The 144,179-nt window shown below is 35.1% G+C and overlaps 1 protein-coding gene across 1 annotated transcript; it reads left to right on the top strand.

Annotated features, from left to right (window-relative positions):
* The first annotated feature begins 69,263 nt into the window (after positions 1–69,263).
* On the top strand, positions 69,264–133,929 carry LOC131163441 (uncharacterized). The gene is made up of 3 exons (XM_058120029.1): positions 69,264–69,600; positions 133,057–133,146; positions 133,718–133,929. The coding sequence occupies exons 1-3, from the start codon at positions 69,264–69,266 to the stop codon at positions 133,927–133,929; spliced, it is 639 nt and encodes a 212-aa protein (XP_057976012.1).
* Positions 133,930–144,179: the final 10,250 nt, after the last annotated feature.

Below are 144,179 nucleotides of genomic sequence, written 5' to 3'. Positions count from 1 at the left end.
CACGCCCGGTTTAATACTCCTATATTTAATGAATATCTAGTTCATGTGCAGGTCTATACTAGCAGATATATTGATGGCACTTTAAAGCTTAAAGCTGGAAGACCCTATACAGGTTGTACTTTATGTCATTATCATTTAAAGGGTCTGTAATAGTAAATAGGGTCTTTGGTTTGTAATAAGCTCACATACATCACATGCATGATAATACGTAAGCTCAAACAAACCGTAAATGAAAAATGACCCTAGAAAGACCTAAGGGTTTTCCCTTCGGTCTACCTTCGATCGACCGAAACCGAACCTTTTCAATGTATTCATAATCATAAATGACCCTCGGACACACACATTTGCACCTATGTTTATTAGGCACTTCATTAGGTTTTGTGTGTATTAAAACGGGACCGGAATGCACACTTGGTGCACTTTCGATCGACCAAACCTGGCAGTTCATTCTACCCTGGTCGACCAAACCAGGCCTGGGTCAATAGTTGACCAAGGCCCTGGTCGACCGAACCAGGTAGTTCAAAAACTCTTGGTCAATCGAAACCTCCCTAGGTCAACATTTTGACCATCTAGTCAACCGACCCATTTTTGTACTCCAACTACCTGGTCGACCAAGGGTCCTCGAGAAAAATCCCCGTGGTTTGGTCGACTGAACCAGCCAGTTCAAAATGGCCTGGTCGACTGAACCTTGGAGAAATGAAAAATCGCCTTTGGAAAAGGCCCTTCGGTCGACCGACCACTTAGTTCAAAAACTCCCTAGTCGACCGAAGCATATGAGTCCTGGTTGACCAAACTTGTTCTGGTCGACCGGAACTCTCGGGTTGCTCCTAATTTTTTTATAGCAGTTAAAATTTTTAAACAGGGTTAAAATATTTTAAACATCATTAAACTTCCTTAATAATACCCAATAGGTCCCCAACAGTCATATTTCCTCCCATGTCTATATATATGAGATCATTTGTGAAGATTAGAAATGAGATTAGCAAATTTGATTAAGGAGAAATTCTATGAAAATCCCAAAACCCATAATACTCATCTTTGAGCCTTCAACACTTATTCTTACCATATCTTACTTCTCAAATACTTTTGTAAGTGTGATTTAAGTGTTCTTGTTCCTTAAGGATTGCTCTCTCAAGATTGTGCTTGTGTGAAATTATTTTATTTGAGAGCATATCCTCAAGTGTTCTTAGGGGGCTTTATCAATAAGTCATCCCTAAGAAGACTTCATTGGAGCTTTTGAGTATTGCATCGTCATTGCAATATCTTGAGAAGTTTATACTTGATTTTGGTTGCAAAAATTCTTTCTAAATCACTTTCAAATATCTAGTGGGTTTCATTTGATAAATCTTTGAAGAGATATTTGTTTGTGTGATAAAAATCTTTGTTGCAATATTCATTGATTTATATCATTCGTTGAATACAAAGATTAAACTCTTTTGCAAACAAAACATATATATTACTAGAGCATCATACGATTGATAAAATTCGCTCATTGAAATATACATATATATATATATATATATATTGTTTGGCTAGTATCTTTGTGTGAACATCTTGCCTGAATATCTTGTGATGCAAAGATTGCTTGATTGATACTCTCATGCACTTATTACACTAATTTGAGAGTTGAAATACTAGACCACACTGAGCTTACATATTGAATCATATTGTGGTGTATGTTATTGCATGTATTTGGGTACATATCTGTTTTACACGAAAGCATAATCACTGTACCATTTGATTATAATACCCATCTATTGTATTTCCAAGCATAGGCCTAAAGAGGGAGACTAGCCCTCGAATAGTCCCGGATTGGCTTAGACCCAGTTAGGAAAGTAGGTGCGTCGTCCTGTTAAGGCGTGTAGGTTGAGGTCAGCCCCGCTAATTGACCTGGTTAAGGTTGAGGTCGGCCCTATGTTAATTTGACCTGGTTGTAATCGGTGCCGCTCCACCTTTAAGTGAGCTATTAGTGGAATCTTCGGGCTTGCGAGCTAGAGGCGGGGACGTAGGCACAGTTGGCCGAACCCTAATAACATATCGTGTGTTTATTTACGTTTCTGCACTTTATATTTACCATACGCATATGTTATTGTGTGAATGATGCGCTTGATTTAAATTTCTGCATATCTTATATATCCGCGCATTTGGAATTATATAGACCGACCCTAGGTTGTTTCATACGGGTATTTTATTTAACCTAGGTGATAAAATTGAAAATTCCAATTCACCCCCACTCTTGGGAATACACCAATTCTAACAACTTCATATTCACAATTCAATATAAAACTATACTACTATAATTCTATACATAAAATACTATAATACTGTAACTCTGTATAAAATACTGCACACTATCATTATGTATTGAATATTGTCATTCTGTTACTCTATATAAATGTTGTCATACTATAGTTCTATATATAACATTGTCATTCTATACTCTATATAAAATGTTGTCATACTTAGTTCTATATAGAACACCGTAATACTACAATTCTGTATAAAATACTGCACACCATAGCTTTGTATAAAGCACCATCATACTATAATTCTATATAAAACCTTATATATATATATATACATTACCACAAAAACTTACGGATTTAATTATGCATGATATTAAAACTCATGCCATATAGTTTGAGTGATAATTCATACTATATTATTCCGCTGAAAATATTGGTATAAACATCTCTAGGGTTTTACTCAAACTCAAAAACCCAATTTTGTCAAAACATACATATATCATTTCAAAGTTCCCATTTTCATAGGCATGTATACTCAGGAAAACAAATATATTATATTTACAATCACATACTATAATTTAATCAGATAAATTTCTAAAAATTCTTGAAATAATCTATTCCCTTTACTTTAACTTTGGAGTGCTGCCAGGATCCTCAAATAGCAAAACAGCTCTGGTTAAGCTGTTAAGAATCAAAGCTAGGATCTCAAAATGGCGTATGATCATCGATTCGAGCTGAAAGTGGGTGAAAAATTGAGGAGTGAGAGAGAGGGAGAGGGAGAGAGAGAGAGAGAGAGAGAGAGAGAGAGAGAGAGAGAGAGGGAGACGCAACTTAGAAAGAGAGTTATAATTTTCTAAAGAAAAATAAATTAGAATCCTAATTATAAGCTATTGTCCTAACCAAAACCATTGATGGTTTTCCTGAAATAGTCAACGGCTTGGTTTTTAACCAAACCAATTTTTACCGATTTACCTTTACTAAGCTGTGGTAATTAAAAAACGTCTACGGTTTTCCTCTGAGCTCACCAAACCATCGATGGTTTGGTCCTGCACCAAGCCAATTTTGCATTTTTTATTATTATTATTATTATTATTATTATTATTATTATTATTATTTAAGGTCTTTACATTCTCCCCTCCTTATAAAAATTTCATCCTCAAAATTTACTACGTGGCACTCATACTAAATTTGGAATTCTATTAGATGGTAACCCTGCATTGCAGAAAAGCCGGCAGCCACCCACATAGTGGTCCCGTCCCAATTTTATTAATTACCCTCACTTATGGCAGAAGAGTACCGTGGTTACATATACGATTTTTGGGAGATTACAAACAGTCAAATAAAAGTTCTCCCAAAACCATTCAAAACTTAAATGCCATATACAAATAGATTAAAACTAAACAACTTGTCTTAAAAAAATCTTAACCATACAACCAAAATGCTTACCTTCCACGCACTGGGCCTAGTTAAATAAATGTGGGTACTTCTGATGAATTTTATCCTCTAATTCCCATGAAACCTCCTTAATTGTGTGATTACGCTAGAGTACTTTTTCCAACGGGTTCCTTTTAGTGGGTAGTTTATGTTCCTTCCAATCCAAAATCTAAGCTGGCATTTCTTCATATGATAGAGTATCTTTAAGTTCCAGTGACTTATAACTAATCACGTGTGAAGGATCTGAGACGTACTTCCTCAACATAAATACTTAGGACATGTCATGGATCCTAAACTGTACCGGAGGTAGCGCTAACCTGTATACAACTAGACCAATTCATTCCAGTATACCTAGGGCTTAGCTTACCCCTGTTCCCAAATCTCAACACTCCTTTTATTGGTGAAATTCTCAAGAATACATAATCCCCCACACCAAACTCCAACTCTCGATGGCGAGTGTCAGCATAACTTTTATGTTGATTCTGGGCTGTTTTGATTCTGTCTCGGATGAGTTTGATTTTCTCAGAATTTTGCTAAACAATATCTGGCCCCAAAATCTACTTTTCACTAATCTCGTCCTAGTACAATGGAGATCGGCACCTCCAACCATACAATACATCATACGGTGCCTGATTACGCATCAAAACTTCATAATTAGGCATGTAAAATTCATGCATTAAGGATTGTAATTTTGATTAAATGTCCAATTACGTATAATATTTTGATTATCAAATTCATTTGATAATTTAAAGATAATTAGCCAACTTTTGTTGAAACTATGCGAACACTCATATTTTATTATTGCAGGATAATTTTTCGAAGCTGAGCCATACATGCAAAGAGAGGCTGTTTTCGACACTATTTCGTAATCTGTGCGTAACTCTCTAATCTGACCTCTAATTTAGATAATTAAAAATGTAGTGGAAAGCTGAGGGAATTCTCTACAATTTTTGTGTTTTGAGCTTTGAGAGTTACAAGCTATAGGAAGGTCAAAATCGGGCTTGTGCGCTGAAATAGAAACAAAAGAATAAACAAGAAAAGAAAATAAGTAAATCAAAAATAAAGTGGGTCGGGTCTTGATGTGACCCGGCCATGCAAAGAACAAAGAGGTGCTAGTCTTCTTTGTTGAGGGAGGAATTGAAATAAAAGGATAAGGGTTGCTTATGAGGGTTTTGGAGGAGGAAAGAAATGTAATACAAAAGGTAGGGTTCCAAGTGGTGCGCTAGGGGATCTTCAAAGAAAAAAGAGAGGGTTTCAATTTTGTAAGGGGGGCCGCATACAAGAATAATAGAAGCTACAGGAGGATTTCTTTGGGGAATGGCTTGCAAACACACAATGGGAATTCTTTTCGGGGGAAGCCACACAACATAATTTTGGTGGGAACTTTTCTTTTGGAGGAACATGCATATGAGGCCGGGAGGCAGCAATAGTTCGGGGGAGTTTTTTTTTTTTTTGTGCTGTTCAAACACAACAAATGAATAGCAAGGGTGGTTGGAAGTATGCTAAAAAATTTATATCTTTTCGAAAACTTGAAAGCGGCAAACAATGGTGTTGCTCGGGGTGTTTATGGTGCATGACGGCGGTGCTGTGGGTGTTGTTTTTTCTTCTACTCTCCAATCAAAAGAAAGCATGGTGAAATCGTTAATGTTTGATTTAATTTTCGACATGAACTAACTTTTGTATTCTAGGAAAATGATGTTGCCCAGTTTTAAACTATGCTTGCTCTTCGTTGCTAATCTGAAGTAGTTTTCTTTAATGTTTGTCTAAGTTATTCTGCGCTTAATGCTTTTAATTAACTGGCCATTAATTAGATGATGTTGGTCTTGTGATTTGCTACTGAAAGGGGGAATTATATGATAGATCTTGGATAATTTAGCGTAGCTAAATATAGAGATCGAAAGACTTGTATGAACTTGCATAGCATTAAAAAATATCGAGGGTCTTATTGCATTCTATGTTATTAATTTGCATATTCTTATTCTAAATAATAAACAAGAATAGGTTTTGATTGACTATTGAAAGAGGCTTTTGGAAAAATTGGAGATTTTCTAACAAACAAAGAAAACAAAGTCGAATTAGCTAGATGAGTAAAGCATAGTGAGGAACTAGGTGAAATTGGTTTCCTAGAAGTTTTCACCCTCATTAATTTGATACATGGCAACAAATTTTATTTTCCCTTGAATAGTTTATTTAAAGTAGCCTGATTTCAATTTCGCATTCTAAAATTATTAATATTTCTAAATAAAATCAAGATTAGTATAATTTTGGTACTTGGTAAAATTAAAACACTAATCCCTAAGGACGATACTCTTCACATCATTATATTATAAAATTACGATACTATGCACTTGCAGTTTTGCATCATCGATCAAGTTTTTGGCGCCATTGTCGGGAATTGATTTTTTCTTATTTTTGCCAATATCGATACAAAGTAATCTTGGTTTTAATTTAGAATTTTATTTTTATTTTATTTCTTTCCTTTTTGTTTTATTTTTTTTATCTTCTTTATTTTAGGTGCATTTTTTAATGTTAGATGCATCGTGCTAGAACCCATGACATTAGTCCTTTTGATCCGGAGGTTGAAAGAACACTAAAAGCACTAAGGAAAAATAGGGTACTAGCTATGGATGAAGGACAACAAAATGTGTCACCAAGCGCCTTGAAGGATTATGTACGACTAGTTGTGAATGACAACTATTCAAGTATCGGATGCCAACCCATTAGTGCCAACAATTTTGAGCTCAAACCCACATTAATCAGCATGGTGCAGCAAACCCAATTTAGTTGATCACCACTTGATGATCCCAATATCCATCTGACAATGTTTTTGGAGATTTGTGACACTGTAAAGATCAATGGTGTTACTAAAGACACCATTGGACTGAGATTGTTCCTTTTTTCTTTGAGGGACAAAAAAAGAGGTTGGATATAGTCTCTACAATCGAGGAGTATCACTAGTTGGCAGGACATGGAAGAAAATTTTCTGTCTAAATTCTTTCCACCTATAAAAACAACTCAACTCAGGAGTGAGATTGGTCAATTCAAGCAACATGATTTTGAATCACTCTACGAAACTTGGTAAAGGTATAAGGATTTGACTCGATGCTACCCACAATATGAATTTCTAGATTGGTTGCAAATTCAAATGTTCTATAATGGGTTAAATGGGCAAACTCAGACTTTAGTTGATTCTGCGTCTAGGGGAACTTTGATGTCAAAGACACCTGAGGGTGCTACTACTCTTTTGGAAGAAATGGTCTCAAATAACTATTAATGGCCAACAGAAAGAACTACGACTAAGAAAGTTGCTGGAATTCATGAATTGAAGTCGTTTGCTACACTTTCAGCTCAAGTTGCTTCTCTGTCTCATTAGATTTAAGCTTTGACAACCCAAAGGATGCCACAAAGTGTAGAATATGTGGCAACTACAAGTAGGATAGATCCGAGCAATGGAGCGAGTCAAGAAAAGGTTTAATAGATCAACAATTGGAACTACAAATTTTGTGGTGATCCTTTGCCACAATATTACCATCCAACACTTTGAAATCATGAGAATTTGTCTTATGGAAATACAAGCAATGTTTTGCAACCTCCTCCAGGACATGATAGTCAACAAAGCAAGAAGAAGATGTTACTTGATGAAGCCTTATATTTTTTTGAGGAGAAAAAAGCAAGGTTTAAAAAGACTGATTCACGGATGGATAACATTGAGACTCATTGCAACAATATGGGAGCCACTATGAAGAATCTTGAATTGCAAATTGGGCAATAGGCCACGACCATTATATTCCAATGAAAGGGAACCTTTCCTAGCAACACAGAAGTGAATCCAAAGGAACAATGCAAGGCCATCACACTTAGGAGTGGAAGAGAAATTGAGAGATCACCATCAAAGGAAACCATGTCCATCCTTACAGCTGAAAATAATGGTTGAAGCAAGAATAAGGTGGAAGAAGAGAAGATTGTGGATGATACACTAGCAGAGACTAACACACCACCAGAAATTTCATTTCCTGGCAATCCTCCTATTCTCTTTACTCCACTTCCTTATCCTTAACATTTTCCAAAACAAAAATTAGATAAGCAAATTTCTAAGTTTTTGGATATTTTAAAGAAAATTCACATAAATATTCCTTTTGCAGATGCCTTAGAACAAATGTCAAATTATGTCAAATTCCTGAAGAATGTCATTTCAAAGAAAAGAAGGTTAGAGGAATTGCCTCAAAAATTAAAAGATCCAGAGAGTTTTACTTTGCCTTGCACTATTGGGAATTTATTTTTTGATAAAGTTTTATGTGATCTTGGTGCTAGCATTAATCTTATGTCACTCTTTGTTTGTAGGAAATTGGGACTTGGATAGCTGAAACAAACAACCATTTCTTTATGACTAGCAGACCGATCCATCAAGTATCCACGTGGAATCATAGAAGACGTATTGGTAAAGGTGGACAAATTCATTTTTCCTACTAATTTTGTGGTGTATGGAGGAAAACCAAGAAATTCAACTAATTCTTGGCCAATGGAAGGTCTTTAATTGATGTTCAAAAGGGTGAGTTAACATTGAGAGTGGACAAGGAAGAGGTTATGTTCAACATCTACCAAGACATGACATTCCCAGAAGATCCAAGCACTCACTTTTGAGTAGATGTCATTCAGCAAGGTGTAGAAAAAGCCTTTCAAAAAGAAGTACTAGCTGATCACCTAGAACGATCCTTGCAGCAGATTACAACACAACAGCGTGTGGGAGGCTAGAACCTATGGTAGCAATGACGGATTCTGTAATCTCTAAAGAAAAGATGCAGCAACCTATATTTCCAGATGGACAGGTCCTTATACAATTGAAAATTTTTTCCTTTTTGGAGCAATAGACTTTAAGGACAAGACAAGGAATATATTATGAGTTAACGGTCAGAGATTGAAGCACTACAATGGAGAACAAATGGAGAGGAATTGTGCGTTTATTCCTTTTCGAGATCCAGGTTGATGAAGATTGAAAAGTCTAGTTAGAGACGTTAAAATAAGCGCTTATGGGATGTGTTAGAATTACTGTGACACCAAGAGGGGGGTGAATTGGTATTTTTAAAATTTAAACCTTAGGTCAGTTTCCTAATACCAGTATATTCACAACCCTATGGTCAATATAGTACAAGTAATGTAAATGTATACTAAAAAGTAAATGAAACAAATTAATCAAATATACAAGCACCAGAAAGCAGAAAAGTAGAGTCGACACACAGAAATGTTATCGAGGTTCAGCCAATTGCCTACGTCCTCGCCTTGGCTAACAAGCACAAGCATTACCATTATAACTTGCTCACTTAAACGGGTGGAGCAACACCTAAACAAACCTAGTCAATTAGGACAGGGCTGGCCTCAACCTTTACAAGAATCCTTACCGGACTGGATTACCACCCCCTCAGGCCATGCCTAGAAACTCTCAAATTTTACAATCAAATAATGGTACAGTGGTTGTGCCTTCGTTTAAGGCACATATGTACCCAAATGGGCTCAGCCACAAACACCACAAAATGATTTAATACGTAAGCTCAGTGTGATCTAATATTTCAACTCTCAAATATATTTACTATCTATGTAATGTGTACGTGAAAGTGTCCACAAGCAATCTTTGTATCTCAAGATATTCAATCAGTCGGGTTCACACAAAAATATCACTCAAGTTTCAAATATTCCAAAGATAAGAAAATATCAATCACGTAAATAGTGTATTGCTTGGTTTGCAAAAGATTTGTAATCTTTGTATTCAGTAAATGATATGTAAGTGAATAAGTATTGCAACAAAGATTAATATCACAAACACAAATATCTATTCACAATTATGTCAATATAAATCACACAAGATATTTGAGTATGTTTTGAAAACGTTTTTGTAATCCAAAAACAAATACAAGTTTCCTAAGATATTGCAATGCAAATGCAATACTCAGAAGCTAGATGGAAGTCTTCTTAGGATGGGCTTATTAGAAAAAACCCCCTAAGAGTACTTTAGTTTAGCTCTCGTTGAAAATCGATTCAATCACATGCGAATGGGAGAGCAAACCTAGGAGGACAAACACCCAAGACACTTACAGAAGATTTGGGAACTCGAAGAAGGTAAGTTTGAGTGATTTGTTGTGAAAGTATGAGCAGTAGAGAGTTTTTGGATTGAGAGAGATTTTTCAATTTGTTTTGCTAATCATATCCCTAATTTTCCCAAATGAAGGGGTATTTATAGACACCCCATGAAATATAACCGTTAAGGACATAGCCGGGATTATTAAAAAAGTTCTAATGACATTTAGTAATTTTTAACCCTATTAAAAATAAGTTAACCAGGATAAAAATGCAGGGCAACCTGAGAGACCCAGCCCACTAGAAGACTTTCGGTCGACCAAAGTTCATATGGCTCAATCGACCGAGCCAGTTTTGAACTTCAAGGTAGGTCGACCATGAAAGGCGATTTTCCAAAGTAGCACGGTTTGGTTGACCAAGGTAAAAATGAACTGACTCCTTGGTCGACTAGACCATTGGGTTCCCATACGTGGGAACTCAGTCGACCAGGTTGGTATAGTTCAAAATCCTCTATGTTGACCAGGAAGTCAAAATGTTGACTTCCAGGTGGTTCGGTCGACCAGTGTCAAATGAATTGTCATGGCTCAGTCGACCGAATTGTGGTCAACTGGTTGACCCATACCGGATTCGGTCAACTGGGGGCAGAATGAATTGCATGTGCCGGTCAATCGAAAGTGCATAAAGTGTGCATTTCGGTCCTATTTTAATTCACAATCACCCTATTCAATTGTCTAATACATACAAGTGCAATGGTGAGTGTCCTAAGGTCTTTTATAAGCTTTTTTGAAGACACCGAAAAAATCAGGCGTCGATCGACCGAAGGTTGACCGAAGGGTAACCCCTAAGGTCTTTCTAAGGTCATTTTTAGTTATTCTTGGTTAGAGTTTACGTATTAGACCATGCATGTGATGTGTGTGTGTGTGTGCTTATTACAAACCAAAGACCCTAATTACTATGACAGACCCTTTGCTTAAATGAAATACATTACAACACATAAAAATTGGGTCTTTAATAGAAATTTTGTCTTCAAACTCCACTCTCTCTATGTGCATTATGATCTTGTCAATTTGAGTTCCTACACATAACCTCAAACAGCCATTAGATATAATGAGTATTTGTCATAATCAAAACCGGGCCTGAGTTATAAGGTCAACATTCTTTCCCTTTTTGATGATGACAAAAACGATTAGCAAAAATATGGGTTTAAGCCTTAGAAGCCTCCCCCTATCAATATGCATCCAATTTATTTTAGTCAATTTACTTTACCCAATATTTTTGCCCCCTTTCCATCTCCCCCTTTTGGCAACAGCAAAAAGGACCATACGAGTTAAAAGCTTTAGGCAATGGGTAATATTATATTTATACATTATAAGTTTTTGAAAGTTTTTGAAAAATTTTGGCAGAGTGTCGTTTGTAAATCAGAATTTCCAAAATAAATCATGTATAAGTGTAACCTATTTGAGTTTAAATATTTCCTAGCAGTTTATCCACAAGTACTTAAACAGTTTAGTATGGTCCAACAATCAAATAAAATTTCAATATCATCATGAAGTGGACAAAGGAATTGTGCATCACAAGCAATGTTCAATATCCATTACATCCAATATTATCATGCAATAGATATAATACATGTGCACACAATCAATAATCAACTTTCACAAAGTCTAAAGCAAGAAGGCAAGTCAACAATAATATTAGTTGCTTAGAAAGGTTCATTTGAGAGCTCCCCCTAAATTTATGCAATTTATGAAATATCTAAGAAGCTTTTCTACTATGCATTAAGCCTAATTCACGTCTAATTTGTATGAACCTATCCTCGGGAAGTGGTTTGGTACATATATCTGCCCATTGTTCATTTGTGTATACAAACTCAAGAGCCACATCTCCTTTTTGTACATGATCGCGAAGGAAATGGTGTCTAATCTCAATGTGTTTAGTTTGTGAATGTGAGATAGGATTTTTAGAGATGTTGATTGCACTAGTATTATCACATTTAATAGGTACTTTTTGATAGTGCAATCCAAAATTTACAAGTTGTTGTTTCATATAAAGAGTTTGGGCACAACAACTTCCAGCCACAATATATTATGCTTCGGTCGTGGATAAGGCGACTGAGTTTTGTTTCTTGAAGAACCAAGAAACAAGAGATTGTCCTAAATAATGACAAGTGCCGCTAGTAGTTTTTCTATCAGCCTTACTACCGGCAAAGTCAGCATTAGTGTAACTAACAATCTCAAAAGTAGTATGCTTAGGGTACCATAAGCCTAACTCTATAGTCCCAACTAGATACCTAAGGATTCATTTAATAGCTTTTAGGTGAGATTCCTTAGGGGCAGCCTGAAACCTAGCACACATACACACACTAAACATAATATCAGGCCTACTAGCAATGAGATGTAGGAGACTCCCAATCATGTCACGATACAATTTTATGTCAACAAGGATTCCTTGCTCATCTTTATCATGCTTAATGGAAGAGTTCACAGGTGTACCAAGAATTTTGCAATCTTCCATATTAAATTTCTTTAGCAAGTCCCTAATATATTTAGATTGGCATATGAAAGTTCCATGATTAGCTTGCTTAATTTGCAGCCCTAAGAAGAAACTAAGTTCACCCATCATGCTCATTTCAAACTCACTTTGCTTGCATTTGGAAAACTCATTACACAACTCATCATTAGTTGCTCCAAAAATGATATCATCCACACAAATTTGAAGAGAGAGCATATCATCATTTTTGGATTTGATGAAGAGTGTAGTGTCAATTTTGCCACGGGTAAACCCATTTTCTAATAGAAAACCACTAAGCCTCTCATACTAAGCTTTAGGAGCTTGTTTCTTTTGATGAAGAGTGTAGTTTCAATTTTGCCATGGGTAAACCCATTTTCTAATTGAAAACCACTAAGCCTCTCATACCAAGCTTTAGGAGCTTGTTTCAATCCATACAAGGATTTTTACAACCGGTAAACATAATCGGGATATTTATGATTTTCAAAACCGAGTGGTTGTTCTACATATACTTCTTCATTAATAAAGCCATTTAGAAAAGCACTTTTAACATCCATTTGAAATAATTTAAAAATTGTAAAAGCAGAAAAGAAAAAAGAAAGTAACATATGAATGGCTTCTAACCTAGCAACATGAGCATATGCTTCATCAAAGTCAATCCCTTCCTGTTGGTTATATCCTTGGGCAACTAGTCTAACTTTATTTTTAGTTACTACCCCATTCTCATCTTTCTTATTTCTATATACTCATTTAGTTCTAATAATTGTGTAACCATTAGGCCTAGGAACTAAAGTCTACACTTCGCTTTTTTCAAATTGATTAAGTTCTTCTTCTATGGACATCACCCAAGACTCATCCTCTATGGCTTCTTTAATATTTTTAGATTCTTCTTGGGATAAGAAAGAAGAATGATTCATTAGATTTCTCAAGGAGGATCTTGTGGCTACACCATGAGACGGTTCACCTATGATTTGATTTATAGGATGATTCCTAATGAATTTCCAATCTCTAGGCAACTTTTGATTTTCATTTTCATTATCTTCAGATGATTTTTCATCTACTTCTTGATTTTCACTTGCATTATTTTCAATAGACATTTTCTCTAAGCATTTTCTAATATCAACATCCTCTTCATTATCTTAATTAGAAAATTGATTAGATTCATCAAACACAACATGAATAGATTCAAGGACAATCATTGTTCTTTTATTGAAAACCCTATATGCTAAACTATTAAGTGCATAACCTAGGAAAATAGCTTCATCTGATTTGGAGTCAAATTTTCCTAAGTGTTCATTGTCTCTAAGCACAAAACATTTACAACCAAACACATGAAAATAAGAAATATTAGGCTTATGGTTGTTCAACAATTCATAAGGGGTTTTATTATTTGATGGTCTAGTCAATACCTTATTCATAACATAACATGCAATATTAATGCCCTTGGCCCAAAAATATTTAGGTAATTTATGTTCACTTAGAATAGTTCTACCCATTTCTTGCAGTGACCTATTCTTTTTTTCCACCACACCATTTTTTTTAGGTATCCTAGGTGCAGAGAAGTTATGTGATATGCCCTCTACGTCACAATATTTTTCTATGCTTTCATTTTTGAATTCGGTGCCTCTGTCACTTCTTATATGAGTTATCTTGTATCCTTTTTCATTCTGAATTCTCCTACAAAGCTTGGTAAATTGTTCACATGATTCATTTTTGTGTGCAAAAAATAATACCCATGTGAATCTAGAAAAGTCATCCACAAGTACAAAAGCATACGATTTACAACCAAGACTTTGCACGGAATTAGGACCAAACAATTCTAAATAGAGCATCTCAAGTGGTCTAGTAGTAGATATGAATTTCTTTTTCTTGAAACTAGATTTTTTTTACTTACCCATTTGACATGCATCACAAATTTTATCTTTTACAAAAGACATTTTAGGCAAGCCTTTTACGACTTCTTTTCTACCAAGTTTTGACAATAAATCCATGCTTGCATGTCCTAACCGTCTATGCCATAACCAACTAACCTCATTTACAGTAGAAAAGCATGTTACTTGTTGTGAAGCTAAAATATCAAGAGAAGTAGTATACGCATTTTATTAGCGATCGGCGGTAAAAAGTACTTTGTGATCTGTTTTATTTTCTACTATGTATTTATCATTTTCAAAAGATACTTTATATCCTATGTCACACAACTAAATTATGCTAAGTAGATTATGCTTCAGTCCATCAACCAAAAAAACATTATCAATAGTAAGAGATGAATCCTTACCAACCTTACCTACTATGATGATGCAACCCTTTGCATTGTCGCCAAATGTTACATAACCTCCATCCTTCAGAAAAATTGAAGTGAATTTTCCCTTGTCGTTGGTCATATGTCGTGAGCATCCACTATCTAAGTACCACCAGTCCTTGGACGAGGACGATCTTAGGCATACCTGCAACATAAGCTAAGTAACTAATGCTGGTCCCCAAATTTTGTTGGGTCCATGGGGGTTAGTAACAGGATCTCCCTTAACTACCCATACGTTCCTATTTTTAGCACGCTTATTCGTAAGTGGACAATCAAATTGAAAATGACCAATTTGTTTACATTTAAAGCATCTTATTCTACACTTAGGATCTTTAGGAGGAATATGGGACTTTGACTCACATGTCAAAAGTCTTAAGTAAAGATCAGGTCGTCTATCATTTTCAATACCATTAAAACCAAGACCCCCTTTACTTAAGGAGTTTCTTTGGGCAACAAGTAGTTTTTCAAAGTTGAATTTGCCCTCGGTGAATTTAAAAATGATTTTGGAGCTATCCTCCAATTTTCTCTCAAGCTCAACAATTTTAGCATCTTTTTATTTTAAAATGAAAGCATGAGAGGTTTTTGCCATATTAAACAATTTTGACCAATTTTCACATTTCTTTTTTCAAATTATTATTTTCTTTGGTCATTTTGCCTAACAATTTAGATACACGAATATATTCAAATTGCAACTCTCTAAATGTAGTTATGCAATTAGAATCACAATCATCAAATGAATAATAAGAAGACAATGAGCTAGAAGAAGATACCTTATCCTTATATGCCATCAAGCACAAATTAGCGACCTTTGAGTCGCTGCTGCTAAGTTTGTCCCATGATGTTCTAGCCTTCATGGCTTCTTCTTTTTTTTCTTACCCTCATTTTTCAGCAGTGGGCAGTCGGGTTTGATGTGCCCGACCTTGTTGCAGTTATAGCACGTAGGAGCGTTCGATTTTATTTTATTTTGTTGGACTTTCCCTTCTCAATAGTAGACTCTCTATATTTTTTATATGGCTTCCTGTTCTTCCTTAAGAATTTGCTAAATTTTCTGGTTAGCATAGCCATTTCATCATCCGTGTCAAATTCACTGCACTCACTGGATATGTTAGTAGAAACTTTCAATGTAGTTACTTTCTTACCTTTATTATACTCATTAAGTCTCTCATTTATGGCTAATTCATAAGCAATCAAGGAACCTATCAATTCATCTAGATTCATTGCCTTAAGGTCTCTACCCTCAGCAATTCCCAAACAGGAGGTAAGCCTCTAAGGATCTTCCTAATCATCTCATATGTGGGATAGGTCTTTCCTAATGCATGCAGTGAGTTTATGATGTGTGTGAATCTAGTGTACATGCTCTGAATGGACTCACCTACATTCATCCTAAAAACCTCACACTTACTAGTCAACATGTATATCCTACTGTCTTTCACATCCCTAGTACCCTCATATGTGACTTCTAACTTATCCCATATTTTTTTAGCAGTAGAGCATGCCATAATTTTGTTAAATTCATTACATCAAGACTACAGTACAAAATATTCATAGCAATAACATTTAAACTAACAACTTTCATATCATCATCATTATATTCTTTTTCAGTCTTAGGAACTCTAGTAATGCCCTCAGTTTTCATAAGGACATAATTTCCCTTAGAGACAATCCTTCACACCTTCAAATCAGTATTCTGAAGGTAGATGTGCATCCTCTGTTTCCAGAAGGTGTAATTAACACCACTGAAAATAGGAGTTCATGTGGAAGATGGTCCCTTAGGGAATTGGGTCACAGAGCTATGAGCCATATGTGATCTTTTTGTAAAATAACAACTAGTCTATGCAACATGGCTCTCATACCAAATTTTATCTTTACCGTGATCCTAAGAGGGGGGGTGAATTGGTATTTGTAAAATTTAAGCCCTAGGTTAGTCTCCTAATGCCAGCATATTCACAACCCTATGGTCAATATAGTGCAAGTAAAGTAAATGTATACTAGAAAAGTAAATGAAACAAATTAATCAAACATACATGCACCAGAAAGCAGTAAAGTAGAGTCGATACACAGAAATGTTATCGAGGTTCGGCCAGTTGCCTACATCCCCGCCTTGGCTAACAAGCACAAGGATTACCACTATAACTTGCTCACTTAAACGGGTGGAGCAGCACCTAAACAAACCAGGTCAATTAGCACAGGGCTGACCTCAACCTTCACAACAATCCTTATCGGGCTGGATTACCGCCCTTTCAGGCCACACCTGGAAACTCTCAGATTTACAATCAAATAGTGGTACAATGATTGTGCCTTCGTGTAAGGAATATATGTACCCAAATGCGCTCAATCACAAACACCACAAAATAATTTAATACGTAAACTTAGTATGGTCTAATACTTCAACTCTAAAATATATTTACTATCTATGTAATATGTACGTGAGAGTGTCCACAAGCAATCTTTGTATGTCAAGATATTCAATCAGTCGGGTTCACACAAAGATATCACTCAAGTTTCAAATATTCCAAAGATCAAAAAATATCAATCATGTAAATAGTGTATATGCTTGGTTTGTAAAAGATATGTAATCTTTGTATTCAGCAAATGATATGTAAGTGAATAAGTATTACAACAAATATTAATATCAAAAACACAAATATCTTTTTACAATTATGTCAATATAAGTCACACAAGATATTTGAGTATGTTTTGAAAATATTCTTGCAATCCAAAAACAAATACAAGCTTCCTAAGATATTGCAATGCAAATGCAATACTTAGAAGCTAGATGGAAGTCTTCTTAGGATGGGCTTATCAACAAAAACCCCCTAAGTGTACTTTGGTTTAGCTCTCATTGAAAATCAATTCAATCACATGCAAATGGGAGAGCAAACATATGAGCACAAACACCCAAGACACTTACAGAGGATTTGGGAACTCAAAGAAGGTAAGTTTAAGTGATTTGTGGTGAGAATATGAGCAGTAGAGAGTTTTTGGCTTGAGGGGGATTTTTCAATGTGTTTTGCTAATCATATCTCCAATTTTCCCAAATGAAGGGGTATTTATAGACACCCCATGAAATAAAACTGTTGGGGATATAGCCGGGATTATTATAAAAGTTTAATGACATTTAGTAATTTTTAACCCTGTTAAAAATAAGTTAACCACAGTAAAAATACAGGGTAACCCGAGAGACCCGGTCAACCAGAAGACTTTCAGTCGACCGAAGTTCATATGGCTCGGTCGACTGGGCCAGTTTTGAACTTCAGGGTCGGTTGACCGGGAAAGGCAATTTTCTTAAGTAGCGCAGTTCGGTCGATCAGGGTAAAAATAAACTGACTGCTCGGTCGACCAAACCGTTAATTTCCCACATGTGGGAACTCAATCAACCAGGTTGGTATAATTCAAAATCCTCTCGGTCGACTAAGAAGTCAAAAATATTGACTTCCAGGTGGTTCGGTCAACTAAGGTCAAATGAATTGTCGGTTGACCGAATTGTGGTCAACCAGTTGACCTAGACTAGATTCGGTCGACCGAGGGCATAATGAACTGCATGTGCTGGTCGACCAAAAGTGCATAAAGTATGCATTTCAGTCCTGTTTTAATTCACAATCACCCTATTCAAGTGTCTAATACATACAAGTGCAATGGTGAGTATCTTAGGGTATTTTTTAAGCCTTTTTTAAGACACCGAAAAAATCTGGTGTCGGTCGACCGAAGGGTAACCCCTAAGGTCATTCTAAGGTCATTTTTAGTTATTCTTGGTTTGATCTTACGTATTAGGCCGTGCATGTGATGTGTGTGTGCTTATTACAAACCAAAGATCCTAATTACTATTATAGACCCTTTGCTTAAATGAAATACATTACAACACATAAAAAATTGTCTTCAATAGAAATTTTTTCTTCAAACTTCACTCTCTCTATGTGCATTATGATCCTGTCAATTTGAGTTCCTACACATAACCTCAAACACCCATTAGATATAATGAGTATTTGTCATAATAAAAAATGGGCGTGACCTATAAGGTCAACAGGAAGCAACCCAATGAGTTTTTCTTTTATTTATTTCTTTTATCTTTATTACTTTATTGATTTATCTATTCACTTTTGAAGAATTTAGATTTTTTATGTAGGTTTTATTTGGCACCAGTACAGAGCAAAAAATTTAATTCCTCATTGGATTAACCAAGAAGCTAGGGAAGTTTCTTTCTTTTCTTCAATCTTTCTCATCTTTGAATAACATTGAAAAAAAAAGGTGTGAATATGCATGATTAGGCCATGAGTGATGCTACTTATGCCTTTCACATACTTGAATATAACCTAGGAGTACACACTTGGGTCATTTGTGTGTAGTGTCTCTTTATATGGCTAAACTAAGAATTGTAACTCATTGAAGGTTGATTGGTAGTTCAGTTGTGTTAATCTGGCTATATAAACTCTTGTATATGCATGGTATCTCTTGAGGCTAAAAAGAAACACACGTTCATGTGACTTGTAGCACTTAGGGTTCCTTGTGAACACTAAGAGAGCGCCCATGGCGACTTTGACACCTTGTGAGGTACTGTTGAGCCATTTATCGTTCTTTTGAGTTTTTGACGTCAACTCAGAGTTCATGAAACTTAACTTTCCCTATTTTTTCTGGATATTCTTTGTATACTAGTCTTGGTTTTTGACTTGCTAGCCTAGGGGTGACATCTAGTGGGGAGATAGACACCTAGGTTTTGTAGCTTACTCAAGATGTGAAGGCCGATCCACCCCTCGAAATAGACTTATTTCATGGACTTTTGTTCGAGCTTATTGCACATAGGTGGTATGAAAACAATAAAAGAAATGTTATGGTTGTCCTAACTAACCATGAGAAGAAAGAAATTAAAAAATGAGCAGAAGAAAGAGAATGAGAAATAGAAATACCCTAGAAAAGGTGAAAGGTTAATACCTACTCCACACAACTACAACAACAGTCAGGGACATGACACATGTTCTCCACATATGAAGACTGTTCACCCGCCAAATGCCTCAGATGTATTCATACTTGGCTTGTCAATAAGTTTATCTAGGGCGGTCTTGGTTAGATATGGCGAGTAGGTGAGAAGATGCTAGGGTAAAGGACCCGACACCTTGTAAATAGGATGGATCCTTTTCAGTCTAGTCCACTCCGTACATTAAGCGTTTGTTCCTTACAATATGTGGGAGGTTTGATCATGACACTCCTCCTCACATATGAAGAGTGAACCCATCCTTTTTGAGTATTTTTTAGGATATACCAGTTAGGTCGAGTCAAAGCGACAGTTCTTTAGGTGTCCATGGATATCTTGGGTGTAACGAGTCATACTCATTACACATGTCTCGAGAGTTTGCCTATTTATACTAGAATTTATATGACTACATTAACTCTGAATTGTGCTTGGTGGTTAGCACTTTTGGTACCCAGATTTTCTTAGGTCCATGGGGGTTAGCACTTGATTCTCCTTTGACTTTCCAGACATTTTTAATTTTGACATCTTTGTTTTTAAAAAGACAATCAAACTTAATGTGACCCAACCTCTTACATTTAAAACATATAACTATTTAGTTGGAACATAAGTTGTTGAATTTCTTATGGAATATCCTATGTAAAGTTGTCTCTGTTCTATGTTATCCTTTTCCATTATAACCATGACCTTCCTTTTCTAGGGAGTTTCTTTGAATTCCAAGGAGTTTTTCAAAATTATTTTTTCCTTATGTAAACTTATCAATTATCTTAGATTTATCTTTCAAAATCTTTTCCAACTCTTCAATTTTCAATTCCTTGTCTTGTATGAGGGATGCATGAGATTCATTTTGACTTTCTACTAACCTTGAAAGTTCTTTAACTTTACTTTTCAAATCAGAAATTTTCTTAGTTTTCTTCTCAAGAATTTTAATAGTGTACAAATATTCTTGTTTCAATTCATTATATGAAAGCATGCCATTTTCATTTTCAGAATCATTGGAATAATAAGAGGATGATGAGAATGATGATTGTACCTCAAGGCCATCATGTCCCATTAGACATAGATTTGCAATCTTGTCATCACTGGATTCCGATTGTGAACAACTTGTATTGTGCGTATCCCAACTGACTTTTAGTACCTTCTTCTTTTTCTTAGAGGCTTTCATTAGTTTAGGACACCCAGACTTGATGTGTCCAACCTCTCTGTAGTTGTAACAAGTTGGTGGATCTTCCTTCTTTTTCTTTATACTTGACTCTCCTCTTTTTAATTTTGAGTTTTGGAATTTTCTATTGAACTTCTTATTCTTCTCAAGAACTTCCCAAACTTCTTTGTTAGCAAGGTCATGTTGTCTTCTGTATTAGAATCACTTCCTTCACTAGAATCGTTTGACGATGCCTTAAGCGTGGTAATTTTCTTTACCTTATTCTGCTCACTTTTCCTCTTGTTTATGGCTAGCTCATATGTGATGAGCGATCCAATTAGTTCATCCACAGACATCTCTTTTAGATTTTTTCCCGCAGATATTGTAGTAGCTTTAGCTTCCCACACTGGAGGCAATCCCCTAAGGATTTTCTTGATCAACTCATAAGTAGGGTAAGATGTTCCAAAAGCATTTAAAGAGTTTGTGATGTGTGTGAATCTAGTGTACATGGATTGGATAGATTCATCAATAGTCATTTTAAATGCCTTCTATTCACTAGTGAACATGTCTATCCTACTATATTTTACTTCCTTAGTGGCTTAATATGTGACCTGTAATTTTTCCCAAATTTCTTTAGCCGAGTTACGAGCCATCACCTTATTAAATTCATTTACATCGAGTGCACAAAAAAGCAAGTTCATTGCCATAATATTTATTTGTACAAATTTCTAGTCTTCCTCTGTATACTCATCTTCAGTCTTAGGTACATTTACCTTATCAATTACTTTCATAGAACATGGTTTCCCTTAGAAACTATTTTCCACACTTTCCAATCTACATTTAACAGGTATATACTCATCCTACATTTCTAGTAAGTGTAATTTACACAACAAAAAATTGGTCGTCTGGTGGACGAGTGTCCCTCACCAAATGGAGTTACACTGATGTGTGTCATGTGATTGTTTTACAAAAATAATGATTAAGTCTATGTATACCCACGCTAATACCAAATGTGAATTTCAGTGTAAACCCAAGAGGGGGTGAATTGGGTATTTAAAAAAAATAAGTCCTTCAGGTCCTAATTTTCAAAATCATTTACAAAGTTCCAAGCTACTAATTACTACCTCAATCAATTTTTAATTAATCAGACCAATGAGTAATTTTAAATGTGTTTATCAAGCATACAATGTTACCTAATTATTCAACCATGCACCAATTGATCAACACATATGCAATATGAGTACGTGGAATTTTAAATAGAGATAAGGGTAAGAGAGATGCAAACTTGATTTTACGAGGTTCCGCCTACCCCAGCCTACATCCTCGCCTTGAGTAACCAACTCAAGGATTCCACTAAATAATCCGCTCCTTTAACTGGTACGGAGCTTCCCTTACAACCTATTGCTTACAAGAGGCATAGCTTCCTCCTCAATCCTGGTTCACAACCCAAACCGTATATACAAGATGGAATTACAATTTCTGCAAAAACTCAAATGCTTATACACAAAGCTAGTGAGTACAAGATAAATCCTAACACATAATCATATGATAATTGCTTGAAGGCCAATGTGTATGTACCAATATGATTTTTTTTGTTAAGAATGAAATGCTTCAAAAATCTACCATTTAATCAATATTTCTAAAAAATAATTTGAAATGTGGAATAGCTTCCCAAGAGGGGGGAGGGTGAATTGGATTCTTTTTATATTTTAATGATTTTTAAGCTCTTTAATTAATCAAAAACAAGATACATAAACAATAGCCACACTTAAAAATACTGAAATTTAAATTCACAAGTCAAATAAAGAAAACAAGATAATTCAATCACTCAACCAAGATTGCTAAAGCTTTTGTTGATTTCCTTGTAAACTCTTAGTATACGCTTTACTTGATCAAGATTTTCGTAGATTAATCAACGTACTCCATTTTTGGGTTTCCGCAAAATGATTAATCAAAACATACTTTCTAAATATCGAATACTTTTGTTTCTTTCTCACTTAAGAACCTGCAACCTGTACTTTTAAATCATACAACAATAATAAATGAAGCAGAGAGAAGAACACAAGATTTTTACGAGGTTCAGCTTCAACATAGCCTACGTCCTCGCCTTTGGCAAAACACCAAAGGATTCCACTATATTAGTTTCGTTTACCTGGAGGAACAAAACCAACTTACAACCACTCCTTCTGTTAAGCTAGAGCCCTTCTCTCCAAACAACAATCCCTTGTTTGGTCCAATGACTCAACAACTCTGAATTGTCTAAGAATAATGATAAGGAAATTTTGTGTATAGAAGAAAATTCTCACAAAAGAGTAAATTAGTACAATGATCAGCTCACTTATACTCCAAGGTAATTCAAATATAAGAAATTTGAAGCTCAACACATAGTATGAATTATCAAATAATTTTTCAAATAAAATGAAAGATTCTGATTTTTAAAAGCTTTGCTTCAAAGTATAAATCAATAGGAGATCAAAATTTTAAGCACAAGAGAGTTTTAGATCCTTTGAGAAATTTGAATACTTGAAGATCGCTTGATATAAAAACCTTTGAAAATTTGCTTGATCTAAAAACTTTGAAGATTGCTGGATCTGAAGAATTTGAAAATTGCTGGATCTGAAAACTTTTGAAAATTGCTTATTTTCAAAAACCTTTCAATATTGCCTCAATGTTAATCGTTTTAAACCTTTGAAGATTTTGACTATTTATAGATGTTTTAGAAGCCATCCATTACTCCCAAAAATTTCTAAAAAACATTTTCAAATATTTTGAAATAAATATGTTCAAAAACGTGGTTTAAAAAATCTTCCCGTTGAGAGAATTAATGCCAACGTTCGAGTGGCAGTCGCCTGTCACAGAGCACTCTCTCAACACAGAATGCTGGCAGTCACTTTCCAGAACCAAGGCAATCACCTGGCTTGTTCACGCAGGCGCCAGGCAGGTTAGGCAGTCGCCTGTCTAGCTACTGACTTTTCGAAAAACAATATTCTTAATGTGGTAGTCGCCTACCTCATCATGGCAGTCGCCTGGCCCTTCATTATTTCAAGAAGTTTTTCTTTTCTCAAACCCTTTCTTTTCACTGAATTAAGAAATATTCTTTGGAGTGTATATATAAAAACATATTCTTGAATTTTTTATGGGCTTCAAACCACTTTTTATTTGAGATTAACTTTGAAGTACTTACATTTAGAAAATCCCAAAAAAAAAAATTCTTTTAGTCTTCGATCTTGTTCTTCTATCAACTTTGTGATTGCAATCTTTCCTTTGTGCTTTTCTCAGTATAGCTTTGTCCTTCAATCTCTTTTATAATCCATAAGCTTTCCTTTGTGTTCTTCAAGGATTCTTTGTAATCCATAAAATTCCTTATGCACTTGAGCTTTTGTTACTTTCCTGAAAAACTTTTACTCAAAACATATTAAGTATATCATTGATTTGTTATCATCAAAATAAGAATTGTAAGCCTTTAGGCTAACAATCTCCCCCTTTTTGATGATGACAAATTGAGAGCAAAAATAATAAGGTTTTAATGCTCATGGCTCCCCCTATCAATAAGTATGATATATTTAAGGTATGATTCATGCATATAAGTCCATAAGAATGAATATACCATACATGCAAGTACAAAGAAAATCCACCCATTTAAAATTCACAAACCATAATAAAGGTGGTAAAGGTTTACATTTGCACGACAAACCATAAGTATATCATATTTTTGTACTCACAACTTCCTCTTAAACATTTCTCCTCCTTTGGACATCAATCAAAAAGGAGAAAGAGATACAAAAACAAAGAAATGCTGCAAGTCAAAGTACTAGTTTTAAAATACCAAAAATAGCCTTTCCGATAAAGCTTGAGCACATAAAAGTGATATATATTATATAGATGAGAACACATTAGTTAGAAGCTTCCATAGAGTCACTCTCATCATTTCCTTCCTCTTGGTGATCAAATTCATTGGTTCCATCTTCTTGTTCTCTTTCATTATCTCCTTCCTCTTGGTTTCCAGAGTCATCCTCACTGGATGTAGTAGAACTGATACTCATAGGATATTTTCCTTTAGAAGAACTGGCCAACTGTTGCTCAATCTTTTCAACTCTCTTATCAATGTGTGAACAATGAGTTTCTATGGAGGTAACCTTCTCTTGCAGAGTACCGAGGCAAGATTTCATACCATCACTAAACATCATGTAATGGTTAAAAAATGAAACAAACCATGAAGGAGTGTCTGTATCAAGCTAAACTGAAGGTGTTGAAAAGGAAGATGAAGGAGGTGGTGGAGCAGATGAGACATTCCTATGTCCTTTATGAAACCACCCTTGAGGAGAATTTTTATAGCCCATTCGTTTTAGAACGGTATCAGAAAAGATATCACAATAAGTCTTGCTAGTGAAGTTGAATGATGGTGTTAAAACATTAAAATGAGCAAATACCATATTCAACATTCCAGCATATGGTAGAACTATACGAGGAGCAATGACTTTCATGATTATCCACTGAATGATCAAACTTGGAAGATCCATCTTCTTCCCTTCGAGAATGCACCACATTACAAAACAATCCAAAAATGAAATGTGATCATGAGAACCAGATCGTGATAAAATGTTATTTGTAATGAGCTTGTGCAGAATTAGGGCTTTGAAATTAAGCTGCTTATAAAGTGGAGGATGGTCAAAGTTAACAGGAGTGTCAGTCATAATTAGAGGCAAAAACTCTTGTGGAGTAAAACCTTGAGTCATAATCCATTGCTTCTCAATAATATGAACCTTAAAATCCTCTGGCTTAGTTCAAAAAATCTTTCCCAAAGATATTGAAGTTAAATAGATGTCTTTCCCAAGCAAATTTGTTTTGATTCCATTTTCGCATCGCTCCATGTTTGCATAAAAAATACGTGCAACATTGGGATAATAGCCTTTAGCTTAGTAGGTGATAAACTTATCCCATCCAATGTTCTTGAAAAGTTCCATGATATTGGGAAAATCCGAATTGAAGAACGTTACGTCGAGAACCTTACCTAAAATCGGTTCAACTGAAGCAATTTGATTTCGGTAAAGGTGCTTGGCGTGTGGAGTGGCCAACCATTTCTCCACCTCATGGTTATTGATCCTTGTTGAAGATGAGGATCCTTTGACACCAACGGTTTTTGATCGAGGCATGTTTGTATGGAGAAGAAAAACAAGGAAACCCCAAGTTAAGTTTGGGATTTAGTGAGTAGGAAGGATTAGATACTTGGTTTCAGGATGATTTGAGCAAGATTTGTGTATGGAAAGTGATGGAGACGAAGGATTTCAAAGAGAAAATGAATAGTCAGGTGCCTGGTGAGTTTTAAAAATAACTTAAAACAGGGTTTTAAACCCTACCCACCTCGAGGCAATCGCTTGCCTGATTGTGTCAGGCGCCTGTCTGTGTGGAATTTTAAAAGACAGTAGCCTGGCAGTCGCTAGGCACCTTGGTGGCAGTCACCTGCCAACCAGAACAGTGTTCAAATTACTTCTCGACTATGAAGCATGCCCAATTCTCTTCGTATAAATATGAATCTTTCTACTGACAAAGGTTTTGTGAAAATATCTACTAATTGATCTTGTGTATTTACAAATTCTAGTACTATATCTTCGTTTTGCACATGATCTCTCAAGAAATGATGTCTTATATCAATGTGTTTTGTTCTTGAGTGAGATACTGGATTCTTTGAAATATTAATAGCACTTGTGTTGTCACATTTGATAGGAATAGTTTGATATTGTATTTGAAAATCTTTCAATTTCTGTTTCATATACAATGTTTGTGCACCACAACTTCCTGCAGCAATGTATTTTGCTTCTGCTGTGGATAATGCTACAGAGTTTTGTTTCTTTGAAGACCATGAAACTAAGGAATGTCCTAGAAAATGACACGTTCCACTTGTACTTTTTCTATCTATTTTACATCCAGCAAAGTCTACATCTGAATAACTAATCATTTCAAATCTAGATTCCTTTGGATACCATAAACCTAGTTCAAGTGTGCCTAATAGATACCTAAGGATTATTTTGACTACTGTTTGGTGTGATTCCTTAGGAGCTGACTGAAACCTTGCACACATGCATACACTAAACATAATATCTGACCTACTTGCTGTTAAACAGAGTAAGCTTCCTATCATTCCTCGATAGTACTTAGTATCAACTTGTTTCCCTTTTTCATCTTTGTCAAGATTAGTTGAAGTACTCATAGGAGTTCCTATAGGTTTACTTTCTTCCATATCAAACTTTTTTAACATGTCTTTAATGTATTTAGTTTGATTTATGAAAGTTCCATTTTTCACTTGTTTGATTTGTAATCCAAGCAAGTAATTTAATTCTCCCATCATGCTCATCTCAAACTCTTTTTGCGTACATGTGGCAAATTCTTTACATAGATCTTCATTTGTAGCTCCAAATATAATATCATCCACATATATTTGAACTAATAGCATATCTTTGTTTTTTGTTTTAATGAATAAGGTACTATAAACCGTTCCTCTTGTGAATTCATTTTTAAGTAAGAATTTACTTAACCTCTCATACCAAGCTCTTGGAGCTTGTTTTAAACCATAAAGAGCTTTTGTTAGTTTGAATACATGGTTTGGATTTTTAGAATTTTTAAACCCTGGAGGTTGTTTTACATATACTTCCTCATTTATATATCCATTTAAAAATGCACTCTTCACATCCATTTGATATAACTTAAAATCCTTATGGGCTGCATAGGCTAAAAGCATCCTAATAGCTTCCATTCTTGCCACAGGTGCAAAAGTTTCATCATAATCAATTCCTTCTTCTTGATTGTACCTTTGTGCCACTAGCCTAGCTTTGTTTCTTACAACAACTCCATTTTCATCCTTCTTATTTCTAAACACCCATCTAGTTCCAATGATTGATTTATCTTTGGGTTTTGGTATTAGTTCCCATACTTGACTTCTTTCGAATTGATTTAATTCCTCTTGCATAGCTATAATCCAAGAATAATTTTTTAGAGCATCTTCAATATTTTTTGATTCATCTTGGGATAAAAAAGCATAATGATTACAAATATTTTTTTAGTGAGGTTCTAGTGGTTATTCCTTTTGATGTTTCACCAAGAAATTGTTCTTTTAGGTGATTTTTGTCATATTTCCACTCTTTAGGAAGTTTCAGTTTCTCTAAAAGGTTTTCATTTAATGCATCATTGTTCTCTTCTTCTTTTATTTCAAGAACTTCTTCCTTTTGTGAAGTGACTTCTTTTTCATCATTTATATCTTTAATGTTATAATGATTTGATTCATCAAAAGTTATATGAATTGATTCTATAATTGTAGAAGTTTTTTTATTATAAATCCTATAAGCTTTACTATTTGTAGAATAACCTAAGAAAATACCTTCATCTGATTTTGCATCAAATTTTCCTAGGTCATCTTTAGTATTTAATATAAAGCATTTACAACTAAATACATGAAAGTAGGATATGTTTGGTTTTCTATATTTCCAAAGTTCATATGGTGTTTTATCTATTTTTGATCTTATTGATACCCTATTTACAATATAACATACTGTATTTACAGCTTCTGCCCAAAAATATTTAGGTCAACTATTTTCATTGAGCATTGTTCTTGCCATTTCTTGCAAGGTTCTATTCTTCCTTTCGACAACTCCATTTTGCTGTGGAGTTCTAGGTGCTGAAAAATTGTGAGTTATTCCATGTTCATTACAAAATTTATCAACTTTCTTATTTTTAAACTCTTTTCCTTGGTCATTTCTAAAGCTTGTTACATTATAACCTTTCTCATTTTGTAGTTTCTTGTATAAGGTTATTAATTGATTGCAAGCTTCATCTTTGTTTTCTAAAACGATTACCCAAGTAAATCTTGAAAAATCATCTACTATTACAAAAGCATATTGTTTTCCACTTAAGCTTAAGGTTCTAGTTGGGCCAAATAAGTCTAAGTGTAGGAGTTCTAGGGGTCTTTTGGTGGATATAATTTTTTTCTTTTTGAAACTTGTTTTTACTTGTTTTCCCTTTTGAAAAGCATCACACATCTTCGCTTTTACATACTTAATGTTTGGTAATCCTTTTACAAAATTTTTCTTAGATAATTTAGATAGTAGGTCCATACTGGCATGCCCTAATTTCCTATGCCATAACCAACTTACTTGATTCATAGCTGTTAAACAAGTTATGTTTTGATTTGCTATTTTCTCAAGATTTATACAATAAACATTATTTATTCTATGAGCCATAAACAAGGTTTCTTTATTTTTGGGATTCTGGATAACACATTTTTCTTTCATGAACATTACTTCGAACCCTTTATCACTTAATTGACTAATACTTAAAAGATTATGTTTTAGTCCTTCCACTAATAGCACATTATCTATAGTGAGTGAAGATTCTTTACCAATTTTTCCGATACCAACAATTTTACCTTTGGCATTGTCGCCAAAAGTGACATATCCCCCATCCTTTTGTGTTAAGGTAGTGAACTTGGTCTTGTCACCAGTCATATGCCTTGAGCATCCGCTGTCCAAGTACCATTTGTCCATTGTCGTTGTTGTCCTAAGGCAAACCTATAATGAGGGACACTATGTGTTAGTTTTTGGAATCCAGATTCTTTTAATTTTCATTTTTTTATTGTTGGTTCCCCTTTTTGTTTTCCATTCTCCTTGAACTTTAACATATTTTTTCTTTAATGGGCAATTGAACATTATATGACCTTTAGTCTTGCACATATAGCAAGTTGTGTGTTCATGTTTGTTATTTGATGAAGTACTAACATAAAACTTAGCTTCCTTAACAAAATATCTCATGTATAGCTTTTTATCCTTTTTATTTGTTTTACCGTTGTAGCCTATTCCTTCTTTGTTTCCATGACACTTTTGCTGTCCAATCATTTTTTCAAAGTTTTCTTTACCTTTAGTAAAATTATAGACAATCTTTTCTTTATCCTCAATTACCTTTTTGAGTTCATTTATTTCTAAATCTTTCTTATTCAAATCATTTTTATGAGTTTTATCTAACTTTTGTTTTGCTATGTTTATTTCTTCTTCCAACTTCTTCATATAAGTGTTTCTTTCTTCTTCAATAACTTTGAATGTTTCAAGCTACTTTACTAGTTCTTGATTTTGATCTTTCAAAGTTATATTTCTTTTAGACACTTTTATAAATCTTTTATGTAGTGAAAATATTTCAGTTTATAATTCCTTATAAGAAGGCAAACTATCACATGACTCATCACAAGACACATTTTGAGATTCTGTTGAAGAGTAATAAGAATTTACCTCTTCATCATTTGTCATGAAGCATATATGTGCCATCTCTTGTTCACTTGATTCAGTTTCAATTTCACTGAAGCTTGAGTTGTCCCAAGTAGCTTTCATTGCTTCCTTCTTTTTCTTTTTGTCTTTCTTGAATAATGGACACTCTGGTTTAATATGCCTTGGCCTTTTGCAATGATAACATATTGGTTCATTCTTATCTTTATTTTCTTTTCTACTTGTATATCCTTTTTCAGTTTTCTTTCTATAGAATTTTCTAGGAAACCTTTTATTTCTTCTATAGAATTTTTCTAGTCTCTTAGTAATGAATGCCAATTCATTTTGATCTAAGTCACTTGTTTCGCTTTCCTCTTCACTAGTGCTATGGCTAAATGCTTTTAGAGCTATGGATCTTTTATGCTTTGGTTCAGGATTCTTTCTTTCAATGCCATTTCATATGTAAGAAGTGAACCTATAAGTTCATCCAAAGAAGTAGTCTTAAGGTTTCTACCTTCCGTGATAGCTGTGGCTTTTGGTTCCCAAATAGAGGGTAGATCTCTTAGAATCTTTCTGATCATTTCATATGTAGTATAGGTTTTTCCTAAGGCACTTAAGGAGTTTATTATGTGGGTAAATCTTGTGTACATGCTTGATATTGTTTCATCAGAATTCATTTTGAAAGCTTCGTATTCACTTGTTAGCATATATATCCTATTTTCTCTAACATCAACGATTCCTTCATAAGTTACTTCTAGTTTATCCCAAATCTCCTTAGCTATTTTGCAGGCCCTGACTCGATTAAACTCATTAGCATCTAATGCACAATATAATGCATTTATAGCACTTGCGTTTATTTGAAGCATTTTATAATCTAAGTCGATCATGTCTTTCTTTTCTTTTGGAATATGTTTTCCATCATCTAACTTAGTGGGAATAAGATTTCCATCCATAACCACTTCCCAAGCTTTCCAATCCATGTGTTGGAGATATATTTCCATTCTCTTTTTCCAAAAAGTATAATTGTGTCCACAAAAGATTGGTGGAGAGGTTGAAAATTGTCCTTCACCAAAGGGTACTACTCCAATGTTTGCCATTAGATCTTTTTATAGTTTCTTGTTAGGAATTTCGATAACTAGGCTCTGATACCAATTGAAATGTGGAATAGCTTCCCAAGAGGGGGGGGGGTGAATTGGATTCTTTATATATTTTAATGATTTTTAAGCTCTTGTTTTTAATTAATCATAAATAAGATACATAAACAATAGCCACACTTAAAAATACTAAAATTTAAATTCACAAGTCAAATAATGAAATCAAGATAATTCAATCACTCAACCAAGATTGTTAGAGCTTTTGTTGATTTCCTTGTAAACTCTTAGTATCCGCTTTACTTGATCAAGATTTCTGCAGATTAATCAACGTACTCCATTTTTGGGTTTTCACAAAACGATTAATCAAAATGTACTTTCTAAATATCGAATACTTTTGTTTCTTTCTCACTTAAGAACCTGCAACCTGTACTTTTAAATCATACAACAATAGTAAATGAAGCACGAGGTTCGGCTTCAACATAGCCTACGTCCTCGCCTTTGGCAAAACACCAAAGGATTCCACTATATTAGTTCCGTTTACCTGGAGGAACAAAATCAACTTACAACCACTCCTTCTATTAAGCTAGAGCCCGCCCCTCCAAACAACAATCCCTTGTTTGGTCCAACGACTCAACAACTCTGAATCGTCTAAGAATAATGATAAGGAAATTTTGTGTATAGAAGAAAACTCTCACAAAAGAGTAAATTAGTACAATGATCAGCTCACTTATACTCCAAGGTAATTCAAATATAAGAATTTGAAGCTCAATACATAGTATGAATTATCAAATAATTTTTCAACTAAAATGAAAGATTCTGATTTTTAAAAGCTTTGCTTCAAAGTATAAATCAATAGAAGATCAGAATTTTAAGCACAAGAGAGTTTTAGATCCTTTGAGAAATTTGAATACTTGAAGATCGTTTGATATAAAAACCTTTGAAAATTTGCTTGATCTAAAAACTTTGAAGATTGCTGGATCTGAAGACTTTGAAAATTGCTGGATCTGAAAACTTTTGAGAATTGCTTATTTTCAAAAACCTTTCAATATTGCCTCAATGTTAATCGTTTTAAACCTTTGAAGCTTTTGACTATTTATAGATGTTTTAGAAGCCATCCATTACTCCCAAAAATTTCTAAAAATCATTTTCAAATATTTTGGAATAAATATGTTTAAAAACGTGGTTTAAAAAATCTTCCCGTTGAGAGAATTAGTGTCAACGTTCTAGTGGCAGTCGCCTGTCATAGAGCACTTTCTCAACACAGAATGCTGGCAGTCACTTGCCGGAACCAAGGCAGTCACCTGGCTTGTTCACTCAGGCGCCAAGCAGGTTAGGTAGTCGCCTGTCTAGCTACTGACTTTTAGAAAAACAATTTTCTTAAGATGGCAGTCGCCTACCTCATCATGGCAGTCGCCTAGCCTTTCATTATTTCAAGAAGTTTTTATTTTCTCAAACCTTTTCTTTTTACTGACTTAAGAAATATTCTTTGGAGTGTATATATAAAAACATATTCTTGAATTTCTATGAGCTTCAAACCACTTTTTATTTGAGATTAACTTTGAAGTACTTACATTTAGAATATCCCAAAAAAAATAATTCTTTTAGTCTTCAATCTTGTTCTTCTATCAACTTTGTGATTTCAATCTTTCCTTTGTGCTTTTCTCAGTATAGCTTTGTCCTTCAATCTCTTTTATAATCCATAAGCTTTCCTTTGTGTTCTTCAAGGATTCTTTGTAATCCATAAACTTCCTTATGCACTTGAGCTTTTATTACTTTCTTGAAAAACTTTTACTCAAAACATATTAAGTATATCATTGATTTGTTATCATCAAAATAAGAATTGTAAGCCTTTAGGCCAACATAATTTTTATAAATACATGATTTGGAGAACTTACAGTTTGATTTTCGAATACATTATGCAGGAGTATAAAACGAGATCCTTTTAAAATAAACTAGAATAATATGTGGATCTACATTCTTACTATAAAATATTTTGCATGATTAAACCATTGAATAAAAGTGCAACTTTGAGTGTATAAAAAATATCAACAAAAATATTATTTTTCTCAAAAATACTTTTTGCACTAATACAATAGATCTTCTTGAATAAAAACTATAACTATAAATGTAGCAAGAGATCAAACTTTAGAAAACAATTCTCAACAGATTTCTCAAATAAACAACTACAAGAAAATCAATTGCTTGTTCCCAAAATGATTTTTCTTTATGCACGGATAGTTATGGTGCAACCCCAAAAGGGGGGTGAATTGGGTATTTAAAATTTTTTTACCTAGGTCTACAGATTTTAACAACAATGTAATTTAGCCTAGGGTCAGTCTAAGCAATCATCAAATACACATACACGTGCAGTAAATGTAAATAACGGAAATGTAAAGAACACGCACGATATGTTATTGGGGTTTAGCCAACTGTGCCTACGTCCCCGCCTTGGCCAGACTAGCACAAGGATTACCACTATAATGCTCTCTTAAACGGGTGGAGCAGCACCTATACAACCAGGTCAATTCAAGGGTCTGACCTCAACCGACACGCCTTAACAGGATGGTGCACCTATCTTTCCTAACCGGGTCTAAGCCAATCTGGGACTATTCCACAGGGCTAGTCTCCCTCTTCAGGCCCGAGCCTGGAATACAACCAATGTGTATAAATTGTTTGAACACATAAATGCACTTCAACACAAGCAGATGTTTGTACCAATATAGCTCAGTCAATAATGCAAGCACGAATGATATGTAAATATGCTCAGTGCTCTAATGTGTGCAAAACACTCAATCACGTATATATTTTCAGTCTAGATCTAGAGTGTATATCTAAGCAAGATTTGAAACACACTATTTGAATATCACCAAATCATATCACAGTTTCAAATATGCTAAGCAAGATAAATCAAACAAACTCAATAGGATATTTCAATGTATAAAGCACAATAAAGTTGTTTGAAAGACTAGCTTTTGTAAAGGATTTTTGCACACAAAATCTTGGTTTGGTTAACTTGCAACAATAATGCAAGAACCAAAACCCTTAAAGTTTTTCCACACTAGATTTATCAAACGAAATCGGTGGAAGAACTTTGGGCTATACTCTCAAGTAAAATCAATTAATCAATATATCAAGGGAGAGTATAAGCTAGATAGATTTAAGCACAATAGCCTTATAGAGATACTCACAATGCTTAGATAAAGAGAATGAGGAGTATGTGAGTGTTTGCAAGAAATATTTGGCTAATATAGGGTTTTTAGGGTTTTGAGAGTTGGGAGGATTTTTGCCCTAATCAAGTTTGCTAATGCTTTCTAATTAAGATAAATGAACTGGTATATATAGGCAAGAAGGATTTTTTGACCGTTGGGGACACAATGTGTATAATTAGAATTGTCTAAAAGACCATTAAGAAAATTAACCCAGTTTACCCCATTTAAAAAATTAGTAAAAATTATTTTAACCCGCAGGTTCTGGTGCCCGACCTGAGGTTCGGGCGCCCGAATGGACACAGTCAAATTCAACTCTAAGAGTTTCGGGTGCCTGAGTTGAGGACCCGTTGGCTGAATCAAAGTCAGTAGCCAAATGTCCGAGGTTTGGGTGGCCGAAGGTGAGTTCGGTTAACCAAACCAGGTAGTTCGGTCGCCCAAGCCTCTATATGAACATAAATAGACGGTTGCCCGAGTAGTTGAAAAGTGCTCTGAGGAGCACTCGGGTGCCTAAGAGGTTCGGTCTTCCAAAGCTAAGTCAGCATGTTGACTATTTGTTCGGTCGCCCAAGCCGCTTTACACACTATGGGTTTGGTCGCCTGAACCCTCTCAACCTTTCCAATTTAAGTCCATATTTTAGCCAATTGTAATTCCCTTGATATGAAGATGATAATGGGGACTTTTGTGCATTTGTTCAGAGATCTAAGGACTTTCTATCCTGTCGAGAAAGATCCCTAAGGTTTTGTACAGGTACCTAAAGTCCAACTATGGTCATTTTGAGAATACCTACCTACCATGCATGATGCAAATTATTACAAGACATACATGTGCACAGTTCATAATAAATTACATCCCAGAATGAAGAAATATTCAAATGAATACAAAATACGACACATATATTTTCATTCTTCGGTACGAACACCTCACACCATCATGATATGTCTTTCAGTCCTAAAGTGCACAAGGTGAACCTGCATGCAATTCTCAGTACAATCATTAGTACCAAGAGTATTTGTTATAATCAAAACTAGGTGTGACCAATGAGGTCAACAACCTCCCCCTTTTTGATGATGACAAATACCTTATGCAAAAGTGGGTTCAGCCAAGAAAGGCTCCCCCTGACTTTATGCATAAAGATATGGGTAATAAGAGTTGTAAGTAAAATAAAGCACATAGTAATACCCACTTTTGTCTCTTATTCCCCTTTTGGCAACAGAAAAAATGTTTAAGCAATAAAGCACAAAGGCAAAGGACATCAATTAGATACAAGAGGTATATTGGGAAGGAAAAAAAAATTGGCAGCATGCCATTTGAAAGTAGACTATTCCCAATCATAACTCTGTACCTAAGTGACCTTTTTGGAGTTATAGTGAATAGTATATAGCATATTTCAATCAATCAACCCAAATAGAATATGCATTTGAGGAAGTATAAGTAGCATGCAGCACTTCAACAATCTTAATGTTCTATACTCTCCCCAATGGATGATTATGCAAGGATGATGATTAATCTTTCATTAGGTTTTCACTCATCCTTTCAAAAATATTTTAAAGTTAATTTTGTCATAATCATCTTTGGTTTCCAAAACAATATGTATGCCCCTACGCGTGAGTCTGATAGAGAAGATACTAAATGTTAAAACACTACCACTAGTTTAAGGACATATTATTAGTTTTGAAATGAACATGATATCAAATATAAATTTACCAAGTTGTACACATTGATACCAGTTGATGTTATGTTTTCCAAAAGGTATAGCGGTAAATGCAAGATATATTTATATATTTATATATTTATTTTCTCCGAGCCTAATGATAAAGAAATAAAGGACTCCCCCTAAGAATATGCATTTTCTTTATAAATCAACTTGAGCAAAATTCACAAATTTTCTTAGAAACACACTCAAGTTTTAAGGAGTTTAGCATTAAGAAAATGGTATCAAGTTATGTGCAAAGGTTTCAAAAATTTGGCAACATTTTGTCTAAAGATGTAAACAATCCATAAGAAACTGCCAATTTTCTAAATACGCACAACCAACCCCAAGGAGTTTAATCAAATAATGCAAATGAGACGAGCGTAAGAATTTAGATTTTATGTATAGATCACATTTGCAAAGCACATCATCTCAATTATTTGGGGCAAATGTCTACAAAAAATTCGGCAGCATGCCGGCTGTAAACAGGACATTTCCCAAAATTAACCTGCACAAAAATGATTCTCAAACAGGCAATATTTCAAGAGTAAGGCATGCGAGAACCTATAGTCTACCAACAGGCAATTCTTAACCACTGCATTCACCATGTAGGAGGCTTTCTATATTAAGCATGTATTTTAACAGAGTAACACTTAAACACAAACACATGCAAACCAAAGTACTGCATATATATATATATATATATATATATATATATCATAATCAAATAGCATAGTCACCATATCATAGTATCTGTGTGTGTGTGGTGAATGTGAAAGTCAAATAGGAACATACATATAAGTTGTTTTAAGTATAGGTACAGACCCAATAAAAGAAATGTATCTGAATAACATAGATGATAAAATATGAAGCTATAGAACAACAGACTGGATCCTCATGAAGCACTCCTAGGTCTCTTCGTCGTCATGATCATTATCTCCCTCTTCCCCACCCAGCTCCATCTGGTCGTCCTCACCGATATCCTCATCATTCATCTCTTGTAGTCGCTAACCAAGGATGTGGAAGGTAGCATGCACCTCGAACCAAAAATCAGTGAACTCGCTGTAAAAGGAGTCAAGTCTAGCCTGAGAAGAAGATGGCTGCTCATTCATGGAGACTCGGAACTCCTGAAATGAGGTGGAGAGATCGGTGATGGCTGCCATGATCTCGGTGGTAGATGGTACATGGGGCAGCTCCTGTGAGACCTCCTACTCTCCCAGCTCTCTCTCATGTGCAGTAGGCAACCACATGTTGCCAATCGGCTCATATCCCATCAACTTTAAGTTTGTGGAGTTGAAAATGTGGGATGGTTGTACTTTCTTGATGGTGGCAAGTGGTGACCTATTCAGTCTCTTCCTAACAAATATCCTAGATAAAATCCCACCATAGGGTAAAATGATCCTCTTTCCCACGATTTTGACAAACATCCACCTTAGGATCAATCTAGGCAGGTCTAGCTTCTTCCTGGTGAAGAGGCACCACATGACAAAGTAGTCCAAGTAGGACACATGATCCCTCAATCCTGACTTGGGCAATATGTTATAGGAGATCAGGTGGTGTACCACCTTTGCCTCTAAAGTCAAGGATCTGTAGCTGGGGGTATGGGTCAAATCAGCTACTAGACGTGCCATTACCAAGTTGATAAAGGAACTTACAGTGAAGTCTTGCTCGGCTATCCAGGTGGAGGAGGAATCGGGCAGATGAAGTTGCCACGCTGGATGTCAAAAGTCTCCACCAGGTATGCATCATTGAAGTGGATGTCTATCTCCAACACCTTGGTGTAGTAGCCCTAGCCATCCTGGGCAAGGTTGGCATAGAAAAGCCAAACGAGTAGCAAGTAAATGCTCTTGGGCTGAAAGGCGATGAGCTCGTACCATCCCTAATATCAAAACATGTCTAGAATATTGTTGAAATGGGTTTGCATGAATTCAATATTGAGGACTTTTCCCAAAATGGGATCCTTCAGAGGAACTACCCTCTCATATTTTATTCACAGATCAGGTGTGGGAAACCATTGATCCAATGGAACACCCATGGCAACACGTCTCTCTTCTCTGGCCATGGAAATGAATCTAATTAAAGGCCAGGGAAGGATGTGAGAGAGAACACTAGGAAGGCTCTCAAGGAAATGGAGGAAAATGAACATTTTTTTCGGAGAACCATATATATCAGCGCGGTTCAGGCACCCGAGCCTTGGTTTGGTCACCCAAATAGCCTTAATTACAAGGGTTTTCTGAGTTTATTAGCCCGAAGAAATGTTCCGTCGACTAAATTTCAAGCGCTAATTTTGTATTTTTGAGGGTTGGCCGCCCGAACGAATTTTGAACTAAGTCAATCAATCGCTTGAAAGTCTCAATTCGGTAACCCGAATATATATTTGGGGACCCGAAGATGGTTCAGAAGCCCAAGAATATGTGAACATGGGGATTCAGCCACCCGAAATGTGGTCAATGACTTGGCCAACCTTCTGGTTCGGTCGACCGAAGTACAAATGTACTTAATGATTCGGTCGCCTGACTTGAGTCTAATTGATCTTATTTTATCTGATTCTTGAACTAGGAGACCCAATGGATTATCTGTAGGGGTTAGGACAATGAAATGTCTCCAAGGTAAGATTGGGACAAGATTTGAAACAGTAATTCCAAACCTCAGAGCTGAACAATGGACTGAGTATGCTCAACGAATGATGTTCATATTTGAGCAAGGGGTTAAGAAATTTGAAGTTTAGATGCAAGGCACTCATGCCATGTCCATTTTGGAGAGGACTCTTATTTAAACAGCCAATAATATATATTTAAACCAACAAGAATATTCATTTAGGCCAGATTGGTTTTGTGCTTCATTTTACATATTGGCTTAATTCTCCAAGATGCTTGGTATGCTTTTGAGTGATGAAAGTAGAAGATTTCATATTAATTAGCCCCAAACCACTACCTAACCTTTTAGAAAATGTTGCACCCTACAGCTAATCCTAACTACTAAGGAAGAACTATGTGATCATGTAATTCTTGTTTCAGCAAGTCCTTCCTTTTCTTTCTTAATCACCTATACCAATTTTTCTTCCTTTTGTCTTTGATGGGTTAGGAGTTGGTGATTCTTTGACTTTCCATACTCGTTTTGGTTTCACACCTTTTCTTTTAAATGGGCAATCAAATTTTGTGTGCCCCTTCTTTTTACATAAGATGCATGTGGTGTAAGTGTATGGACTAGAGGAGGTACTGGCATAGTGTTTTGATTCTTTTACAAAGTACCCCACGTATAGGTTCTTTCTTTTTTTATTTTCAATCCCATTATAACCTATACCTTCTTTATCTAAGGTCATCTTTTGTGCACCTAACAGTTTGTCAAAGTTCTCCTTGCCTCTAGTGAACGTATAGATTATCTTAGATTGGTCTTCAATTTTCTTCTCTAGATCTTGAATTTTTGAGTTTTCCAACTTTTTTCAAACATTCTGAAGTTTCAAGAGTTCTTTAGACATATTGTTTGCTTTACTTTCAAGATCTGCAATCAAGTAATCTTTACTATCATCATTAGAAATTTTAAATTTCAAAACAATTAACTCATTTTCTAATGATTCATTCTTGCTTTCTAATCTATTGATTTTCAAGGTGTTTTCTCTTTCAGCAAGAACTTTAGAGTCATATTCTTTCATGCATGCTTCACACTTGTTTTCCAAAATAGAATATTTCTTATTGCATTTAACAAGTAACTTATGAGTCCTAGGGTATTCAATTTGCAATTCCTCATAAGTAGGCATGCTTTCACTATCAGTGCTATCGTATGATTCAGTATCAAATGCAGTATTCAAATCAACACAAGAATCATGCTCATATTCATCTACTAAGATAGAAGGAGCTGAAATAACGTTATCATTGGTTAAAGCTACATAACACAGGTTACCTTCCTTAAGATCAGTGGAGCCTGAGTCCCATGGAGAGATGACTCCCTTTTGCCCGGACGCACCATATCTCCACTCAAGTTCATCCCAAATTTGCTTAACACTACTACAAGCCATAACCTCACATAAAACATTAGAATCTAAAGCATGCAATAAGGTATTTATGACATCAAAGTTTACCTGTTCTAAGTTCCTATCATGATCATTCATTTTAAACTCAGATTTAGGGACATCAGTACACCCAATAGACTTCATAGGCACACAATCACCATGATCAATGACTTTCCAAAATTTCCAATTTAGAGCTTTTAAATACACAGTCATTCTAAATTTCCATATAGTATAATCAATACCACAGAATACCAGTGGGTGTGTGACTAGTCTTCCCTCACAGGAAGGGGATGCACTAACACAAGCCATCATAATCTTTTACTAAATAACTTCTAAGTCTAAGTAACGAGTCTCTGATACCAATTGATAGTTATGGTGCAACCCCAAGAGGGGGGGGGGGGGAAATTGGGTATTTAAAAATTTGTTACCTAGGTCTACAGATTTTAACAACAATGTAATTTAACCTAGGGTTAGTCTATACAATCATCAAACACACATACATGTGCAATAAATGTAAATAACAGAAATGTAAAGAACACGCAGGATATGTTATTGGGGTTCGGCCAACTGTGCCTACCTCCCAGCCTTGGCCACACTAGCACAAGGATTACCACTATAATGCTCTCTTAAACGGGTGGAGTGGAACCTATACAACCAGGTCAATTCAAGGGCTGACCTCAACCGACACGCCTTAACAGGATGGTGCACCTAGCTTTTCTAACTGGGTCTAAGCCAATCTGGGACTATTCCACAGGGCTAGTCTCTCTCTTCAGGCTCGAGCCTTGAATACAACCAATGTGTATAAATTGTTTGTACATGTAAATGCGCTTCAACACAAGCAGATGTGTGAACCAATATAGCTCAGTCAATAATGCAAGCACGAATGATATGTAAATATGCTCAGTGCTCTAATGTGTGCTAAACACTTAATCACGTATATATTTTCAGTCCAGATATAGAGTGTATATCTAAGCAAGATTTGAAACACACTATTTGAATATCACAAAATCATATCAGGCTTTCAAATATGCTAAGCAAGATAAATCAAACAAACTCAATAGGATATTTCACTGTATAAAGCACAATAGAGTTGTTTGAAAGACTAGCTTTTGTAAAGGATTTTTGCACACAAAATCTTGGTTTAGGTAACTTGCAACAATAATGCAAGAACCAAAACCCTGAAAGTTGTTCCACACTAGATTTATCAAATGAAATCCGTGGAAGAACTTTCAGCTATACTCTCAAGCAAAATCAATAAATCAATATATCAAAAGAGAGTATAAGCTAGAGTGATTTAAGCACAATAGCCTTATAAAGATACTCACAATGCTTAGATAAAGAAAATGAGGAGTATGTGACTGTTTGCAAGAAATATTTGGCTAATATAGGGCTTTTAGGGTTTTGAGAGTTGGGAGAATTTTTGCCCTAATCAAGTTTGCTAATGCTTTCTAATTAAGATAAATGAACTGGTATATATAGGCAAGAAGGATTTTTTTACCGTTGGGGACACAGTGGGTATAATTAGAATTGTCTAAACGACCATCAAGAAAATTAACCCAGTTTACCAAATTTAAAAAATTGGTAAAAATTATTTTAACCCACAAGGTTTGGGTGCCCAGCCTGAGGTTCGGGTGCCCGAATAGACACAATCAAAAATTCAACTCTAAGAGGTTCGGGTGCCTAAGTTGAGGACTCGTTGGCTGAATCAAAGTCAGTAGCCAAATGTCTGAGGTTTGGGTGCCTGAATCTGAGTTTGGTTAACCGAACCAGGTAGTTCGGTCACCTGAGCCTCTATATGAACGTAAATAAATGGACGCCTAAGTAGTTGAAAAGTGCTCTGAGGAGCACTCGTGTGCCTAAGGAAGATACGTACGAAAGAAGTTCGGTCGCTTGAAGCTAAGTCAGCATGTTGACTATTTGTTCGGTTGCCAGAGCCGCTTTACATGGCATAGGTTCGGTCGCCTAAACCCTCTCAACCTTTCCAATTTAAGTACACATTTTAGCCAATTGTAATTGCCCTGATATGAAGATGATAATGGGGACTTTGTGCATTTGTTTGGAGATCTAAGGACTTTTTATTATGCCGAGAAAGATCCCTAAGGTTTTGTATAGGTACCTAAAGTCCAACTGTGGTCATTTTGAGCATACCTACCTACCATGCATGATGCAAATTATTACCAGCCGTACATGCGCACAGTTCATAATAAATTACATCCCAGAATCAAGAAATAATCAAATGAATACAAAATACGACACATATATCTTCATTCTTCGACACGAACACCTCACACCATCATGATATGTATTTTAGTCCTGAAGTGCGCCCAAGGTGAACCTGTATGCAATTCTCAGTACAACCATTAGTACCAAGAGTATTTGTCATAATCAAAACTAGGTGTGACCAATGAGGTCAACATGCACAAATAATGAGAAAGACAACTTTTTAATCAAATTTTGAAAGTGCAATGAAAATTTACTAAAACCTCAAGATCAACCTTAGATTTATCAAAAGTGTGCTTGGATCTTGAAGACGCAAATGTCCAGACAAGTATTAATCCTTTGGAGTGCAGGCAATGATGTTAGCAATGGAATTCACAGCTCTCACGAGATATTGAAAATATGCTCAATGCTCCCAATCTATGCAAAAAGTGGTACTCTAGGGTTTAGAAAGTATATTTATATGTGAACCATAGAATGAATCCTGGAAGTTGGATCTATTAAAAACTAAATTTTTCGTCTGTGTCCACGTTGGAACGTAAGTGAGTGCCCTGACATTCGTCGACGAGTGGGTAAGTTCGTCAACGAGTGTATTACACTCGTTCATCGATGAGGCCACGAGTTTGTTGATGAGACCCTTATTCGAAATTTTAGAACTCTCGTATTTTCTCGTTGATGAGACAATGTGTTCGTCGCTGAGTGGCCTTCATGGGTTTGTCAAGGAGACTAAGGGGTTCATTGATGAGGCCTCTAATAATTTGCCTCGAAAAATCATTTCAACTTAGAACTATTTCAAATAAATTTTTCATAAGTTGCATAAGTCCTAAGGTCAGTTTAAGATGTAATTGAGCTTTAAAATATATCATATGACATGTAAATACATCAAATCTAGATACCCATTCTCATTAAAGTCTTCAACTTGGAGCTTGTTCCTTCATCCTTCTTCGCTTTTAGTTCCATAGGTTGTGTCACATGTATATGCTTTACTCCTCGTGGCTATTCACCGTTCATGCATGCTAAATAATATTCTTGCTCACAAACTCAGTGCACAGATCAAATACCAAGCGATTTGTCATTATCAAAATAGGATTGGACTCATAGAGTCAACACAAAGTATATTCATATACATCACTGTGTCTCACAATTTCTTACCTCGAACAAAACACTATCCACCCCTGCTGATATGAACAAACAAGCTCCAATTGCACAGGATGATTTGCACATGCTAAGCAGACCCATCACAAGAGCTAGAGCGAAGAAGGTCAAGGAGGCTACGCAAGGACTAATTGAGAAATTTCTTGAGCAAGAGTCAATGAGGGCCATGGAAACAAATGAAAAGGACTTTCTTGAAGAGCCTAAGATGGTAAATTGTCCAATGATGTGTGACGCTAGAACCTTAAGCCAATAGGGGCTATTTGGGGAATTTTATTGTTTTAATTAAAGTACGGGCTAAGTAGTGGGCTAATTGTATCAATTAAGCATGGCATGTGACTTGCACATGTCTTATTAAATTACATGGCATGCGTAAGGTTATGTGGGGCTATTTTATTGTCCAGATTTATGTCATAGCCTATTTTTATTGGTCGGGCTTATGTCATGAGTTTCTTTTATTTTCTATAAGTAGCCAACTCTCTGTTGTATTGAAAAAGGGAATATTTTTGGATGAATACAATTCTAAGTGAGGTTTATTTCTCTTCAAGTTCTTCATTGAACTTTCACCAAACTTATCAAAGGTGCTACCTTTGTTGCATTCATCCATTAATTTGATATTCTTGGTTTGTGCTTCAAGTCAAGCAATAGGTCAAGGATCCACTACCATGTCGAATCTTATTTTACGTTTAGGATTTTGATAAATTTGATTTGGGGTCTCCGGACGTTCATTCTTGGGGTTCCACATCATTTGGTATCAGAGCCTTAGTTCAAATCATGTTTTATGTATCTTATTTTGCTTGTTTGCTTTTTAAAATTATTTTTTTCTTATAATCATTTATCCTTATTTCATATTCTTCTATCATCCAATCTACCTATCTTGTTTTCTTGTTTCGAAAATTTTCCATCTCCTCTTTAATATCATCCATCATCAAGATTGAATCTTTTATGGCTAGAAATTGCATGAAAGGCAGCATGGCCGATTAGAGCACCAAAAAGAAAAAATAAAAAAAAAAATCCATTTTGTGTATTCAAAAGAGAGAGAGAGAGAGAGAGAGAGAGAGAGAGAGAGAGAAGGTAGTATTTTGCATTCAAAAAAAAAAAAGAGGAGGCAACAGCTTGAAGGTTTGTGCAATTTGTGGCTGCACTTAACTTGGATTCACCTTTCTCTCTATCCTAGTCCATTCTAAAATCCATTCGATTTATTATTCTAATTTGTGTTTGAATATATCCTTGGTCGAGTTGGTTATTTTTTTCCATTGAATTTCGTCTTATTTCATTTGCGTCATTATTGTTTTCTTGACTTCTTTTTGTCTTTCCTTCATTGTTTTATGTATTGATTTAGTTGTTCTATTGTTATTTTCATTGATTTCTTGTTTCTAATTCATTGATTCAATTGCTGTGTTTGGTTGAACTATTGGTTTTTTTGGGATTAGTTCATTAAAGAACTAAAAGAGAAATTCTGAGTGGTAAAAGGCACGAATGTGTGAGCGTATCAGAGTGAAAAAGCCAAAAGAAAAAAAATTGTGTCAAAACATGAGTGTTGAGTGTCATTGTTTGGGGGTAAACACGTAAAGGAGTGAGTGAGGAATTTTTTTCTCTGTAATATCCTTTTTGCAGGTTTGAAATCATTATTAGAAAGACGGTTGGCACTAAAACTTCCAGCAAGGGTAGCGAGAATGAGAACCCTCCACAAGACTCATTCTTCACCTTACAAGCCATTCAATAGCAGTTTGAAAAGGCTCAATACGATTTTTATGGAGTTCAGAGATAGATTGGATAGACAAGACACTATAATTGATAGACTGAGAAGAGGGCAATCCAATGAAAGGCGGTGAAAGCCACATACTCGTCCGATTGATAAATTTGAACATGATATAGGTAGCAATGAAGCAAGTGATGATGACCATGACGGTATGGGTAGATTTTCTTATTGAGGTTCTAGGCAAGAGCATCAACCTCAATGGGAGCCAAGGGGTCAAGATAAAATCGATAGAAACATCGGAAGCATCAAAATGAAGATCCCTCCTTTTCAAGGGAAAAATAACCCAGATGTATACCTTGAATGGGAGAGGAAGGTTAAGCTCATTTTTTAGTGTCATAAGTACTTTGAAGAAAAGAAGGTGAAATTAGCAGCTGTGGAGTTCATTGACTATACACTGGTATGGTGGGATCAAATTCTTCTTAGTAGGCGTTGAAACATGGAAAAGCCTATTGAGACATGGGCTGAAATGAAGGTGGTGATGAGGAAGCGATTTGTACCAAACCATTACAACTGAGACTTACATCAACGTCTTCAAAGCCTTACCCATGGTACCAAAAGTGTGGAGGACTACCACAAGGAGATGGAGATGGCTATGATCAAATATTGAGGAAGATAGAGAAGCTACAATGACACGATTCTTATGTGGGTTGAACCGGGAAATTGCTAACATAGTGGAGCTCCCGCACTTTGTGGAGTTAAAGGACATAGTGCATATGGCAATGAAAGTGGAGAGGCAACTCAAGCACAAGGGTGGAAACAAGCATGCTACAAAAACTTTGGCTTCCCATTCCACATTGAAACCGAATTGGGGGAAATCAAAAGAAGAAAGGGTTGTTTCCAAATCCAAGGAAGAGAAGGAGAAAGGAAAAGACAAAGTGTGTTTTTCTCAATCTAGTAGGTACAAAAATACCTAGTGTTTTAGGTGTTTGGGGACTGGCCATATTGCACCACAATTCCCAAATAAAAGAGCAATGATTATGAGAGATGATGGTACTATTGAGACCGATAATGATGAGAGTGATGATGAGTCCATGTTTTCACTAGAAGAGGTTAGTGATGTTGAGTATGCTATCCATGGCGAGACATTAGTAACTAGGAGAGCTTTAAACATACATGTGGTGAAAGATGAAAATGAGTTGCAACATGAGAATATATTTCATACTCAATGTTACATTCAATTATAAGGTGTGTAGCATGATCATCGATGGAGCGAGCTGCTCTAATGTAGCTAGTACCACATTACTAGAGAAGTTGGGGTCGCAATGCATAAAACATCTTAGGCCTTACAAACTTCATTGGTTGAATGAGTTTAGGGAGGTTAAAGTGAATAAGCAAGTGTTGATTGTATTTTCAATTGGAAAATATTCAAATGAGATTCTATGTGATGTTGTCCCTATGTATGCTAGTCACATCTTATTGGGCAAGCCGTGGCAATATGATCGACGTGTCACTCACAATGGGTTCAAGAATAGGTATTCCTTTATAAAATATGGGAGGAGCATGACCCTTGTACCATTGACTCCTAAGCAAGTGTATGAAGATCAAGTGAGATTAAAAAGAGAAAATGATAAGAAAAAGAGAGGCTGAGAATAAAACAAAAGGAGAGGCAGAGAGCATTGAAAAAAAATAGGGAGAAAATGAGGGCAAGAGAAGAGCTAAAATTAGAAAAAAAAAAAAATAGAGTGGTAAAAATGAGGGAAAAATAACAAGAGAGGAAAAAGTGAGTTTGTTTGCAAAAGAAAAAGAGTGTAAGAAAGTTTTTTTTTGCACAATGAACTCTATTTGTACTCATGTACAAGGAGGTATATTTGAGCACTAACGAACTCACCTCTTCCTTGCCTAGTGCTGTTGTTTCTTTGCTGCATGAATATGAGGATGTCTTTCTGGTAGACGTGCCCAATGGTTTTCCACCGATTAGAGGAATTTGAGCATGTAGTGACCTGGAGAATTAACAAAAAAAAAAAACAAAAACAAAACCAAGCCTTAGTCCCACTAAGTGGGGTCGGCTATATGAATCCTTTTCCGCTAATTTATGCGATCATGGACCATTTCTTTTGATAGATTCAAGGATATTAAATCCTTACTTACTATCTCCTCCCAAGTTATTTTAGGTCTACCCCTACCCCTTCTACTACCCCCAATAGTAACTAAGTCACTCTTCCTCACATGTGCACTATAAGGCCTACGTTGCAAGTTACCAAAAGGCTATTTCACAACTCTGAATTTCAATGACGACTAACAAGAGTTCATCAATGAACTTCCTTCGTGACCTCGTCATCGAGGTGACGTGGCTCATCGACGAAGGTCAGTGTATAAATAGCCCTAAACTCGATTTTTCTATAGATTTTCATGAAAAATACTCTTCTCTCTCTCTCTCTCTCTCTCCTTTTGATTTTTCCTCCTTCTCTCTAGGATTTCGTGCTGTTCTTTTTCCGGTTCGAAGATCCGAGGCCACCATGACACTCCTAATAAATTTCTCTTCAAATTTGCTAGAGTGGATTGTTGGCGGGGCCAGCTTGAATTTCATCCCAGATTTGGGGTAAGGCTTTCTATTTAGTATTTGACTTTCTTGCAGTTGTAGAAAATGCAATAGTCAAAGAAATACTGAATTTCTATTCGGGGAGATGTTGATTTTAGGGTGTTAAAATGGGGAACCCTGCGGGTGCGTGACTGGCATACTTTAGGGACTCTTTAGGAATCAGGTAAAGGGATAAACTAAGCTATTTTTTTTTATGAAAATATATGTATAATCTTACAACATTTAATTTCAAGAAAATAAATATATATTAGCATCATGTTTGGAAAATACTGCTTTAAATGATGATATGTTTTAAATATGTGTAATACCCATTTTGTGTGGCATGAGTAGAATTTATTATGAATTACTATTTTCTGGGAAAATCTTAAATGATATAAAGTTTTACTATGATATACCGACGTACGGGTCGAGAGTTTTTATATGATATACCGGTGTACTGGCCAAGAGTTTTATATGATAAACAGGTGTACGGGTCGAGAATGTTCTCACATGATATGCCGGTGTACCGGCCGAGCATTTTACATGATATGCCGGTGTACAAGCAAAGCATTTTATTTGATATGTGATACAACGTACGGGCCGTGATTAATAAAATATGAAATGCCGGTGTAAGGGCTGAAGATTTTCATAATATGCTATGAAATGTGATATGATGATATTGATTTTACATTTATTATTATGGAATAGCAATGTATCACAATTTGAAATAAGTTATATGTTGTCAGAACCTGGTTGGCTTGGTTTAGGCTTACACGAGCAGCGCAGTACCGTAGCTATATGGTCATGATCATCATGATGTTAGTGTTACCACTGTCGTATGGGGCAGCGTAAGGATGGATAGTCGATGTGGTTTATGGTAGTGTTGGCACCTTTGGTGTGCGAACCCAATCTGGTAGACCCATCATACTTACTGACTTTGCGTTTGACTTGGCAGTGGTCGGCCAGCCATTGTCAGGTCCCACCTTCGGGCCACACAACCAAGTGATGTGGGGGCAAGACATGACATCAGCTAGCTAACCTTCCAGGGTTGTTTTTGTATTATTATTATATGAGATGAATTATGTTTATGGAAATCCAATATGTTCTATCATGCTATGATTATATATGTTTTCCTAGATATGATACAGACAGTTTCACTAAATATGTTTATGCATAGTTTTATGTATAACACAGAAATACTTATGTTGCCACACACTGGTACTGGTTTATTTTCTCTTACTGAGAGGTGTCTCACTCCAAATTATATGAACATTTCAAGAGCCCCAGATAGGAGAGCAGATAAAGCTCCACAGTGCTAGAGTTTGTTAGTTCTACTATATCTGAAGGGTAAGTCTTTTGCTAGGGTCGGATGGATTTTAGGGTGACGATCCTAGGACTAGTTTTAATTGTTTTGGGATGTTTACTATGAATATAGTAAACTCTGGTATTGTGTTGAATGGTGATATGAGATATATATTTCCTGCTGCTTAAGCTTCCGTGTTGTATTTCTGATGTATCCTTGGTACCCACGGGTTCAGGTTGATTATGATCTGCTAGGTTTATTATATTGTTTCTTATTATCGTTGAAAAAAATGGTAAAATAAGCAGGTCATTGCAGTTTGGTATCAAAACCTAGGTTGCTAGGTTCTATAAACTTTAGAGTGCAGCGGAAACGATACTAGAGTATAGGAAAATGATTTAAGGTTTTGCTCTACAATCTAGAGGCAGGACTTCCGTGGTGGTTTTTGTGAATTTCCTAGGGTGATGATTTCAGGAAAACCATAGTAAACTATTTTCAGTTTGTGTTCCTAGAATGTAGGACTGGAGTTAGGTATAAGTTTAGGAAGTTAGGATAAGGAACTATATTAGGCGTGTAAGTTATAAGTATAGGGTTCCTAAATTATGTTTATTTTTTTTCGAGATGGATCCAAGAGGAGGTAGTGCTCATGCGAGTGGCAATGATGGAGTAGGGCCCTCGAGTGCAAGCGGGACTGATTCGGATGCAGTACTACGCAGCGTGGCTCAGTAGGTTATGGCTGAGATCGTTAGGAGCTCCAGAGAGCAGGGAGGTCCATCTGCATGCAATTGGTACACTATAGAGAAGTTTACTAAGATGAATCCTCCTGCGTTTCTAGGAGGGGTTAATCTTGCAGTTTCCAAGAATTGGATGTTGGAGATTGAGAAAGTCTTGGTGGTGCTACAGTGTACAGAGGAGTAGAGGGTCCTCTTCACCCCCTATAAACTGACAGGAGAGGCTGAGAGGTGGTGGGATGCTGTGAGACTTCTGGATTAGTAGAGGACAACACCGATAGCCATGACATGGGGCCGGTTTAAAGAATTATTCTTTGACAGATATTTTCTAGCTACTGTCATGGAGGCTAAAGTGGAGGAGTTCTTGAGTTTGAAGTTAGAACAGTTGTCAGTCCAGCAGTATATGGTGTGCTTTATAGAGCTCTCTCGCTTCACTCCTTATATTGTTCCTGATGAGGTAAAGAAGGTGAGACAGTTTGAAAGATGATCGAAACGAGGCATATTCAAGTAGGTGGTGGTACTAAAGATTCAGGATTTTGCTAAGTTTGTCGATAGAGCAGCCATGGCAGAGGATGGTGAGTGTATGGATGCAAAGAAGTAGGAATAGAAGAATAAATCTGCATCTTTAGACTACCAGAAGGGTCATAGGCAGGGTCAGTAGAGGAAAGGAAACTATATGTTGACCTTATAGGTCACACCCAGTTTTAATTATGACAAATACTCATTTTGTCTAATAAGTGTTTGAGATTTTGTGTAGGAACTTAAATTGTCATATCATAATGCACATGGAATGAGTAAAGCTTGAAGACCAAATTTCCATTAAAGATTAAATTTTTTATGTTGTTTTATAATTCATTTTTGTAATCAGTCTGTAATAGTAATTAGGGCTTCCTGTATGTAATAATCACACACATCACATGCATGTTTTAATACGTAAGCTCATAATGCTCATAATACAAATGACCTTAGAAAGACCTTAGGGTTTAGGATTTTTTTGGTGTCTTCTAAAGGACTAAAAAATGACCCTAGAACACTCACCATTGCACCTATGAATGTTAGGCACTTGAATAGGATTTATGTGAATCATAATAGGACCGAAATGCACACTTTGTGCACTTTCGATTAACCGACCTTGGCAGTTCATTCTGCCCTGGTCGACCGAACCCAGGTCTAGGTCAACTGTTGACCACTGCCCTGGTAGATCGAACCATTGTAGTTCAAATCCCCTAGTCGATCGAAACCTCCTGAGGTCAACAATTTGACCACCTCGTCGACCAAGCCAAAATTGAATACTAACTGCCTGGTCGACCAAGGGTCCTTGGGAGAAATTCCAACTATGTGGTCGACCGAACCATTCAGTTCAAAATGGCCTGGTCGATCGAACCTCGATAGAATGAAAAATCGCCTTGAGCATGTACATTTTGGTCGACCTAGTCTCCAGTTCAAAAGTGTTCTGGTCGACCGAATCATATGAACTTCGGTCGATCGAAAAGGTTTCTGATCGACCGAACCTCTCGGGTTACCCTGATTTTTTACCGTGGTTAATTTTTTAAAACAGGGTTAAAATAAATAAAAGGTCATTAATCTTTCATAATAATACCAGACTTGTCCCCAACGGTTATATTTCGTAGGGTGTGTATATATGCCCCTTCATCTGGGATTATTAGCAAGAGATTAGCATATTTGATTAGGGAAAAATCTTTGAAAACCCAAAAACCTATAATACTCATTTTTTAGCCTCCAACACTCATATTTACCTTCTCATACCGATTAAACTCTTTGTTAGTTGATTGAGTGTTTATTGCTATAGGTTTGCTCTCCTATGTGTATTTGATTGATTCGATTTTTAAGAGGGCTAAACCGGAGAATTCTTAGGGAACTTTGCTCATAAGCCTATCCTAGGAAGACTCACCTAAGCTTCTGAGTATTGCATTTGTGTTGCAATTTCTTAGGAAGCTTGTATTTGTCTTTAGGTTGCAAAATCATTTTCAAAACATACTCAAATATCTTGTGTTTCATATTTGATATACTTGTGAGAAGATATTTGTGCTTGTGATATTAATCTTTGTGCAAAAGTTATTCACTCACATATTATTTTCTGAATACAAAGATTACTCATCTTTTTGCAAACCAAGCATATACATTATCTGATCTACGTGACTGAGATATCATATTGATTAATATACATGAGACTTGCTTGATATCTTTGTGTGAACACCTTGGCTGAATATCTTGTGATACAAAGATTTCTTGATTGATACTCTCACGCACACATTACACTGATAGTAAATATATATATATATATATATATATATATCTGAGAGTTGAAATACTAGACCACACTGAGCTTACATATTAAATCATCTTGTGGTGTATGTGATTGAGCGCATCTGGGTACATATCTGCTTTGCACGAAAGCACAATCACTGTACCAATACTATTTGATTGAAAATACTGTTGTATTTTCAAAAATGGGCCTGAAGAGGGAGACTAGCCCTGGAATAGTCCCGGATTGGCTTAGACCCGGTTAGGAAAGCTAAGTGCGCCATCCTGTTAAGGCGTGTAAGTTGAGGTCAGCCCTGTGGTAATTGACCTGATTGTAATTGGTGCCACTTCACCCTTAAGTGAGCTATTAATGGAATCCTCGGGCTTGCGAGCTAAAGGCGGGGACGTAGGCACAGTTGGCCGAACCCCGATAACATATCATGTGTTTGTTCATATTTCTGCACTTTATATTTATAGCACGTGTATGTTATTATGTGAATGATGCGCTTGATTTAAATTTCCTTATATTATATTTATCGACGTATTTGGAATTGCATAGAAAGACCCTAGGTTGTAATATTCTGTTAACATCTAGCTCAACCTAGGAGAAAATTTTAAAATTCTCATTCACCCCCCCCCCTCTTGGGAATACACCAATTCTAACACTATGACAAGGGGCGGAAACTGGAAACTGGGGATCGTGAGGTTCAGACAACGCATAATCCTCCTGTCTATCAGACTTGTGGGAGGAGACACTTAAAAGAGTGTCGAGCAAGACAAGCTATTTGCTATTGCTGTGGTAGACAGGGACATCTGGTGCGCGACTGCCCTTTACCACCAGATATTACTCTTGCTCCCAAACCATACTGGGGAGGCTATCAGGTGCCACATGGAGGCTAGTAGAGAAATATGGCTCAAGCCAGAGTTTTTTCTTTGACATCGAGTGATGTTGAGAAAGCCGGCGACGTGGTGACAGATATGGTTAACATGTTTTCCTTTAAAGTTATTGTATTATTTGGTTCAAGAGCCACACACTCGTTTGTGTCTCTGGAATGCACTAGACTCTGTGGGGTAGAAACACAGTTCTTAGACACTGAACTATTGGTATCTACACCGACCGAGTCAACAGTGAGGAGTAGTAGGGCGCTAGGGACTTGTTCAGTTGATATTCAAGGGAAAATTTTGTCTGCTGATTTAATAATGCTGGATATGCATGAGTTTGATGTTATATTTGGTATGAATTGGCTAGCAGCTAATTTTTCCAGTATAGATTTTCATTCACGAGAAATGATATTCAGACCTCCAGGAAGAGCAAAATTCAGGTTTGTAGGGTCGCGAGTACAATCCCCACCTCAGTTAGTTTCAGCTATTTAAGCAAGGAGACTACTGCTGAGGTTGTCAGGGATTCGTGATCTTTGTGAAAGAAATATTAGAGAATGAATTAAAACTCTCTATTACGTTTGTAGTAAACGAGTTTACAAATTTTTTTCTAGATGAGTTACCAGGCTTGCCACTTGATTGTGAGGTAGATTTTCCTATCGATCTGCTTCCACGTCCAGCGTCGATTTTTAAAGTACCTTACCGAATGGCGCCAGCAGAGTTGGTACAATTAAAGAGTCAGTTGCAAGGTTTGTTTGATAAGGGTTTTATATGGCCTAGTGTATCTCCGTAGGGAGCTCTAGTTCTATTTGTGAAGAAGAAAGATGGGTCTATGAGGATCTGTATAGATTATAGAGAGATCAATAAAGTTACAATCAAGAACAAGTATCCTCTACCCCGTATAGATGATTTGTTTGAATAGCTCCAGGGTACACGGGTATATTCTAAGATTGACCTTAGATCAGGCTATTATCAAGTGAAAGTGAAAGCAAAGGATGTATTGAAGATAGTCTTCAGGACCAGATAAGGGCATTATGAATTCCTCGTTATGCCATTTGGGTTGACGAATGCTCCTACAATATTTATGAATTTGATTAGTAGAGTTTTTGACCAATATTTAGACCAGTTTGTTGTTGTTTTTGTTGATGATGTACTGGTCTATTAGAGGAGCTATGAGGAGCATGAGAAGCATTTGAGGCAGGTTTTGTAGGCACTTCAGGAAAAGAAGTTGTACGCTAAGTTCTATAAATGTGAATTATGGCTTGAGAAGGTTGTGTTTTTGGGGCATGTCATTTCAGGAGATGGTATTTTTGTGGATCCTAGCAAAATTGAGGTGGTAGTGAATTGGGCTGGACTGAGGAACATCTAGGAGATTCAGAGTTTCTTGGGATTAGCTAGGTATTACCATCATTTCGTTAAGGGATTCTCAATGATATCAGGGCCTCTGACACGACTAACTATAAAGAATGTTAGTTTTGAGTGGGATGACAGCTGTGAGCAGAGTTTTCAAGAATTGAAGTAGAGGCTTGTCACGACACCAGTATTAATCATTCCATCAGGGGGTAAGGGTTTTATTATCTACAGTGACGCGTCCTTGAAGGGACTAGGCTGTGTACTGATGTAGCATGGCAGGGTGGTAGCGTATGCTTCCAGGCAATTGAAAGAGTATGAAAAGAACTACTCTAACCATGATCTTGAATTGGCTGCAGTAGTACACACATTGAAAATTTGGAGGCATTACCTATACGGCGAATAGTGCGAAATCTTCTCTGACTGCAATAGTTTAAAGTACTTTTTCACCTAAAAGGAACTGAACATGAGGTAGAGAAGGTGGTTGGAGCTTATTAAAGATTTTGACTGCATTATCAATTACTACCTAGAGAAGGTGAGCGTGGTAGTTGATGCTTTGAGCAAGAAGTCCGTGGGATCAGCTTTGGTAGCTACAGAGATTCAATATATGATTATAATGGATCTGGAGAGACTTGACATAGAATAAGTCGAAAGTGGTCCTCGGGTATGTATTGCTAGTTTAGTGGTGCAGCCTACTCTACAGGAAAGGATTAAAGCAGTCCAAAAAGGTGATCCAAAATTAGCAGAGGTAATGGTTAGGGTACAGAGTGGTCAAGGAGAGGAGTTTAGTATCACAGATGACGAAGCTTTATAGTTCCGTTCCAAATTATATGTTCTTGTCGATGCTGACATCAAGAATACCATCTTAGAAGAGGCTCACAGATCTTTATACACAGTTCGTCCCAGTAGTACAAAGATGTATAGAGATTTACGAGAGTCTTATTAGTGGAGTGGTATGAAGAAAAAAATTACTAAGCATGTAGCCCCGTGTCTAACCTATCAATAGATAAAAGCTGAGCACCAGAGGCCAATAGGTCAGTTGCAGCTGCTATTTATCCCAGAATTAAAGTGGGGTCATATATCTATGGACTTTATTTTAGGGTTGTCGTTGGGATTGCATAGCCATAATGCAATTTTGATGATTGTGGATCATTTGACCAAGACTGCCTATTTCCTTCCCATCAAGATAAGCTACTCCATGGACAGACTAATAGAGATATATATTCAGGAGATAGTCTGTTCTCACAGCGTGCCAGTTTCTATAGTGTCAGATAGAGACTCGTGTTTCACGTCACTATTTTGGAGGAGCTTGTAGGAGGCTCTAGGGTCTCAGTTATTTTTTAGCATGACATTCCATCCTCAATCAGACGGGAAGACTAAAAGGAAGATTTAGATATTAGAAGATATGCTTTGAGTATGTGTGCTAGATTTTGGGGGTAGTTGGACTCAGTTTATGCTGCTGGTAGAATTTGCGTACGATAACAGTTATCAAGCCAACATTGGCATGGCACCGTTTGAGGCACTTTATGATAGGAGATGTCGTTTTCCTTTATTTTTGGGATGAAATGGGTGAGCAGCAAGTTGTGGGACTAGATCTTGTTCAGCAAGCCCGTGATAAGGTTCAACTTATTAGAGATAGAATCAGTGCAATCCAGAGCCGACAAAGGAGTTACGCTGATAACCGCCATAGGAAATTGGAATTTGATGTTGGTAATCATGTATTTTTAAAACTAGCTCTATTAAAAGGGGTTATGCGATTTGGAAAGAAAGGTAAACTTAGCTTTAGGTTCATTGGCCCGTTCGATATTCTAGAGAAAGTGGGGCCGGTCGCCTATAGGCTAACTTTGCCACCTATATTGTTCAGGATTCATGACGTATTCCACATTTCCATGCAGAGGAAATACGTCCCAGACCCTTCTTATGTGATTAGTTATGGTGAATTAGAGCTCAATGATTCACTAGTTTATAAGGAGGTGCTAGTTCAGATTCTAAATAGGAAAGAACAAGAATTATGTAATAAAAAGATTCCTCTGGTGAAAGTCTTGTGGAGAAATCATGCAACAGAAGAAGCTTTTTGGGAGCTCGAGGAATAGATAAGGCAAAGATATCCATAATTATTCAGGAAGGTGTAATAGTAGGTAATGTTTATTTTGTAGGTACATGTAGAGGTTTAGTTAATAAGTAGTCTTTTAGTTTTGGAAGAATTTTATTTTATATATGTAATCTCCCAAGACTTAGAATGTAACCACAGTATTCCTCCACCATAAGTAAGGGTAAGTAATAAAATAGGTAGACCATTTTGCCTTTAAGGGATGATGAATCATATGAATAACAAATTTCGAGGACGAAATTTTTATAAGGAGGGGAGAATATAGTGACTTGGGGAATTATGATATTTAAATAATAGAAGAGGGGGGAAAATGAAATTAAAAAAAAAGAAAAAGGAATAACAGGGTGAATTTCATTGACAAGAAGTTACCAAAAGGCTATTTCACAGCCTTGAATATCGTCGACGAGGAACAAGCGTTCATTGATGAACTTCCTTTGTGACCTCGTCGACGAGGTAACATGGCTTGTCGACGAAGGCCAGTGTATAAATAGCCCTAAACTTGATTTTTCAGCAAATTTTCATGCAAAATACTCTTCTCTTTCTCTCCTTTTGGTTTTTCCTCCTTCTCTCTAGGATTTCGTGCTGATCTTTTACTGATTCGATAATTCGAGGCCACCACGACACTCCTAGGAAAGTTCTCTTCCAATCTGCTGGAGTGGATCATTGGTGGGACCAGCTTGAATTTCATGCCAGATTTGAGGTAAGGTTTTCTATTCAATATTTGACTTTCCAGCAGCTGTAGAAAATGCAGTAGTCGAAGAAATATTGAATTTCTATTCTGGGAGATGTTGATTCTAGAGTGTTGAACGGGGAACCCTGCGGGTGTAGGATGAATATACTCTAGGGGCCCTTTAGGAATCAGGTAAGGGGATAAACTAAGCTATTTGTTTTTATGAAAATATATGTGTAATCTTAGAGCATTTAATTCCAAGAAAATAAATATATATTAGCATTATGTTTGGGAAATACTGCTATAAATGATTACATGTTTTAAATACGTGTAATACCAATTTTTTGTGGCATGAGTAGAATTTATTATGAATTATAGTTTTCTGGGAAAATGTTAAATGATATAATGTTTTACTCTGATATACTGGTATACGGGCCAAGAGTTTTAAATGATATACCGGCGTACGGGCCGAGGATGTTCTCACATGATATGCGGGTGTACAGGATGAACATTTTACATGATATGCTGGCATACGGCCCGAGCCTTTGATATGATATGCCGACATACGGGCTGAGCCTTTTATTTGATATGCGATACGTTGTACGGGTCATGATTAATAAAATACGAAATGCCAGAATAATGGCCGAAGATTTTCATAATATGTTATGAAATGTGATATGATGATATTGATTTGAAATTTATTATTTTAGAATAGAAATTGTTGGCCTAGTGAGGCTTACAAACTCTTGGTTTTGATGATAAAAAAGTAAAGTTATTTAATGAATTTTCAAGTGATATGATTACTAGAAAGATGATTTGTTCAAATCTCACCTAAAAAGCTTACAAGGATTACGGAACAAGGAAACTCACATGTGAACACCAAAGATCCACAATGAAAGCTCATAGAAGTTTGAAAGATTGAAAAACAACATTAGAAAGAACTCGAAGCAAATGTTAAATAAGCATAGGATAAAGTTTTTGTAAGTACTTCTAAGTATATTCAAATATGAATTTTTCATTTTGAAGCTCATTAGGCAAAGAGACTTAGAGACCTTAGCATAAAACTTGAAACGGGTTTTTCAAAGTTAAACAAATTCATTTTCCAAAATTAATTGAGCAAAGAAGAGAGAACTCAAAAATATGTTGGAATAAGGAAAATCCAGTTGACAGACGACTATCTGTCTGTGGACAGACGACTGGCAAAATTAGAGTATTTTAACTGAAGACAGAAGCCTGACATACGATTGTCAAGGTTTTAACAGATGACTGCCAGTGAAAATTGAGACATCTGTGAGTGTTCTGCAAGACGACCGTCGAACTTCTATGTGTATTGAAAAATTGTTGTGTTCATGGATAGAAGGTTGTCACCATATGGACAGATGAATGCCACCCTGCTAAGTTGTATTAAAACTACATTATTCTGGTGACAGACGACTGCCAATCAAGGGACAGACGACTGCCACCTCTCTGCTTATGAATTTTATAGTTATAATATATGGACAGATGACTGCCAAGACTTCACAGTCGTCCGGATCGCGGCAATTTTCAAATTTCCAACCAATATATTTTTTTGAAATTCAAATTATTTGAAGCTTAAATATTTTTAAAACTTGAAAACAAGTCTAAGTACACTTGGGGAACAAGCAAGGAGTTTTTTCTACCTCTATAAATACCCTCAAGGATCATTGTTTTAAACACCAAGAAATCAATTCAGCTCTCATTCTCTCTTAAAGCCTACTGAAATTCTAAATGTGTGCTACTCATGAAATTCTTTGAAAGCTTTGCTGAGTTTCTCACTGAGTTTGTGCATCAAGTTGTTGATTTTTTCATCCATTGAAAGATACCTACTGTGATAAGTTTCTAAGAGTTTCATTCTGACATTCATGTTCTGAATTTACTGAAGAACATAATGCTTCAAATTGTACTAATCAGCTCTTTGAGGAGCAAGTTCTTGTACGCCTTATTTTATATCTTTGAAACAGGTTAATTGATGATTTGAGTGCTAAATTGTTGGACCAAACAAGGGGATATTGTTTAGAGAAGGCAGGCTCTAGCCTTACCCAAGGAGTGTTTGTTACTGGTATTGTTCCGCTCGGTAAAGGAACGATAATAGTGAATCCTTTGGTGATTTTGCCAAAGGTGAGGACGTAGGCTGTGTTGAAGCCAAATCTCGTAAAAAAACCCTGTGTTCTTCTCTCTCTGCCCTATTCTTTATTTTTTAGCAAAAATATAATCTGTGTGGTTGATTTAAAATTCAATTCTGAATGTTTGGTTGTTAAATAGACCAGAAGGTAATTTGTTTTGGATTGATCAACATTGATTGCGAAAACCGAAAAGGACTACGTTGGTTGATCATCCTTGACTTATTAATCTAAAAGTTTATTTTAAAGTTGAACATTAGGAAAAAGAATAATTGTGATACAGGGCTTACAACAAGTTCAGCAAATTTTCACATTTATACAAGGCTATTGTTACGAAGATTGAGAGATTGATCTTATTGTGTTGATTGTGATTGTGTTTAAGTTTTGATTGTTGTTACAACTCAAAAGAACTAAGACTAAGGGGAATAAAATTTTTAAAACCCATTCACCCCCTTCTTGGGAAGCTATTCCAATTTCAATTGATATCAGAGCCTAGTTATAGTAATTCCTAACAAGAAACTATAAAAAGATCAAATGGAAAATATAGGAGTAGCACCCTTCGGTGAAGGCCAATCCTCAACCCATCCACCAATATTTTGTGGACATAATTATACGTTTTGGAAAAAGGGAATGCAAATCTCTCTCCAACACATGGATTGGAAAGCATGGGAATTAGTTATGGATGGAGACCTTATTCCCACTAAAATAGTAGGTGGAAAACAAATTCCAAAAGAGAAAAAGGATATGACCAATTCAAATTATAAAATGCATCAAATCAATTCAAGCGCAATAAATGCTTTATACTATGCCTTAGATGCTAACGAATTTAATGGGTCATGGCATCCAAGACGGCTTCTATATGGGACAAATTAGAAGTGACATATGAAGGAACTATAGATGTTAGGGACAATAGGATAGATATGTTGACAAGCGAATATGAAGCATTCAAGATGAATTCAGATGAAACAATATCAAGTATGTACACCAGATTTACCCACATAATTAATTCCTTAAGCGGCTTAGGAAAACTTATACTACCTACGAAATGATTAGAAAAATTCTAAGAGGCCTTCCCTTCTTATGGGAACTAAAGGCTACAACTATCACAGAAGGTAGAAACCTTAAGAACACCTCTCTAGATGAACTCATTGGTTCACTACTCACATATGAGATGGCTCTAAAGGAAAGGAATCCTGAACCTAAACATAAAAGATCCATTGCATTAAAAGCCTTTAGTAACAGCTCGAGTGAAGAGGAAAGTGAATCAAGCGACTTAGATCAAGATGAATTAACATTCATCACTAAGAGACTAGGCAAATTCTATAGGAAAAATAAGAGGTTTCCAAGAAAATTTAAAAAAAAGAAATCTAAAAAAGGAGAGACAAGTAGAAAAGAAAATAAAGGAAAGAATGAACCTCCTATATGCTATCATTGCAAGAAACTAGGGCATATCAAGTCGGACTGCCCGTTGCTCAAGAAAGACAAGAAGAAAAAGAAGAAGGCTATAAAAGCTACATGGGATGATTCAAGCTCCAGCGAGACGGAAAGTGAATCAAATGGATAAGAGATGGCAAACATATGCTTCATGGCTAATGACGAAGAGGTAAACTCCTACTATTCCTCTACAGGATCTTACAATGAGTCGTGTGATGAATCATGTGATAGAATGCCTTCCTATAAGGAATTGCAAGTTGAGTTGTTCTCTTTACATAAAATATTCATAAAAATCTCTAAGAGAAATATAACTCTGAAAGATCAAAATAAAGAATTAATGAAGCAAATGGAATCCTTCAAAACTATTTAAGAGGAAAAGGACTCTTGTATTAAAAGGGTAGAAAAGGAAGTAAATGAAATAACTCAAGAGTTAGGCAAAACTCATGTAGATGATTTGAATAAAAAGAATTTAGAGATAAATGAACTTAAGAAATTAGTATAGGATAAGGAGAAAATTATATATAACTTCACCAAAGGAAAATAAAATTTTGAAAAAATGATTGGACAGTAAAGACTAAATGGAAATAAAGAAGGGATAGGTTATAATGGAAAAACAAACAAATGGAATAAAAAATTATAAATGGGATACTTTGTCAAAGAAGCCAAGCACTATGCTAGTACTTCTTCAAACAACAAACATGAACACACCACTTGTTACATGTGCAAGGCTAGAGGTCATGTAATGTTCAACTGCCCTCTAAAAACAAAATATGTTAAAGTTCAAGAAGAATGGAAAGTCAATAATGGAACTAAAAACAACACAAAGAAAGTTAAAAGGATTTGAGTTCCAAAGACTAACACAATGAATCCCTCATTGTAGGTATGCTTTAGGACTTCACCTTCAATGGATAAATGGTACTTGGACAGTGAATCTTCAAGGCACATGACCGGTGATAGGACCAAGTTCACTACATTGAAACAAAAGGATGGGGGATGCATCACCTTTGACGACAATGCCAAAGGTAAAATTATTGGCATCGGGAAAATAGGTAAAGTACCTTCTCTTACCATTGATAATGTGTAATTGGTAGAAGGATTAAAGCACAACCTTTTTAGTATGAGCCAATTAAGCGATAAAGGGTCCGAAATAACTTTTAAGAAAGAAAAATGTGTTATCCAAAATCCTAAGAACAATGAAACCTTGTTTATAGCCCATAGGATAAATAATGTTTATTGTATAAACCTTGAGAATCTAGTAAATCAAAACGTAACTTGTTTGGTAGCAATGAATGAAATAAGTTGGCTATGGCATAGGAAACTAGGACATGTTAGCATGGACCATTTATCCAAATTATCAAAGAAAAGTCTTGTAAAAGGATTACCAAATACTAAATTCATAAAAGACAAGATGTGTGACGCAAGCCAAAAGGGAAAGCAAGTTAAAACAAGTTTCAAAAAGAAAAAATATATATCTACTAAAAGACCCCTAGAACTACTGCTCCTAGACTTATTTGGTCCAACAAGAACCTTAAGCCTAGGAGGTAAATAATATGCTTTTATAATAGTCGATGATTATTCAAGATTCACTTGGGTATTATTTTTAGCAAACAAAGATGAAGCTCGTGACATGCTAAACACTTTATGTAAGAAATTACAAAATGAAAAAGGCTATAATATAACAAACTCTAGAAGTGATCAAGGTAGGGAGTTTAAAAACAAAAATGTTGAAAAAATTTGTAATGAACATGGAATAAACCATAATTTTTCAACACCTAGGACTCCACAACAAAATGGAGTTGTAGAAAGAAAAAATAGAACCTTACAAGAAATGGAAAGAACTATGTTAAACAAAAATAGTCTACCTAAATACTTTTGGGCAGAAGCTGTGAATACAGCTTGTTACATTATAAATAGAGTATCTATAAGATCTAGTATAGACAAAACACCATATGAATTATGGAAAGGAAGAAAACTCAATATTTCCTACTTTCATATATTTGGATGAAAATGCTTTATCCTTAATACTAAAGACAATCTAGGAAAGTTCGATGCAAAATATGATGAAGGAACTTTCTCAGGTTACTCAACAAATAGAAAAGCTTATAGGGTTTACAATAAAAGAACTCTTACAATTATTGAATCAATACACATAACGTTTGTTGAATCAAATGATCACGACAACAAAATTAAGATTGATGAAAAAGAAGATATTTTACAAAAAGAAGAAGATATTGAAATAAAAGAAGAAAATAATAATGAAGCTTCAAAAGAAAACACCATTGAAAATCTAGAACTACCTAAAGAATAGAGATATGCTAAAAGTCACCCAAAAGACCAAATTCTTGGTGAACCATCAAAAGGAATAACCACTAGAGCCTTATTAAAAAAATATCTATAACCATTATGCTTTCTTGTCTCAAGATGAACCCAAGAATATAGAAGAAGCCTTAAAAGATTATTCTTGGATTATAGCTATGTAGGAAGAACTAAATCAATTTGAAAGAAGTCAAGTATGGGAACTTATACCTAAACCTAAAGATAAGTCAATCATAGGAACAAAATGGGTGTTTAGAAATAAAACGGATGAAACTGGGGTAGTTGTAAGAAATAAAGTTAGGCTTGTAGTAGAAGGTTATAATAAAAAAGAAGGCATTGATTATGAAGAAACCTTTGCTCCTGTAGCAAGGATGGAAGCAATAAGGATGCTTCTTCCCTATGCAACTAATAAAGACTTCAAATTATACCAAATGGATGTAAAAAGTGCATTCCTAAATGGTTATATTAATGAAGAAGTTTACATTAAACAACCTCCAGGTTTTGAAGACTCTAAAAATCCAAATCATGTACTCAAGCTAACTAAAGCCTTATATAGACTGAAACAAGCTCCTAGAGCTTGGTACGATAGACTAAGCAAATTCCTACTCGAAAACAATTTTTCAAGAGGAAAGATAGATAACACTTTATTTGTAAAAACCAAAGATAATGATATGCTTATAGTACAAATTTATGTTGATGATATTATATTTGGAGCAACTCATGAAGACTTGTGTAATGAATTTGCTACAACTATGCAAAGATAGTTTGAAATGAGCATGATAGAAGAGTTAAATTACTTTCTAGGATTACAAATCAAATAAGCGAAAAATGGAACTTTCATAAATCAAACTAAGTATATTAAAGACATGTTAAAAAAGTTTGATATGGAAGAAAGTAAACCTATAGGAACTCCCATAAGCACCTCAACTAGTCTTGACAAGGATGAAAAAGGGAAACAAGTAGATACCAAGCATTACTGAGACATGATAGGAAGCTTACTATAAGTAACAGCAAGTAGACCATATATCATGTTTAGTGTGTGTATGTGTGCTAGGTTCCAATTAGCTCCTAAGGAATCACATCAAATAGCAGTGAAATGAATCCCTAGATATTTGCTAGGCACACTAGATTTAGGATTATGGCATTCAAAAGGAACTGATTTCGAAATGATAAGTTATTCAGATGCAAATTATGCGGGATGCAAAATAGATAGAAAAAGCACTAGTGAAACTTGTCACTTCCTAGGACACTTACTAGTTTCTTGGTTCTCAAAGAAATAAAATTCCGTAGCATTATCTATAGCTGAAGTAGAATACATAGCAGCTGGGAGCTATTATGCTCAAACTTTATACATGAAACAACAACTAAGGGACTTCAAAATTCAATACCAAACAAAATCCCCTTGAAATGTTAAAAAATATAGGGTGGGATAAGTTCATTCTTCACCAAGTTAAGGGGTATTACCTAGATCAGGTTAAGATTTTTTTACTCAAACTTGGTGAAGAAAGAAGTTGGAATTGCTACTAAAATTTATGGCCAAAAGATAATACTTACTCCACACTATTTACGGAAAATTTTTCATATCAAACATAGGAACTTTGAGTGTACCCTAGTAGAGAAACAGTGGACTATGGAACAAGGTTTTTCACCACAAGAATTTTTGCCTCTTGTGATGAACAATGCACCTGTTTATTTTGGACATCCACCACCATATAAACAGCTTAATCTCCAAGCACAAATCCTGCATAAGATCATCGCGTATAATATAATTCCGAGGTCTAGATCCTTTGATCATGTGTCGTTCTTCGATTGTTTCATAATGTAGTGCTCACTAAAAGGAAAGAAATTAGACTTAGCCAGCATTATACTAAAATGGCTGGTTATAAAGCTCAAATCTCCTAGAATTGGGTTTCCGTAAGGTGGCATTCTTTCCTTGATCTTCGCTCATTTTCAAGTCTTCTCTCCATTTTCAAAAATAGTGAAGCGGACCCATTACCATGTCTTCTCCAATACTACACTAAAAAGAATGGGTTACAAAAAGTATACCGAGGGATGGATGTTTAGGGGCAATAGACCAGTAAGACCTGCACAAGAAGAAAGGAATCCAGCTCCTGAAGAAGCTGATATGCCACCTTGGTTTGTTCCATTTTATCAGAATTATACCAGCTTTAGTTTTGAAATGCGAGAAAATTTTGCTTCTCTTTAGGATAAGATCTCAAGCATTGATGACAAATACACTTTGTTAGATAATCACATTGCCAAAATAGAACACCATGTCAAACAAAATCAAGAGAGCAATGAAAATGATGATGAAGAAGCAGCTGCAAGTGAAGAAGGAGAAGATGAAGGAGAAGCTGAAGAAGAAAGGGGAGATGCAGGAGATAAAGAAGAAGAAACTGACGAAGAAAAAGACTAAGAAGCAGGCTCACGGCAATCCAAAGACAAAGGAATTGCTACGGATAGTGACACTGATTCTGAGACATAGACTTTTGATGTTGTTTTTGCATGTTCCACATACTTAGTTTCTGGTTGCATTTTGCCTTTTTGTTGAAGTCAAAAAGGGGAGTATGGTGTGTGAGCAAAGCAGAGTCTATGAACTTATGTATGTATTTTCTTATGTATGTGCTTATGTATTTCCTGTTCCAAAATATTTGAACATGTTTTTGTATTTCTAGTTTGATGTACTACGAGCTTTATGAAGGGAAATATATAGCCTTAATCCTGGAACTTACTTTCAAATCTTCTAAACTTATGCCTTAATGTGTTTTAATGAGATTATTTTTAAACCTATGTTTATTGATAGGGGGAGCATTAAGTTTAATTTTTATATATTTGCTCATTCTTTGTCATCATCAAAAAGGGGGAGATTGTTGGCCTAGTTATGCTTACAAACTCTTGGTTTTGATGATAACAAAGTAAAGTTATTTAATGAATTTTTAAGATATATGATTACAGGAAAAGATGATTTGTTCAAATCTCACCTAAAAAGCTTACAAGGATCACGGAACAAGGAAAGTCATATGTGAACACCAAAGATCCACAATGAAAGCTCATAAAAGCTTGAAAGATTGAAGAACAACATTGAAAGGACTCGAAGCAAATGTCACATAATCTTAGGATAAAGTTTTTGTAAGTACTTCTAAGTGTATTCAAATATGAACTTTTCATTTTGAAGCTCACTAGGCAAAGAGACTTAGAGACCTCAGCATAAAACTTGGAACGAGTTTTTCAAAGTTAAACAAATTCATTTTCCAAGATTAATTCAACAAAGAAGAGAGAACTAAAAAATATGTTGGAATGAGGAAAATCCAGTTTACAGACGACTGTCTATCTATGGACAAACGATTGGCAAAATTAGAGTATTTTAACTAAAGACAGACGCCCAACAGACGACTTTCAAGGTTTTAACAGATGACTGCCAGTGAAAATTAAGACGTCTGTGAGGGTTCTGCCAAACGACTATCAACCTTCTCTGTATATTGAAAAATTGATGTGTTCATGGACAAACGACTGTCACCATATGGACAAACGACTGCCACCCTACTGAGTTGTATTAAAACTACATTATTTTGGTGACAAATGACTGCCAATCAAGGGAGTGACAACTGCCATCTCTCTGTCTATGAATTTTATAGTTATAATATATGGACAGAAGACTGCCAGGACTTCACATTCGTCTAGCTCGGGGTACTTTTCAAATTTCCAGCGAATATATTTTTTTGAAATTCAAATAATTTGAAATTTAAATATTTTTAAAACTTGGAAACAACTCTAAGTACACTTGGGGAACAAGCAAGGAGTTCTTTCTACATCTATAAATACCCTCAAGGATCATTATTTTAAACACCAAGAAATCAATTTAGCTCTCATTCTCTCTCAAAGCCTACTGAAATTCTGAAAGTGTACTATTGCTCTCATCACTCATGAAATTCTCTCAAAGCTTTGCTGAGTTTCTCACTGAGTTTGTGCATCAAGTTGTTGATTCTTTGATCCATGAAAGATACCTATGGTGATAAGTTTCTAAGAGGTTCATTCTGAAATTCATGTTCTGAATTTACTGAAGTACATAGTGTTTCAATTTGTACTAATCAGCTCTTTGAGGAGCAAGCTCTTGTACACCTTGTTTTATATCTTTGTAACAGGTTAATTGAAGGTTCGAGTGCTGAATCGTTGGACCAAACAAGGGGATATTGTTTGGAGAAAGCAGGCTCTAGCCTTACCCAAGGAGTTTTTGTAACTGGTATTGTTATGCCTGGTAAAGGAACGGTAATAGTGAATCCTTTGGTGGTTTTACCAAAGGTGAGGATGTAGGCTGTGTTGAAGCCGAACCTTATAAAAAACCTTGTGTTCTTCTCTCTCTACCCTATTCTTTACTTTTCACCCAAATATATAATCTGTGTTGTTTCTTTAAAATTCAATTCTGAATGTTTAGTTGTTAAATAGACTGGAAGGTAATTTGTTTTGGATTGATCCGCATTGATTTCGGAAACCAAAGGGGACTACATTGGTAAATCATCCTTGACTTATTAATCTAAAAGTTTATTTAAAAGCTGAACATTAGGAAGAAGAATAATTGTGATACAGAGCTTATAACAAGTTTAGCAAATTTTCACATTTATATAGGGCTATTGTTACAAAGATTGAGAGATTGATCTTATTGTGTTTATTGTGATTGTGTTTAAGTTTTGATTGTTGTTACAACTCAAAAGAACTAAGACTAAGGGGAATAAAATTTTTAAAACCCAATTCACACCCCCTCTTGGGAAGCTATTCCAATTTCAGCAATGTATCACAATTTGAAATAAGTTATATGTTATCAGATCCTAGTTGGCTTGGTTTAGGCTTACACGAGTGTAGGACCATACCTACGTGATCATGATCATCATGATGTTAGTGTTATCGCTGTCGTACGGGGCAGCGTGAGGATGGATAGTCGATGTGGTTTATGGTAGTGTTGGCACCCCTAGTTTACGGACCAGGTCTGACAGACCCCCATTGTACTTACAGAACTTTTCTTTTGATCTGGCAGTGGTCGGCCAGTCATTGTCATGTCTTGCCTTCAGGCCACACAATCATGTGGGGGTAAAACATGACACCGGCCAGCTAACCTTCTAGGTTATTTTTTTATTATTATTATTATATGGGACGAATTATGTTTATGGAAATCCAGTATGTTCTATCATGATATGATTATATATGTTTTCCTAGATATGATACAGATAGTTTCACTAAATATGTTTATGTATAGTTTTATGTATAACATGGAAAAACTTATGTTTCCACACACTAGTATTAGTTTATTTTCGCTTACTGAGAGGTGTCTCACCCCAAATTATATGAACATTTCAGGAACCTCAGATAAGAAAGCGGATAAACTTCCGTTATGCTAGAATTCGTTAGTTCTACCCTATCTAAAGGGTATGTCTTTTGTTAGGGTCAGATGGATTTTTGGGTGACGACCCTAGGACTGGTTTTGATTGTTTTGGGATGTTTACGATGAATGTAGTAAATTCTCGTATTGTGTTGATTGGTAATATGAGATATATATGATTTTATGTTTCCTGCTGCTTAGGCTTCCGTGTTGTATTTCTGATGTATCCCCGGTATCCACGAGTTTAGGTTAATTATGATCTTCTAGGTTTATTATATCGGTTTTTATTATCATGAAAAAAAATGGTAAAATAAGCAAGTCATTATAGAGCATCAGAATGACTTCATCCCCGGGGCTACGATTCCCAACCGTTTGGCCTATAGGAACAGCCCCAAGGAAACTAAGGAACTTCAACACAAGTTGAGGAGCTACTAACCAAGGGGAATGTGAGGGAGAGCATGATTTTGTGTGTGGTACCCATGCTAATGATACCAAAGAAAGATGGATCATGGAGGATGTGCGTGGACTATAGAGCCATCAATAAAATCACTGTAAAGTATCACCATCCCATCCCTAGACTAGATGACATGTTATATAAACTGTATGGCTCTTGCATTTTTTCTAAAATTGATTTAAAATGTTGCTACCATCAAATAAGAATGAAACCGGGTGATGAATGGAGAACTACATTTATACAAAGTACAGTTTGTATGAATAAATGTTTATGCCATTTGGAATTACCAATGCACCTAGTACTTTCATGCACTTGATGAATCATGTGTTGCATGCATTTATAGGTAGATTTTTTGTTGTCTAATTTGACGACATCCTAGTGTACAGTGAGAATCTTGATGATCACTTGGATCATTTGAAAAGTATACTGGATGTTCTTAGAAAAGAAAAATTGTTTGCCAACCTAAAGAAATGTAATTTTTTAATGGAAAATGTTATTTTATTCAGTTATATGGTGAGTGCTAAGGGTGTAGAAGTGGATGAGGAAAAGGTGAAAGCAATAAAAGATTGCCCAACACCTAAATCTGTAACTGATGTACGTAGTGGTCATGGATTGGCTAGTTTTTATAGGCAGTTTGTGAGAGATTTTAGCACCATTGTTGCACCTTTAACTGAAGTGATAAAAATAACATGGGGTTTAAATGGGGTAATGCACAAGAACATGCTTTTAAAATGCTTAAAGATAGGTTATGTTCTGCTCCATTATTACATTTACTTGATTTCACTAAAAATGTTGAGACTGAACGTGATGCCCCTGGGATTTGTATTGGAGTTGTTTTTATGCAAGATAAGCATCCCATTGCATATTTTAGTGAAAAGCTCAATGGGGCAACATTGAACTACTCCATGTATGATAAAGAACTATATGCCTTGGTGAGGGCATTCCAGACGTGGCAACACTACTTGTGGCCTAAAGAATTAGTGATCCACTCTAATCATGAATCATTAAAACATTTGAAGGGGCAAGGTAAGCTAAATCGTTGCCATGCCAAACAGGTAGAGTTCATCAAAACCTTCCCATATGTCATTCAATACAAGCAGGGGAAAGAGAATGTCATAGTCGATGCGCTTTCTTGCAAGTATGCCTTAATTACTACACTTGGCACTAAGCTCTTGGGTTTTGAGTACATAAAGGATTTATATGCTAAAGATTCTGATTTTGCTAATGTGTATGAGGCATGTGATAAAGTTGTGTTTCATAAATTCTATAGGCATGATAGATATTTATTTAGGGAGAATAGACTTTGTGTGCCTAACTGTTCCTTAAGAGAATTGCTTGTGAGAAAGTCACAAAGTTGGGGTTTGATAGGACATTTTGGGGTATAAAAGACTTTAGATATTCTGCATGAACACTTCTTTTGGCCACATATGCGTAGAGATGCAGAGAGAATGTGTTCTAGATGCATTTCATGTAAACAAGCTAAGTCTAAGGTCTTACCTCATGACTTTTGTACTCCTTTGGTTGTACCTACTGAACCTTGGGTAGACATTTTAATGGATTTCATATTAGGTTTTCCTAGGTCCAAAGGGGGCATGGACTCTATATTTATGGTGGTTGATAGATTTTCAAAAATGGCACATCTTATTCCTTGCCTGATGATGCCACAAATATAACCAATTTATTCTTTAGGGACATTGTACGATTGCATGGTATTCCTAGGACAATTGTGAGTGATAGGGATGTTAAATTCCTTAGCTACTTTTGGAAGTTTTTGTGGGGAACACTAAAGAAAATGACTTTCTTGAAGAGTTTAAGATGGTAAGTTGTCTAAATACATGTGAAGCTGGAACCTTAAGCCAATAGGGGTTGTTTAGGGATAGTATGGGCTAAATAGTGGGCCAATTGTGTTAATTAAGCATGGCATGAGACTTGCACATGTTTCATTAAATGACATGGCATGCTTAAGGTTATGTTGCACTATTTTATTGGCTAGATTGATGTCATGGCCTATTTTTATTTGCTAGGCTTATGTCATGGGTTTCTTTTATTTTCTATTAGTAGCCAACTCTTTGTTGTATTGAAAAAGGGAATATTTTTGGCTAAATATAATTCCAAGTGAGGTTTATTTCTCTTCAAGTTCTTCATTGAACTTTCATCGAACTTATCAAAGCTGCTACCTTTGTGGCATTCATCCATTAATTTGATATTCTTGGTTTGTGCTTCACATCAAGCAATAGGTCAAGAATCCACTACCATGTCGAATCTTATTTTGGGTTTGGGGTTTTCGTAAATCGGATTTTGGGTCTCTGGACGTTCATTATTGGGGTTCCGCATCACCTTCCCAGGAGAACTCTAGGCCTGATTTCTGGGATTTCCTGAAATGATAAAAATTGTAGGAGTGAGACACATCTCAGTAAGACAAAATAGATTATCATCAGTGTGTGGTAAAATGAGTTTTATTGTAATAAAAACACATTCATTAATTAACTTAGCTTCAATTGAGAAAATCATGATAAAACTATACTTTTACCTTTTATTTATATTTCAAGATACTAACTTTCTTTCCGAAACAAACTCTAGCATATAAATTTCTTTGTACACATATATGCATAAAAAAACTTCCTTGGATGGATAAACATACAACATCATGAATTAACCCCGCATGATTGGGTTGTCCGATCTAAAGATTGGACTTAGCCATGGCTAGCCTACCACCAGGCCAAGTCAAACTATATTTGTATCTATATCTTTAACTAAAAGTATGATTTGCCTACCCAACTGGTCCTGACTCCAGGGGGTAACTCTACTCTTCATTGGTCAAATCGACTGTATACCACCAACACTCTCACAACATTGTGGCTGCACTAGTATCTATGAAGCTACGGTACTGTGCTTAGCTATGGTCTATCAGGGTTCTTGTTGGCCTTACAAGGCTTAATATCCAGTTTCGATGCTAAAAAACATGTGAAACTTAACATATTTGGTTAAGTAATGATATTTCAGGATTTAAGAATGAGAATACATGATCACAAAGATGAGTCAAAGCATAGATGCAAAGATGACATCTATTAAAGCTTGAAGATCATGAAAGTGTGGATGATAAAGAGAATGTGCTAACTTGAAGATCATGAGAGTGTGAATGTTAAAGAGAATGTGCTAAAAGCCTAAAGCTTGAAGATAAGAGAGTCAAAGAAAGCATAAAGACTCAAGCACTTAGAATTTCCAAAGTCCTAGAAGTCTTTATGTAAGTGCTTCATATTTTAAATATCTTTTGAAATATTTTTGAAGCTCATTAGGATGCAAAGACTTAGAGACCAAGTTTTTCAAAAACCCTGGAAAATATTTTAAAAAAGACACATTCAATTTTTTCAAATAACAAAAGAGTATAAAAGTAAAAAATGAAAGTTTTTCAAAAACTGAAATTGGTCAACCGGCTGACTAGAACACACTATGATTGGCTAGTCGATTGACAAACACCAGAATGAATAAACCTACTAAACCAACTGACAGTTTGAACTGAGATCAGTCAGCCGACTGACGCGCTCAGCCAACTGACCATTTTGAACGTGGTTAAGCTAGCCAACTAACAAATGAACGGAACTTATTTTTGGCAAATAAAATACTGTCAGCTGCCTGTCTAGCCGACTAACACTATGAAACGAACTACTCAATCGCTTGTCCGGCTGACTGACTCCACGAGAATTTGAATTTTAAACTTCAACAAGAAAATTTTAAAAATTAGTTTTTCAAATGTGAATGTTATAAAAACATGGTGGACACTCTGAGTAACTTGGGGAACAAGGAAACTAATTTTAAAAAGTCTATAAATACTTCATTAATCCCATGAAATTCATAACAACGCAATCACACAACATTCTTATATTCAAACTCTCAATCTCTCTCAAAGTTCTCTATTGCTCATACTCTTACTGGGGGAATTCATATGAATTTCTACTAATTTATCAACCTTTGGTTCTAATACTGAAGTTTTCTCAATCATTAAAGAACCCTTGGTGATCCCTATACTTGAGCTTCAATTCTATTTCATATTGATATTTAAATTCTTGAAGTACATAGTGTTGAATTTGTAATAATCTGCTTTATTTTGAGAGTTTTCTTGTACGTAGTGTTTACTTCATATTTTTGTAGTTCTTGGATGATTTGAGTTGATTAGATTATTGACCAAGCGTGGGGTATCGCTTGGAGAGCTGCAGCTTTAGCCTAATTAAAGGAGTGACTGAGTAAGGGGTATCACTTGGAGAGGCGAGCTCTAGCCTATTGAAGGAGTTTGTAATGGTGTTTTTCCACCAGGAAATGAACTGATATAGTAAAATCCTTTGGTGGTTTGCCAAAGGTGAGGATGTAGGCTGGGGATAAGCCGAACCTTGTAAAAACCCGGTGTCACTCTTTTCCCCTTGCTCACTTTAATTTCCAGCATACATATAAGCTGCGTGCATGTTTCAAATTCTTAATCATAAATACTACGGAGTTTGGAAATTAAATAAATTGAAGTTTAAATTGTTTTTGGGCTTGCGAAAACCGAAAGGGAGTACGTTGGTTTATCCATACTTTGCGGAAACCGTAAGGAAGTACGTTGATTTGTTGAACACCCAAAGACTCTTTAATTGAAAGTTTATTTAAAGTCTAAGCATTTGGAAAAAGTATTGGATTTTATATTGCACTTCATTTTGAGAAAGAAAATTCATTATTATCGGGGTTTATATCAGCAAACTTATATTATCAATCTTTACTTTAAGAGGATTGAATCAAAATCAAATATACAGGATTGCAAACAAACAAAAGCTGAATTCTTGTAAAATGTTGAATATTATATGTTGGTTTGGATATTGTGGTTGATTGGTTAATTAAGTTTTCTTTGATTGTGTGGCTATGAATTGTGTAAAGACATAAATATTTGTTGTGTGTTGAATAAATGAACAAAAAGTCAAGAATTCATTAAAAGAAGTAAAAGAGGTTAAAGATTCTTGAAAGGAATTAAAAGAAAATTTTTTAAACCCAACTCACCCCCTTCTTGGGACTACACCTTAGTTTTTAATTGGTATCAAAGTGGGGTTATAACAAATCCTAACAAGTAGTTATATAAAGATCTTAATGGCTCACATAAGCATAGCTCCCTTTGGAGAGGGTCAATCCTTAACTAGGGCTCCCATCTTTTGTGGTTTAAATTATACATTTTGGAAACAAATGATGAGAATATATCTACAAACCATATATTTGAAAGCTTGGAAGGTTGTTACACATGGTGACTTAATTCCTACTAAAGTAGTAGATCGCAAGGAAATGCCCAAAGAAGAAAAAGAATGGACCGACAATGAGCATAGGATGTTACAAGTAAATTCAAGTGCTATGAATGCATTATGTTGTGCCCTTGATATGAATGAATTCAATAGGATTATGGCTTGCAAATCAGCCAAAGAGATTTGAGATAAATTAGAAGTTACTCATGAAGAAACCATTGATGCAAGATGAACCCGGATGAATCCATCACTATACGTACACTAGGTTCACCCACATAATAAACTACCTAAATGCATTAGGAAAAACCTACTCCACTTATGAAATGATTAGAAAATTTCTTACAGTACTGCCACCTATATGGGAACCAAAAGCCACTGCAATAACCGAAGGAAGAAATTTGAAAAATACCTCCTTAGATGAACTTATAGGTTCTCTACTCACATATGAAATGACAATGAATGAAGGAAGTGGAAAAACTAAAGCTCAAGAATCTATAGCCTTCAAAGCTTTAAAAGAAAACTCTAGTAGTGAAGATGAAGAGGATGAATTGGCCTTCGTATCTAAGAAACTTGCAAGAATTCTAAGAAGGAAAAATAAATTCTAAAGAAGAATCCAAAACTCAGAATCAGATGAAGAAGAAACTAATACAAAGAAATGAAAGAATAAAATCCCCTCATGTTATAATTGCAAGAAGGATGGACACATAATACCATAATGTCCACTACTTAAGAAAGATTCTAAGAAGAAAAAGAAAAAGGCAATTGTTGGCCTAACAAGGCTTACAATTCTTATTTGGATGATAACAAATCATAATGTGTTTTATATGGTTTAAGTGAAAGTTTTTTAGGAAAAAGGCAAAGTTTAAAGGTAGTGACAAAGCTCAAAAGGATGATAAAGTTTATGGATCAAAAAAGATCTTGAAGAGCATGAGGATTAAAGATAGTTTGATGAAAGCTCAAAAAAAAGATCAGAAACTCAAAGATGATGAAAGAACAAGGACTTACTTGAAGATCAAAGGAATAAAGTTTTAAGGATGTTTGTATGTAAGTACTTCAAGTTAATTTCAAGTATAAACTAAATTGAAGCTCTCATAAAATCAAAAGAAACTTAGAAATATATGTTTAGAAAAACCCTAAAGTGTGTTTTTCAAATCAAAGAAAGGAAGGGTTTTAAAAAGAAAAGTTTTTTTGTAAAACAGAAGGGCCAGGCGACTACCTTCATGTGGCAGGCGACTGCCCAAATTAAATGAAAAATTTTCAAAGAGGCAGTAGGTTGCTAGGCGACTACCTGAACATAGCTAGGCGCCTGGGTGGTCATGCCAAGCGACTGCCAGTGTTCTGTGTTTTAAGTTTCTTCTATGACAGGCAACTGCCAGGTCGTGGCAGGCGACTGTCACTCGAACGTTGGCTTAAAAACTTCCAATGGGAAGATTTTTTAAATGATTTTTTGGGCACTACCATTTTTAAAAGCTTGGGGATTACTTCAACAAAACTTTGGGGCTAAGGAATTACTTTTAAAACATCTATAAATAGTCCCAAACTTCAAAGATTTTATGCACCAAGAAATTTCCAGCAATCAAAGTTCTCTAAAAAGCTCTCAAACGCTCTTGTGTTCATCCAACTTCAAATACTGAATTGTTGCTAGTTCAAACTCCGAAGTAAAGCTTTCAAAGTCTGAATCTTTCAATATTTGGGAGATATTTGGTGATCTAAAATCAATATTGAGCTTCAATCCTTTTATACTTGATTTATTTTGAAGTATACTTGTGCTGAATATTGAACTAACCTACTCTGCTGTAAGAGTATTTTCTTGTATACAAACTCTTCTCTATCATGGTTCTTGTTTATGGATGATTCAAGGTTATAGAATCGTTGGACCAAACGAGAGAATATCGTTTAGAGACGTAGGCTCTAGCCTAACGGAAGGAGTGATTGTAATCGGTATTGTTCCACCCGTCTATGGAACTGAACTAGTGAGTCCTTTGGTGGTTTGCCAAAGGCAAGGACGTAGGCTGGGTATAAGCCGAACCTCGTAAAACCTTGTTTCTCTCTTTTCTTCCTTACTCTTTATTTTTCAGCAATACTTACAACCTATGTGTATCCTTTAAATTGTTAATTCTGAGTGTATGGTTGTCAAATAGACCGGAGGATAATTTGTTTTGATTTGATCAGTATTGTTTGCGGAAACTGAAAGGGACTACGTTGGTTGATCATCTTAAACTTATTAATTTGAAATTTTGTTTAAAAACTAAACACTAAGAAGAATTGTGAGTTTGGAATAAACACCAGGCTTACATAAATTCAGCGTGCTTTACAATTTATTACAGGGCTATTGATACAATGATCAAGATTTTGATTATCGTGTTGATTGGTTGTGGTTGAATTGATTTTGTATTTACTTGTTGTGATTGTTGAAAAATAAAGTATTAAAATTGAAATATTTTTTAAAATCCAATTCACCCCCCGCCCCTCTTGAGAAGCTATCCTAATTTCAATTGGTATCAGAGCCTAGTTATAGAAAATTCCTAACAAGAAGCTATAAAAAGATCTAAATGGCTAACGTAGGAGTAGCTCCTTTTGGAGAGGGCCAATCCTCAACTCGTCCACCAATCTTTTGTGGACACAACTACACCTTTTGGAAAAAGAAAATGCAAATCTACCTCCAACACATGGATTGGAAAGCATGGGCAATAGTTATTGATGGAGACCTTATTCCCACCAAGATAGTAGATGGAAAACATATTCCAAAAGAGAAAAATGATATGATCGATTCAGATTATAAATGCTTCAAATAAACTCAAGTGCTATAAATGCTTTGTATTGTGCTTTAGATGCTAACGAATTTAATAGGGCCATGGCTTGTAAAATGGCTAAAGAAATATGGGACAAATTAGAAGTTACATATGAAGGAACTATTGATGTTAGGGACAATAGGATAGACATGTTAACAAGTGAATATGAAGCATTCAAGATGAATTCAGATGAATCCATATCAAATATGTACACAAGATTCACCCACATAATTAATTCCTTAAGTGCCTTAGGAAAAACTTATACCACCTACAAAATGATTAGGAAAATTTTGAGAGGCCTTCCCTCCATATAGGAACCTAAGGCTACAGCAATTACCGACGGAAGAAACCTTAAGACCACCTCCTTAGATGAACTCATAGGTTCACTCCTTACCTATGAAATGGCTCCAAAAGAAAGAAATCCTAAACCAAAGCATAAAAAATCTATTGCACTAAAAGCATCAAGCCATAGCTCAAGTGAATAAGAAAGTGAAACAAGTGACTTAGATCAAGATGAACTAGCATTCATCACTAAGAGACTAGGAAAGTTTTATAGAAGGAATAAAAGATTTCCTAAGAAGTTCAACAAAAGGAAAACTAAAAAAGGAGAATCAAGTAGAAAAGAAAATAAAAGTAAAAGTGAACCTCCTATATGCTATCATTGTAAGAAACCAGGACATATCAAACCGGACTACCCATTACTTATGAAAGACAAGAAGAAAAAGAAGGAAGCTATGAAGGCTACTTGGGATGACTCAAGCTCTAGAGAAACAAAAAACGAATCAAGTGGACAAGAGATGACAAATGTATGCTTCATGGCGAATGACGAAGAGGTAAATTCTTACTACTCTTCAACAGAATCTTGTAATGAATCTTGTGGCGAGTCATGTGATAGTATGCCCTCATAGAAAGAATTACAAGCTGAATTATTTTCCTTACATAAGAGATTCATAAAAATTTCCAAAAGAAATATAACCTTGAAGGATCAAAATAAAGAACTATTGAAGCAACTTGAATCATTCAAAACCATTGAAAAAGAAAAAGATTCTTGTATTGAGAAGTTAGAGGAGGAAGTAAGTAAAGTAACTCAAGAATTAGGAAAAACTCATAAAGAAAACTTAAATAGAAGGATCTAGAAATAAATGAACTACAGAAATTAGTAGAAGATAAAGAAAAAATTATATACAATTCTACAAAAGGTAAAGATAATTTTGAAAAAATGATTGGACAGCAAAGGTTACATGGGAATAAAGAAGGAATATGTTACAATGGTAAAACAAAAAAAAAGAATAAGAAATTATACATGGGATACTTCGTCAAGGAAGCCAAGCACTATGCTAGCACTTCCTCAAACAACAAACATGAACACACTACTTTCTATATGTGCAAGACTAAAGGTCACGCAATGTTTGATTGCCCACTAAAAAGGAAGTATGTTAAAGTACAAGGAAAATGGAAAGTTAATAATGGAACTAACAATAAAACTAAGAAATTTAAAAGGATATGGGTTCCAAAGACCAACACAATGAATCATCCATTGTATGTAAGTTTTAGGACAACATCATCAACTGACAAGTAGTACTTGGACAACGGGTGTTCAAGACACATGACCGGCGATAAGACCAAATTTTCCTCTCTAAAACAAAAGGATGGAGGATATGTCACCTTTGGCGATAATGCCAAAGGTAAGATCATTGGCATCAGGAGAATAGGTAAAGAACCTTCTATTACTATTGATAATGTATTATTAGTAGAAGGTTTAAAACACAATCTTTTAAGCATTAGCCAATTGAGTGACAAAGGGTTCGAAATAACCTTTAAGAAAGAAAAATGTGTTATTCAAAACCCAAAGAAAATAACATCTTGTTTATAGCTCTTAGGATAAATAATGTTTATTATATAAACTTTGAGAATCTAATGAATCAAAACGTAACTTGTTTGGCAGCCATGAATGAAATAAGTTGGCTATGACATTGGAAGTTAGGACATGCTAGCATGGACTTATTATCCAAATTATCAAAGAAAAATCTTGTAAAAGGATTACCAAATACCAAATTCATAAAAGACAAGATATGTGTTGCATGCCAAAAGGGAAAGCAAGTTAAAACAAACTTTAAAAAGAAAAAGTATAAATCTACTAAAAGACCCCTAGAACTATTACACCTAGACTTATTCGGTCCAACTAGAACCTTAAGCCTAGGAGGAAAACAATATGCTTTTGTAGTAGTGGATGATTATTCAAGATTCACTTGGGTATTATTCCTAACAAATAAAGATGAAGCTTGTGACATGTTAATCACCTTATGTAAGAAATTACAAAATGAAAAGGGTTATAATGTAACAAGTTTTAGAAGTGATCAAGATAGGGAGTTTAGAAACAAAGAGGTTGATAAATTCTATAATGAATATGGAATAAACCATAATTTCTCAGCACTTAGAACTCCACAAAAAAATGGAGTTGTAGAAAGAAAAAATGGAGCCCTACAAGAAATGGCAAGAACAATGATAAACGAAAATAACCTACCTAAATACTTTTGGGCTGAAGCTATAAGTGAAACATGTTATATTGTAAATAGGGTATTTATAAGATCAAGTATAGACAAAACACCGTATGAACTATAGAAAGGAAGAAAACCTAATATCTCTTACTTTCATGTATTTGGATGCAAATGCTTTATCCTTAATACTAAAGATGATTTAGGAAAGTTTGATGCAAAATCCGATGAAAGTATCTTTTTAGGCTACTCTGCAATTAGCAAAGCCTATAGGGTTTATAATAAGAGAACTCTTACTATCATTGAATCAATACACATAACATTTTATGAATTAAACAATTATGAAAATAAAATTAAGAATGATGAAAAAGAAGATATTTCACAAAAAGAAGAAGATCTTGAAATAAAAGAAGAAAATAATAATGAGACTTCAAATGAAAACATTATAGAAAATCTAGAACTACCTAAAGAATGGAGATATGCTAAAGGTCATCCAAAAGAACAAATACTTGGAGAAACTTCAAAAGGAATAACCACTCGAGCCTCATTGAAAAATATTTGCAACCATTATGCCTTTTTATCTCAAGATGAACCCAAGAATATTGAAGAGGCCTTAAAAGATGACTCTTGGATTATAGCTATGTAAGAGGAACTAAATCAATTTGAAAGAAGCCAAGTGTGGGAATTTATACCTAAACCCAAAGACAAATCAATTATAGGAACTAAATGGGTGTTTAGAAAGAAAAAGGATGAACATGGGATAGTTATAAGAAATAAAGTTAGGCTAGTAGCACAAGGTTACAATCAAGAAGAAGGTATCGATTACTATGAAACTTTTGCCCCCGTAGCAAGAATGGAAGCAATTCGGATGCTTTTAGCTTATGCAGCCTATAAAGACTTCAAATTATATCAAATGGATGTAAAAAGTGCTTTCTTAAATGGATATATAAATGAAGAAGTATATGTAAAACAACCTCCAGGTTTTGAAAATTCAAAAAATCCAGATCATGTATTTAAGTTAACTAAAGCTTTATATGGATTAAAACAAGCACCTAGAGCTTGGTATGAAAGGCTAAGCAAGTTCCTAATTCAAAACAATTTTTCAAAAGGAAAGATAGATAGTACTTTATTTATAAAAACCAAAAATAAAGACATGCTTATAGTACAAATTTATGTTGATGATATTATTTTTGGAGCAACTCATAAGGATTTGTGTAGTGAATTTGCTAAGTCTATGCAAAAAGAGTTTGAGATGAGCATAATGGGAGAGTTAAATTACTTTCTAGGATTACAAATCAAACAAGCAAAAAATGGAACTTTCATAAATCAAACTAAATATATTAAATACATGTTAAAGAAGTTTGATATGCAAGAAAGTAAACCTATAGGAACTCCCATGAGCACCTCGACTAATCTTGACAAGGATGAAAAAGGGAAGCAAGTAGATATTAAGCATTACCAAGGTATGATAGGAAGCTTACTTTACTTAACAGCAAGTAGACCGGATATTATGTTTAGCGTATGTATGTGTGTTAGGTTCCAATTGGCTCCTAAGGAATCACACCAATCAGCGATTAAAAGAATCCTTTGGTATCCACTAGGCACACTTGAACTAGGTTTATGGTATCTAAAGGGAACTGAATTTGAAATGATAAGCTATTCCGATGTAAAATTTTCTGGATGCAAGATAGATAAAAAAAGCACAAGTGGAATGTGTCATTTTCTAGGACACTTTTTAGTCTCATGGTCTTCAAAGAAACAAAACTCTGTAGCATTATCCACAGCAGAAGTAGAATACATAGCAGTTGGGAGTTTCTGTGCTCAAACATTGTATATGAAACAACAACTAAAAGATTTTAAAATTCAATATCAAACTATTCCACTAAATTGTGACAACATAAGTGCCATAAATATTTCAAAAAATCCGGTATCTCACTCAAGAACAAAACATATTGACATAAGACATCACTTCTTGAGAGATCACGTGCAAAACGAAGACATAAAGCTAGAATTTATAAATACAAATGACCAATTAGCAGATATATTCACAAAACCACTCTCTAAAGAGCTATTCATATTCATTAGAAGAGAATTGGGAATGATGCATATTCGAGAAGCAAACTAAAATTTTTTCTGCTTGGCAGGCAACTGCCACCAAGATGTCAGGCGACTGCCAGGCTACTGACTTTCAAGTTTTTTTATTGACAAGTGCCTGCCTTATCCTAGCAGGCAACTACCTCGCAGCGGGTTGGGTTTAAAACCCTGTTTTATGTCTTTTTAACTTCTTTCAGGCGTCTGGTCCTTCTTCTTTCTCTCTGAAAATCTTTTTCCTACTCTTTTCCACATAGACTCCTTTTCCAAATCAACCTGAAACCAAGCATCAAACCTGCCCTCCACATCAAATCGCGAATACAACCTAGGGTTTATCAGCTTTCCTCATCAATACGAACATGCCACAGATAAAATCGACTGGTAACAAGGGTTCTTCCTCTTTGACAAGGATCAACAATGATGAAATAGAGAAATGGTTAGTAACTCCACAAGCTAAGCAACTCTATAGGAATCAAATCGCTTCAACCGAACCCATTCTAGGTAAAGTTCTTGATGTTACATTCTTCAATTCAGATTTTCCTGAAATTATGGGACTTTTTAAGGAAATTGGGTGGGATCGGTTTATTACATATCAAGCCAAGAGATTTTAAAGTTCACATTGTTGAGAAACAATGGATAATGTCCCAAGGATTTACTCGAGAGGAATTTTTACCCCTAGTCATAACTAATACACCTATCTCCTTTGGGCATCCACCTCTTTACAAATAGCTTAATCTACAAGCTTTAATCTTGCATAAACTTATTACATATAATATCCTACCACGTTCCGGTTCTCATGATCATATTTCATTCTTAGATTGTTTTGTTATGTGGTGTATTCTTAAAGGAAAAAAGTTGGATCTTCCAAGTTTACTTATCAAATAGATTATTATGAAAGTTGATGCCCCTTGTGTCATTCTACCATATGCTGGAATGTTAAATATGGTATTTTTTCTCATTTTAATGTTCTTACACCATCATTTAACTTCACTAGCAAAACCCATTACGATATCTTTTCTGATACTATTCTTAAGCGTATAGGATATAAGAACTCTCCTCAAGGGTGGTTTCACAAGGGACATCGCCACATCTCATCCGTACCACCTCCTCAGCCTTCCATGCCAGCTTTTTCAATACAGCTTAACTAAGAAACTCCTTCTTGGTTCGTTCCATTTTATAATCACTATATGACCTTCAGTGATGGAATGCAATCTAAACTTGGTACACTGAGGGAGAAGGCTTCTACTGTGGAAACTCATTGTTCCAGCCTTGTTCAGTGTGTTGACAATATTTAGAAACATTTGGCTAGCTCTTCTAAAGGCAAATCTCATATGGATATCAGTTCTCCTCCATCGAGTGATGATGAATCTGCTAAAAATTTTGGTGAACAAGAAGAAGAATAAGAAGAAGAAAGTGGATCTATGGAAGCCTCCGATTGATGTGTTTCATCTATGAGATATTTAAAACTTTTTTCTATGTATTAGTGCTTTACCAGATAGTATGTTCTTTATGTTTGTAAGATCTATAAGTATTATGTATTGCAACACTTCACTATGTTTCTTTTGTATTACTCTCTTCTCCTTTTTGATTGATGTCCAAAGGGGGAGATGTTTGAGAGAAGGGAGTGCAAAAATGAAAAATGCTGATATGCTATGGTTTGTAAAACTATGAATATGTATGGATTATATTGTATGGACCTTGTATGGATGGATATATATGGGTATGATCATTTTGCAAGTAACATGAATTCATTACTTATATGACTATGAATATATCATGCTTGTTGAAAGGGGGAGCCATTAGTATTATCTCTTATTATTTTTGCTTTCGATTTGTCATCATAAAAAAGGGGGAGATTGCTGGCCTAACAAGACTTACAATTCTTATTTTGATGATAAGAAATCATAATATGTTTAATATGATTTAAGTGAAAGTTTTTCAGGAAAAAGCCAAAGCTTAAAGGTAGTGACAAAGCTCAAAATGATGATAAAGTTTATGGATCAAAAAAGATCTTGAAGAGTATGAGGATTAAAGATAATTTGATGAAAGCTCAAAAAAAAGATCAGAAACTCAAAGATGATGGAAGAACAAGGACTTACTTGAAGATCAAAGGAATAAAGTTTTAAGGATGTTTGTATGTAAGTACTTCAAGTTAATTTCAAGTATAAACTGAATTGAAGCTTTCATAAAATCAAAAGAAACTTAGAAATATATGTTTAGAAAAACCCTAAAGTGTGTTTTTCAAATCAAAGAAAAGAAGGGCTTTATAAAAAAAGTTTTTTTATAAAACAAAAAGGCCAGGCGACTGCCTTTATGTGGTAGGCGACTATCGAAATTAAATGAAAAATTTTTAAAGAGGCAGTAGGGTGCCAGGCGACTACCTAAACATAGCCAGGCGGCTGGGTGGTCATGCTAGGCGACTGCCAGTGTTCTGTGTTTTAAGTTTGTTCTATGACAGACAACTGCCAGGTAGTGGCACGTGACTGCTAGGTCGTGGCAGGCGACTGCTACTCGAACGTTGGCTTAAAAACTTCCAACATGAATATTTTTTAAATGAATTTTTGGGCACTACCATTTTTTAAAAAATTGGGATTACTTCAAGGAAACTTTGGGGGTAAGGAATTACTTTTAAAACATCTATAAATAGCCCCAGACTTCAAAGATTTTATGCACCAAGAAATTTCCAGCAATCAAAGTTCTCTAAAGGCTCTCAAACTCTCTTGTGTTCATCCAACTTCAAATAGTGAATTGCTGCTGATTCAAACTCTGAAGTAAAGCTTTCAACTCTAAATCTTTCAATATTTGGAAGATATTTGGTGATCTAAAATCAATATTGAGCTTCAATCCTTTTATATTTGATTTACTTTGAAGTATACTTGTGTTGAATGTTGTACTAATCTATTCTGCTGTGAAAGTATTTTCTTGTACACAAACTCTTCTCTATCATGGTTCTTGTTTATGGACGATTCAAGGTTGTAGAATTGTTGGACCAAACGAGGGAATATCGTTTGGAGAGGCAGGCTCTAGCCTAATGGAAGGAGTGATTGTAATCGGTATTGTTCCACTCGTCAACGGAACTGAACTAGTGAATCCTTTGTTGGTTTGCCAAAGTCGAAGACATAGGCTGGGTATAAGCCGAACCTTATAAAACCTTGTGTCTCTCTTTTCTTCCTTACTCTTTATTTTTCAGCAATACTAACAACTTGCGTGTATGCTTTGAATTGTTAATTCTGAGTGTATGGTTGTTAAATAGACCGGAGGATAATTTTTTTTGGTTTGATCAGCATTGATTGCGGAAACCGAAAGGGATTACGTTGGTTGATCACCCTAAACTTATTAATCTGAAAGTTTGTTTAAAAACTAAACACTAAAAAGAATTATGAGTTTGGAATAAATACATGGCTTACATAAATTCAGCGTGCTTTACAATTTATTACAGGGTTATTGATACAAAGATCAAGATTTTGATTATCTTGTTGATTGGTTGTGGTTGAATTGATTTGTATTTACTTGTTGTGATTGTTGAAAAACAAAGTACTAAAATTGAAATATTTTAAAAAAATCCAATTCACCCCCCCTCTTGAGAAGTTATTTCTAATTTTAGCAATAAATGCCACTGCTTGGGACAATATAAGTACAAGTAGTTCCAATAATGAATTAAGTGACCAAGAAGTTCCTTATACTTGCTATATGGCATGGGATGATGATAAGGAACAAAGCTCTTCATCCAAATCAGTTAATGGTTTCATCTAATGAATCCAATGATGAAAGCATGCCATCATATAAAGAACTTCAAAATGATTTATTCAAGGTGCATAAGATGTTAGTTAATGTGACTAAACGATACACATCATTAAAAAATAATAATGAAGGAGTTATGAAAGAATTAGAATCTTTTAAATTTTTTGCAAGTGAAAAAGATTTAAAAATCAAGAGAATAGAAAATAAGAATGAAGCTGTGATAAAAGAGTTAGAATCTAAAAATCTTGCTGAAAAAGAAAAAAATTTGAAAATCAAGAGATTACAAAGCAAGAATGAAAAGTAGATGAAAGAAGTAGAAGACTTGAGATCCCAGTCCTCTATGGAAAATGAAAAAGACATATATTTTCGAATTAGAAAATAAAATTACTTAGATGTATGAAAACAATGAAAAGGGCAAAAGTATACAAAATTCAGAAATTTATGATTTTAAGAAAGAAATTGAGGATTAAACCAAAATCATTTACAACTTTACTAAATGAAAAGAAAATTTGGACACAATTATTGCCTCACAAAAAATGTTTTTAAATAAAGAAGGCATAGGATTCAATGAAATTGAAAAAAAAGGAAAAAGAGTCTTTACATAGGATACTTTACAAAAGCATCTAAATATTATGCTTGCACTTCTTCAAATGCTTACACTCACACCACATGCTACTTATGTAAGAAAAAAGGGCATGTTAATTCTGAATGTCCATTAAAGAGGAAAGGTGGGAAAACAAAACAAGTTTGGAGAATTAAAGAAACATCACTTGTTAAACCATCTCGACCCAAGAAAGTTTGGGTACCAAGATGAAATACTATTTCAATTGATATCAATCTATGCAAAATCATACAAAGATATTGAACAAATTGAAATATAGAATAAGGATAAAATTATTCAAACTTATCAATGCTTATCTTATTAAAACTAATGAAAATTGCTGGCTTCAATCAATGAATGAATCATACAAGGCTTAACTTAGAAAGTATTAAGATTTGAAAAAATATATGAAGTTTGGATGTTATATGAAATCAAAAGAAAATAAAATCTGAAGCAAATTGAATTTATTACATGAGTATTTTGATAAAGAAGAAGGCTTGGCAGAGAAATGGTTAAACTTTAAAAGAAAAAAAAGGTCAGTCGACTGACCATAAGCTCAGCTGACTGACTGAAGATAAAATTTGTAAACAAGAAATATATTTTAGAATAAAAGATACTTGAGCAACATAAGAACAATCTAAGCAAAAGTGTAGTACAATGCACATGATAATAACATACTCCATGCTTATATGATATGCAATATGCTACATGTGTATATCTTGAAATTGGTATCTTGAAATCTTTAAAGACAATGAAGATATTGATGATTTATGGCTCTTTATATATTGAAAATTTGAGCATGAAGTTATTAAGCATGATTTAGAAGCATAAATATTGATATATGAATATGAAATTAATTCTTGACCATGTGTGTTATGATGGATCACATGGATGAATGAAAAATTTGCATCTAAATAATTTAGTACTCATGAGCTATGCATAATATGACATTAGCATTGGTATTTATAAAGTATATTGGTATTCATGAATATGTCAATTAAAATTTAAGCATGACAAGAATAAATTATATCCATTAGTATGTTATGACATTGTTATGATATTTGCATTTTATATTTGTATCCATGAGCACATACATAATATGAATCAATGTTTGAAACATGGGATGATAATTTTAAAAAAAATAATTGGTATCAAATATGAATGTATTAAATTCGTGGGGAGCCATATGACTCATTGCTTATACTATGTTTTGTTTCTCCCTAATTTTTAATTGATATCATGAATTAATGAAATGGCCAATTAGTATTATTCTTTCGTGTTTTAATTGGTATCACAAATTGAAAAGTTCAATCATTTTATGAAATTTAAATTGGTATCATGACTATTTGACTATTGAAGAAACTACATATATTGAAAAATAATGAATTGAGTGCGTACATATATGCATGTGTTGACCTAATTGGTCACACCCAGTTTTGATTATGACAAATACTCTTGGTATTTATAGTTGTACTAAGACTTGCATGCAGGTTCACTGGGCACGTGTATTTGGACTGAAAGACATATCATGATTGCGTGCAGTGTTTGTGCCAAAGAATGAAGAAATATGTGTTATCTTTGTATTTACTATTTCATTTCTTCATTCTGGATGTAATTATTATGGACTGTGCACTCCTATGGCTTGTAATAATTTGCATCATGCATGCTAGGTAGGTATCCTCAAATCGACCCTACTTGGACTTTAGGTACCTACTCAAACCATAGAAAGATCTTAGGGAATACCCTTCGGTCAACCGACACTGAATTTTTTCGATGCACTCAAAAAGGCCTAAAATGACCCTAGGACACTCACTCTTACACGTATATGAATGATCATTTGAAATGAGTGATTGAATGCTTAAAATAGAACCAAAATGCAGAAAACATGCATGTTTGGTTTGCCGAACCTTCCAGTTCAATATCACCTGGTCGACCGAACCAGAACCGGGTCAATAAGTTGACCACAACTTGGTCGACCGAACTCACATAGTTCATTTGACCCGGTTGACCAAACTTCCTAGGAGTCAACTTTTTGACCACCTAGTTGACCGAGCCCAAAATGTACTCCAACGCTCTAGTCGACCGAGGGTCCTCAGGAGATGTCCCAATGCCATGGTCGACCAAACTACTCAATTCAATTGTCCCATGTGACCAAACCTCGCTAGAAGGAAAAATCGCCTTTGGAATTATAAGTCCAATCGATCGACTGAGTTAGTTCATTTTAGTCCCAATCGACCACACCTCGCAAAAAGGCCTCGAACATTCATGTTTGGTCGACCGAACCCCAAGAACTTGGGTTGACTGAACTTATCCTGGTCGACCGATGCTCTCGGGTTGCCCCTTATTTTTTATCATGGTTAACTTATTTAATAGGGTTAATTTAATTAAATAATATTAAATTTTCTAATTATTTCACCTGTATCCTTAATGGTCATATTTTTTGGGAAGTCTATAAATATCCTCTCATTTGGAATAATTAGTAAGAGATTAGAAAGCTCATTAAGGCCAAAATACTTTCAAATCCAAAAATCATTTTATAGTCAATACTACTTCCAAACACTCACATACTCCTCATTCTTGATATCTTTAAGCATTGTGAGTATTTCTAATGCTATTGTGCTCAATCTCTTTAGCTAGAACTCTCATTTGTATTATTGCTTGATTGATTTTCTTTGAGAGTTTAGTATTAAAGTTCTTCCACCAATTTCATTTTTTAAATCTAGTGTGGAAAGACTTTGAGGATTGTGGTTCTTGCATTGTCATTACAAGATACCTAAACCTATTTCAAAAAGCTAGTCTTTCAAACAACTCCATTGTACTTTGTATATTGAAATATCCAATTGAATTTGTTTGATTTAACTTGCTTATCATATTTGGAAACCCTGATATGATTTTGAGTTATTCACGTAGTGTGTTTCAAATCTTGCTAGGGTATACACTTTAGATCTGGACTGAAAATCTATACTTGATTGAGTGTTTAGCACATATTAAAGCACTGAGCATATTTACATATCATTTGTGCTTGCAATATTGATTGAGCTATATTGGTACACATATCTTCTTGTCTATAAGTGTATTTCTGTGTATACAATTTATACACATTGGTTGTATTCCAGGCGCGAGCCTAAAGAGGGAGACTAGCCCTGTGGAATAGTCCCGGATTGGCTTAGACTCGGTTAGGAAAGCTAGGTGTATCATCTTGTTAAGGCATGTTGGTTAAGGTCAACCCCTTGAATTGAACTAGTTTGTTTAGGTGCCGCTCCACCTATTTAAGTCAGCATTATAGTGGTAATCCTTGTGCTGGTGTGGCCAAGGTGGGGACGTAGGCATAGTTGGTCGAACCCCGATAACATATCGTGCGTGATCTTTACATCTCCGCACTTTACCTTTCACTACACATGTATGTTTATTTGTTGATTGCATAGACTGATCCTAGGCTGTATTACACTGTTGATAAAACTAGTTAACTTAGGCGATAAATTTTAAATACCCAATTCACCCCCCCCCTCTTGGGGTTACACCAAAGCTAACAACATGTTTGATATTTATATGCTCAAAATATGATTTTATTTTAACTTAATCAAAAGGGGGATAAGTTTTTGAGCAAATATTGAGCATGGTATTAAAAATTAAAATTTTTTGCATGATATATGTATCAAAAGGGAGAGAAATATTTGATATTGAATGATCTTAAACTTGAACAATGTGATGAGCATGGTATTGTACGATATTGAAATTGGTATTTGTTGGCCTAACTGGGCTTTTCAATCTTGTTTTAATGATAACAAAATAAAGGATGCTTTAACATGTGGTGTTGAGTGATCTGATTTAGGTAAAAGGACACTCACGGTTGATATGCTGAAGTTCAATGTCAATCTAGTGGAAACTCCTCAGAATATTGAGGTCAATGAAGGAAAAATGAAGAGGTTAAAGGCCAAACAATTCTTAAAGTCAAAAGTGAACCTCGAGAGGCTGAAGGAGGCTGAAAAACTTAGTGTTTAAGGAAACCATGATTAAAAGGATTGTTGTAAGTACTTCAAAGCCAAAGACTATCTAGATATATGTGAAGCACTTATAAATTAAAACAAACTAAGAAACACATTTTTGAAAGACCTTAAAATATGTATTTGATTAAAAGGCCTCAAAGGAAGAAAGTTTTCAAAGTAAAAAATGAAAAATACTGAGAGCCAGGCGACTGCCACAATTTAAAAGAAAAATTTAGGAGGCAGTAGGGTTCCAGGCGACTGCCTGAACATTGAAAGGCGTCGGAGTGGTCATGCCAAGCGACTGCCAAGTCTTGGCAGGAAATTGACAACCTTCTGGGTTTTCAAATTCTGACTCTGGTAGGCGACTACCAGGTCGTGGCAAGCGACTACCACTCGAAATAGATTTCAGATCTCAACGGGAAGTTTTTCAAAATTTTTAATTTCAAAATTAACTTAACAATTTAATGATTTTTTGAATGTTACTTAATTAAATGAGGATGTTGTTCTTTGAAAAAGTATATAAATACCTCTTTGGGTAATGAAAAATAAGAATATACAAGCAAGATAAGCGTAAAAGATCAAATAGTCAATACACTGAAATTCTTCTTGCGCTGAAATTCTCCTTAAGTTCCATTGCTCACATCATTTTACTGGAGAAAAACTCTACATTTTTTATGGATTAAAAAATCAAAAGCTTGGTTCCAAGTTGCATTCAAATTTTTCTTTAGAACCATTGGTGACTTCTAAAATTTCAAAGCTTCTTATGTTCTATTTAGCTTTGGTGTGTTGAAGTATAATTTAGAACTTAATTGGTACAACCTGCTCTGAATTTTGAGAGTATTCTTTTGTACATAGATCTACTTCTATCTTCTTGTACTTTGAACGATTCAAAGGTTTGTTGGATCATTGGACCAAGCACAGCTCAGTGCTTGGAGAGGTTTCTCTTCCTGAAAAAGGGGGTAAATTGTGTAAGGTTTTTGTTCCACCCAGAAGGAACAAGATAAAGTAAATTCCTTAGGTGGTTGACCCAAGGTGAGGACGAAGGCTGGGTGTAAGCCGAACCTCGTAAAAGTCGTGGTGTCGCTCTTTTTTCGTTACTCTCTTTTAATTTCAGCAATGATATAACCTTCATGGATGTTTTAATACTTTTAATCATAAAGCACACACATATTGGAAATTAAGTAAACCCAAAGCCTAATTTGTTCTTGGGATTGCGAAAACCGAAAGGGAGTACGTTGGTTAAACGATCTTTTTCGGAAACCGAAAGGAAGTACGTTGATTGGTTAACAACTAAAACTTATTAGCTGAAGGTTTTATTAAGTTCTAATATTGAAAAAGTGTTTGGATGTCATTGTAATATTCAAATTCAAAAGCCAACAACATGAGTTGTACACTCATATACATGGCCTCTAAATATTTCAATTGATTTTTGTTGTGTGGTTGTTGTGTTTGAATAGTAAATTAATTGATTGTATTTGTTGATTGTGGATTAATTAGAGGAAATAGGAGTTTGTGTGGATTGCCTCATTAAAAAAAATACAAGTAATCCTTAAGAGACTGTGAAAATAGACAAGAGCTCTCAAAAAGGATTAAAGAAATTTTAAATAACCCAATTCACCCCCCTCATGGGACTACACCTTAGGTTTCAATTGGGAACCAAAAGCCACAACCATTACGGAAGGAAGAAATCTTAAAATAACTTCCTTAGTTGAACTTATAGGATCTCTTCTAACCTATGAAATGATGTTAAAAGAAAGAAGCATTGAAAATAAAAATAACAAGTCTATAGCTCTAAAAGCTTTGAAAGAATATTCAAGTGAGGAAGATAATTAATCTAGCGAATTAGAAGATGAGGACTTAGCTCTCATAACTAAAAGACTTGGAAAATTCTTAAGAAGAAACAAAAAATTCTCTAGAAAATTTAATGGATCAAAAGCTGAAAAAGGAGAAAGTAATAAAAAAGAATACAAAAACAAAAATGATCCTCCCACTTGCTATCATTATAAAAAGGTCGGGCACATCAAACTGGAATGCCCACAACTCAAGAAGGAAAAGAAAAAAAAAAAAGAACCCTACAATGAAGGCAATTTGGGATGACACTAGTTTGATTGAATCGAAAAGTGAGCCAAGTGATTGAGGAGTCGTGAACATGTGCTTCATGGCGCATAACGAAGAGGTAAACTCTTATTATTCTCTCTCTGAAGATTCGTGTAATGAATCTTGTAGTAATTCGTGTGAAAGTATGCCCTCTTACAAAGAACTTCAAGCTGAATTACTCTTTCTACATAACAAGTTTATTAAAGTCTCAAAGAGGAACACAAGCTTGAAACAACAAAACGAAACACTTAAAAATCAACTTGAATCTGTAAAACTTGTTAAAGAAGAAAAAGATTTAAAGATTAAAGAACTTGAGAAGAAAGTAGATAACTTGTCTCAAAAGTTAGCTAAGTCTCAAGTAAATGAAGATAGCAAGAAAATGCAAGAAATAAATGATCTCAAAAACCAAATTCAAGAGAAAGAAAAGGTCATCTACAACTTTACCAAAGGTAAGGATAACTTTGAAAAGATGGTAGGACGACAAAGGATGGCAAACAACAAAGAAGGAATTGGTTATAATGGAGCACCAAACAAAAGAAAGAAAAACTTGTCTATGGGATATTTTGTAAATCAATTGAGACATTATGCAAGCACTTCATCAACAAATATTCATGAACACACCACTTGTTACATGTGTAAAAATAAAGGACACATAATGTTTAATTGTCAACTTAGGAAAAAGTACATTAAAGCAAAAGATGAGTGGAAGATAAAATCCAAAACTAGACAAGATTTAAAGAAAGTTAAGAAGGTTTGGGTTCCAAAAGTAACAACTTCAATCCTTTCTTGTAGGTTTACTTTAGGACCACACCGTCTAAGGATAAATGGTATTTGGACAGTGGATGTTCAAGGCATATGATGGGAGATAAATCTAAGTTCACCTCTCTTACTCAAAAAGATGGAGGATTTGTTACCTTCGGTGACAATGCAAAAGGCAAGATCATTGGAATAGGTAAAATTGGTAAAGACTCTTCACTTATGATAGATGATGTCTTGTTGGTAGAAGGTCTAAAGCATAATTTGCTAAGCATTAGTCAACTTAGTGACAAAAGGTTTGAAATAATATTTAAGAAAGACAAATGTGTAATTCAAGATTCTAAGGATCAAAAAACATTATTCATTGCACTTAGAATGAACAATGTATATTGCATAAACCTTGATAACTTAATCTCTCAAGACATAACTTGCTTAGCAGTCATGAGCGAGAATAGTTGGCTTTGGCATAGGAGGTTAGGACATGCAAGCATGGATCTTAATCCAAACTCTCTAAAAAGAATTTAGTTAAAGGATTGCCTAATACCAAATTTGTCAAAAATAAAGTGTGTGATGCTTGTCAATTGGGAAAACAAATCAAGAAAAGCATCGAAAAGAAGAATTATATATCAACTAGTAGACCCCTAGAACTCATACACTTAGACTTGTTTGGTCCTACTAGAATCTTAAGTTTAGGAGGAAAACAATACACCTTCATAATCGTTGATGATTACTCAAGATACATATGGGTGCTGTTCCTAGCTAACAAAGAAGAAGCTTGCAACTCATTAGTCACTTTATGTAAAAAGCTTCAAAATGAGAAAGGGTATAATGTCTCAAATATTAGAAGTGACTAAGGAAGAGAATTTAAGAATCAAGACATTGAAAAATTTTGCAATGAACATGGCATAAATCTTAACTTTTCAGCACCTAGAACCCCACAACAAAGTGGAGTTGTGGAAAGGAAAAATAGAACCCTCCAAGAAATGACAAGGACTATGCTTAATGAAAATGGTCTACCCAAATATTTTTGGATCGAAGCTGTAAATACAGCTAGCTATATAATTAATAAGGTTTCCATTAGATCAAACCTAAACAAGATACCTTATGAATTGTGGAAAAGAAGAAGGCCCAACATAAATTACTTTCATGTCTTTGGATGTAAGTGTTTCATCCTAAATAACAAAGACAACTTAGGAAAATTTGACGCTAAATCGGATGAAGGCATTTTCCTAGGATACTCCATAAATAGTAAAGCCTATAGAGTCTACAACAAAAGAACACTCACCATAGTTGAATAAATTCACGTAGACTTTGATGAATCTAACCCTTTTTCATGAGAAGTCAAAAATGAAGAAAAGGATGATATGTTCAAAAAGGAGGATGAGATGGAAATCAAGGAAGAAAAGGAAATAAACGAAGAAAAGTCAAAAGATGAACATATAGAAAATATGGAATTACCAAGAGAATGGAAGTATAAGAAAGATCACCCTCAAAAACAAATTATAAGTGAATCATCTAGAGGTGTGACTACTAGATCTTCACTAAAGAACCTTTGCAATCATTATGCATTCTTATCCCAAAATGAACCTAAAGATGTTGAAGAAGCCCTTAAGGATGAATCTTGGATAGTTGCAATGCAAGAAGAATTAAACCAATTTGAAAGAATTCAAGTATGAAAATTAGTACCCAAACCGGAAAATCATTCGATCATAGGAACTAAAGGGGTATTTAGAAATAAAAAGGATGAAAATGGTATAATCACTAGAAACAAAGCTAGACTTGTAGCAAAGGGGTACAATCAAGAAGAAGGAATAGAATATGATGAAAACTTTGCCCCTGTAACTAGAATGGAAGCTATTAGAATGTTGTTAGCCTATGCTTCCTACAAAGAATTTAAGTTACACCAAATGGATGTCAAAAGGGCATTCTTGAATGGGTATATTAATGAAGAGATATATGTTGAACAACCCCCTGGTTTTGAGGATATTGAAAATCCTAACCATGTATTTAGACTCACTAAGGCTTTGTATGGATTAAAATAGGCCCCTAGGGCTTGGTATGAAAGACTTAGTGGATTTCTAATTGAGAAGGGATTTTCAAGAGGAAAAATTGATAGTAACTTGTTCATTAAGAATAAGGAATATGACATACTTTTAGTTCAAATCTACATAGATGATATAATATTTGGTGCTACAAATGAACATCTCTGTAAAGAGTTTGCAAAATATATGCAAGAAGAATTTGAAATGAGCATGATGGGAGAGTTAAACTATTTTCTTGGACTGCAAATTAAACAGGCAAAGAATTGGACTTTTATAAATAAATCCAAATACATAAAAGATATGATACAAAAATTTGGTATGGAAAATTATAAACCCATAGGCACGCCTATGAGTACCACCATCAGCCTAGACAAATATGAAAAGGGAAAATCCATAGACACAAAGCACTATAGAGGCATGATTGGAAGTTTATTATATCTAACAGCCAGTAGACCCGATATAATGTTAGTGCGTGTATGTGTGCACGTTTTCAATCAGCACCTAAGGAATCACACCAAATAGCTATTAAAAGAATCCTAAGGTACTTAATAGACACAATGGACTTAGGACTATGGTATTGAAACCTAAGGTGTAGTCCCAAGAGGGGGGTGAATTGGGTTATTTAAAATTTCTATGATCCTTTTAGAGAGAACTTGTCCCTTTTCACAATCTTTTAAGGATTACTTGTATTTTTGTTAATGAGGCAATACATATAAACTCCTATTTCCTGTAATCAATCCACAATCAATTAATTTACTATTCAAACACAACAACCACACAACAAAAATCAATTGGAATATTTAGAGGCCCTGTATATGAATGTACAACTCTTGGTGTTGGCTTTTGAATTTGAATATTACAACGACATCCAAACACTTTTTCAATATTAGAACTTAATTAAACCTTCGTCTAATAAGTTTTGGATGTTAACCAATCAACGTACTTCCTTTCGGTTTCCACAAAAGATCAATTAATTAATGTACTCCCTTTCGATTTCCATAAGCCCAAGAACAAATTAGGCTCTGGGTTTACTTAATTTCCAATATGCATTTGCTTTATGATTAAAAGTATTAAAACATCCACGCAGGTTATATCGTTGCTGAAATAAAAAGAGAGTAAGGAAAAAAGAGTAACACGACCACTTTTATGAGGTTCGGCTTATACCCAACCTATGTCCTTGCCTTAGGTCAACCACCTACGGAATTTACTATATCTTGTTCCTTCTGGGTGGAACAAAAACCTTACACAATTTACCCTCTTTTTTAGGAAGAAAAACCTCTCCAAACACCGACTTGTGCTTGGTCCAACGATCCAACAAACCTTTGAATGGTTCAAAGTACAAGAAGATAGAAGTAGATCTGCGTACAAAAAAAATACTCTCAAAATTCAGAGCAAGTTGTACAAATTAAGTTCTAAATTTTACTTCAAAACACGAAAGCTAAATAGAACATGAGAAGCTTTAAAGTTTTAGAAGTCACCAATGGTTCTAAAGAAAAATTTGAATGCAACTTGGAACCAAGCTTTTGATTTTTTTAATCCACCAAAAACGTAGAGTTTTTCTCTAGAAAAATGATGTGAACAAAGGAACTTAAGGAGAATTTCAGCACAGAAAGAATTTTAGCATATTAACTGTTTGATCTCTTAGGCTTATCTTGCGTGTATATTCTCTTTTATTTTTCATTACCCAAAGAGATATTTATAGAATTTTTCAAAGAACAACATCCTCATTTAATTAGGTAACATACAAAAATTCATTAAATTGTCGAGTTAATTTTGAAATTCAAAATTTTGAAAAACTTCCTATTGAGATATGAAATTTGTTCCAAGTGGTAGTCGCTTGCCAAGACCTAGCAGTCGTCTGCCATAGTGAGAATTTGAAAACCCAAAAGGTTGGCAGTCACCTGCCATGACCACCCAGGCGTCTGTCAGTGTTCAGGCAGTCACCTAGAACCCTACTGCCTCCTAAATTTTTCATTTAAATTGTGGCAATCACCTACCTATATAAGGTAGTCACTTGGCTCTTAGTATTTATCCTTTTTTACTTTGAAAACTTTCTTCCTTTGAGGCCTTTTAATCAAACACATATTTTAAGGTCTTTCAAAAATGTGTTTCTTAGTTTGTTTTGATTTATAAAAGCTTCACATATATCTAGATAGTATTTGGCTTTGAAGTACTTACAATAATCCTTCTAAGCATGGTTTCTTTAAACACTAAGTTCTCCAGCCTCCTTCAGCCTCTCAAGGTTCACTTTTGACTTTAAGAATTATTTGGCCTTTAACGTCTTCATTAGTCTTTCATTGACCTCAATATTTTGAGGAGCTTCCACTAGATTAACATTGAACTTCAGCATATCAACCATGACTGTCATTTTACCTAAATCAAATCACTCAACACCACATGTTAAAGCATCCTTCATTTTGTTATCATCAAAACAAGATTGAAAAGCCCAGTTAGGCCAACAATCTCCCGCTTTTTGATGATGACAAATGAGGAGCAAAAAATAAGAATAAGCGTAAAAAAAATATCCTTTTTACAACTAGTATTATTCTACTCCCCCTTACAATAAGTATTATTTTAACAATTTGTAGATTCAAGACCAATCATGCTCATTGCTCAATTTTTTTCATTCTTATCATGCTTAGCATGCTCAAATATGATTTTTCACTATCATGCTCAACATGCTCAGAATTCAATATCATGCTCTCAATCATGCCAAATTTTTTGCTTAAATACTACTCCCCCTTTTGATGTTAATCAAAAAGGGTAAACATTCGAATGAACATATGATCACACACTTCTCAATCATGCCAAAAATTCAATATCGTATTTTATGGATACCAATATACATCTTAGATATTCATGTTGAAGTTTTATCATGCACTTTTCATAGATGCTAATTTTTCATTTTTTTCATGTGATCATAAGCATATGTGGTCAAGACCTTTTTAAAAAAAAAAACATGTTTCAGACTTAATCACTTAGATTCCCAAAATAACAATTTCAGGATGCCAATTTTTCAAACATCCACATGTATCATACTGCATATCACATATCATGAGCCTATTTTTCAAGCAGCAAGGAAAAAAATCCAAACTAAGTGTTGAATTATACAACACATCAAAGTACACGTCAAAACAAACTTAGATCACACAAAGAGACAAACCCTAGGTCAGTTAACTGACACTTTTAAGTTTCACAAACAAGTCTAGGTTTGCTCTATCAGTTAGTAGGTTGACTGGCCTCTGTTCCAAAAGAAAAACACTTCAATTAGACGGCTGACCTTAGAGTCAGTTGGCTGACTGTAGATTTTTCATTAAGCTTTGTCCTTCTAGTTTGCTTCTCTACTATGTAGTAGACCAAGCTCTCGACTAATGGTTATAAATATTAGAATGATGTCTTCTTTTTGAATATGATCTCTTAGAAACTGGTGTCTTATGTCAATGTGTTTTGTTCTTGAGTGTGAAATAGGATTTTTAGATATGTTAATCGCACTCGTATTATCACACTTAATTGCTACAGTTGTGTATTTTAAATTGAAATCTCTTAATTGTTGTTTCCTGTAAATAGTTTATGCACAAGAACTACCAGCTACCACATATTCGGCCTCAATAGTTGACAAATATTGCTAAGATGATGCTTATTGTAAGGGGGAGTCTTTTTAAAGGCTTACTCAAATTTATGCTCTATGTTTGTCATCATCAAAAAGGGGGAGATTGTTGGTATTATAAGGCTTAATATATTGTTTTGATGCTAACAAACAAGTGAAATATAACATATTGGTTGAGTAATAATATTTAAGAATTTAAGAATAAGAATACATTATCACAAAGATGAGTCAAAGCATGGATGCAAAGATGATATCTATTAAAGCTTGAAGATCATGAGAGTGTGGATGATAAATAGAATGTGCTAACTTGACAATCATGAGAGTGTAGATGTTAAAGAGAATGTGCTAAAAGCTTAAAACTTGAAGACAAGAGAGTCAAAGAAAAGCAAAGAGAGAGAGCTCAAAAGACAGGCATAAAGACTCAAGCGCTAGGAATGTCCAAAGTCCTAGAAGTCTTTATGTAAGTGCTTCATATTTTAAATATCTTTTGAAATATTTTTGAATCTCATTAGGATGCAAAGACTTAAAGACCAAGTGTTTGAAAAACCCTAGAAAATATTTTTGAAAAGTCACATTCAAGTTTTTCAAATTACAAAAGAGTTTAAAAATAAAAAATGAAAGTTTTTCAGAAAATGAAATTGGTCACACTAAGATTGGCCAGCTGACTAACAAACGCCCAAATGAATAAACCTGCTCAGCCGACTAACAGTTTGAACTAAGATCAGTCAGCCGACTGAGACGCTGATTGACCATTTTGAACATGGTTGAACAAGCTGACTAACAAATTAAAGTAACTTATTTTTGGCAAATAGAATACTTGTCAGTTGCCTATCTAGCCGACTGACACTATGAAATGAACTACTCAGTCATCTATCTAGCCGACTGACCCCACAGGAATTTGAATTTTAAACTTCAACGAGAAAATTTTAAAAATTAGTTTTTCAAAGTGAATGTTATAAAAACTTGGTGGACACTCCGAGTAACTTGGGGAACAAGGAAAATAATCCTAAAAAGTCTATAAATACTTCATTAATCCCATGAAATTCATAACAAAGCAGTCACACAACATTCTTGCATTCAAACTCTCATTCTCTCTCAAAGTTCTCTATTGCTCATACTCTTGCTGGGGGAATTCATATAAATTGCTGCTGATTTATCAACCTACGGTTCTAATACTAAGTTTTCTCAATCATTAAAGAACCCTTGGTGATCTCTATACATGAGCTTCAATTCTATTTCATATTGATATTTAAATTCTCGAAGTACATAGTGCTAAATTTGTACTAATCTTCTATGTTTTGAGAGTTTTCTTGTATGTAGTGTTTACTTCGTATTTTTGTAGTTCTTGGATTATTCAAGGTGATTGGATCGTTGTCCGAGCGAAGGGTATCTCTTGGAGAGCTGTAGCTCTATCCTAATTGAAGGAGTGTCTAAGTGAGCGATATCACTTCGAGAGGTGGGCACTAGCCTAATGAAGGAGTTTGTAATGGTGTTTTTCCGCTAAGAAAGGAACTTATATAGTAAAATCCTTTGGTGGTTTGCCAAAGGTAAGGACGTCGGTTAGGGATAAGCCGAACGTCGTAAAAACCCGGTGTCACTCTCTTTCCCTTACTCTCTTTAATTTCCAGCATACATATAAACTGCGTGGATGTTTTTTATTCTTAATCATAAATACTACAAACTTTGGAAATTAAGTAAATTGAAGTTTAAATTGTTTAGGGGCTTGCGAAAACCGAAAAAGAGTACGTTGGTTTATCCATACTTTGCGGAAACCATAAGGAAGTACGTTGATTGGTTAAGCACCCAATGACTCTTTAATTGAAACAAAGGATGAGAATATATCTACAAACCATGGACTAGAAAGCTTGGAAGGTTGTCACACATGGTGACTTAATTCCTACGTAACTAGTAGATGACAAGAAAATACCCAAAGAAGAAAAACAATGGACCGACAATGACCATAGGATGTTACAAGTAAATTCAAGTCCTATGAATGCATTATATTGTACCCTTCATATGAATGAATTCAATAGGATTATGACTTGCAAATGAGCCAAAAAGATTTGGGATAAATTAGAAGTTACTTATGGAGGAACCATTGATGCACGAGATAGTAGAATGGACATGCTCACAAGCGAGTATGAAGCTTTCAAGATAAACCCGGATGAATCCATCACTATACGTACACTAGGTTCACCCACATAATAAACTCCCAAAATGCATTAGGAAAAACCTACTCCACTTGTGAAATAATTAGAAAATTTCTTACAAGACTGCCGCCTATGTGGGAACCAAAAGCCACTGCAATAACCAAAGGAAGAAATTTTAAAAATACCTCCTTAGATGAACTTATAGGTTCTCTACTCACATATGAAATGACAATGAATGAAAGAAGTGAAAAAAATAAAGCTCAAGAATCATAGCCTTCGAAGCTTTAAAAGAAAACACTAGTAGTGAAGATGAAGAGGATGAATTAGCCTTCATATCTAAGAAACTTGCAAGAATACTAAGAAGGAAAAATAAATTCAAAAGAAGAATCCAAAACTCGGAATCATATGAAGAAGAAACCAATACAAAGGAATCAAAGAATAAAATCCCCACATGTTATAATTGCAAGAAGGATGGACTCATAAAACCATAATGTCCACAACTTAAGAAAGATTCTAAGAAGAAAAAGAAAAAGGCAATAAAAGCCACTACTTGGGACAATATGAGTACAAGTAGTTCCAATAATAAATTAAGTGACCAAGAAGTTGCTTATACTTGCTATATGGCATAGGACAATGATGAAGAACAAAACTCTTCATCCAAATCGGTTAATGGTTACAGTAGTGATTCATGTAATTAATCCAATGATGAAAGCTTGTCATCATATGAAGAACCTCAAAATGATTTATTCAATGTGCATAAGATGTTATTTAATATGACTAAATGATACACATTATTAAAAAATAATAATGAAGGAGTTATGAAAGAATTAGAATCTCTTAAATTTGCTGCAAGTGAAAAAGATTTAAACATCAAGAAAATAGAAAATAAGAATGAAGCAGTGATAAAAGATGTCTGAAAACAATGAAAAGGGCAAAAGCATACAAAATTCAGAAATTTATGATCTTAAGAAATAAATTGAGGATCAAGCCAAAATCATTTACAACTTTACTAAAGGAAAAGAAAGTTTTGATAAAATGATTGGCTCACAAAGAATGTCTTTCAATAAAGAAGGCATAGGATTCATTGGAATTGAAAATAAAAGGAAAAAGAGTCTTTACATGGGATACTTTACAAAAGCATCTAAAGATTATGCTTGCACTTCTTCAAACGCTTACACTCAGACCACATGCTACTTATGTAAGAAAAAAGGGCATGTTAAGTTTGAATGTCCACTACAGAGGAAAGGTGTGAAAACAAAACAAGTTTTGAGAATTAAAGAAGCCTCACTTGTTAAACCATTTGGACCCAAGAAAGTATGGGTACCAAGATGAAATACTATTTCAATTGATATCAATCTATGGAACATCATACAAAGATATTGAAAAAATTGAAATAGAGAATAAGGATAAAATTATTCAAACTTATCAATGGTTATCTTATTGAGGCTAATGGAAATTGTTGGCTTCAATCAATGAATGAATCATACAAGGCTTAATTTAGAAAGTATTAAGATTTGAAATGATATATGAAGTTTGTATGTTTATGTGAAATCAAAAGAAAAGAAAATCCAAAGAAAATTGAATTTATTACATGAGTATTTTATAAAAAAGAAAGCTTGGCAGAGAAATGGTGAAACTTTAAAAGAAAACAAAGGTCGGCCGACTAACCATAAGCTCAGCTGACTGACTGAATATAAAATTTTTAAACAAGAAATATATTTGAGAATAAGAGATACTTGGGCAACATAAGAACAATCTAAGCAAAAGTGTAGTACAATACACATGATAATGATATAATCCATGCTTATATGATATTCACTTTACTACATGTGTATATCTTGAAATTGGTATCTTGAAATCTTTAAAGACAATGAAAATATTGAAGATTTATGGCTCTTTGTATATTGAAAATCTGAGAATGAAGTTATTAAGCATGATTTAGAAGCATAAATTTTGATATGATATTGATATATGAATATGAAATTAATTCTTGACCATGTTTGCTTATGATGGATCACATGGATAAATGAAAAATTTGCATCTAAATAATTTAGTATTCATGAGTTGTGCATAATATGACATTAGCATTGGTATATATAAAGTATATTGGTATTCATGAATATATCAACTAAAATTTAAGCATGACAAGCATAAATTATATCCATGAGTGTGTTATGACATTGATATGATATTGGTATTTTATATTAGTATCCAAGAGCACATACATAATATGAATCAATGTTTGAAACATGGGATGATAATTTTAAAAACATAATTGATATCAAATTTGAATGTGTTAAATTCAGGGGGAGCCATATGACTCATTGCTTATACTATGTTTTGTTTCTCCCTAATTTTTAATTGATATCATGAATTATTTTTTTAATGATTTTTAATTGGTATCATGAATTAATGAAATGACCAATTAGTATTATTCTTTAGTGTTTTAATTGGAATCAAATATTCAAAAGTCCAATCGTTTTATGAAATTTAAATTGGTATCATGACTATTTGACTATTGAAGCACACTACATATATTGAAAAATAAAGAATTGAGTGTGTACATATATGCATGTTTGATTTTTATATGTTCAAAATATGATTTTATTTGAGCTTAAAAATTTTTTATATCTTACTCTTTTTAATTTATGTCAAGAGGGGGAGAAGTTTTTGAGTAAAAATTGAGCATGGTATTAAAAATTAAAATTTTTTGCACGATATATGTATCAAAAGGGAGAGAAGTAGTTGATATTGAATGATCTTGAACTTGAACAATGTGATGAGCATGATATTATATGATATTGAAATTGGTATTCATATTGATCTTGAAATTACAAATATTGTTAAGATGATACTTATTATAAGGGGGAGTCTTTTTAAAGGCTTACTCAAATTTTTGCTCCTTATTTGTCATTATCAAAAAGGGGGAGATTGTTGGCCTTACAAGGCTTAATATCCTTTTTTGATGCTAACAAACAAGTGAAATATAACATATTTGGTTAAGTAATGATATTTCAAGATTTAGGAATGAGAATACATTATCACAAAGATGAGTCAAAGCATGGATGCAAAAATGATTTCTATTAAAGCTTGAAGATCATGAGAGTGTGGATGATAAAGAGAATGTGCTAACTTAATCATGAGAGTTTAGATGTCAAAGAGAATGTGCTAAAAGCTTAAACCTTGAAAACAAGAAAGTCAAAGAAAAGCAAAGAAAGAGAGCTCAAAAGACAAGCATAAAGACTCAAGCACCAAGAATGTTCAAAGTCCTATAAGTCTTTATGTAAGTGCTTCATATTTTAAATATTTTTTTTAATATTTTTTAAGCTCGTGAGGATGCAAAGACTTAAAGACCAAGTTTTTTAAAAACCCTGGAAAATATTTTTGAAAAGTCACATTCAATTTTTTCAAATAACAAAAGAGTTTAAAATTAAAAAATAAAAGTTTTTCAGAAAATGAATCTGGTCAACCAACTGACCAGAACACACTAAGATTGGCCAGCTGACTGACATATAGCAGAATGAATAAACCTGGTCAACCGACTGACAATTTGAACTGAGATCAGTTAGCCGACTGACACACTCAGCCAATTGACCATTTTGAACGTGGTTGAGCCAGCCGATCGACAAATTAATGGAACTTATTTTTGGCAAACAGAATGTTGTTAGCTGCTTGTCTAGCCGACTGACACTAGGAAATGAACTACTCAGTCGCTTGTCCTGCTGACTGACTCCACGTGAATTTGAATTTTAAACTTCAACAAGAAAATTTTAAAAATTAGTTTTTCAAATGTGAACGTTGTAAAAACTTGGTGGACACTACAAGTAACTTGGGGAACAAGGAAACTAATCCTAAAAGGTCTATAAATACTTCCTTAATCCCAAGAAATTCATAACCAAGCAATCACACAACATTCTTGAATTCAAACTCTCAATCTCTCTCAAAGTTCTCCATTGATCATACTCTTGTTGGGGGAATTAATCTGAATTGTTGCTGAAACATCAACCTATGGTTCTATTACTGAAGTTTTCTCGATCATTAAAGAACCCTTGATGATCTCTATACTTGATCAATTCTATTCCATATTGATATTTAATTCTTGAAGTACATAGTGCTGAATTTGTACTAATCTGCTATCTTTTGAGAGTGTTCTTGTACGCAGTGTTTACTTCATATTTATGTAGTTCTTGGATGATTCAAGGTCTTTGGATCATTAACCTGGTGTCGGGTATTGCTTGGAGTGGTGCAGCTCTAGCCTAATTAAAGGAGTGACCTAGTGAGGGGTATCACTTGGAGAGGCGGGCTCTAACCTACTGAAGGAATGTGTAATGATGTTGTTTTACCCCGAAAGGAACTAATATAGTGGAATCCTTTGATGGTTTTCCAAAGGTGAGGACGTAGGCTGTGGATAAACCAAACCTCCTAAAAACCTGGTGTCACACTCTTTCCCTTATTCTCTTTAATTTCCGGCATACATATAAACTGCGTGGATGTTTTAAATTCTTAATCATAAATACTATAGAGTTTGGAAATTAAATAAATTGAAGTTTAATTTTTTTTTTTGGGCTTGTGGAAATCAAAAGGTAGTACACTGGTTTATCCATACTTTGTAGAAACCGTAAGGAAGTACGTTGATTGGTTAAACACCCAAAGACTCTTAACTGAAAGTTTATTTAAAGTCTAAGCTTTTGGAAAGAGTAATTTTATATTGCACTTCATATTAAGAAAGCAAATTCATTATTACAAGGCTTTATATCAGCAAACTTCTATTATCAATCTTTACTTCAAGAGGATTGAGTCAAAATCATATATACAGGGCTGCCAACAAACAAAAGTTGAATTCTTGTAAAAAGTTGAACCTTATATCTTGGTTTGGATATTGTGGTTGATTGGATAATTGATTGGTTGATTAAGTTTTATCTAATTGTGTTATTGTGAATTGTATAAAGACATAAGTATTTGTTGTGTATTGAATAAATCAACAAAAAGTCAAGAATTCATTAAAAGAAGTAAAAGAGGTTAAGGATTCTTAAAAGGAATTAAAAGAAATTTTTTTAAAACCAATTCACCCCCCCTCTTTGGACTACACCTTAGTTTTCAGTTCTTAAACTAGATAATGCGATTTATAAAACAATATAGTAACATGATTTCATATTCACAATTTAGTATAAAATTGTCCTACTATAATTTTATATATAAAATTTTGTAATACTATAACTCTATAAAATGTTGCACACTATAGTTCTATATAGAACGCCGTCATTCTGTAACTCTATATAAATGTTGTCATACTTTAGTTCTATATAGAACACTGTCATTCTGTGCTGTTGGAATTGGTGTATTTTGCAAGAGGGGGGTGAATTGGAATATTAAAACTTTTGCCTAGGATTAACCAGATATTGGTAGTATTTCACAACCCAGGGTCTTTCTAAATGCAATCCCAAATGCGCAGATAAATATAATGTGCAGAAATTAAATCATGCGCAGCATTCACAGTTTATTGAAAATAACATACATGTGTAGTAAATAAATTACGAAAATATAAAGTACACACACGATATGTTATCAAGATTCGGCCAATACTGCCTACATCCCCACCTCAGCTCGCAAGCTCGAGGATTCCACTAATGCCCACTTAAAGAGTGGAGTAGCACCGGATACGATACCAGGTCAAATTACTAGGGCTGACCTCAACCTTTACAACCTCTACATAATAGGGCGGAGAAAACCCACCTTTGGCCACGCCTGAATTTCAACTGATCCTTAAGGGCTAGATCAACATCCCCTTAGGCCATGCCTGTAATTACAACAATGAATATAAAATTTACGTACAATTCAAATGCTTCTCAACTAAGAAAATATGTACAAATACGCACAAACAATAATCAATGCACTCACAGATAATAGTATTTATGCTCAAGTGAGATCTTGAGAATTTAATTCAAGATAATATATTCAACGAGTGAATATTCAAGGTTACCTCAAAACCCTACTCAAGTATCACACAAATATTTTATCAAATTTGATCACAACAAATATTTAGGGTTTAAGCTTGCAAAAGATTTATCAAATAAAGTATGCAAGCTCTCAAGTCTTGCAATTTGAATCCAAAGACTAAGAAGCTAAAAACAAGTTATTCCCAATCAAATATTCATATATTAAATATTATAGGAATAAACAATCAAGAAAAACTCTCAAAAAGGTTTTTCAAATATGTATGAATATGAGAGAGTAATGCCAAGGAAATGATTTGAAATATGCACACAATAAAACAATCAAATCTTCCTACACCTTGCAAATGATTTGCAAGTGAGGAGTACTAGAAAAACAAACTCTCTATTTCAAAATGATATTTTCTAATAAGTATGAAAGAGAGTATGAAAAATATGCTTGGAATATTGAGTATATAGCAAAAGAGGTATAAAAAATTTGAGAGAATTTTTCCTAATTATTTTTACTAATATACTTGCTAATCAAGGCAAATGAGCGGATATATATAAATATCCCATAAATTCTAACTGTTTGGGACCTATTGGGAATTTTGAGAAAGTTTAATGAAAAATTAACCCTAATTACTGCAATTAAAAATGTGGCAACCCGAGTGTTTTGGTCGACCGTATTCATGTTTCAGTCGACCCAATTGTCAAGTTTGGTCAACTGTGAAGATTTTGAACTGAAGGTTCAGTTGACTGACTCAGGGTGATTCACGAACCCTTCGAGGTTCGGTCGATTATATCTCAAATTTAGTCTACTATTCATATGATTCGGTCGACTAAATCACAAATGAACTAGAATTTCAGTTAACTAAGTTGTTGGGGGTCAAACACGTTTGGTCTTGGTCGACTGTGGAAGATACGTTCAAAAAGATATAGTCGATCGAGCGAAGTCAAAATGTTGACTTCCACCTAGTTCAGTTGACTAAGGCGTTCAGTTGACTAAGGCATTACTTCCACCTAGTTCAGTTGACTAAGGCATTTTACACTGCCAAGGTTCGATTGACTGAACCTGTCTACAAACCATATTTGGCCCAAATAAAGACCCAAGTTAAATTCTTATTAATGTAAGTTATTAACCTAATTGCTTGAGGGATTCCCATAGTCATTCTATGGTCTTTTGCGAGTTAACCTCAAAAATCCGACGTCAGTCGACGTTATTCTATGGTCTTGAGCATTAAACCCTGTTGACCTTATAGGTCACACCCTGGTTTTGATAATGACAAACTCAATTGTATTTAATAAATATCCAGTTCATGAGCAGGTTTATACTAACATACATTCAAGGGCACGTGAAAGCTTGAAGACAATTTCATATTCCCAATTGTAATATCTCTAAGTGAATTTTGTCTGTAATAGTAATTAGGCTGTCTGTAATAGTAATTAGGGTTTTTCGGTTTGTAATAAGCTCACACACATCACATGAATGATTTACTTTGTAAGCTCAAACCGAACCATAGAAAGACCTTAGAGTGTACCTTCGGGCGACCGAAGGTCGACCGACACCGGACTTTTTCGGTGTCTTCAAAATTGGACCCCAAGTGACCTTAGGACACTCACCTTTGCACTTGTATGTAATAGGCACTTGAATAGGGTTTGATTGTTGCAAAAAGGGACCAAAATGCACACTTGGTGCACTTTCGGTCGACCGGCCAACTCAGTTCAATTTGGCCCGGTCGACCGAAACCGGTCCGGGTCAACTGTTTGACCCAGGCCCGGTCGACCGAGCACTCATAGGTCATTTGACCTCGGTCGACCGAACCTCCTTGGGGTCAACAGTTTGACCTCCCGGTCGACCGACCATTTTTGTTCGTCAACAACTTGGTCGACCGAAGGGTCTCGGGAAAATTCCCAGCGGTCCGGTAGACCGAGCCATGTAGTTCAAAAAGTGTCCGGTCGACCGAACCTCGGAATATTGAAAAATCGCCCTGCCCGGTCGACCGACCCCTTAGTTCAAAATTCCCCCGGTCGACTGAGCTACTTGAGTCCCGGTCGACTGAATCACTTTTGGTCGACCGGACCTCTCGGGTTGCCCTGATTTTTTTTACCGCGATTAAATTTTTTAAACAGGGTTAAATTTTCTTAAGTGTCATTAAACTTTTCTGAAAATTCCTAACAAGTCCCCAACGGTCAAAATTCTTGGTTTGTCTATATATACTCCTTCATTTGGTGGATTAAGCACGCATTAGCAAATAAATTAAGAAAAATTTTCTCTCAAGCCAAATACTCATATTTGCCTCCTACTACTTACATTACTTTGAAAACCTACTCAAGCTTACACTCTTCATCTATCCAAATCATTTGTAAGTGTATTGAGTCTTTTATTTTTGGTTAGCTCTTCATATTGCTGTGTATTTGAATCGATTTTTGAGAGCATAACCTAAGTTTTCTTAGGAGGCTTTGCCAATAAGCCTACCCTAAGAAAGACTATTTGTGACATCCCAAGTATTGCACTCTAGTTGCAATATTTTAGGAAGTTCATTTTTGTTTGGAGATTGCAAAAATACTTTCAAACATATTTGAATATCTTGTGGTGTTCATATTGATATATTTGGGAAAGGATATTCGTGTGTGTGTGATATATAAATCTTTGTGGTATTGTTTGTACAAGTTTTATAAATATATATCATTTACCGAAAACAAAGATTATCTACTTTGCAATACAAGCACGTACGCATTCTATTGATTGATAATATTGAGGCTTGCTTGGTATTCTGTGTGAACACTCTTGACTAAATATTTTGAAGTGCACAGATTATTATTGACACTCTCACGTACGCGTTACACTGATAGAAAACATAGTTGAGAGATTGACATATTAAGACCACACAGAGCTTACATTTTAAATCACTTGTGGTGTTTGTGTTTGTGCGCATTTGTGGTACATATCTGCTTTACTTGAAAGCACAATTGTATTGTACCTTTGATTGTATATCTGAGAGATTCCAGGCGTGGCCTGAGGGGGCGGTAATCCAGCCAAGTAAGGATTGGTGTAAAGGTTGAGGTCAGCCCTGCAAATTGACCTGGTTAAGGTTGAGGTCAGCCCTGTGGTAATTTGACCTGGTTTGTATAGGTGACGCTCCACCCGTTTAAGCGAGCAGGGTATTGTGATAATCCTTGTGCTGGTTAGCCAAGGCGGAGACGTAGGCGGTTGGCCAAACCTCGATAACATATCCGCGTGTCATCTTCTCTTTACTGCTTTCTGATACTTGTGTGATTGTTTAAACTGCTTCATCTGATCTCTGGCACATTTACATCATTTGCACTAGATTGACCCTAGGCTTGTGAACATACTGCTGCTAGGAGGAATACTTAGAAGGTAAAATTTAAAAATACCAATTCACCCCTCCTCTTGGGATCACGGTAAAGCTAACAAACCCTATCATACATGAGATGCAGTTTTTATAGACCATAAAAAACGTATTGCAATTACAATACAACTTGAAAGAAAAACAAAAGAACTTCATGCTCTACTCCTTTGAAATATCATGGATTGCCCCAAATGATGTGCTCATTTAAGTGCTTCTTGGCTTCCATATCTCATCCATCTTTTGTGCTAAGAAAAGTAAACATGTTCATGCACCAAACAAAATAGATAAGATATTGTGGTTTGTCATAATCAAAACTGGAGACGGACTCAAAAAGTCAACATGTGCTCTATATAAAGTGTTCTCAACTGTAGTTTTATATAGAACACTGTAATACTATAATTTTGTATAAAATACTGCATATTGTAGCTTTGTATAAAGCACTATCATACTATAATTCTATATAAAACCATATCTCTATCTATATATATACATTACCATAAAAACTGACCGATTTTAATATGCATAATATTCAAACTCATGCCACACATTTTGAGTGATAATTAATACTATAATATTTCGCTGAAAATATTGGTGTAAACATATCTAGGGTTTTGCTCAAACTCAAAAACCCAATTTTCTTAAAACATATATATATCATTTCAAAGTTTCCATTTTCATATACCCATATACTCAAGAAAACACATATATTATTTTTGCATTCACATACAATAATATAATTGGTTAAATTTATAAAAATGTCTAACATAGTCTATTCCCTTTACCTTAACTTTGGAGTGGTGCCTAGGATCCCCAGACAGCAAAATGACTCCAGTTAAGCTATTAAGAATCAAAGCTAGGATACCAAAATGGCATATGATCGTCGATTCGGGCTAAAATTGGGTGAGAAATTGAGGAGAGAGAGAGAGAGAGAGAGAGAGAGAGAGAGAGAGAGAGAGAGAGAGGGAGACGCAACTTAGAGATAGAGTAAGAGAGAGTTATAATTTTCAAAAGAAAAATGAATTAGAATCCTATTTATAAGCTGCTCTCCTAGCCATGACCGTCAACGATTTTCCTGAAACCGTCGACGGTTTGGTTTTTAATCAAGCTAATTTTTACCGTTTTACCTTTACCGAGCCCTGATAATTCAAAATTGTTGACGATTTTCCTCTAAGCTCACCAAACTGATTTCCCATCTTGCTTTATTATTATTTTTTTTCCCAGTCTCCACATATACTATGCATTAGATGTTAATGAATTTAATAGAGTCGTGGCATGTCAACTAGCTAAGGAAATATAGGAAAAACTTGAGGTTACATATGAGGGCACTAGAGATGTAAAGGATAGTCACATTGACATGTTAAGTGGTGAATATGAGGCATTTAGGATGACCTCTAGTGAATCTGTACAAAGCATGTATGCTCGATTCACATATATCACTAACTCATTGCATGCTCTTGGTAAGACTTACCCCACTTATGAAATGATCAGGAAGTTCTTAGGGATCTACCACCTATCTGGGAAGCAAAAGCTACTGACATAGCTGAGGAAAGAAACTTAAAGGCAATGATGTTGGATGAGCTTATTGGATCGCTTATCACGTACGAAATCGAAATAAATAAAAGGATGGGTGAGCAGTACAAAGCAAAGAAAGTGACAACTCTAAAAGTATCCACCAGCAGCTCCAGTGAAGGTAGCGATTAGGAGTTAGAGGATGACATGGCTTTGCTGACTAAGAAGTTCAACAAATTCTTCAAGAAGAATGGGAGATCATCTAGAAAGTTTTGGAGCACAAAATCAGAAAAGAGAGAGTCAAGCAGAAGAAAGCAAAAATCAGATCCTCCCATTTGTTACAATTGTAATGAAGCCAGGCATATTAGACCAGAATGGCCGCTGCTGGAGAAGGACTCGAGAAAGAATAAGAGAGCAATGAATCCCAGTACATCTTGGGATAGACATAGTACCAGTGGCTCAAGCACTAAAACCAGTGACATTGAAGTCAAAAACTTGTGTTTAATGGCACATAGTGACCATGAGGTACATTCATCTTGTTCCTTATTGTCTTATTATTCTAGTGATGATTCTGATGTTGATAGCATGCCTACATATAAAGAACTACAACTTGAGTATATTCGTGTCTATAAATTGATTGATAAAATGACTGAGAAAAATAATGATTTGAAAATCAAATATAAAGATTTATCTAAATTTTTAGAAAAAGGAAAGGAATCTCATTCTTCGTTGTTGAAAGAAAAAGATTTGAAAATTTACTAGTCTTGAAAGAACAATAAAGGATAACCCCAAAATCATTTATAAATTCATGAAGGGCTAAAATGATTTTGAAAAACTCCTTGGGGTCCAGAGGAACCCTCTTGACAAAGAAAGCCTTGGTTTTAATGGAAAAGAAAAGAAGAGATAGAAAAATCTCTACAAAGGGCATTTTGTACGAGAATAAAAATTATATATCCCATCTAAAGACTCCTATAGGCATAAAACGTGTTTTAAATGTAAAAGAAAAGGCTTTGTAAAATTTTATTGCCCCTTAAAGAACAAGGATGTTAAACTTAAGAAGGTTTGGAGAGTTAAGGGAGATTCGGACACTAACCCCTATGAACTGAAGAGAATTTGGGTACCAAAAGTAGTCACTTGATTGTTTATTGTAGGTGTGCTTGAGGTTGTCCTCCTCTAAGGACAAATAGTACATGGATAGTGGCAGCTCAAGGCATATGACGGGCGATAAGACCAAGTTTGCATCCATCACACCAAAGGATGGAGGATTCGTGACCTTCGGGGACAATGTAAAAGGCAAGATCATCAGGGTAGGTAAAGTTGGTGTTGACCTTATAGGTCATTCCTGGTTTTGATAATGACAAATACTCTTTGTATTTGATGACTTTCAAGTTTGTGTGCAGGATCATACTAACTGGATCATATTGATGGCATGCGGCGACTTGAAGAGAAGCGAAGACCCAACATATTTATTCATTATGTTTTTGATTTGGGTCTCTAATTTTAATTAAGAAAATGTTTGTAATAATCAACATATCATGCATGTACGATCTACAAGCACAAGACCTTAGAGAGACCTTAGGGATTGGTCGACCGATGCCAGGTTTTTTGGCATACTTAAAAAGGCCTTAGAAAGACACTAGGTCTCAGCACTTGCACGTATGAAAGTTCCCAACGTAACTTAAAATATTAGGGGACTTAATTGAGGAAAATTTGGACTTAAAATGAAAATCACTATGAGAGGCTGGGCAACCGAACCTAGAATGAACGTATCTCCCTCGGGCGACCGAACCCACCCATGTCAGGATACTTTTCACCAACCCCCCGGGCAACCAAACCTTTGCTTTCTGTTGACCCTATGAGTCATTCCCAGTTTTGATAATGAAAAATACTCTGGTATTTAATGGTTGCCTAGTTTGTGTGTAGGTTCTCATTGGCAAGTTCATATAATGGCATGCGGTAACCTGAAGAGAAGTGAAGACCCAGCATATTTATTGTTGTATTTTTTATCATTGGGTCCGTAATAATAATCATCATAGGTCTCTAATGGTCTGCATATCATGCATGTAGGACTGTAAGTTCAAGACCTTAGAAATACCTTTGGGATCACCCTTCGGTCAACCGATGCCAGATTTTTTTAGTAGGATAAAAATACCTTAGGTCTCAAACAAATGGAAAAACAATTCCCATATCACTTACATAAATAAGGGAATCAATTGGTTTAAAATTGAACATAATAAGCATAAAATGAGAGAGGTTAGGTGACCGAATCCCAGGTGTTCAAAACACCTCAGGCGCTCGAACCGTTGGGAGGTTATTGGGTTGACCTAGTTTCAGGCGACCGAACTAGAAATGAGCGTATCATCTTCGGATGACCGAACTCGTGTCCAAGCACTTTTCACCAACCCTGGCGACCGAACCTCCACGCTCAAAAAGGCCTCGGGCGACTGAACTTAGCTTCGGGCAACCGAACCGTAGACATAATGTTTCTGACTTTTGTTCAGTGTACCAAACCTGGACTCGGGTGACCGAACTTTTTAAAATGCTTTTTTCTAGCATTACAAGGCTTAATATCCTATTTTGATGCTAAAAAACAAGTAGGACTTAACATGCTTCGGTTGAGTGTTGTATTTTTCAGGAATCAATGTTAAAAGCATTCATGAAGCATGGATCAAAGTCTGAAGATCATAAGAGCATAAGAATTAAAGAGATCAACATGAAAGCTCAAAGAAAATAAAGCATAGACCTCAAAGTGCCATATCTTGAAAGCTCACAAGTATCAAGGAACGTGGAAAGTTTACATCAGCAAAATGATCCAATTCAAGTAAACTCAAAGATCAAAGGAGCTCAAAGTCTGAATCAATGATGAAAGATCAAGAAAGTTTAAAGGGATGAAAACTCAGAGAAGCCTGAAAGATCAGAGACCAGTAACAAAAAGAATTCATAGTAAATAAGAATCAAAGGGGTCTTTAGGACAAGTCTTTGTAAGTACTTCAAGTTTATTCAAATATGAAATTTTCATTTTGAAGCTCATTAGGCAAAGAGACTTAGAGATCTTAATATAAAACTTGGAACATTCTTTTCAAAGTTAAACAAATTTGTATTCCAAGAATATCTAAGCAAAAATGAGAGAGAAATGAAAAAATGACTAGAAAAGAAAATCAGTCAGTTAAAGACGCCTGTCTGGTTATGGAGAGACAACTGGCCAATTTAGTATAGCTTAACTAAAGACAGAAGCCTGACAGATGACTATCAAGGCTCTGACAGACAACTGCTAGTGCAAAGTGAGAAGCCTGTGAGTGTTATGCCAGACGACTGTCTACCTTATGTGTTATTGAAAAACTTGAATTGTTCATGGATAGACGACTATCACCACATGGACAGACGACTACCACCTCACTAAGTTGCATTATAAACACATTATTTTGGTGACAGATAACTGCCAATCAAGGGACTGACGACTGCCACCTATCTTCCTATGTTTTTACAGTTTTATCATATGGACGGATGACTACCAGAGTTTGACAGACATCTGGCTAGTGGCATGTTTAAATTTTTCCAAGGGATATAATCTTTGAAATTCAAATTTTTGGAAGCTTAAATATTTTTAATATTTGGAAACAACTCTTAGTATTCTTGGGGAACAAGCAAGGAGATTTTCTATCTCTATAAAGACCTCAAGAAACATTGATTTTAAACACCAAGAGAGACACTAAGAAATCAAATTCTGCAAATATACTCTCTCAAGCCTATTGAAAGTCTGAAACTCTCAAAGTTCTTCAAAACTCACATCACTTACGAAATTAACTGAAGTCTTGCTAATTTTCTCACCAATATTGTGCTTAAATTGCTAATTCCTTCATCTATTGAAAGAACTCTACAGTGATACAATTATGGAGATTCAATTCTAAATTTTATATTCTGAATTTACTTTGAAGTATATTAGTTGTGTTGTAATTGTTGTACTAACCAGCTCTTTGAGGAGCAAGTTCTTTGTACACATCTATTTGATTTTTATCTTGTAGATTGACGAATCCAAGGACTGTTTGGATCGTTGGCTAAGCAAGGGGATATTGCTTAGAGAGGCAGGCTCTAGCCTAGTTAAGGAGTGACCAAGCAAGGGTACATTGTTTGGAGAGGCGGGCTTTAGCCTATTTGAAGGAGTGACCGAACGAGGGGATGTTGTTGATGTTGTTTGGAGAGGCAGGCTCTAGCCTACTGAAGCAGTGTGTAAAGGTATTGTTCCACCTAGTAGAGGAACATGTTTAGTGGATCCTTTGGTGATTTTCCAAAGGCGAGGACGTAGCCTGGGTATAAGCCGAATCTCGTAAAAATCTCCATCTCACTCTTTCTTTCCCTACTCTTTATTTTTAGTACATATTTCAATTGCATGGATGGTTTAAATTTGAAATCATATATACTACGTAAATTTGAAAATCAACCAAACATAAAATTCAATTTTGATTTGGGTTGCAGAAACCTAAAAGGGAGTACGTTAGTTAAACCTTACTTTACGGAAACCATACGGGAGTACATTACTTGGTTAAACACTCAAAGATAAATTAACTGAAAGTTTATTTGAATTCTAAATATTTGGAAAGAGTGATTGAATTTTATATTGAACATCATATTGAAGAAGCAAATTCACAACGGGGCTTAATTCACATTCTTACATTATTCAAAGCATTGTATATCTCAATCTTGGTTTGGCTATTGTTACTTTCAAATTGTGGATGATTGGTTTGGATAGTGTGGTTAAAGATTGAATGTTTAATTAGTTGATTGTTTTAAAGAATCTTAGTTATTGTGTAATTGATAGATTAAACAAACAAGTTAAAGAATTGGTTAAAGATTTAAAATGGTTAAGAATTAGTCAAAGGAATTAAAAGGAAGTTTTAAATTCCAATTCACTCCCCTCTTGGGAAGCTATTCCTAATTTCAATTGGCATCAGAGTAGGGTTATAGCAAATCTTAATTAGTAGCAATAAAAAGATCTTAATGGCTAACTTAGGCGTAACTCCCTTTGGAGAGGGACAATCTTCAACTAGGCCACCAATCTTTTGTGGTTTGAACTATACCTTCTAGAAAAAGAGAATGCAAATATATCTTCGAACTATGAATTGGAAAGCATGAGAGTTTGTCATGGAAGGTAACCAAATTCCCACTAAGATAGTTGATGAAAAACAAGTCCCTAAGGAGAAAATTGATATGACAGACTTAGACTATAAGATGCTGCAAGTAAATTCTAGTGCCACGAATGCACTATATTGTGCTTTAGATGCCAATGAATTTAATAGAGTAATGGCTTGCAAATCAGTTAAAGAGATATGGGACAAGCTAGAAGTAACATACGAAGGCACTATAGATGTTAGGGATAATAGGATTGATATGCTCACTAGTGAATATGAAGCTTTTAAGATGAACCTGAATGAATCCATAACTAATATGTTTACTAGCTTCACTCATATAATTAATTCCCTAAATGCACTAGGAAAAACCTACACTACTTAAGAGATGATTAGAAAAATTCTTAGAGGGTTGCCACCAAAATGGGAACCAAAAGCCACTGCCATAACTAAAGGAAGAAATTTGAAAACTACTTCCTTAGATGAGTTAATAGGTTCTCTGCTTACATATGAAATGGCAATGAATGAAAAATATGGAAAAACCAAAACCCAAGACACAATAACCTTCAAAACCCTAAAATACAACTTAACTAGTGAAGAGGAAATGGATGAAGATGAAGTAGCCTTCATATCTAAAAAGCTACCAAGAATACTAAGAAGGAAAAACAAATCCAAGAGAAGTAATCAAAACTCCGAATCAGAAGAAGAAGCCAGCAAAAAGTCAAAGAATAAAACTTCTATGTATTACAATTGCAATAAAGTTGGACACATAAAACCAAAATGTCCATTACTACTAAAGAAAGAGCCTAAGAAAAAAAAGAAAAAGGCCATGAAAGCCATTACTTGGGACATGATGAGTACAAGTAGTTCAGAAAATGAATCAAGTGACCAAGAGGTTGCTTATATATGCTTTATGGGTTGGGACAATGAGGAAAGTTCCGCATCTAAATCTTCAAATAATTCTTGTAGTGATCAATCCGATGATGAGAGCATGTCATCTTATGAAGAAATTCAAAATGATTTATTCCAAGTTCATAAGATGCTGGTTAAAGTAACTAAACAAAATACTTCATTAAAAAATATGAGTGAAGGTATAATGAAAGAGTTAGAAATCATTAAGGCTGCTAAAAGAGAAAAGGATTCTAGAATCAAGATAGTTGAAAGTAAGAATGAATCTATGAAAAAAGATTTAGAATCCAAAAATCTTGCTGAAAAGGAAAAAGACTTGAAAATTAAAGAATTAGAAAGCAAGAATGAAAGAATGATAGAAGACCTTCGATCCTTATCCTCTACGGTGTATAAGAAAGACATATATATTTCTAAATTAGAGGATAATGTAAGAAAATTATCTCTAGAATTAAAGAAATCACAAAGAAGGTTGATAATAAGAAATACATTGATATAAATGATATCAACAATCAAATTGAAGATAAAGAGAAGATCATTCATAACTTCACTAAAGGGAAGGCTAATTTTGATAAAATGGTAGGCTTACAAAGGATTACTTTAAATAAAGAAGGCATTCAATTTAATGGAATTGAAAATAAAAAGAAAAAGAATCTTTACATGGGTTATTTCTCAAAAGCCTCCAAAGATAATGCAAGCACATCCTTGAATGCTTACACTAACACCATATGCTATCAATGTAAGAAAAAGGGACGTATCAAATTTGAATGTCCATTCAAGAGAAAGAATGTAAAAATGAAACAAATATGGAGAATGAAAGAAAAATCAAGTTTTATGAAACCAACAAGATTCAAAAAGGTATGGGTACCTAAGATAAAAAGGCCTAGAAAAACTCAAAATATTTATTGAAATACATAAATAATTAAATAACATTGCTGGCCAAAAATCATAAAATGATTTATACAAACTCATAATAGAAATTTTTTGAAAGAAAAAGTCATATGAAAACAAAATCAAGCATATTACATCTACAAGAGGTAAACCAAAAGAGAAGCAAAATTTTTATTAGGCAGACGACTGCTAGATATCTGGCAGATGACTGGCAGGCTACTGTCTATATTAAAAGACAGTGGATAGACGTCTGTCAACTTAGTGACAGACGACTGTCTTGTGGTGGGTCGTGTGCATTTCGCATAAAAAACACTCCTTTAAAACCCCTTGGCGTCTGTCAATTCGTATCCCATTTTCTAAACCAGCTCCTTGTTATTTTCTTTGAAATTCCTTCTCTCCAAATCTTCTCCCAATGACCATCCATCACAACCCTAATCCATACACACCTAGGGTTTCCGGAATTTCAGTTTCATCAAAATGGTTCGTACCAAAACAGTGGGAAAGAAGGACAAAGCCTCCTCGTCTTCTTCAAAGCCTACAAGCAATGATGACATAGAGAAATGGCTGGTCCCTTCACATGCGAAAGCATTGTATCAAAAACACATTTCTGCAATTGAACTAGTGTTCTGTAAGGTTTTAGATGTCACTTTCTTTGAAGAAAATTTTCTAGAAATTATCGCAATGTTCAAAACTATAGGATGGGACAAGTTCATTCTTCACCAAGTGAAAGGGTATTACCCTTATCAGATTAAGATTTTTTATTCAAACTTGGTAAAGAAGGAAGTTGGAATTGCTACTGAAATTTATGGTCAGAAGATTACTCTTACCCCACACTCTTTAAGAAAAATTCTTCACATCAAGCATGGAAATTTTGAGTGTACTCCAGTTGAGAAGCAATGGAATATGGAACAAGGATTTTCACCACAAGAATTTATGCCCTTGGTGATGAATGATGCACCTGTTTATTGTGGACATCCTCCACCATATAAACATCTCAATCTTCAAGCACAGATCCTGCATAAGATTATTGTGTACAATATAATTCTAATGTTTGGATCCTTTGATCATGTGTCGTTCTTTGATTGTTTCATAATGTGGTGCTTACTAAAAGGGAAGAAATTAGACTTAGCCAGTATTATACTGAAATGGATGGTTATGAAGCACGAGTCTCCTAGAATTGGGCTTCCGTATGGCGAGATTCTTTCCTTAATCTTTGCTCATTTTCAAGTTCTTTCTCCATCTTCAAAAATAGTGAATCGAACCCATTACCATGTCTTCTCATCTACTACACTAAAACTAATGGGTTACAAAAAGTATATCGAGGGATGGATGTATCAGGGAAATAGACCGGCTGGAGAATCTAGCTCCTAAAGAAGTTGATATGCCACCTTGGTTTATTTCATTTTATTATAATTATACCAGTTTTAGTTCTGAAATAAGGGAAAATTTTGCTTCTCTTCAGGATAAAATCTTAACCATTGATGACAAGTATACCTTGTTATATAATCGCATTGCTAAGATAAAGCACCATGTCACTAAAAATGACAATGATTCAAATAATGAGGGTAATGAGAATTCTAATGAAGAAGAAGCAACTGAGAATGAAGAAGAAGCTGAAGAAGGAGGGGAAGATGCAGGAGATAATGTAGAAGCAACTGAAGAAGAAGAAGAAGAAGAAGAAGAAGAAGAAGAAGAAGAAGGCTCACAGCAATCCAAAGGAAAAAGAATTGCTGAAGATAGTGACACTAACTCTAATACATAGACTTTTGATGGTGTTTTTTCGACTTCGTATGTTACACATGCTTAAATTCTGAATCTATTTTGCATTTTTGTTGATGTAAACTGTTGGAGTATGTGTGAGCAAAGTCTATGAGTCTTTATATGTGTTTGTTTCTAGCTCTGAAACCCTGGACCTTTGAAATTTTTTATTACCAGTTTGATGTACTATAAGTTCTAATGTTAATGTTAAATCTGAAACTTTGAACCTTTTGAATTTATGACTTAAAAGAAATTATTGAGTATGCTGATTGACCGGGGGAGTGTTATGATTTATCACTTGCATATGATCATTTCCCTATCAATAAATTGATATCATGCATTATATTTTAAATTGGTATCACATATTTTGTTTAGTTGGTATCATAAAATCAACAATTGATATCTTGGATGATGACAAAGGAAGCAAAAGCTGTTAAAACACACTACCCATGCTATATTGAACAATAAATTGAGGTATGTACACATGCTTGATGATATACTCAAAATGATATTTGAATTTGATCATCATTTTTTTTTATTTTTGATCGATGTCAAAAGGGGGAGAAGTGTTTAGCAAAAAATTGACCTACAAAAATTGAGCTTGAACATAATATATATTCAAAAGGAGGAGAAGTGTATTGATTGATGAAATTAATATTGATCCTATCAAGATGAAGCTTATTGAAAGGGGGAGTCTTTTTAAGGCTCACTCAAATTTTTACTTCTTCTTTGTCATCATAAAAAAGGGGGAGATTGTTGGCCTTACAAGGCTTAATATCTTATTTTGATGCTAACAAACAAGTAGGACTTAACATGCTTCGGTTGATTGTTGTATTTTTCAAGAATCAATGTTGAAAGCATTCATGAAGAATGGATCAAAGTCTGAAGATCATAAGAGCATGAGAATTAAAGAGATCAACATGAAATCTCAAAGAAAATAAAGCTTAGACCTCAAAGTGTCATATCTTGAAAGTTCACAAGGATCAAGGAATGTGGAAAGTTTACATCATCAAAATGATCCATTTCAAGTAAACTCAAAGATCAAAGGAGCTCAAAGTCTGAATCAATGATGAAATATCAAGAGAGTTTAAAGAGATGAAAGCTCAGAGAAGTCTGAAAGATCAGAGACCAACAACAAAGAGAATTCAGACTAAAGAAGATTCAAAGGGGTCTTTAGGACAAGTCTTTGTAAGTACTTCAAGTTTATTCAAATATGAAATTTTCATTTTGAAGCTCATTAGGTAAAGAGACTTAGAGACCTTAATATAAAACTTGGAACATGTTTTTCAAAGTTAAACAAATCTATATTCCAAGAATATCTAAGCAAAAATGAGAGAGAAATCAAAAAATGACTAGAAAATAAAATTAGTCAGTTGACAGACGCCTGTCTGGTTATGGAGAGACAACTGGCCAATTTAGTATAGCTTAATTGAAGACAGAAGCCTAATAGACGACTGCCAGTGCAAAGTGAGAAGCCTGTGAGTGTTCTGTCAGACGACTATCTACCTTCTACGTTATTAAAAAAATTTGAATTGTTCATGGATAGATGAATGTCACCATATGGACAGACGACTGCCACCTCACTGAGTTGCATTATAAACACATTATTTTGGTGACAGATAGCTGCCAATCAAGGGAAAGACGACTGCCACCTCTCTGCCTATGTTTTTTATAGTTATATCATGTTTACAGACGTCTACCAGAGTTTGACAGACATCTAGCTCGCAGCATGTTTAAATTTTTCCAAGGGATATAATCTTTGAAATTCAAATTTTTGGAAGCTTAAATATTTTTAATATTTGGAAACAACTCTTAGTATTCTTGGGGGAACAAGTAAGGAGGTTTTCTATCTCTATAAAGACCTCAAGAAACATTGATTTTAAACACCAAGAGAGACACCAAGAAATCAAATTCTGCAAATATACTCTCTCAAGCCTACTGAAATTCTAAAACTTTGAAAGTTCTTCAAAGCTCACATCACTTACAAAATCAACTGAAGTCTTGCTAATTTTCTCACCAATGTTGTGCTTAAATTGCTAATTCTTTCATCTATTGAAAGAACTCTACGGTGATACAATCCTAGAGCTTCAATTCTGAATTTTATATTTTGAATTTACTTTGAAGTATATTAGTTATGCTGTAATTGTTGTACTAACCAGCTCTTTGAGGAGCAAGTTCTTTGTACACATCTATTTGATTTTTATCTTATAGATTGATGAAACCAAGGAATTTTTGGATTGTTGGCTGAGCAAGGGGATATTGCTTAAAAAGGCAAGCTCTAGAGTTAAGGAGTGACCAAGCGAGGGTACATCGTTTGGAGAGGCGAGCTCTAGCCTACTTGAAGGATTGACCGAACAAGGGGATATTGTTTGGAGAGGCGGACTCTAGCCTACTAAAGGAGTGTGTAAAGGTATTCTTCCACCTGGTAAAGGAACAGGTTTAGTGAATCCTTTGGTGATTTGCCAAAGGGGAGGACATAGGCTGGGTATAAGCCAAACCTTGTAAAAATCTCCTTCTCACTTTTTCTTTCCCTACTTTTTATTTTTAGTACATATTTCAATTGCATGGATGGTTCAAATTTGAAATCATATATACTACGTAAATTTGGAAATCAAACAAACTTAAAGTTCAATTTTGATTGGTTAAACCTTACTTTGCAGAAACCATACGGGAGTACGTTACTTGGTTAAACACTCAAAGATAAATTAACTGAAAGTTTATTTGAATTCTAAATATTTGGAAAGAGTGATTGAATTTTATATTGAACATCATAGTGAAGAAGCAAATTTACAACAGGGCTTAATTCACATTCTTACATTGTTCAAAGTGTTGTATATCTCAATCTTGGTTTGGCTATTGTTACTTTCAAATTGTTGATGATTGGTTTGGATAGTGTGGTTAAAGATTGACTATTTAATTAGTTGATTGTTTAAAAGGATCTCAGTTATTGTGTAATTGATAGATTAAACAAACAAGTTAAAGATTTAAAAAGCTTAAGAATTAGTCAAAGGAATCAAAAGGAAGTTTTAAATTCCAATTCACCCCCCCCCCCTTTTGGAAAGCTATTCCTAATTTCACTTCTTAAAGCTGAGTCTATTCGGGCAACCGAACTAAAGTTCAGCCACCCGAATTTCTCGAGTTAAAAATAATTTTTACTAAAATTAAAAGTGGTAAATAAGGTTAATTTTTCTAAACGTGTTTTAAACTTTTCTAATTATCCCCATTGTGTCCCCAACGGTAAAAAATTTCCCCTTGCCTATATATACATGTTCATTTTCTTAGATTACCAAGGATTAGAAAAAATAATTAAGGCCAAATTCTCTCAAAATCAAAAATCATATTTTAGCCTATGTTAGAATTGGTGTATTCCTAAGAGGGGGGATGAATTGGAATTTTAAAATTTATCACCTTGGTTGAACCGGATAAACAGCAGTATATACACAACCTAGGGTTTGCCTATTCAATTTCCAAATGCGTAGATAAGTATAATGTGAAATTTAAGTCATACGCATCATTCACCCATAACATACATGTGCGGCAAATATAAAGTGCGGAAATATAAATGAACACACGATATGTTATCGGGGTTCGGCCAACCGTGCCTACATCCCCGCCTCAAGCTCGCAAGCTAGAGGATTGCACTAAGAGCTCACTTAAGGGTGGAGTGGCACCGTTTACAACCAGGTCAAATTAACACAGGGCTGACCTCAACCTTAACCAAGTCAATTAGCGGGGCTGACCTCAACCTACACGCCTTAACAGGACGACGCACCTAGCTTTCCTAACCGGGTCTAAGCCAATCCGGGACTATTCCAGGGCCAGTCTCCCTCTTCAGGCCCGTGCCTAGAAATACAACCAATGTGTATTATACTGAAATGGTACAGTGATTGTGCTTTCAGGTAAAGCAGATATGTACCCAAATTCGCGCAATAATATACACCACAAATATGAAATAATATGTAAGCTCAGTGTGGTCTAAGATGTCAACTCTCAAATAGATTTACTATCAGTGTAATGCGTACGTGAGAGTGCAAACCTAAATGATCTTTGTATCACAGGATATTCAATCTAAGTGCTCAAACAAAGATATCATCCAGACTTCATATATTTCAATCAACAAGTTTTCTCAATACACATATGTATATGAAGCACTAGCAACGTATAAGTTTGGTTTGCAAAAGGATATTCAATCTTTGTATTCAGCAAGAGATATATGAGTTAACGAGTATTGCAACAAAGATTTTATCACACTAGCAAATATCTCATCAAATATTTTCAAGATTAATAACACAATAGATATTTGAAAATGTTTTGCAACCAAAATACAATTACAATCTTCTTAAGATGTTGCAATGGAGGTGCAAATCTTAGAAGATCTATCAAAGTTTTCTTAGGATAGACTTATTAATAAAGTCCCCTTAGAATACTCAAGGTTTAGCTCTCAAGGATAATAAAACAACCAAATACGAATGGGAGAGCAAACCTACTTAGACTAGCACTCAATCAACTTACAAAGGGTTTAATTTGTATGAGAAGGTAAGTATGAGTGTAGGAGGCTTAAGAATGAGTATTATAGGGTTTTGGATTTTCAAAGAATTTTCCCTAATCAAAGTGGCTAATCCTACCCTAATTTTCTCAAATGAACTTGTATATATAGGCAAGGGAGAAAATATGATCGTGGGGACCTATAGGGTATTTTTAGAAAAGTTTAATGATGTTTAAGGCATTTTAACCCTGTTTAGAAAAATATTAACCACGGTAAAAATGGGAACAACCCGAGAGGTCCGGTCGACCAAAAGTGGTTCGGTCAACCAGGACTCAAGTGGCTCAGTCGACCGGGGGGATTTTGAACTGAGTGGTCGGTCGACCGGGCAAGGGCGATTTTCAAAAACTTCGAGGTTCGGTCGACCGGGGCCTTTTTGAACTGTATGGCTCGGTCGGCCATACCGCTGGGAATTCTCCCAAGACCCCTCCGTCGACCAGGTAGTTGGAGTACAAATCTGGTCGGTCGACCGGGAGGTCAAACTGTTGACTCCCAAGTGGTTCGGTCGACCGAGGTCAAATGACCTATAAGGGCTTGGTCGACCGGGCCTGGGTCAAATAGTTGACCCAGACCGGTTTCGGTCGGCCGGGCCAAATTGAACTGAATTGGCCGGTCGATCGAAAGTGCACCAAGTGTGCATTTCGGTCCCGTATCTACCCAAACAATTCCTATTCAAGTGCCTAACAAATATATGTGAATATGTGTGTGTCCTAAGGTCACTTTGGGGTCCAATTTGAGATCACCGAAAAAGTCCGGTGTCGGTCGACCTTCACCCTAAGGTCTTTCTACGGTTCGGTTTGAGCTTGCAAATTAAATCATGTTTGTGATGTGTGTGCTTATTACAAACCGAAGAACCCTAATTACTATTACAGACAATTTTACTGAACATTATTACAATTAAGAGTTATGAAATTGTCTTCAAGCCTTTCTTGCTTTTGTGCACATCTTGATCTTATCATTCTTGATTCCTGCACAAAAACTCAAACGCTCATTAGATACAATGAGTATTTGTCATAATCAAAACCGGGCGTGACCAATAAGGTCAACAGCCTATACTGCTCCCAAACATTCCAGAACTTCATTTTCCTTTATCTTTCAAGTATTGTGAGTATATTTAGAGTGCTTATGCTTAATCTTCATTTGCTCATACTCTCATTTTTTGTGCTTATTGTTTGATTTTATTATTGAGGGTAAAGCTTAAAGTTCTCCCGCTGATTTTATTTGATAAATCTTGTGTGGGAAGACTTTGAGTCTTATGGTGGAAATTTTTGTGTGCAAAATATTTTACAAAGCTTGATTTCAAACAACTTTAGTGCTTGATACAATTTGAGAAAATATTTTTTCAGTTCATTTGAATATTATTGATAGCATCTTTCAAACACTAATCTGGTATTGAGATTTGATATACTTTGCTTTCAAGGATTAGCTTGTTAAAGCACTCTGCACATATTTGAGATTATACATCTTATTGAGTGTTGATTGCACACGTAGAGCACCGAGCTTATAGTTCATACATATTGATGTGCAATGACTATATTGTGCATAGTGATACATATCAGTTAGTGTAAAAAGCATTTGTTTGTACGCAAAATTTACATTTGTTGTATTCTAGGTGTGGGCCTGAAGAGGGAGAGTAGCCTTGTTGAATAGTCTTGGATTGGCTTAGACCTAGTTAGGAAAGTTAGGTGCACCATCCTGGTAAGGTGTAGGTTGAGGTCAACCCCGTGAATTGACCTAGTTGTAACCGATGCCGCTCCACCCATTAAGTGAGCATTAGTGGAAGCCTCAAGCTTGTGAGCTAGAGGCGAGGACGTAGGCAGTATTGACTGAACCTCGATAACATATCGTGTGTGCACTGTTTACACTTCCACAATTTACATTCCTGCACATGCATGTTATATTGTGAATGATGCGTATGATTTATTTTCTATATATTATTTTCATCTGCGCAATTGGTATATGCTAGAAAGACTAGGTTAAGATATACTGTTGCTGGATTAGTTGAACTTAGGAGTTAAATTTTAAATACCCAATTCACCCCCCCTTTTGGGAATACACCAAAGCTAACAATTGGTATCAGAGTCTCATAGCATTGACTTAAACGTTTTTGCTAAAATTTTGAGATGACTCACATTGGTGTATCCCCATTAGGTGAGGGACAATCATCTACTTGCCCTCCTATATTTTGTGGTGAAAATTTCACCCACTGGAAATTTAAAATGAGCATATTTATAAAATCAATGGACTAGAGGGCCTGGCAGGTGATTGTCAAAGGAATTTGTATGCCAGTAGCAAATGATATTAATTTAATGCATGCAAATTCACATGCCATGGATTTATTGTACTGTGCTTTAGATACTGATATTCTTCATGAGATTATGGCATGTAGTAGTGCATAGGATATTTGGGTTGAGCTTGAAAAGAAGTAGGGAGAGACCCAAAAAAAGGAGATTGCCACTCCAGACGCTCCAAACCTAAATGATTAGGTAGTGGCTAATCATGAGCTAGTTACATTAGTAGATGATGAGGTATATGAATCTTACCCTACCTCATTTACTGATTCGTGTAATGAAGTAAGTGATGATTCTTATGCTGAGGTCTGTGATATATCATATGTTGAATCATCAGTTACCTCTAATGACTACTTTGATGATAATGCATGTATTCATTATTGTGATAATATTGTAAACGATTCATGCGATGTTTATAGTGATATAACTTATGATGAATCATCCATTGTTTCCATTGATGTTGCTGCATGCAATAATTCATTTGTTAATGATTATAATAATTCTTGTAATGAATCTTGTGTTGAATTATATGATGAAAGCATGCCAATATATAAAACTAGAAAAGGCTTCATCTAAATTATATTAGCTTCTAGGTAGGATATCTAAACAGAAAATATTTTTGAAAAATGAAAATAGAAGGTTGGCAAAACAATGAAAAGATCTAAGAAAATATCATGCCACCTTAGAGAAGAAGAAGATTGTGAAAGTGTTGAAAATCATCTACGTAGAAAGAAAAACTGAAGATGATTCTGAAGTGATTTTCAAACCCTCTTGTAGAAAGAATAACAAAGATAAACCCTTAAGATTTAAAAAAAAAAACATTTTTTTTCAAAAAGGGTTCATCCTTTAAATCCAATAGTTATTTTTATGCCTCATTGAGCAAAAATAAGATTTGTAAGCATAATCTTTCATGTATTTACAAAAGCTACTTGCACTATAAAATAAAATGGCACATTCAATCTACGTGTCCATCTAGTAGTGCCAGAGGCCTAGATAAGAAAATGACTTGCATTATCATGATTGTGAATCTCTCAGGATCTAAGGAAAAATGGATTTAAAACGAAATCACCAAAATATTTAAATTCTTCTTCAGATCATAGGATTTGGTTTAGGAGTTGTGATTACTGAAGGCTTAGGAAGTGGTTCGGGCTGAAAATATAAAATCTTAGTATATGTCCACTATTTAAAATTTTACATACTAAGTATTTTGAAAAATCAAGCCAATCTGCAAATTCAAGTATATAACCAATTTGAACTTAATGCATATATTCATTGCTTAAAATATGAAATTATTGGTTGTTTGAATAAAAATCCACTTCCAAATGGACAAGGCAATTGTTCCTGACATATTATTCTCAAATGCTTAATTCATACTTGAATATACAAATCTTAAGTTAAGCATATCTTATCCATTGCACATATTTGAGCTTTAGGGAATCCATCTCGATATATATTATTTTAAACCTAAACTTTTTTTTGAATATAAAAGCCTTAACCATAGCTTAGTCATTACTCTAGGCTTAAGCACTAATGATTATTAGTCCCTATTCTAACTAGTGCTTACTTAAAGACATCCTTCCATAATCAAAATTAGAGGCAACACCTAAGGGATTCTAGTTTCACTTATCAACCAAAATATTCCCTTTTGTGCTTAAAATGTAAAAATCTTCTAATTTTGGTTCACTGTATCCTCCACAGGAAATTCTTAACAAACTACAATCATATTCGGTAAGGTTTCACCCATTCCTTGGTTTGTATCCTTGCTTCTTTATATGATCATACCTAAAGGCTACTTTCCAATCACCAAAGAGCAGTGTTCCAAAATTCATACTCTTCTAGTTGCTCTTTAGCTAAATTGTTTGGACACATCCTTTTCCATGCATCTTGAATCATGTCCATTTATAATGAATACTCTTTGAACATAACATAAATTTTAATTTTTCAAGAGTATTAATCCAAAATTTCTTTCATAAGCTCTCAAACATTAAATCAAATCCTTTATAGCATCAGCTTTGTGAATTAAGTTAAGTGGCTAATATGATTGCTATTGGTTTCAACATATATGAAAATGTAATAATTAAAAAACCTATGCATGAACGATAAGAAAGACAAGCCATTTGAACTTAGGCCTATCACGTATTGTAAATCATAAGAAAAGAGGCAAATATAGGCTTAAAACTCTAAAAGAAATGTTCATTGTGACTTTTTGGTCTGTTAAGCCTAAGAACTCAAAGGAAAGCATATATGATTAAAAATCCAAATCTCTTGGCTAAATGATTTGAAAATTAAGAAAAAGACATTATATGAGTCGAGTGCATAATTGAGGGGAGCATTCATCTTTCATATCTATATTCATTAAAATGCTCTAAATTTTTATCTATGCTTATATGTCTGTATGCTCTTGTGAGAACAACTCAACACTAATCTCATAACTATCCATTGTTAGTTATTGCTTATATCATCTGTCGGATAGTTCATTTCTTTTATGAGTTGCTGATTGAACTACTGAAAAGCATGCTTGTGTTGAAAGCCTCCTGCATGGTGGATGCAGTGATATAATTTGCATGCTAGTTGTGGATATTAGGTTGTTACTTGCTTTTTATGATTTATCTATTGGAAACAACCCATTATCAGGTACAAGTTTTATGAGAAAACGTCCAATTTACAGACAAAATGCTGTCGAAATTTCGGTATATTTTTCCCAAAATAAAACTTTGTACAAAGATGATTGTGATAATAAAAATGTTAAAATATTTTTGAAAGGATGAGTGAAAACTTAAGTAGAAATATCACACTTTCATCCTTGCATAATCATCACATACTTAGAGGAGCTATGCTCTATCCTTATGGAAAGATCATAAAGGACTCACATGCATTAATTCACATTGTTGAATATTGAGGTTCTTCAAAAAACCCAGAACATTATATCCAGTACTTAAAGGCTTATGATTTGATATGGAATGTTCTTGGGTCATGAACATTATTGCATGCCTTGATATATATCTTTTGATGCATCTATGGCCTATAGGGACAACTATACTAATCAAGTGATAACATGTAATTGACAAATACTCAGTATAGTTGATTTTAAAGATTTGGATTGATGGCTTATACTACCAGGCATAATGAAATAATTATCTATCTAATATAAGCAGCTTATTGTATCTAAGCATGAATTCCAAACGATAGGGGGAGAATCTAAAATTAAATATTCATCTTGTTATGCTCTCAAATACTTTTAGCTTAGATCTGTTTTGAATAAAGTGTGACTTGTGCTTAAATAAAATGATTATATTGAAAATCTTAAGTTGAATCGTGCTGATTTTCCATAGTCATTTGATTTTGCCATATGATCTTGCATGTGATTGTTAAATTTTTAGGATCATTATGGTTGTGATTTTCTGGTTATATTGTAGTATGTGCTTCATTGACAAATCAGAAAATTTATGTTTGCTTGTTTTGAATAAAAGTTTCTTTTTCAGCAAGCCACCCCCTAACACTTTTGAAAACATCATTAGGGGATTATATATATATATATATATATATATATATATATTTATTTATTATTATATACATGTATATATTTTTTAAAATTGCATAATTGGTTCGATACCTACACATAAAAATGCATGCGAACTTGTAAGACCGTTTTTATGCTCAAACCTTCTCTTTGCTATCATATGTCATATGTTTTAAACTCAAATATTTCACGGGTCTTATGATATGTTTCAATTGCAATGGTTTGTGCATATTTATGGTTTAATTTAGTTTTCATGTCATTTAAATCTTTAAATGACCAGTTATATAGTTTGTGTGCTTAATTGCTAAACATGTCAATGCTTTATACTCTACGAATTTTTTTGTGCTATAAAATGCATGACTATCATATCTCTTGCATGATTGATGGTTATATTTATGTTTTGAGAATAATGAACTATTTGAGTAAGTTGTTGTCTATATCTTGGAAAATATATTACTTAATCAAGTCATTTCTGTACAGATATTCTTTTGGGAAATGTTCTATTTTCAAACGATATTTTTCTGAATTTTTTAACGATTTCCCAAAACCATATTTGTATATAAATGATAATTATTTCTTATTTGTCTCTATATATACTTAAATGTTTATCTAGGCCCTTTTTGTTGTTGCCAAAAGGGCGAGAAGTAGGCAAGTATTTGTCATCATCAAAAAGCGGGAGATTGTTGACATTATGGGTCATTCTCAATTTTGATAATGACAAATACTCTAGTATTTAATGGTTGCCAAGTTTGTGTGCAGCTTCTCATTGGCAAGTTCATATAATGGCATGCTGCAACCTGAAGAGAAGTGAAGACCCAGCATATCTATTGTTGCATTTTTTATCATTGGGTCTGTAATAATAATCATCCAAGGTCTGTAATAATCTACATATCATGTAGGACTATAAGCTCAAGACCTTAGAAAGATTTTAGGCATCACCCTTCGATCGACTAACACCGGATTTTTTCGGTAGGATACAAATACCTTAGGTCTCTAAACAAATGCACAAATAGTCCCCATATCACTTACATAATCAGGAGAATCAAATGGTTTAAAATTTAACATAATAGGCATAAAATGAGAGAGGTCGGGTGACCGAAGGCCAGGTGTTCAAAACACCTCAGGCGTCCAAACTGCTGGGAAGTCAGCGGATTGACTTGGTTTCGAGCAACCGAACCAGAAATGAGCGTATTGTCTTCAGACGATCGAACTAGTGTCAGAGCACTTTTCACCAACCCGAGTGACCAAACCTCCATGTTCAAAAAGACCTCGGGCGGCCGAACATGTTAGTTTGGTCAATCAAACTTAGCTTCAGGCACCCGAACCACAGACATAATATTTCTGACTTTTGTTTAGCCTACTAAACCTAGACTCGGGCAACCAAACTTTTGAAAATGCTTTTTAGAGTTGAGTCTATTCAGGCGACCGAACTAAAGTTTAACCACCAGAATCTCTCAGGTTAAAATTAATTTTTACTAAAATTAAGAGGGGTAAACTGGGTTAATTTTTCTAAACTTGTTTAAAACTTTTCTAATTATCCCTATTGAGTCCCCAACAGTCAAAAATTTCCCCTTGCCTATATATGCATGTTCATTTGCTTAGATTAGTAAGGATTAACAAAAATAATTAAGGCAAAATTCTCTCAAAGTCAAAAATCCTATTTTAGCCTATACTATTCCCAAACACTCCAGAACTTCATTTTCCTTAATCTTTCAAGTGTTGTGAGTATATTTAGAGTGCTTGTGCTTAATACTCATTTGCTCATACTCTCATTTGTTGTGCTTATTGTTTGATTTTATTATTGAGAGTAAAGCTTAAAGTTCTCCCACTTATTTATTTGATAAATCTTGTGTGGGAAGGTTTTGAGGCTTGTGTTTCTTGCATACATATTGCAAGGTACCTTAACCCATATTTTTGTGTGCAAAATATTTTACAAAACTTGATTTCAAACAACTCTAGTGCTTGATACAATTTGAGAAAATATTTTTTTAGTTTGTTTGAATATTATTGATAGCATCTTTGAAACACTAATCTGATAATGACATTTGATATACTTTACTTTCAAAGATTAGCTTGTTAGAACACTCCACGCATATTTGAGATTATACATCTTATTGAGTGTTGATTGCACAGGTAGAGCACTGAGCTTATAGTTTATACATATTGATGTGCATTGATTATATTGTGCATAGTGGTACATATCACCTTGTGTAAAGAGTATTTGTTTGTACTCAAAATTTACATTTGCTGTATTCTGACATGGGCCTGAAGAGGGAGACTAGCCTTGTTGAATAGTCCCGGATTGGCTTAGACCTGGTTGGGAAAGCTAGTTGCACCATTCTGATAAGGTATAGGTTGAGGTCAACCCCGTTAATTGACCTGGTTGTAACTGGTGTTGTTCCACCCGTTATGTGAGCATTAGTGGAATCATCTAGCTTACGAACTAGAGGCGGGGAAAGTAACCTGCCCTAATTAGAATTCACATCTCTTTATTTTTGCATACAACTTTTCTTTCTCTCAATGTCTGCAACACCAGCCTCAGATGATGCTTGTGCTCCTTAGAACTTCTAGAGTAGACCAGTATATCATCAATGAAAACCACCACAAACTGGTCCAGGTACTAATAGAACACCCGATTCATTAAATCCATAAATACTACTGGTGCATTAGTCAACCCAAATGGCATCACCAAGAATTCGTAATGTCCATATCTGGTCTGAAATGCTGTTTTCTAAATATCCTTTGTTCTAACTTTCACCTGATGATAACCAGACCGTAGGTCAATTTTAGAGTAGACCTGGGTCCCCGAAAGCTGATCAAATAAATCGTCAATCGTAGGAAGAGGATATTTATTCTTAACTGGCAGTTTGTGTATCTCCCTATAATCTATACACAACCTCATAGTCCCATCTTTCTTCTTCACAAATAGAACTAGTGCTCCCCAGGACGACACACTAGGTCTCATAAATCCCTTATCCAATAACTCCTGTGACTGATCTTTCAATTCCTTCAATTTGGCAGGAGACATACGGTATGGTGCTTTAGACACCGGTGCTGACCTTGGCAATAGATCCACGGTAAATTCAATCTCTCGGTCTGGTTGTAAGCCAGGCAATTCCTTCAGAAAAACACCTGAAAATTATCTAACTACCGATATATCAGCTTGTCTTAGTTCTTCTTTTAGCAATTCCTTCATGTAGGCAACATATCCCTGGCAACCACCTTGTAGTAGTCTCCTCGCCTGAATAGTTGGCACAAGCTGTGGCGAGGCATGCACACGTGAACCCACAAATTTGTATTCTTGCTCACCAGGGGTATTAAAATCACTTCTTTTTTTATGGCAATGTATGCCGATGTGATTAGATGCTAGCCAATCCATATGCAGTATTACATCAAACCCCTGCATATCTAGTACCACGAGATCAGCTAGTAGTACTTTCTCCTAAATGCTTACTAGAAAGTTCTGAAGTACCTCCCTACATCTTACCGTAGATCCTATTGCCGTGACCACAAACAACTCTACATCTAATAACTGTGCCTTACCCCAATTACTCTAACATATCCCGCCGATATAAAGGAATGGGTGGCACCTGTGTCAAAAAAAAACAATAACTTTATATGATAATACAACAAGTGTACCTATGACAATGTCTCTAATAGTCTCGGCATTTCTCGGTGTCAGTGCATATACCCTCGTCGGCACTGTGTTCCTCTGCTAGCCTCCACGAGGAGCTTGATGACCACCTCAGTTTGGTATGGGATCTGGTGCATAAATCGACAGCATCTAACATGATCGAGCCATATGGTCAGGTCTCTCACAGTGGTAGTAGAAATTCTCCCCTAACTGACACTCACCTGGATGTCTCCATCCACATCTGGGGGCAAATGGGATAAGACTGTCCACCCTGGAATCCACTGTGCTTTACTGTCTGCCTCTAACCCCCACCCAATCTACCTCCTCTCCAAGGGCCTTGGCTGAACCCTGCCTGAAAACTCAGGGGTGTGGTCCTCTTCTTCTAGCCCTGTATCTCAGTCTCTCTCGACAAAATCTCCTCTACTATTATGGCCCGATCAACTAGCTCTGAAAAGTCCTGTATCCTTAGTACTGCCACCTATCTATAAATATTTCGCTTCAAGTTCCTCTCAAACATCTTAGCCTTCTTAGCTTCATATGGAACAATATAAGGGCAGAAACACGTTAACTCGATAAATTTCTCTGCGTACTGTTGGAGTGTCATTTATCCGTGGGACAAACTCAGAAATTCCTATACTCTAGCCTCTCTGACTGAGGCAGGATAGTATCTATCAAAGAATATGTCCCTAAATCGAGCCCAGGTCATCGACACTAGAATTGATCTATGCTCCTCCAGTAGTATAGTGGTCATCCACCATCTCTCGGCCTCCCCAATCAGCTTATACGTAGCATAAAGGACCCTCTGCTCATCGGTGTAGTGAAGCACCATCAGAATCTTCTCTTTCTCTTGCACCCAATTTTCTACAACCGTAGGATTAGCCACTCTTGAAAATGCTGGTGGGTTCTTTTTTGTAAATTTTTCTATCATGCACCCCTAAGCTGGAGAAGGACCTCCATGCTCCCTGGAGCTCCGGGGAATCTCAGCCATGACCTGCTGAGCCACATTGTGTAGCACAGCATCTGAATCCTCACCTCCTGCACCAAAAGGCCCTACTCCGTCGTCGCCAGTAGCGTGAGCGCTACTACCTCCTAGGTCCATCCTGTAATATTACCACATTATTTTAAGTATCTAAATGCTACAATACTATACTAACTAAAATACCCCTAACCTCGTATCATTAATTTAAGGTCAAGCTCTACCGTATGAAAATAGAAATCATCGATAGTTTACTATGGCTTTTCTGGAATTGTCACCCTAGGAAAATCACAGAAACCACCCTGAAACTCTGCCTCCAAACTGTAGAACAGAATCCTAAATTCTCATTCTAATTTCCCAACATTAATTCACTGATATCCTCTTCCACTTTTCTTAAGATTCCATTTCTAAATTCTAGTATTGTTTTCCATTATACTCTAGAGTCTACAAAACCTAGCAACCTAGGCTCTGATACCAAACTGTAACAAACCAAAAATTACACCATTATGTATCTATCTATTACTCTGATACCCCTGCTATGGCTACTATAGCATTTCAGGCCTTAGATGGACACTAAGGTATCCTTGTACATAACAGACACACCTATGCAGTTGAAAACATAAAGTCATACACCCATATATACATTACAATACTAGAATTTAATGTTTCCAAACCATAGATACATATTTACACATCTCCGCTATACCATTTACTCAAAAACATAAACATCTTAATACACTTACCCTATAGGTAGGGCAAAACAAAAGTCTCTCTATCTACGAGCCTGATCTGCTCGCCTAGCTGGTTCACCTGAAAAATGTTAGATTATTGGGATGAGACGATGCTCAATAAGTGGAAATATGTTATTACTAGTGTGTGACGATCAAGTTGCATATATACTATAATGACAATATCTGAAACTGTATAAGCTAGCAAATCAGTATAAAATATAAGTTACATCTATCATAGTTTAAAATATAACCGTATCATCTAAATTTTTCTACGTATCATACTTGTGATATCATACTATATTTGATGAAAATTCTGTAAAACTGTATACATATACATAATTGAGATTTTTCCCTGGAAAACTGTTTGTCATGATTTAACCCCTCATGATAGGGCTGTGTTGCCCATAGGCTGAACTTAACTCTAGTTGGCCCATTAAGTAAGTCAATTATACTCTACCAATCCTCAGTTCGGCCAAACTGCGTCCTCCCCTAAGCAAGGAACTGGAAAACTACCTTGTCAAACCGAGCCCCCTCAACCCAAAGTACTGGGGAGATTGCAAACTCTCCGAGCACTGTTGACGGAATCCATATATTATTTGAGTTATGTGGTTGCACTTTAATATGAAAAATAGCAACGATACAATGCTCTGTTGACTGAATATGTTTGAAATAATTCATCACGGATTTGATACTATATTTACTGTTACTATAATTACCCTAATGTTTTCATCATGTATCCAAAATAACAATAACGCTATATATCTGATCTATAAATGCTGTAATATCTGAATAAAGTCTGACTGTAATATCTAACTGAATAATTTGTAAAGTCTAAGTGTTATGGTTTTGGAAAACATGGCACTCTATAATTATCATAAAATACTGGTCTGATAAATATCTATAATACTTGTCTGATAAATATCTGTTTGGTAAATATCTTTCTATATATGTATATACTGTAAATCATGATATTCTGGGCAAACTACATAAATTTTGTATCAAGAAAATATCCACTCAGGCTACAAAAATAATAATAAAACTCATATTCTGGAAAAGCTAAATAATAAACATATATATATATATATACACACACACACACACACAATATTTCCTAGTAAACTTGCTAAAATTTCTAGCATAGCATATCTCCCTTACCTAACTACCTGCAGCTAAATGCACACGCACAAGGCATACTATTCCCAAAATCCTGAAATAACACCCATAAACATATTTCCAGTAAATCAACTATATTACCCCGAACCTACATACTTTTAAATTTTCTGGATTATAATTCACCCAAACTGTTGAAAATATTCACTGGGGTCCCCAACCCATGTCTGTAGGGTCCCAAAACACCATATTCCTGAAAATATAATACTCAAATTTCACTTCAAAAAATTCTAGTATATTTGCATATAATACTAAATCTGACCTCAAATGAGTTGGGTAATACTGAAAATACTCAAATAATCCACTCACCCTGGTTTTGGGATGGTTCCCAAACTTCTCAAATCGACATTTCACTCTGGCTATGTTGTAGAGAATCTCCTTAGGATCACCATGGTAACTTCTAATCATCGAATCAGGGAGAGACGAAGCCGAAAAAATTAGAAAGAAGTGAGAGAATCCCAATTTTAGAGAGAGAAAGTGAAAGAGAAAAATTTTCTTCGCTGAAACTCGTTTCCTACGTATTTATAGGTGTCTTGACACGTGGCCTCATCGACAAGCCATGTCACCTCATCGACAACTCCAAGAAGGCTGTTTGTCGACAATCCCTTACTCCTCGTCGATGAAATTTAGGTCCTAAAAACCATCCTCTCAGTATCTTCTCGTCGTCGAGACCTTACCGACCCTCTTAAAATTCTCCTTTACTTCCTTCTTTCTTTTATTATTTAATTACCATAATTCTCTTAAAATTCTCCTTTACTTCCTCGTTTCTTTTATTATTTATTTATTATAATTCTACAGGTCTCTACATGAGCATTAAAAGACAAATGAAAAAGTTTAAAGACCAAGAAGGGACTAGAAGTCAAGAGGATCATCAAGAGACTTGAAAATTTAGTACTCAAATGTCATATTCAGCAAAGCTATTTGTAAGTACTTCATATCAAATATAATTTAGAAATATGAAACTCTTTAAGGGAAATACATGGACTTAAAGACCTATTTTAAAACCCTAGAAAATGTTTTATGAAAGGTCAAAACAAGAGAGCAAAACTAAATTTAAAAAACCAAAAATGAAAAATCAATAAGAGTACTGGTTAGCCGACTGACCAGAAATACTCTGGGTTCACTCAGCCGACTGACAAAAAACAACAGCTAAATTAACGATCCAGCCGACTGACTCAATGAACTGAAAACACCCAGCTGATTGACCCATTTTGAACTGTGTCAAGCCAGCTGACTAACAATTTCCTAATTTTAATTCTAGCTAAAAAATGGGTGTCAGCCGCATGTCCAGCCGACTGACCCTGTGGAAATGTACTACTCAGTCGCATGGTCAGCTGACTGACTCCATGGGTTTTGTCTTTTTAAACTCCAACGAGAAAATTTAAAAAATTGGTTTTTCAAATATGAATGCTATAAAAATTTGGTAGAAACTCCAAGTCACTTGAGGAACAAGGAAACTAATCCTAAATTGCCTATAAATACTCCTTTAATCCCAAGAATTCAATCACCAAGTAATCTCTTAGCACTCTTGCATTCAAAGCTTACAATCTCTCTCAAAGTTCTCTATTGCTTACACTCCATCTAGAGAAAAGTTCTAAAATTGTTGCTGAATCATCAAACCACAGTTCTTTCACTAATTTTTCTCAATCAACTAACCTATGGTGATATCTATACTTGAGCTTCATATTTTCTTTATTATTATTTGATTGAAGTATAATTTGTGCTCTAACTTGTACAAATCTACTTTGTTTCGAGAGTTTCTTTGTACTCAGATTATAGTAGCCTTCTCATTGTATCATTGATGGTTCAAAGCTATTTTGGATCATTATACCAAGCAAGGATTGATCTCTTGGAAAGGTTTCTCTTCCTGAAAAGAGGAAATATTTAAAAAGCTTGCTCCACCTGGAAAGGAGCATACTTAGTGGAATCCTTTGGTGGAATTGACCAAAGGCGAGGGCGTAGGCTGGGGATAAGCTGAACGTCACAAATCTCGGTATTCTTCTCATCCTTACTCTTTTTATTTTTTGCATCATATATTTTTATGTATGCTAAGTGCAAGTTGTACAGCTTAAAACCCAAATTCAAAGAAGACTCTTAATTTTAGAAAGTACATTTTAATTAACCATTTGCGGAAACCCACAAGGGAGTACGTTGGTTAATTTGCGGAAACCTTGATTAAGAGAAGCGCAATAAAATTCCATTCAAAGAAGGGTTTGCAAACAACTACATGGCTGCAACCAAAAAGCATAAAATTCTTGAATGATTTATTGATTTTCATATTTTGGTTGGTTGGATTGTGTTTTTAATTTTTTAGTACTTTGTGGTATAATTTGGTTGTGATCATAAGCTGATTGATTTACTTTCTTGGTTTTGCATTAAAAAAAGCAAGAAGTTAAAAAGAGGTTAAATTTTTAATTAATCCAATTCACCCCCCTCTTGGGAAAGCTATTCTAATTTCAAAAACTTTCATATCTTTGTATTCCTGGCATGAGGTATCGCCAGAAGAGGAAGACACCGTCTTGTAAGGTTTACTGGTTTGGCTCCGCCCAGTTAAGTAAGCTACGAGGGCACCATCCTGTAAGGTGTAATAGTTTCGCTCCACTCGGTAAGTGAGTTAGGAAGACTCTGCCTTGTAAGGAAAGCTTGTAAACAGTGTTGCTCTGCCCAGTTAAGTGAGCAAAGTAGTGATGTAATGACCCGACCCTTTACACGGACCCAGGTGTCACTCATTCATACATAATACCTATACTTGTTCAAGATATGGAAACAACCCACCCTAAATAGGGACCTACGGGTGCAAAACATACATAATAATGATGTAAATGTCACGGAAAAACATAAACATCCATTGGGATTACTACTAGATTTATACCAGAGTTTACTAATACATCCATAATTTACATAAGTTCGGACTTAGAATAATTCTCATTATTACAATCCTCCAAAAAGGAACTTCATCTAAGTTTTACTACGAGATTCAGATGCTTACGTAAGTTGTTCAAAAACAATCTCCCAATCCTTTTAGCTATTAGGACTGACGCATTGATGGACCTAAAAACAAAGGTTGTATGATAGGGTGAGACACCTCTCACTAAGGAAGAAGAAGTTACAACAGTGTGTGACTGCATACATGCATACTTTATTTCAACATCTGAAATATAAATATTTTCAATACAATAATGCATCAAGTATATCATTATTCGTATTACAAAATTCCCACATCTGTCTTTTGACTATTTAATGATTATCAGATGACCAACAATAAAATACCCCTATAACTAGTTTTACCCCGTGGCCCGGGTTGTGCACTAATACTCGTCCAATGCCCTGTTCGTGCAGACACTATCGAGTACCTACTTATGATCAGACTGCCTCCATTGGCCCAATATCAGCCAACGGTTTCACCTTACTAGCCAACCATCTTGGTACCCACATCGTTTAATATGTGTGGTTGCACGTGTACATCTAGCTACGATATCGCTCTGTATCTATAATAGTGGTTTATTTCAACCCTGCAAAGAAAGTATTTTTCAACCCTCCCGGGACTCTCAAGCTGTGGCTTCGTGTATCATAAATTCAATTTATACAAATATGATAACCTGCGCAATTCAAGTATTTTTCACAAATTCAAATAATAACATTGGGTTCAAACCGGCATCTTTTCACTCAATTTACCCCTCTTTGTTTACTGATTCAGCTGGATGTATCATCAACCTCCATTTATCATATTCTCAGTATAACAAATTTGGAACTTCGTTCCCATATTCTATATCAATAGTATAGAAAATCCATTCATTTCCATTTCAACATATATCACACAATTTTAATCTAAAAAAAACCTGCTAAATGATAGAAATCAAGTAAATCTCATTTATATGAATAAACAAAGGATTCGAGCCTCTCCTACTATAGTATAAACACAATAAATAATTTTTTTAAAGTTTGGAGATTATACGTCGAAATCCTCGTTTTTACCAAAAATCGTAGAATCATTAAACTGGCATATCTACTCGGTAGAATTTAGCGAATAAGCAGTTAAAACATACATAATAACATAAACTAGTTTTTTAGCGGTTTAGTTTTCCAAATATGTTTTTGTAATCAAATTCCCCTTACCTTATACTTGAAATGAAACTTCATACGAAAACGGACCAAATCGACAACCTGAGATCCTGAAAACCTAAAACCACAAAACATAACCTTACTATACTTTCTACTGCTATCCAAATATCTAATCAAAACTAGGATCAGATTCCTACCTTGATTTTTGGGAAAACTCGAAACTCTCCGAAACGACGATCCGATTCACTAAAAGTATAGTTTTCTCTTCTGATCCACACAGTACCCTCCGTTTTTGGAAACGGATGACGAACGGCGAAGAATCCTAGAGAGAGAGAGAGATTCGCAGCTTAGAGAGAGAGAGAGAGAGAGAGAGAGAGAGAGAGAGAGAGCTTTTTGGATGAAACTTAGCCTCTAAGCAACCAAATAGGATATTTATAGGGCCTTTGACCTGGTCCACTTCATCGACGAGGCGGCGTCTTTGTCGATGAATCCACCACACAATTCATCGATGAGGCCTTGAATTTCGTCAATAAGGATTTCCTGAGAATCCCCAAAACCCCTCGGCATTTTCTCGTCGACGAGGTTCTGAATTTCATCGATGACGCTCTAAAGGAATTCGTCAACGAATGTGATCCTTCGTCGATGAACCCAGTTTATAAAGGTTCAGGTCTCTACAATCTCCCATCCTTATAAGAATTTCGTCCTCAAAATTTACTACCAATTGCAACATACCCCTTTTCTTATAATTTTGCTTATAAAAGAGTCGACCGTCACCTACAAAGTGACTTTGGCCTAAATTCATTTCATACCCTCATATATGGCGGAGGAATACTGTGGTTACCCAAAAGATACATCAGAAAATTACATACATAGACAAAATTCTCCCAAAGACTTTACCATTTGATCTATACCATCTAATACATATTCATGTACTATCAAATAACTGTGGGTGCTTCTGGCATATCTCAGATTCTAATTCCCATTAAGCTTCTCTACTGTATGGTTACGCCATAATACCTTCACAAGAGGTATTTCCTTAGTCCGTAACTGCTGTACTTTCCGATCTAATATCTGAACTGGTACTTCCTCATATGATAAGGTATCACTGATCTCTAGAGGTTTGTGCGATGGATCTAGTTCGTACTTCCTCAGTACAGACACGTGAAATACATCATAGACTCTGGATAATGCTGGAGGTAAAGCCACTCGATAAGCAACCGAACCTATCCTTTCAAGGATTTCAAAAGGCCCAATAAACCGAGGACTTAGCTTCCCCTTCTTCCCGAATCTCATCACCCCTTTCATCAGAGCGATTCTCAAGAATACCATGTCTCCTACTACAAATTCCAACTCTTGCCAACAAGTATCAGCATAACTCTTCTGTCGACTTTGAGCTGCTTTAATCCTTTCCCTGATCATTGCGACTTTTGCAGAGGTCTGCTAAATCATTTCCGGAATTAGTATCTACCGCTCACCTACCTAATCCCAATACAACAGAGATCGACACTGACGACCGTACAAAGCCTCACAAGGTGCCATCTCTATGCTCGCCTGGTAACTGTTGTTATATGCAAATTCAAAAAGCGATAGATATCGTATCCAACTATTAACAAAATCTAGTATACAAGCCCGCAACATATCCTCTAACCTCTGAATAGTTCTCTCCGACTGTCCATCCATCTGCGGGTGAAAAGACATACTGAACGTCAATCGTGATCCCAAGGCATCCTGTAAACTTTTCCATAAATGAGATGTAAAACGTGGATCTCGATCTGAAACAACATATAGGAACACCATGGAGTCGTACCACCTCCTGCACATAAAATTCTGCCAGCCTATTCAGAGAGTAGCTGACTCTGATTGAAATGAAGTATGCACTCTTCGTTAACCGATCTACTATAACCCATATGGCATTCTGCCCATGCATCGCCGCTGGTAAACTTGTCACAAAATCCATCGAGACATGTTCCCACTTCCACTCGGGGACATCGAGTGGTTGAAGTGGTCCTGCCAGCTTCTAAAGTTCTGCTTTAACCTGCTGACATGTCGGGCATTGTTCTACAGATCGAGCGATCTCTCTTTTCATGTTAGACCACTAGAAAGATTCCCTCAAATCCTGGTACATTTTCGTACTACCAGGATGTACAGTATAAAGTGAACGATGTGCCTCCTCTAGAATGACCCGTCTAATCCCGGCATCATTCGGTACACAAACCCTACAGTGAAATCTCAATATCCCATCGCTAGAGATACTAAAATTCGGCTTTAGCCCCTTCTAGATTCCTTCCATAATATCAACCAACTCAGGATCCTCCTTTTATTCCACAAAGATCCTCTCCTGCAAAGTCGGTTGTACCACCAAGCTAGCAAGGACAACCTGATGGTTTCCTTCCACTACCTCCAAACTCAATCTCTCTAGGTCCATGCACATATGATGCTAAACCTTCACTAATGAGACTGTCGCGTCAACTGACTTCCGACTCGGAGCATCAGCTACCATATTAGCTTTTCTTGGGTGATAGCTAATAACACATTCATAGTCTTTAATCAATTCAAGCCACCTATGCTGTCTCATATTAAGTTCCTTCTGAGTGAAAAAGTATTTAAGACTTTTATGGTCAGTAAAAATCTCACATCTTTCACGGTATAAGTAGTGCCTCCAAATTTTCAGTGCAAACACTACCGCTGCTAATTCTAAATCATGCGTCGGGTAGTTCTTCTCATATTCTTTGAGTTGATGAGATGCATACTACTTTGCCCTGCTGCATTAGAACATAGCCAAGAACCTTTTTCAAAGCATCACTGTATATAATAAAATTACCATCACTAGATGGAAGAGTCAGAACTAGAGCAGTGACCAGTCGCCGTTTCAGCTCTTGGAAACTCAGCTCACACTTATCCGTCCAATCATATCTCTTACTCTTTTGCGTGAGTTTCTTCAAAGGACCTGCCAAACTAGAGAACCCTTCAACAAACCGATGGTAGTAACCTGCAAGACCTAGAAAACTTCTGACCTCGTACACATTCTTTGGTCTCACCCAGTCCACTACTGCTTCTATCTTACTCTAGTCTACTGATACACCTTCTTTAGACACTATGTGCCCCAGAAATGCAATTTATTCCAGCCAAAACTCTCACTTCTTTAGCTTAGCATATGACTTCTTATCTCTAAGCATTTGCAATACTAGCCTTAAATAAACTTCATATTCTGCAGCACTCCTAGAATACACTAGGATATCATCAATAAATACCACAACGAACCAGTCTAGATATTCGTGGAAGACCCCATTCATCAAATCCATAAATGTTGTAGGTGCATTAGTCAAACCAAAAGGCATAACCATAAATTCAAAATGGTCGTACTGGGTTCGAAATGCAGTTTTCGAATTATCCTCCGCTTTCACCTTCAGCTGGTGATATCCAGAGAGTAGGTCAATTTTAGAGAAGACCTGCATGCCCTGAAGTTGATCAAACAAATCATCGATCCTGGGTAGCAGATACTTATTCTTTATTGTTACCTTATTCAGTTCTTGATAGTCGATGCACATTCTCATCGACCCATCTTTCTTTT

Source organism: Malania oleifera, chromosome 9, assembly GCF_029873635.1.
Source record: "Malania oleifera isolate guangnan ecotype guangnan chromosome 9, ASM2987363v1, whole genome shotgun sequence".
NCBI lineage: Eukaryota > Viridiplantae > Streptophyta > Magnoliopsida > Santalales > Ximeniaceae > Malania > Malania oleifera.
This window is presented reverse-complemented; position numbering and strand designations above follow the sequence as displayed.

Excerpts from the sequence above, each read along its gene's own strand:
- LOC131163441 (XM_058120029.1), top strand. The coding sequence starts at position 69,264 with ATGGGGTTTAAATGGGGTAATGCACAAGAACATGCTTTTAAAATGCTT. Across the intron at positions 69,601-133,056 it reads AAAACATTTGAAGGGGCAAG|GAGACATACGGTATGGTGCT; the intron begins GTAAGCTAAATC and ends TCAATTTGGCAG. Across the intron at positions 133,147-133,717 it reads TCGGTCTGGTTGTAAGCCAG|TGCATATACCCTCGTCGGCA; the intron begins GCAATTCCTTCA and ends TCTCGGTGTCAG.